At 37.2% G+C, this 144179-nt stretch overlaps 2 protein-coding genes and 1 long non-coding RNA gene across 8 annotated transcripts; all 3 read right to left on the bottom strand.

Annotated features, from left to right (window-relative positions):
• Nucleotides 1–24860: 24860 nt before the first annotated feature.
• On the bottom strand, nt 24861–28243 carry LOC133829242 (uncharacterized). 2 transcript variants are annotated; one of them, XR_009891639.1, is made up of 4 exons: nt 27943–28243; nt 27782–27860; nt 26165–26230; nt 24861–25103 (listed from the first exon to the last, which is right to left on the bottom strand). It is a non-coding gene; the product is annotated as an uncharacterized LOC133829242 (long non-coding RNA). The 2 variants fall into 2 exon arrangements; XR_009891640.1 differs by lacking the exon at nt 26165–26230 and having other exon boundaries at nt 27943–28237.
• Nucleotides 28244–67021: 38778 nt separating this feature from the next.
• On the bottom strand, nt 67022–69525 carry LOC133832631 (uncharacterized). The gene is made up of 2 exons (XM_062262945.1): nt 68556–69525; nt 67022–68487 (listed from the first exon to the last, which is right to left on the bottom strand). Exons 1-2 carry the CDS (start codon nt 69523–69525, stop codon nt 67022–67024), a joined length of 2436 nt encoding a protein of 811 aa, XP_062118929.1.
• Nucleotides 69526–75477: 5952 nt separating this feature from the next.
• LOC133830935 (LEAF RUST 10 DISEASE-RESISTANCE LOCUS RECEPTOR-LIKE PROTEIN KINASE-like 1.2) lies at nt 75478–123719 on the bottom strand. 5 transcript variants are annotated; one of them, XM_062261053.1, is made up of 4 exons: nt 122626–123719; nt 77296–77328; nt 76880–77140; nt 75478–76753 (listed from the first exon to the last, which is right to left on the bottom strand). In XM_062261053.1, exons 1-4 carry the CDS (start codon nt 123464–123466, stop codon nt 75828–75830), a joined length of 2061 nt encoding a protein of 686 aa, XP_062117037.1. In that variant the 5' UTR covers nt 123467–123719; the 3' UTR covers nt 75478–75827. The 5 variants fall into 5 exon arrangements, with proteins under 5 accessions (XP_062117037.1, XP_062117038.1, XP_062117036.1 ...); XM_062261054.1 differs by lacking the exon at nt 122626–123719 and adding an exon at nt 93210–94211; XM_062261052.1 differs by lacking the exon at nt 122626–123719 and adding an exon at nt 82981–83915.
• Between the last annotated feature and the right edge of the window lie 20460 nt (nt 123720–144179).

Raw genomic sequence — 144179 nt, 5'->3', positions numbered from 1 at the left:
TCATGGAGGATGAAGACTTATTGTGAAGACCTTAATTCCAGACTCTCTATGTGCAACTAAAGCTTCGAATCAGACATTTGTGCTTTGGATTGCTTTTCTCAACAATGAAGAAAGTTCGGTGAAGGTGCACGTGGTTAGGATGACAACTCGATGGCGAAGTGCCATTGAAGCCAACAGGAATAGCGTAAAGAAGAAAAGATCTCAGAAATGAAGGGGTATCAAAGTAAGGAAGAGAGAGAAAGAAGGTAAAAAAATGTACATAATTCATAATTTTTAATTATTTTTAATTGATTTTAATTTTTAAAATTGAATTTTAAAATGTTTTTATTTTTATTTTTTAAACATATAAATGAATTCTTTAAAAAAAAAACAAAATTATTGACTTAGACAATAAGAAGTTGCCACATATGGATCTACTCGGCACATAATGGTCAGAAACCTACAATTGATAAGAAATTATGTGGAAGGTATTTTATAAAAAAAAAAACTGGGATAGTCGTCTAATATGATAAACTAAGGTATTTTCAGTTTAAATTATATAATATGCAATAATAACTTCTTTGTCATATTTATGTTATGTTTCATATATGGATAGTTAACTGGTACGCAAGATTAAAAAAATCTCTAATGAGTATCTAAAAAAGCACTCCAATGTTCAAGTAACGCAAGGCTCTCAAATTCTTTAAGAGAAGATGTGTGAATCTAAAATGCAAGGTCCCAAAAATAGACATTGAAGTATTTATAGAGTTTTAAAATCAAAATTAGTTATAATACAACTTATCTCCCTAGTCCATCTCGAATGTGATGGACAACAATTCATTCAATTATAACTCTTTCTAATTGATTCTAGGTGTTTAAAGTTTGATTTGGCTACGCATTGCTTCATCACTTGAAGCAAAGCAGAATCTCATTTTTTAATCAAATATCTTTCGTGTACCTTCTTTGTTGAAAATATTGAGATAGGGTTGTATATTAACCCATATTTGTATCACATTTCTTCATGATAAGTTATTATTTGCACTTTTATCAAAAATAATCATGAAGATTTTAACTTCAAATGTGGACTATCTTTGTATTTCCCGAAAATCTGATTATTTTGTGTTGATGACATATTTCGTCAATGGCAAAACTATTATAAAAATAAGTATGGTTAGTGTTTAGAAAGAATTGAATAAAGGAGAAGACGAAGTTTATAGTGATTTGGTTCTAAATAAGCTAACTTATGTCAACTAAAGCGTTGATATGTGTTGTTAACCGTATCAAAATTAATAATATTTTTATTTTTATTTTTACTAACTACTTCAGTAAAGCACTAAATAAAGATCGAACCTACGAGAATTAATATTCAATATATTATTCAAATGTTTAAAAAATTAATAAAGAAAGGGTTTTTGAAAATAAAAATAGCAATAAAAACAATTAAAAATAAATTTAATGGTCAAAATAGTTAAGAGATCATTCTCCGTCACTAAATATTCATGCAACCATTTTAATAATAACATTGATCTACCCTATCAAATTATTCATCCTGCAGATAACACATAAGCAGTCATTATCTCAAATCTTCCAAAAGTATTTCTTTCAAACGAAGTGCTCTAAATAAAGTTTTTTTACTAAACAACCTAATGGAAAAGTACTGTTGACGGTGAAATCTCGTCAACGAAATAGATCGGAAAACTCAAAGGTAAGTCAGGTGATGTTTATATAAGAACTGAGAATAAACTATAAGGAAAAGTAAACACAGATAAATGATGGAGCAAGTCTTGGTATATTTCTCAATAGCCTCTGCTTACAATGAATTTTCCAACCCCTCATTCTGAGGGGTCAAGCTCCTTTTATAGTTGGGCTCTAATGGCCCCTTATACATGGTGGTCCCTTGGGACAAAATAGTACATAAGTACACTGTCAGGGTAATAGCAAAGGTGGTAGTGGTATGGGAAGAGTGGTGGAGCAGAAGATCATAGTGTCAGCCTGGTACATAGTCAGAGGCATGCATATAGTGTCTCCACTCTCTGTACAAATCCGTACCTCCACTACCTGTGTTATACAGGTGTCAGGGTCATGCTTCTGTCCTCTTCATGGTTGTACGTCATGCACCCGTACACGTACGGGTACTATGTACCCGATGGTTATTCTCGCCTCTCCAAGGCATGTATCTGCTCAAGGCTATTCCACGTCCTACTAAGTGTAGGGAAGCTAGTGTGTTGACATGAACGATATACTCAGTCATCTATTCCACTATTGGCTCTATACCTAATAGTTATTGGATCTCTCCTATTGCTCTTCATCTCGTGTGACTCATAGGGGGAGTGGTGCCCCGTTGGTGGCACTTACCTCAGAAGAGAGGTAAGGCCTCTTCAACGGGGCCTGCTGCGTGTGTGATGAAGCATGACGCCTACAAATGGGATGAGGGTCTCATCTTGTGAAACCATCACTTTGCAGCCCCTACACTACGAGGCCCCTGGTATATGGCCGAAGAGTGTTTAGTGGAGGCTATGTCTCTTGAGGCCTTTGACGTGGTCGGTGCGCAAGGCGAGGCACACGAGGCCACTAGGTATGTGTGGCCCTTGGGGGCGAGGCTCCTTTGACACATCCCCCCATTTGCATGGCCACCTGATGCTGCGGGCATGGCTGCGCGAGGCCGAGGGCCTGCTGGGGAGCGAGGCCACCTGGTGTGCAGGCATGGCTGCGCAAGGCCGCGGTGCGGGGCCTTGGTAGCGCGCGAGGCTGTGGTGCAGGGGCACGCGAGGCCGTGTCGCGCATGGGCGCGAGATGGGTTCCTAAAACAGTTGGTGCGATATGCCCGTAGCATATCGGGCGTACCCACGAGGCGTTTATGGGAGCCTATCACGCACTTTTGGCCTTTTTATAACTATTGAATTTCGAGCATCAACATTTCTCATGAGACAATCTCCTGTATTCAAAAGGGGCCTACAGGCTCGAGTCCAATTGCATGATTAAGTGGCCTTTATCCCTTTGTTCTAATCAGGGACTAGAGATTTCTTATTTAGTGGATTTTTGGCATCCACAAGTACCATAGATTTAATTTAGAAAAAAAATTAATTTTATGGATATGAGTTAATCTAAGCAACAAACGTAACAAGTGTGTTATTCATTTAACCTAGGTTATATTCTTCATCGCAATTAAAAGCACATTTGACATTACCCTTAATTGGAAATTATCACAAAAATCTAGAGTTATAAACTATTAGGTGATTAGAAACCCTAAGATGATAGTAGATGAAAGCAAAATCTTATTTAGGGGCCCTTTAAACAAGTTTAAAACAATAATCTTAAAATTAAGCACAAAAGAATATAAACTATTTGACATACAGGAATAAAAGAACAATGAAAATTATTAAAAACAAAAAACTAATATTTAGGGATTTGAAATCACCCTAAAAAATAAGTACAACAATAAATAAAAAACTAAACTTACTAAGAGAAAAAGAGTAGAAAAAATATCTCTCTAAAAGGGAGTGTAGAGTCTCTTTTTAAATAGATACAGACATTTATTTATAATAGATCTACATTTTTTTAAATTACTAAAAAATATCAAAATCTAAATTATAATTATAATTTAAAATTAACTATTTTAATTTTGTCATTTTAATATTCGTGTGATATTTCCATCTTTGTAGAGTAGAAATCCCAATTTGTTGCAACAATTAGAGCACTTTCAGTGGATGCTCTACTCTATTCTTTAAAATATCTCTCCAAAATACATTTTTTTATTTTACCTCTAATTTTTACATTACATCATACATCAATTTCTCTATTTTTTTTTTGTCTATATCATTTAAATAATATATTTTTAAATATTTTCTATTAATTTTAAACATTTTCTTTAACTATCAATAATATCATAATATCTTTTAATATTTATAAAATCTACTCATATATCATATTACATAATTATATTATAATACTACCCATAAAAAATAACAATAAAAATTTATTAAAAAATGAAATATAATAATATTATAAAATACAAATAAAACTCATTTACTATGTATATATCTATATATATAAAAGAAGTGCATATATATATATATATATATTTGTGTGTGTAATTTTATGTGTTTATGAATAATGTAAGAGAAAATATAAAAAAATTAATATTATATGTATACATAGATAAATATAGTGTGTTACAAATATAAATTTTTTTTAAGAATAAAGTAGAAATTTATTTTAATACATTTTGGTATAGTTTTACTTATTATTTGAGTTCTCTTAAATGTTAAATTTCCATGCACAATATTTGAAGAAAACTCTTCCCCACTCGCGTATGATATCCAATCTCCATCGGATTGGTGTGTGCATTACACTTACTAATTGAGAAAGTCATAAAATAAAGAGCTGCCAAAAAAATCGTGGGGAGCACATGCTGAAAAAAAAACTGTTGCACAAATACTCTCCCACACGAGTGAACGGGACTCTCCTCCTGATTGGGTCGTGTGTTACAACCACTTGGAAGGGAAGAGCAAATGCCGACGTGGCGGGACCCACACTTGCAGGTGCTTCATCAATTGGTGCTCAGCTCGACTAGGCAGCTTGTGCCTCGGCTTCAGCTTCAACTGCTCTAAGAAGGCTTATGAATTAGGCCGACCTTCTTTCTTCGGGCCATTTTTTTCTTCTATATTTTCATCAATTTTTTTCTTCTCTTCTACAAAGATAACACATTTATTTTCCAAACAAAATAAAACAAATTAAAAATAAATATTTCCAAACTAAAAATATACCAATTAAACCTATAGAAATATTAATTTATACCGAATTTACTTTAATAGTAATAAAAGTATATTTTAACTCTTATAAATCTTTTTAGCCCAAAAATCACAAAATACTAAAAACAAAATTAAAATCTTTAAAGTAACTAAAAGATAACAATTTCTAAGCTCAAGGAAATTAATAAAATATAATTAAAATTGCATTTATCGAATTCCCCCACACTTAGACTTTGCTAGTCCCTTAGCAACGACAATAAGCAAAACTAAACTAAAAACATAAACAATAAAACTATAAAGCCATCTTCCCATTACTTCGGTAATGACCCACGACCACTGTTGCGAAGACTGGGGGGATACGCATTTACCGTCAGCGGTCAAAGAGCGGATAAGGGTGAGTTGATGCCTACGAAATTCTGTACACTGATCCCTTTCCGGATCTTTCTTTTTTTTTCGGTTTACCCCCACCGGCGTCACTCGGGGGGGGGGGGGGGCAGGTGAACGGGAACCGACCGAGAAACCGAACCGCTTGACTGACTGACCCCTTCTTACTCGATTCATTAGGGTCGGGGATGGATGGAACCAATCAGAAGTGCAAGCGAAGCCGGGAAACAGACCGCAGCGCAATGACTAGGACTCATGTCGGAGGAGTTTCGAGCGTGAGCTACCACTCATGCAGCAGCAAGGACCCGTAACTCTCGAGGGAGCCACCAACCGCCCGAATCACTCTCCTTTAGCCCTCTCTTCCGTAGTTGTGAGACGATCTCTGCATAAGCCTGTTCTGACTTCGATTGACATTGAGGAAGAGGGATTTCTACTTGGCTTGATGTCCTTGGTCTTATAAAAAACAATACTTGTCTCAAAGATTGCACAAATATATAATTCTAAAAAAAATATAGATTTACATTCCTTAAAATTTCAACTTAAGTATGATCACCTCTTAAACTTAATTCTTGTGTGTGTGTGGACAATTAAATTAACTATATCACTCCATTTAAAAATATGTCTTTAATATAGGTATTATAATTTGATGAACATCCATTCCATAGGTTTATTATCTAATCATTCTCTACTAATGTAAGCACACATAATCAAAGGATCAATAGGACTTCATAAGCTTGTAATGTATGGTTAAGGTTAAAGGTAGATGAGAGAACAATTTTTAAGCTCAAATCACACCATAGCATACAATTTCTTCTACTTTTAACCCTTACAAATATTCCCGAACAATTTCTAAAATAATTTATTTTTTTCTCTTTTTTTTCAAAGATAAATCTAATTATTTCCCCCCACACTTGAATTTTTGCAAGTTTTTTTTCATTGAATTTCTAGCAATTTGTTTTTTAGAGAAATAGGAGATTTATACATTTAAAGCACAACCCCCAATACAAACCCTTAATCTCAATACTTTCCTACTTTACAACTCCCTTCACAACAAACAAACAATCAAAATAATATACCTATAGTGTGATGGGTTTAAGGATAATGATATACATACATATTTATTATTTAATAAGACTCATATATAGGAGTTACAAATAAAAGAAAACAAAGAGATATCAATAAAGCTCAAAATTGGTAACTAGGGAATAAACAAATAAGGTTAGCTTGAAAGGCTCAATCGATCAAAAGAAATTGCCTAAATCATCTCCCTAATCATTTTAACTTATAATTTCACCTCAAGTAATTAATCAATGATTTCTAGAGTGGTCGAGACTATATAAAAATATTATCTTTGTTTGATTTTATGCTCTTATAAAATAATGTCGAACATGTAACGCGATTTTATATTGTCATTAAGAGTAGTAGAAATCATTTAGTTTGACAATTGTATTGCTTACTTGTTTTATTACAAGATTATTGGAATAATACATTCATTTATAAAATCCTGAACATATAAATAGTTACAATTATAGTGACTAGGTCACAGTGGACTATGATTGTAATTATCTGTTCAAACGAATGAGTCCTAAAATTAGATCAGTGCATTGGGTTTTCACTGATTTGGTAATCTATGATATGATCTACTTACACAATCAGGGTGTAATGTCTTATCCAAGGCATTGACAAAGTAGATAAGATCAGATGTATATTAGTACATTGTACTAGGGCTGATATTGATTATTGATAGATGAATAAGTATCATTGTTATTGAATCTAATCAATGTCATAAAGTGGACCATAGGTTAAGTCAATCTTAATTCTAAGTGATAATATTCTGCTAATTATATTATTTAAATATTTTGACTTATTCTTTACGAGCTTACCCTACGATCTAGCCCATACTTACATCTTGGAGAATTAGTAGTGTAATTGAGTGGGAGTATTATTCATAGATATGAAATCTATACCTTCTGTATGAGAAGTGAAAATATGATTTCCTTAATTGCTTTGTTCTAAGGTTAAATGCTTGAGATCTCACTCCTGTGATTAAGTTCTCGGAAATATCATTTATAAGGAATTTAGTGGGAGTTAAGGCTAAAATACTAATTAGCGGTAAAACAGTAATTTGCACCCAGCTTGTTAGTAAGTCATCGATAGAGGATTGATTGACTGTAATGGTTATAACATTGGATAAAGTATTTGTGGTTTGGAAAATACTCTCTATGAATTCAAGAGTTCAATTTCGAGTCTATAGTGGAGTCTCGAGGATTTAATAAGGTAGTGAAATTAATCACAAATAAGTTCACGGTAACTTATTGGAGCATAATTTCATGGATCCATGGTCCCCGCATCACATTTGAGTCAATCATCTAGAATGTCTCAATTAATTGATTTACTTACCAATTAAGATTTTTAAAATTGACTAGGTCAATTTTGGAAAATTTTACAGAGATGTGACATTTAGATAATAAAATAGAATCTTTGGGCAAACTTATTAAAATTGATAAATTTGTGTCAATATAAATAAATAATATTAAATCAAGTTTCAAATTATAATAAGTTAATTTTCCACTTCTAAAGATTTATAATTCAAAGATCTCCAACGTTTGAGAAGGAATCGAGTCGTTGGGAGATGAATTATAGGATGGACGGATGTCAACCGTGAACTGTCGTCATAAGGACTAGCCGATAGGAGAAGGAAATCATAATCATGGATACAATAGACACAGAGGTTTAAACTGTAAAGGATGATGGAGCATACTTGGATGTAGCACGGAAAGTGGATGGAAAGCCGACAAGTACTTGGTAAAAGTATTTTCATGCGAAGTTGTAGACGTATGATTTAGCAAGCTCGAAACTTAGTTGGAAGGTTTCTAATAATAACTTGGATGAGCTAGTAGGAATGCCAGAGTCAGTTGACTCCATATAAGAAGCTAGTCGAGAATCATAAGGGATTTTGGTGACGATAAGAAAAAAAGTTACCAATTAAGTTTGGCTTTGAAAGAGAAGCGAAAAAACTGGGATGTTGAGGAAAGGATGGAGTGGATAGAGATTACACTTTTAAGGAGCTACAACACGAAATGATAAGAACAAAGACGACTCCAAAGGTTCTTTGACTGTCAATCAAGGATCAGGTGTGATGGGAGACGGTACAGAGAATCCCATAACGGTTGTAATTCTTTGCATTAAAGGACTTTGTGTAGTGAGAAGCAAGATGATCAACCAACAAAGAATGACATTAAGTATGAAAGAGGATTGGATACCTCTATTATAAAAGGATATAAGAACAAGGGAGAAGTTGATATCTATAAAGAACGACATATATGAAGTTAGATGGTTAAAGATTGTACTTGGTGAGTACATCGACGAAAGTTTACGTGCTATAAGTTCACCAATAAGGACAAGACAACCTTACTAGGAAATTCAACATACTATATCTTGAAAGAATGATAAGGATGACAAGAAAGTGCGAAGCACCCACTACAAAGGAGACGGCGAACAACCACATGCGAATGGAATGGACTAGATGAGGACAATAGCAGATTGATACTTGAGGAGAGATGTAACGTCCTGCGTTTTCGAGTACCTTTAAACGACTTAGGTCGGAATTTTTTTCCCCGAGTTAAGAATATTATTTTAAATAATATTATATTTGTTTGAAAATTATTCCATGAGTTATTGCTAACCAAAATATGAATTTTGTGATTTAAAAGTCAAGATAAGACTTTCGGTCTTGGACCGACACAAAAACCCTGATCGGGTAAAAATCTCAGAAAATAAAACGAAACACTATGACAAATATATTTTGGGCATAAAATACATTCATAAAAATTAAAGTTTGGTCAAAAATAATAAACCTAAGGGAAAATGGAAATTTTAGGGCATTTTGTGTTAAATGCTTAATTTTACCGAAATGGAGAATTTTATTCCATAAATGGACCTTAGGTTAAATTTTATTGCGTGATTAATTAAATTAAATGTGAGAGACATTCAATTTAACTATTATGTAATATGTTTTGTTTTTAAAACTTAATAAGAGTGAAAAAGGTATAGAAAGTCAAATTGGGTTTTTCTTCTTATGAAATATTTATTAACTATTATAAAAAAAAAATACAAAACATATATAAAATAAAATGGGTGGCCAGCCATGTGAAGTTTTAAAAGGGTGTGAACCAACTTAATTAACTTTTAAATCCCATTTTAAGTTTAGGGTTAATAGTCAAGTGGATAGTAAAAACACTTGAGTGTTTTAGATATTAAAGAGTTTTAGAAACTCTTCTAACCCTCCCCAAAACCGACCCCAATTCTCTCTCATTCACTCTCATATTTTTTTTGAAAGCTCTCTCAAGTTTTCTCTCAATCTTCAACCTCAAGAACACTAAGGAGGCTTGGAAGCTAAGCCTTGGTCTAGGAAGGATTTTTTTTCCCTAAGGTAAAGTTTCAATGAACTAGACTTTTGTAAAGTTTTAACCATAGATTTTCAAATAGCTAATTATCTATGCTGTTGGAGGGAGTTGATTAGGGTTTTTGAAAGGTTTTGAAGGAACTAAAGCTAATAGGAAGATTCAAACCTTAAGCAAGAACAACAAAGAGGTGAAAAGTTTACTTTTTATGATTTTTGTTGTAGGGTTTTTATTTTTAAGCATTATTTTGTATATTTAACGCTTAAAGTTTCTTATTGGTGATGTAATAAGGTTATGTTAGTTTTTTTATAATTTTTATTATGCTTGTGTGTTGATTTTTAAAAATAGGGACCAAAACCCCAATGGTTTTGTTGGAAACCCTAAAACAAAATACATATTTTGAGCTGTGACTTCCAAGGGGTCAAACATCCACTGTATATTGATTTTGTAAAATTTAATTATATTTTGATGTTGTTGAGATTGAGTACATAAAATTGAGCTTTTGAAACACTCAAAAATGATTAAAAATGAGTGAGTTATGCTATTTCAAATTTAGGTAAAAAAAAGTTTTTTTTTTGGTATTCTTATTTTTGGAACCAAGTTTGGACAGCCACTGTATAGTACAAATGAACCCATTTTTTTCTAAAATTTGGTGGAAATATTATTGGCATAACCTAGTATTCCACTGTAAAATTTGGTAAGAAAATAATGAACGGTTTGAAAGTAATTAAGTGTCAAAGTTTGGAAAAATTAAGGACTTGCAAATAAGGTTATTTTTACCTCATTGTTGGAAAATAATTTCACCAATAAAAAATGCTTATTTTGACCTAAGATTTTGCAAAGACCTAAATGGAATTGGGAAATTTTGGTAACAATTGGGTAAGTAAATTTCAAGTTATGAATTAACAAAGTATGTAGTTAAAAATGTGAAAAAATAGGGTTTTCACACTTAGTGCAAAAATGAGATTTTGGAACTTAAGGTAAAAAGTAAAATTTTGCTTATTGCAAGATAAAAACTTGGTAAGTCTTGAAAACATATTTTGACTAAAATTACCACTTTGAGTATAGTGTGAATTATTTTTATTAAAGAATTTTTATTCTTTTTAAAAATAAAAGGTTTAATTTATTAATAGTTAATAAATTAAAAGAGGGTTTAAAACCCTATATTTTGAGAAAATGATTAAGTGAATTATTTTCTAGTAAGTTAACTTGATTAATTGATTTTGGAAAACTAACTAGTCAAGATGGGAAATTTTTAACAGTTTTCCTAATTAAGATATATTAGGCTATTTTTCTTAAAACAGTTTTTAGAGATTAAAACCTTAAGAAAAATAAAAGGAAAATTAAGAGTTTATTTTATTTAAACATAATTAAGGAATTAATTAGTATTTTCTAGATATAATACCGGCTAAAATCTTCCATATATTTAACCGACTTGTTGAAAGTACGGGTCAATAGCGATGCATTTAAAGAACAAGATTTTTAGCTGATTGTGGGAAAATACTATTTTGATACCCGAGCCTAGGTATCGAAACCATAGGATAGGTCTCCCCGAGACTTAGGGTTTAGTCTCAAATATTTTTTTATGAATTTCCTTAATGGGTTTAAAAACCAAATAAGGATCATTAATCCTTACAAATGATTTTTATTAAAATGACCAAACTGCCTAAAATAATAATAATGAATTATGAGTGTCATAATTAATTCGAGTATACTATATGGATAACTACAGTATTGGCTAGCGTAACTAGACTGAATGTTGGAGGATGAAAACCTGCTGAGTGCTAAGGACTCCAAGTAAGTCAACTTATATTGTGTGGCTGCAACATGAAACAATTATTGTATTGTATGTTAGTATAGGGACACATGCACATATACACACTGTCATAGAAAGTTGCTTAGAGACATTAGTGTAGTGAGTGCTGATTTAGAAAAATATGAATGGTAGATATTCGTCATATCCTAGACAGTTGATCCCCGTCACACTGCTTGAATTTATTATGTCCAGATCAGTACCGCGACAAGTGGCCAAGAGGTGAGGATTGCTGGTTAAACCTAGGGGCGCCAAAATGAATGGGACCTAGGGGCCCTCATGCTTACTTAATTAGTGAACGGTTAGAACCCGAGCAAGTGCTTTGATAAGTTATTCCCAGATAGCAGCCGTGAATATTTTCCATTCAGTGAGAGTGCCTAGAGATACTAGGGGTTGCCAAGTTTGAGTGAGGCTGAACACCCTAGGGGAAATTGCTCACCAGAACCACTGATTAACATAGAAGTCTCTGTAAAATCGTGTAAATTCTTACACTCTTGGATAAGTAGCGATGCCCTAGGTAACACGATAGTTACCCTTGATGGTGATATTTATTGGCTAGATCTTAGTGTTGATACTCGGTTCTCTCTTACAGATGTTTATGGTCCATTGAATGTACAAGCCAGGGGTGGTTGTGTATTTCGTCACTTTCATTGACGATTACTCTAGATACTCATGTATTTACCTAATGCATAGGAAATCATAAATATTTTCAAAGTTTCAGGAATTCTTAGCTATGGCTCAGAACCAATTAGGTAAAACGTTAAAGATCTTGCGATCTGATAGGGGTGGAGAATATTTGGATATGCAATTCCAAGTTAATTTAACTGAACTTGGGATTTTATCACAACTTACTGCCCCGAGTACTCCGTAACAAAATGGTGTAGTGGAACGCGGGAACAGAACTTTATTGGAAATGGTTAGATGCATGCTTAGATACTCAACTCTACCAACTTCGTTCTGGGGACATGAAATTGAAACCGCAAATGACATTATCAATGTCGTGCCATCCAAATCTATCCCCAAAACACCTTTAGAACGCTGGAATGGTCGTGAACCTAGTTTACGCCATTATAGAATCTGGGGGTGTCCTGCCCACGTCCTTTGAAAAAAGGAAGGAAAGCTAGAACCGCAAACTAAAGTTTGCATGTTTATTGGCTATCCTAAAGGTACTCGGGGTGGGCTTTTCTATAGTCATTCAGAAAAGAAAGTGTTTACTTCTACGAATGCTACTTTTCTAGAAAATGATTATGTTCAAAACTTCAAATCACGTAGCAAAGTAGTTTTAGAGGAGATGGTTAAAGAATTGACTTCAACCAAAGTTCCGTTGTCATCAACGCGAGTTGATGATGAAATTCCCACTCTTCATCTCCAACCAACCCAAGTCGATTTAAATGAAGAAAGTACCAATGTTCCTAAGCAAACAGTCACGGAGCCTCGTCGTAGTGGGAGGGTTTCTAGGAACCCAGTTCACTATGGTTTGGATGGTGAAACCAATATGGTTGTTGGTGACACTGGTGACGATGATCTATTATCTTTCAAATAGGAATGGCTTGCCCTGAAAAGGAACTATGGCTCGAAGCCATGAAACAGGAAATGGAGTCCATGTACCCAAATTCCATCTGGGATCTTGTCGAAGCACCTAGTGACCTTAGGGCCATTGAGTGCAAGTGGATCTACAAGAAGAAATGAGGTGTTGATGGAAATATCAAGACTTATAAAGCTCGATTTGTGGCAAAGGGTTATACCCAAAGAGAAGGCATGGACTATGAGTAAACTTTTAGTTTGGTATCCATGCTCAAGTCCATTCGCATCCTCTTATCCATAGTAGTCGCTCTCAACTATGAGATCTGGCAAATGGACATGAAGACAGCTTTTCTTAATGGAAAGCTTGACGAAGTCATTTATATGGATCAGCCAGAAGGATTTAAAGTAGTTGGACAAGAAGGAAAATGTTGCAAGTTTAATAAGTCCATTTATGGACTTAAGCAAGCTTCTAGTTCCTGGAATCTTAAGTTTGATGAAATAATCAAAACCTATGGCTTCGAAAAAAACATTGGTGAGCCTTGTGATTACCAACTGAAGGCAAATCAAATAGTCGTATTCCTAGTTCTTTATGTAGATGATATCTTACTCATTGGAAACAATGTTAAGAAATTATCAAATGTGAAGAATTGGTTGAACACTCAATTCCAGATAAAGGATTTGGGTGAAGCAAGTTATGTTCTAGGTATCCATATTATCAGGGAAAGAAAGAACAGACCCTTAGCTCTATCTCAAGAAGTTTACATTGATAAAGTGCTTGAACGTTTCTCAATGAAAAATTCCAAGAAAGGCTGTCTACCGTCCCGCCATGGAATTCATCTTTCAAAGAAGCAGTCTCTCCAAACTCCCAAAGAGGAAGATGCAATGAGAAAAGTTCTTTATGCATCTACAGTTGGAAGTATGACGTGTGCTATGTTGTGTACTAGACTAGATACTACTATGCAGTGGGAGTGGTGAGCAGGTATTAGTCAAACCCAGGAGCAGAACATTGGATAGCAGTTAAGCATATTCTGAAGTATTTAAGGCGAACTAGGGATTATATGCTAGTCTACAAGGGTGGTGTTCTGAAGCATGTAGACTACACCGATTCAGATTTTCTGACTAATGTCGATGATAGGAACTCTACTTCTAGAATGGTGTTTACTCTTGGGGGTGGAGCTGTGATATGGAGAAGCATAACGCATTCTACGATATCAGATTCCACCATGGAGGCTGAATACATAGCAGCGTCAAAAGAAGCTAAGGAAACAGTCTGGCTAAAGAAGTTCTATTCAGATCTTGGTGTTATTCCAGAAATGGATAAACTGCTTGTGTTGTTTTGTGACAACACAGGAGCGATTGCCAACTCAAAAGAACCTCGTAGTCACAAGAGGAGTAAGCATATAGAAAGGAAGTATCGCATAATTCAAGAATATGTGGCCACGAGAGATGTGAAGGTTATGAAGATTGCATCTGAAGACAATCTTGTGGATCTGTTTACAAAGACACTACCAGAAGCTACATTTCATAAGCATATCAAAGAAATGGGATTAGTAGAATTAAGGCATTAGTTTCAATTAGTGCAAGTGGGAGTTTTTTGGGGTTTTATGCCCTAATTAAAACCTAATTTCTTTGTAATCTCATTTATTATCAATAAAAGAATAGAAATCATTTTTTAACTTGGTCAATCACTTTGCTCACATGTTTTATTTTCATGATTATTTGTTTCATATAAACTTCTGTTAAATCCCGAGCATATAGATAATCGTATTTATAGTGACGTAATCACAATGGAATATAAATATGATTATATGTTCAAAATAATTTATTCCTAAGTTTAGTCAGTGCATAGGATTTACACTGACTTATCAATCTACGATATGATCTACTTACACATTGTAGTGTTATGTTCTTTTTAGAACATTAGCAAAGTAGATTAGATCGGATGTATTTTTTACATCGAACTGGACTGATATTGACAGTAGAGAGGATAAGTAAACATACTATAATCTATTCTAGTCATAACATATAGTTGACCATAGGTCAATTCAATCTCAATTCTGAGTGGTTAGAGTTCTAACTGATTGTATTATTTGAGTTCATTGACTTGTTCGTTACCAGCTCACCCTACAGACTAGCCCATACTTACATCTTGGGAACTCGGTAGTATAATTCAGTGGGAGTGTTAATCATAGATATGAACATCTATAGCTTCTGATGAAGAAGTGAAATGATGGTTTCCTTTTAGTTTGGTTCAAGGCGCTAAATGATAGAGATCTCATTTCAGTAATTAATATTAGTTTACTGAAATATCATTCATAAGGAACTAAGTGTTTTAAGGATAAAATACAATGAGGGGTAAAACAGTATTTTATTCACATCTCATTGTAGACCGTCTATAGAGGATTGAGTGACAATTATGGTTGTAACAATGGATAATTAATAACGTATCTATATTTCTTATAGAGCGCTTTATGAATTCAAGAGTGCAATTCCGAGTCCTTAGTGGAGTCACGAGGAATTAATAAGTTAGTAAATTTATTTGTTAGATTTATGATAACTTATTGGAGCTTGATTTCATAGGCCCATGGTCCCCACTGTACCTTAGATAAAATCTTCTTGATAGTCTTAATTAATTGATTTGATTATCAATTAGAATTATCAAAGTTGACCAAGTCAATTTTGGATAGTTTCACAAAGTTGTGTAATTTAGAGAAGAAAAGAGAAATTAAGGCAGATTTATTAATTAAGATAAATTGGTATCTAAATTAATAAATAAGTTTAAATCAAGGTCCAAATTATAAATAATTAATTTGATAAAGGATTTAAATAATTATTTAATTAATTAAATCAATAGAAAATAATGCAGACCTTGATTTTAAGTCCAATAGGCTTATAATTAAATGAGAAATTTTACAAGCCTAAAGCCCATGATAATTTTTACCTAGGGCAGATATTATCTATTATTTCATTGATTTTTTAATTAAATTAAATGGGGTAATTGAGTCTATAAAAGGAGTGCTAAGTGAGAAATGACAGACACAAGTTTCTGAGAAGATCAGAAGATCTAGTACGTTTTAGATTCTCTCTACAAACATAAGTCATTTTCTAAGCCTCATTATTCTTTTCTCTTCTTCTCTCATTATCTATCTCATGTGTTGAGAATTGCCCACCCTAGTCTAGGTGATTCTAAGGATACTTTGGAAGGCTATGAAGAAAATCGAAGAATACTCTGCAACAGAAAGGATACAGGGGCTAGAGAAACTGAAGGAAGGACTCTATCATTCCGCTGTGTATAATGTAAGTGTTCTTATCATTATTTCTATTTGAATTCAATTTTAGAAACATGTTTTAGGCTTTCTTATATTAATTCGTTTAATATAAGATCTACATGAAAATAAACAAGATCATGTATAAGTTTTCCCAACAATTATGACCTATGATTATGATTATGACCTATGATTAGGATCTCTTATGACCTATGGTTAAGATCTAGATTATGTTTATGTTTTATGGTATTATGAACTTTTGTATGATTTATGATATGTATATTATGATTACTTGTTATATGACTTTTGTTTGTATTTTCCTTACTGCGCTTAGAAGCTCACTCCTTATTATGTTGTTGTCCAGACAATTGAGGATAGAAAGGTCGGTGGCGAGTGGGACCTAAGAGCTTAGTGATGTATTCGTGGGGACCATATAGTCAAGGAAATGATCAACGGTCCTATGAACTTATTTACAAAGCATTTTCTTTTAAGTTTTATTTACTTTCATATTTTTAATGTTTCTCATTTTATCTTGTTACAAACCTTATTTTATTTTTGTAAAGACGTGGGATACCTTTGTTTAATCTGATTTTATTAAATAAAAGAGCAATAGTTATGTTTATGATCCAACGCTGTGTACTCAAGGGAATTCGGCTATGACGGAGTACGCCAGAAAGTTTGGCCGACTTGCCAAGTTCGCAATGGACACGGTACCCACTGAGACGCTAAGAATTCAAAGATTCGTAAAAGGACTGGAGCCAATGATAGCCTGAGATGTGAAGCTAGTTTGGGGAGTAACCACGTATGCAGAAACATTGGAAATAGCCTTAGAAGTCAAACAGTCAGAAGATAGAATCTAGAAAGAAGGTGCGACCAGATGGGATGCTAAAAAGAACAACAACGAATAGAACGACCATAAGAGGAAACATTATGGTGGTCAAAACCAGAAGTCTGAAAAGAAATGAAAAAGTACGTCGGAAGGCAACAGAAACAAAAATCCTTACGTAGAATATCCCCAGTGCCAAACCTGCAAAAGAAAACATTCAAGAGAATGTCGATATATGACCAAGGGTTGCTTCAATTGTGGATAAGAGGGTCATCTCAAGAAGGACTGCTCGAAATTGAGAAACCTAAAGAAGGATGAGAAACTAGTACCAGCCAGAGTTTTCGCTCTTACAAGAGGTGAGGTGTAAACTAGCAATACAGTAGTATTAAGTCTGATCACTATCTCTGGCAAACCATGTAATGTTTTATTCGATTCAGGAGCTATGCATTATTTTGTCTCTATGAATATGTTGATAGCTTAGATAAACCATGTGAACTTTTTAGAGATAAGTTTGCCATGGAGTTACCCTCGAGGGAAAGAATGATATCTAGTAGGGGGTGCGTAGCGTTGTAATTAGAATCAAAGGAAGAGAGTTACCAGTAGATTTGATCGAGTAGACCTTAAGGATTATGATGTAATATTAGGCATGGACTTGTTAGCAAAACATGGGGCAACGATAGACTGTAAGGGTAAGACGGACAACTTTCAAATAGAAGGTGGAGAATAGTTCACCTGCAAAGGAAAAGTTTCTCAAACTCGCATACCGATAGTCTTAACTCTCAAAGCTCAATGGTTCATTAGTAGTGGTTTCCAAGCATTTCTAGCTAACATGGTGGACAAGTCATGAGAGATGCAACTCAAACCAAAAGACGTACATATTGTATGCGAATTTCTAGAGGTGTTTCCAAAAGATCTACCAGGATTACCTCCGAGTAGGGAAATCATGTTCAAAATAGAGCTGGCACCAGAGACGGCACCAATCTCAAAAGCTCCCTATAGAATGGCACCTAAAGATTGAACTGCAGGAGCTATTAGACAAAGGTTTCATCCAACCAAGCTATTCTCCTTAGGGTGCACCAGTGCTTTTTGTCAAGAAGAAGGACGGGAGCATGAGGATGTGCATCGACTATTGAGAACTAAATAAAGTGACGATCAAGAAAAAATACCCTTTGCCCCAAATAGACGATATTTTTTATCAACAACAAGGATCTACAGTGTTCTCGAAGATAGATTTGTGGTCAGGGTATCACCAGCTAAGAGTACGAGAAGAAGATATCCCAAAGACGGATTTTCAGACCAGATATGGACACTACGAGATTTTAGTAATGTCTTTTTTCTTAACGAACGCACCATCCGTGTGCATGGATCTTATGAACCAAGTATTTAAGGATTACATGGATAAGTTCATTGTGGTGTTTATAGACGACATATTGATCTACACAAAGATGAAAGTCGAGCATAAAGAGCATTTGCAACTGACGTTGGAACGACTCAAAAATCATCAACTATACGCTAAGTTTAAGAAATGCGAATTCTGGCTAAGAGATAGTATTATGAAAGAAGCGCACACCACTTCGTATTCACTTCACCCGGGGTCGACCAAGATGTACAACGATGTCAATACAATGTATTGGTGGTCAGGAATGAAAAAGGACATAGCAGAATTTGGAGCAAAATGTGTCACATGTCATCAAGTTAAGGTCGAACATCAGAGACTCGCTGGAACATTGCGACCGTTAGAGATTCCTGAATAGAAATGGGAATAAGATATAGCGATGGACTTCGTGATGGGGTTACCAAGAACCACCAAGCAGCATGACTTTGTGTGGGTGATTATAGACAGACATAAAAAATCTACTCACTTCTTTCCAGTAAGAACAGATCATAACACAGAGCAATACACAGAGCTTTATGTGGCAGAGATAGTAAGATTATATGGAGTCCAAAAGATGATAGTCTGTGATAGAGGATTGTTTTTTACCTCAAAGTTCTAGGAAAGTCTACAACATGCAATGGGAACTAAGATAAAGTTAAGTACAACATTTCACCCTCAAACCGATGGTCAGTCAGAATGCACCATACAAATATTAGAAGATATGCTGAGGGTGTGTGCACTAGACTTCTCAGGATCATGGAGCAAGTATCTTCCATTAATAAAATTCTCTTACAACAACAGTTATCAGGCAACGATAGGCATGGCACCTTATGAGAAGCTATATGGATGGAAGTGTCGATCACCACTTCATTGGGACGAGGTTCATGAAAGACAATACTTAGGACCCGAGGTTGTAAGAAAAGCAACAGAGGCAGCAGAAAAGATAAGACAAAGAATGACTATCGCTCAAAGCCACCAGAAGAGCTATGCTAACGCTAAGAGGTGAAACATTGAATTTTCAGTAGGCGATCAAGTCTTTCTCAAAGTATCTCCGATGAAAGGGATTATGCATTTTAGAAAGAAGGGAAAGTTAAGCCCAACGTTTATAGGTCCTTTTGAGATATTGGACAAAGTATGGCAAGTAGCATATCAGCTGGCTTTACCACCATCATCAGTTGAAACTCATAATGTTTTCCATATATCTATGTTGAGAAAGTATGTCTCAGATCTAACCCATGTGCTCAATTACAAGGCTCTAGAGTTAAAATAGGATTTTAGATATGAATAACAGCAGTATGCATTCTAGAGCGGGGTACTAAGGAGTTAAGGTCCAAAGTATCCTCATAGTTAAAGTCTTGTGGAGCAGTAGCACTAAAAGAGAGGCAACGTGGGAATTGGAGGAAGATATGAGGGAACGGTATCCCGAGGTATTTGGTAAGTAAAATTTTGAGGATGAAATTTCTTTAGGGGGGGGGGGGGAGATTGTAATAACCAAGGTTATTATTTTCGTATAAGCTCCATAAATATGACCATGGGTTAGTTTTAGTTATAGTTTATAGTGGTGGGAAATAAAAAGGTTGCTTAAAATTAAATTATTTATTTTAAGGTATGATCTTATGACTTAGAAATAATTATAATATAGATAATTATAATTATTATAGCTAGTAATTTATGGGATATTTAGTATATGATTAAATTAATGTATAGTTTTAAGTTTTCTTAATTAAATTAGAATGTAGTGTTATTAAAGAATAATGCACACATGTTATTTGGTGGTCTAAGAAGTATACACGTGGCATTAATTTAAGTCTGAATTATTTAAAATTAGCTAGTATAGCCGAATTTCCCTATGGTATTATTAGGTGGAATTTTTGTGAATTTATTTATTAAATATTATAGTTATTTTAAAGAACCAAGTAAGACCTAGCATAGCCATAGGTGTGTAGCATAAAAAATAGGCTAGATTTTTTACTCATTTTGAATTTACATGATAGGTGTCACACTAAGCTTGAATCAAGTTACCAAGTTGAAGATTGGTTGAACCATTTGGAAAATATTAGAATAGTTATGGGCATGTAGGCTATAAAGGTGGATAAGTTGGGACTTTGACTCATTTTTTAATCAACTAGAGGCTATGTGGTATGTTGAGAGAGTTTGAAGCACATTGAATGAGCAATTTAGGGCTGGCGAAACTACCTAAGAGAAGAATAAGTTTGAATTTTGAAAACTAGTTGAACTAGTTGGAGGCAATCAAGGAAAAAGGTTAAGGTGTAGAGCCTATAAATAGAGCCATTACCATCTCACTTTTTCACACTCTAAAAGCTCTGAAGCCTCTCTCTTTTTTCGCAATTCTATAGTCCCCAAAACATCTCTTCTTTTTGCCCACAAACACCTTATAGCTGAAATCTTATAGCATTTATGAGTGCTCAGGAAATTTACTTTCTTCTATTTTCTTATTAAACCTTAAACATTTGAGATATTATAAACCCTACATATCCAAAACACTAATCCATTTTAAACCACTTTATAGCCAAAAATATTCCAAGTATTAAAGCTCTTGGTGTTGTGTTGGAAATAGGCATTATAGAAGGCTCGGGATTTCGATCTTTTGATTCTAGGGTAAAGGTACGATTTTATAAGGTTTCGAATTCTTGGAAATATAGTTTTATTGTAAGTTTCTAAATTTAATTTTTTTTTATCTTATATATAAGGTTTTGGGCGATTCTCTATAGCAAAATCAATCTCTCTTTTTCTTCTCATTCCACACTCAAGGTAAGGAAAATTAGGTAGTTTATTTTATGACCTAGCTTGTGATATTGTATGACCCTAACATTTCAAGTACAAAAGAAGATAAGTGTGGCTGGACCTAAGGTGTTCAAAAATGTATGACAGACTTAAGTTGATGTTCATAGGCTAAGTTGCCAAACTTGTATGACGGACTTATGTCCGGGCTTAATTGCCACCCTTGTATAAGCACTTATCTTTTTCTTATACATGTCTTGTTATTATGACCTATGATTATGATTATGACCTATAGCTATGAACTATGATTAGGACCTCTTATGACCTATGGTTAAGATCTAGAATATGTTTATGTTTTAAGGTATTATGAACTTTTTTATGATTTTATGATATGTCTGTTATGATTACTTGTTATATGACTTTTGTTTGTATTTTCCTTACTGCGCTTAGAAGCTCACTCCTTATTATGTTGTTGTCCAGACAATTGAGGATAGAAAGGCCGGTGGCGAGTGGGACCTAAGAGATTAGTGAAGTATTCGTGGGGACCATATAGTCGAGGAATGATCAACGGGCCTATGACCTTATTTACAAAGCATTTTCTTTTAAGTTTTATTTATTTTTATATTTTTAATGATGCTCATTTTATCTTGTTACAAACCTTATTTTATTTTTGTAAAGACGTGGGATCCCTTTGTTTATTCTAATTTTATTAAATAAAAGAGCAATATTTATGTTTATGATCCAACGTTGTGTTCTCAATAATATTATGAGAAATTAAGGCGTTACAGCTGTCGAGTGATCAAATCTTGGATTTGACTGGTACCTACTAACTATACCCACACCGTAGCAAATGTCAGTTCTAGTACATAACATTACACACATTAAGCCTTCTATTACGGGGGCATAGGGTATCCGTGTTAGGGTTTATGCCTTGAAAGCAAGTTAAAAGATAATATATTGTGAAATATATGAAATACAAATATATTAATAAATATCATAAAATTCCTTATTCATATTCTAGTGTATGATCTTATAAGAGTACATGATAATTAAGATCATAAAATAGGAATAAAAAAATTCAGCAACATATTAAAGTATGGAATCTTTAATTAAGGGTTGCTAGTATAGTTTACTAAGCAATACTTAGTAGTGCATGTGATTTTGATTCGGATCACTAATGTGGATAGACATTTTAGTAAAGGTATTGTGTATAATAGTGATTATACATGACTGGACTGATGTAAATTAATATCTTTTATTAACGTGTCATTTATCATAAAAGATTTAATTTATATCACAAAGATGATCATTAGTAGATCAGTCTAAATCCTGAGTATTCGTGAACTCCTATTTGTGTTTATTAGGTTCTTTGATTCACTCGTTCAGGTATCTTATATATAATGATACTGAATAACTTTTGTTTTGGGAGCTTAATAACATGAATGGCTGAGAACATGTTATACAACAGTGGAATCAAAGCTTTCTGTAAAGGATCGAATATTAGTTCCCTTGAGGGTTAATTCTGGGAGTGAATTTAATTATTGAGCTCAAATTTATAATTGGATTATAGATTAACTATTCATTATGAATTAATGGTACTTAAGGAATCAAGAGATAATTAGAAGGGTACAATAGTAATTTTGACCAGCTCTAATTATGAACTAATAAATTGGAGGACAGAACTACTTATATTGATTATATCAATGGACTACTAGTAGAACTTAGTAAATATAATTCTACATTTTCTAAGCGTGCAATTCCATATTTATAGTGGAGTAATAATGGAATTAATAAATAAGGTTATTACATTGATGAGTTCAATCAATAATCTGATTTATTGGAGCTTAGAATTATAGATCCATGGTCCCCAAGTCACCTTTGTACTACACTTTCTAGGGTAAGCTTTACTAAGGAAAGATTAGTGAGAGAAAGAACTATTTTGTGAGAGATTTTATTCTCGAGGGCAAAATGGTAATTATGAGATAATTATTATTATTTAATTAATTTTAACTATTTAGTTTTATTTATTAAAACTATGTATTAGTTAAAAGAGTATTATTTAATTATTTAAATAATATTATAAAAGGAGAGATAAAATAAAAAACTTATTTAGAGATATTATTTTAATCCAATAAAAAATAAAATAAGGTTAATTTTTTATTAACTGATATTTATTTAAATATAAATATATTATTTTATTTGAAGACAAATTGAGAAAAACATTTTTTGAGCATTAAAATAAGAGATTTTTTCTATAATGACCAACAAGTAATAAAAACAACATAATTACTGTAGCACATAATTTTTTACTTCTGTACCAAAAAAATTAAAAATTACAAAAATACTACTTCATCTCTCTCTCGCACGTGGCACTGTATACTCTCTGTCAAGGATTACCCACAACGACCTCCAACTGCAACAACATATCTACCACAAACAATAACAAAACCAACGACGATTTTGAAGACAAAAAACGGTGATGGTCGACCTAAAACAACAACAAAGCTACAAATGATTATGATCTGAAACAACACCCAACTACATACAATTCAGATCTGAAAAACAACACCACAACAACGACAGATCTCATCTGAACAACAAACCCACATCTACAACCCGATCCCGATCTGAGAAACCAGCAACAACAATGGCGTACTGTTTGATTTTGGGTGGAAAGGTTTACAACAAAAAGACAACAACAACTATGTTGAAAATGGCTAGACACATTCAATTTCTGGGAAAAACAAGTCAACCATAAGGTAAGCAGTAAAAAACCCCAACAAAAACTAAAAAATTAATTCATCAAAACTACCTGAATAATCTCATTATCTTTGCTTCAATTTTGTAGAAAAATTCAGATCAAGGAAGAAATTGTTCGAAAATAGTTATTGTAACAATTAATCTCATTAAAACATCACAACCATGTATGTATTTTTCATATAGATTCTCTTCATTATTATGCTAAAAAAATATATTTGATATTTATGCTAACAAATTGATTGAAGAATTTAGAATGTATATATTATTTGTTGCTCTTACGTTGTTTGTAAGTTATTGCCTATAATAACCCTGCTATTTAACATTTCAGCAAATGGAAACAATACCAATATTGATTCAGAGCAACGGAAAATGGGTTGACAACAAGAATTACGTTGATTTTGAACCTAGTGGGGAATTGATACCTAGAAATTGAAAATATGAAGAACTTGTGCATACATTGTTGTTGCAGTTACATTGCAACCCTCCAACAACACAAATGCAACTACAGTATCAAGTGAAGGACGGCTACCCACCCCTCAAAATAGTGGATGATGCAAGTCTCATTTTCTACTTGCAGCTGAAAATGAACGAGTCTGACTTCACAAGATATCCACTATGTGTGAACACAGTAGACAACATGTGTAATGACCCAAAATCACTAATAGGGCTTAAGGGCCTTGATTAGTGTGCCAGGAGGGCATAATTGGGATTAGAATGAATTTTGTTGATTTAAATGCGTAATTACATGATTAATAGTGAGCATATGATAATTGATGATATTATATGATGATGTGAAATATATGTATGTGATATATGTGAGAACCACATTATTATGTGGATAAATCTGCAACCAGCGATTTGGGGCGATCCTAGGGCTAGATAGCAGGAAAAGTCACAACGGGGCATTATGATTGACTTTGGACAAGTCAGGGATATTTTGGGTATCGGGTAGTGATTTAGACTATCGGGTTATGAAAATAAATAATTGGAGATACATTTTGTAACGACCCGGATTTTCAAGACTCGATAATGCGGAAATATAAATGTTTTCATTTAACAAAATGTCTCAAAAACCCATAGAAAAAAAAACTTTTTAAAAAGTCGTATGGCCATACTTAACATTTAGTTACAAACATGTTTTATAAAGATTAGGGTGAGCCTTGCTTAGGAAAATTACACAACATTTCCAAAAATAAAACGGCTTCCCAAAAGGTCGGTCCACATGTACATTTGCAAGGAAGACTCCAGCGCTCACTGCTCTGCCTTGCCCTTGCACTTACCTACAACATGAAACAACTAGGTAAGCGAAAACGCTTAGTAAGATCAACTTTCAAACAAAGCAGATAGAGAAATAGGGATCCGGACCCATCCGGACCCTACACAATCAATTTCAAGAACGCTAAAGCATCCTGGCAAACTTATGGTCATGCCTGATAACCAAGGATAAATTAATTCACATCTAGATAAAAATCCTGCACTCAGAAAAATCCCAGAACAAGCAGTTATATTATATCACAGCTAATTCTTATCAACAATTATATCCCTGCACTCAGAAAATCCCAAAGCAAGCAGATATATTATATCACAACTATATCTTATCAACAATTATATCCCTGCACTCAGAAAATCCCAGAGCAAGCAGATACATTATATCACAATATAATTCGAGACCAACGCTCGATAATTTCCAACAATTCAGGTGTAACGCGCCCTCCAACATAATTGCTAATCTGTAAAAGAGAATCGAGTCTCCACACTAAGATCTAGCCAATAAATATTCTCATCAAGGGTAACTATCGTGTTACCTAGGGCATCGCTACTTATTCAAGAGTGTAATCCAATTTACACGGTTTTACAGAGACTTCTATGTTAATCAGTGGTGCTGGTGAGCAGCTGCCCCTAGGGTGTTCAACCTCACTCAAACTTGGCAACCCCTAGTATCTCTAGGCACTCTCACGGAATGGCCAATATTCACGGCTGCTATCCGGGAATAACTTATCAGAGCACTTGCTCGGATTCTAACCGTCCAATGATTAAGTAAGCATGAGGGCCCCTAGGTCCCATTTATCTTGGCGCCCCTAGGTTTAACCAGCTTATCCTCATCTCATGGCCACTCGTCGCGGTAATGAACTGGACATAAATAAAATCAAGCAGTGTGACGGGGATCAACCGTCTAGGATATGACGGACTTCTACCGTTCATATTTTCTAAATCAGCACTCACTAGACTAACGTCTCTAAGCAACTTTCTATGACAGCCTATATATATGCATGTATCCCTATACTAACATACAAGACAATAATCATTTCATGTTGCAGCCATACAATATAAGTTGACTTACTTGGAGTCCTTAGCGCTCAGCAGGTTTTCACCCTCCAACGTTCAGTCCAGTTACGCTTAGCCAATACTGTAGTTATCCATACAGTATACTCGGATTAATTATGGCACTAATAATTCATTATTATTATTTTGGGCAGTTTGGTCATTTTAATAAAAGTCATTTGTAAGGATTTATAATCCTTAATTGGTTTTAAAACTATTAAGGAAAGTCATACAAAATATTCGAGACTAAACCCTAAGTCTCGGGGAGACCTATCCTAAGGTCTCGATACCTAGGCTCGGGTATCACAATGGTATTTCCCACAATCCGCTAAAAATCTTATTCTTTCAAGGTATCGCTATTAACCCGCACTTTCGACTAGTCGGTTAAAATATGTAAGATTTTAGCCGGTATTATATCCAGAAAATACAAATAATTTCCTTAATTATTTTTAAAGAAAATAAACTCTTTAAATTTTTCCTTTTATTTTTCTTAAGGTTTTAATATCTAAAAACCGTTTTAAGAAAATTGCCTAATTTGTCTTAATTAGGAAAACCGTTATAAATTTCTCATCTTGACTAATTAATTTTCCAAAAGCAATTAATCAATTTTACTTACTAGGAAAATAATTTATTTAATTATTTTCTCAAAATATAGGGTTTTAAACCCTCTTTTAATTTATTAACTATTAATAAATTAAATCTCTTATTTTTAGAAAGAATAAAAACTCTTTAATAAAAATAATTCATTTAAACTCAAAGGGATAATTTTAGTGAAAATATGATTTCAAGACTTACCAATTTATATCTTGAAATAAGCAAAATTTTACTTTTTACCTTGTGTTCCAAAATCTCATTTTTACACTAAGTGTGAAAAACCTAATTTTCACATTTTTAATTACATACTTCGTTAGTTCATAACTTGAAATTTACTTACCCAATTGTTACCAAAATTTCTCAATTCCATTTTTGTTATGCCATTTAGGTCTTTGTAAAATCTTAGGTCAATATGAGCATTTTTGATTGGTGAAATCATTTTCCAACAATGAGGTAAAAATGACCTTATTTTCAAGTCCTTATTTTTTTCCAAACTTTGACAGTTAATAACTTTCAAACCGTTTAATATTTTCTTACCAAATTTTACAGTGGACTAATAGGTTATGCCAGAAATATGTCCACAAAATTTTAGAAAAAACTGGGTTCATTTGCCCTATACAGTGGCTGTCCAAATTTGGTTCCGAAAATAAGAATACGAAAAAAAACAGTTTTTTTACCTAAACTTTGAAATAGCATAACTTACTCATTTCTAAACATTTTTTAGTGTTTCAAAAGCTCAATTTTATGTACTCAATCTCAAAAACATCACAGTACAATTTAATTTTACAAAAACAATATACAGTGGCTGCTTGACCCTTTGGAAGTCACAGCTCAAAACATGTTTTGTTTTAGGGTATCCTACAAAACCCTTGGGGGTTTTGGTTCCCATTTTCAAAAATCAATACACATGCATCATAAAAATTATTAAACAACTACCATAACCTTATTACATCACCAACAAGAAACTTTAAGCATTAGATATACAAAATAATGCTTAAAACTAAAAACCCTACAACAAAATCATCAAAAGTAAACTTTTTACCTCTTTGGTGTTCTTGCTTAAGGTTTGGACCTTCCTATTAGCTTTGGCTCCTCCAAAACCTTTCAAAATCCCTAACCAACTTCCCCCAACAACATAGTTAATTAGCTATTTGAAACTCTAAGCTTAAAACTTTACAAAAGCCTAGATTAGTGAAGGTTTACCTTAGGGAAAATACTTCCTAGACCAAGACTTAGCCTCCAAGCTTTCCTTGGTGTTCTTGAGGTTGAATATTGAGAGAACACTTTGAATGGTCTTAAAAAAATCAGATGAGTGAATGAGAGAGGGTGGTGTGGTCGGTTGGGGAGGGATGGAAGAGTTATATACTATCTAATTTATCTCAAAAACACTCAAGTGTTTTCCTCCCACTTGCCCACTTGACTTGACTTAGTTAAAATGAGATTTTATCTTTATTAAGTTGGGTTCACACCACCTAAAATAGCACATGGCCGGCCAACCCTTGCTATATATAATCATTTCATTTTATTTTTTTTTAATAAAGGTTAAAAAAGGTTTCATAAGAAGAAAAGTCCAAATTGGCTTTTGACACCCTTTTTCACTTTTATTAAGTTTTAATCACCAAACTTAACATTAATTAATTAAATTAAATGTCTCTCACATTTAATTTAATTAATCACATAATAAAATTTAACCTAAGGTCCATTCATGGAATAAAATTCCCCATTTCGGCAAAATTAGGCATTTACCACAAAATGCCTTAAAATTTCCATTTTCTTTTAGGTTTATTATTTTTTACCAAACTTTAACTTTTATGAATGTATTTTATGCCCAAAATATAATTTCCATGATTTTTCATTTTATTTTCCGAGAATTTTACCCGATCAGGGTTTTTGTGTCGGTCCAGGACCGAAAGTCTTATCTTGACTTTTAAAATCACAAAATTCATATTTTGGCTAGCAATAACTCATGGAATACTTCCAAACAAAATATAATATTATTTAAAATAATATTCTTAACCCGGGGGAAAAATCCCGACCCGAGTCGTTTAAAGGTACCCAAAAACGTAGGACATTACACATTTGAGGTTAGGATGTCTAAGTGGGAATGCTGGGGAAGTTTACTATTTTGCCCTCGGGGACGTTTCCGGTACCCCGAGCTTTGGGATTAGTCTGATAACTTAAGGATAGACTTAAGGAATATGTTAGAAAACAGTAGACACAAGTTTAAACCGACCTTTCTCTCCTTCTCTCTCTTCTCTCTCTTAGCAAAGGAAAAACCCTGATTTTCAAGGGGAATTAACTAAAACCTGGTGGAATTGAAGGGCTGAGCTAGAGGATTAGCTCAAGGAACTACTCAAGGGTTGAATTAGAGCCAAGGTAAGCATTGATTTTCGTTCTGTGGTTAGGAACTTTAAGAAAAATGGCTGAGTTTTTAATAGTTGTGATTTTGATATTCAAGGTAGAGTTTGAGGCTTGAAACTTTGAAGATAGGTCAGGGAATTCTTGGAGGAACGATTCTACAGCTGAGGTAAGTTTCAATTCAAAGTTTGATGGTTGAATTTTAATATTTCCATGGCTGGTTTTGAGTTTTTAGGTTTTAAATCTCAGAAATTGGAATTGGGATTTTGGTAAGTGTTAGGCTGGATTTTTGGTGGAATTGTGTTGTTTAAATCATTCTAATGATGTTGTTATTAATTGGCTTTGAGTTGGGAGCTTTGGGATGGCCAAAAGTGAGGTTTAGAGGTTGAAAAGGGTGGGTTTTTCTGGGTTCAAAGGGTCGGGCCGCGGCATAGTTCTTGGTGAGTCGCGATCCTTCGAAGTTGATGCATGCTAAGGAAGGAGGGCAGGCCACGGCATGGTCTATGCAATGTCGTGTCCCTTACCTGTTTTGTGCCTTAGGAGGGCTCTGTTTGGGGCCATGCCGCGGCATGGATGGCCTATGCCGGGGCCCTTAAGGGATTTTGGGATTTTGAGATTTTAGGCTTGGGAATTTAACCTAGGGTGCTCGGGATTGAATCTTTTACCATATTTGGTGAAGTTCAATGTTCCGGGGACTAGAACATGGTTTAGAAACTCATTTAAGATTGTTAATGGTATCCTTCATCATGGTTGTGACTAGGTGCTAAGCTAGGACTCGGGGATCGGATCGCGTTCAAGGAGTATCGCCCGTAACTAGTACATCTAGAAGCCAAAGGTAAGAAAACTACACCCGGTTCAATATTTGAATGGGACTAAGGGCTCCCTGATATATATGATTGAAAGAATGGTATTATGCCATGTAAATTGTAAACCAACGGCCTAAGCGTGCCACGGTTAACTTGTGCAATTGGCACGGCTCGGACACTGGTATCCGAGGACAGCTTATTATGCACTGAGCTCGGTTTAAGCGGGCCGAAGTCAGTGGATTAAACAGAGGGTGTGACCTAAGGTGTCGGCCCTAGTATTTGAGTTACTTGATTATTATATTTGGCTATGAATGTGATTAATGAGATTGTTGGATAATCTAAGTATAGATGAGGTTATTTATACCTTGAAGTATGCTTATATGCTATGGATTAAACATGCTTATTAGAATATTTGTTTGATAATATTGTATATGTTGTGTATGTTGTTTTCTTGCTGGGCCTCGGCTCACGGATGCTGTGTGGTGCAGGTAAAGGCAAGGGCAAGATTGATCAACCCTGACTGGAGAGCTCTTCAGGGTGAATGTACATGTCAGGCCACTCAGCTGCCACGGTTGAGGAGATTACAGGGACGAGAGGACCAGAACCTTGTATTTTTCCTTAGTATGGCTAATGTTTATCTTTAACTGTTGAATTTTGTAAACTAGCTTTTAAACTTTGTACTTCTGGGGATCCCTTTTGTAAATTGTTTATAATTTATAAAATGTATCTTTTGCGGCCAAAATGCCTTTTAGCCCTATAACACTTTAACTAACGACACGTTTTGATTAAATGACTTGATTAGCAAGTCTCACACCTTTATAAACACACAGTGTAGCGGTCTTGGCTATCCAGGGCGTTACAACATGGCAACAACATCAAATCAAATTCCATTCTACGCATATAAAGAGCCAACAATAACAGCGGAATTGACGATGATTGAGAATGGACCACGAACAGCAGAATCAACAATAGAGCAACAAGAATGTGAAATCACAGAAGAAATCAATGAAACATTTGACTTCATTGACTATGCAAAGTTAGTCACTGCATAAATGTTGGAACAACTAGAGAACAACAAGAATAAGGACCTGCCACTTGACAATATAGATTCACTTGTAATCACAAACCCCTGCCATCCCGAAATCAAAATTGGTCAGATCAACAAAGACAAGGCAACACTAAAAAGCGTTCTCAGCTACTTTGCAATAACAAACCACTTCCAATACAAGGTGTTTAAATCATGCTCTAGAGAATACAACATTATTTGTTTGGACATAAATTGCAAGTGGTCCATAAAAGCATCAAGGAATGGAACAACATAAGCATTCATCATCAGAAAATATTACAAAATACACACATGCTCTTTGGAAATCAGATTCGGTGATCAACGACAAGCAACATCAAAATTAATAGGCAACTACATAAAGCCAAAGTTCCTCAACCTGAAAACAACATGCATTCCACTAGACATCATAGGCAACTTGAATGATAGATACGTTATAAAGATGAATTATATGAAAGCATGGAGAAGTAAGGAACATGCACTCAACGAATTACGAGGATATGCAAAGGAATCTTACAACCTCATACCAAGTTACCAAGTTACTTGTACATGCTACAAAAAACCAACCCTGGAACTATAGTTGACATTGAAAAAGGAGAGATGATAGTTTGTTGTTTCTATTCATGTCCTTGAATGCATCTTGGAGAGGCTGGGAAAAATGCAAACCTATAATAGTTGTTGATGGCACTTTCTTGAAGGCTGCATATGGAGGAACGTTGCTCTCTGCTAGTGCAGAGGATGCAGGAGGTAAAATATTCCCACTTGCTTTTTGTATAACAGATTCTGAGAACGACAAGTCATGGGAGTGGTTTTTCACAAAATTAAGAGAAGCATATGGAGTTAGAGAAGACCAATGTATAATATCAGATCAACATGAAAGCATAATCAAAGCAACAAACAAAGTTTTCCCAGAAATAACACATGGCTACTACATGTTCCACCTGTTAAGCAACCTGAAAACAACCTACAAGAAACATGCCAAGGAATACAATGTACCTTTCTTTGTTTCAGCAACCGCGTACATAGAAAAGAAATTTGAATATCATATGAAGAAGCTTGACAATTTGTGTAACGACCCAAAATCACTAATATCGCTTAAGAGCCTTGATTAGTGTACAGGGAGGGCATAATTGGTTTGTGTGTGAATTTATTAGTTTAATGCATGATTTTATGATAAGCATGCTTGTATGATTATATTTTATATTTGTGAGAACCACATTATTATGTGGGTAAATCTGCAGCATGCGATTTGAGGCGATTCTAGGGAGCTAGTTAGCGGGAAAGTCACAACGGGGCCTAAAACTTGACTTGGGGCAAGTCAAGGGGTATTTTGGGTATTATATGATTATTTGGGTTATCGAGTTATGGAAATAAATAATTGGAGATATATTTGAGGTTAGGAAGCTTAGGCAGGAATATTGGGGAATTTTACCATTTTTCCCTCGGGGACGTTTCCGGTACCCCGAGCCTCGGGATTAACTTAATTACCTCAGGATAGACTAAGTAAAAACCCAGAACTCGGTGGAAACAAAAAAAAAAAGAACCGACCTTCCCTCTCTCTCTCCTTCTTTCTTCTTCTCTCTCAAGGAAATCACTGAAAACTAAGGGGATTTGGCTGGGAATTCAACAGTTTGAGCAGAGGAATTGGAGGATTAACTCAGTGGAAGCTAGGGAATCAAAACTAGAAACTAAGGTAAGCATTGAATTACATTTTGATCAGTTGATTATGAGTTTTTGGGGCTGAATTCTAAGAGTTCTTAGGTTCTTAATCTCAAGGTTGAATTAAGGCAAAAAACTTGGGAGTTAGCTCAGAATTTGCTTAGAGAGGTGGCTCAGCAGTGAAGGTAAGCTTGAATTTATGATCTAATGTTTGAATTCTGGTGTTTTCATGGCTGTTTTTTATGTTCTTGAGCTTTTGGGTTTCTGAAATTGAAATGGGATTTTGATGGGTTTCTAAGCTAGGTTTTTGCTGAATTATGTTGCTAGAATCATGTTAGAAGTTTTGTGATCAATGGGTTTTTGAATTAGGATGGTTTTGGGTAGTTTTGAGCAAGGTTGGGATGTTAAAAATGGTGGATTTTCTGGGCACGAGGGGCTAGGCCACGACTCTGTTCTAGAGTGTCGCAGCCCTACAGAGCAAAGAAGAGCCAAGGAGGCTCTGTGGTAGGGAAGCGCCGCGGCGCCACAGGGCAGGGCCGCGGTGCGTGTCTGTGATCAGAGAGGCCTAGCCTCTATTTTAGGGGGCGGGCCGCGATCCTTAAGGGAATTTTTGGTTATTTGAAGGTTTTAAGCACGGGGACCTAACCTAGGGTGCTCGGGATCGATTCCACCACCGTGCTTGGTGGAATTCGATGTCCCGGAAGCTAGAACTTTACCCAGAAACCTTTATTCGAATATTAATGTAATCGCTTATCTTGGTTGTGACTAGGTAAAAGCTAGGGTTCATGAGACGGATCGTGCTCAAGGGGGCATTTCTCGTAATCGGAGCGTTTGGAAATTAAAGGTAAGAAAACTTCACCCGGTTGTGGATTCATAATGGGACTAAGGGTTCCCTGTTTTGTATGCTTTATAGAGGATGGTATTATGCCATGTAAATAGTAGAAAATTGACCTAAGAGTGCCAGAGTTTACATTAGCGCACAGGGCGCGGCTTGGCCACTGGTAGCTAAGGACAACTTATTATGCACTGAGCTCGGTTTAAGCAGGCCGGAGTCAGTGGGGTAAACAGAGGGTGTGACCTAAAGGTGTTGACCCTATCTATTGTGTAATCTAGTTGTTGTGATTGATTGTTGGATATGATATGCTGAATGGCTAAGTGTTAGCTTGTGAATTCATGTTTATGTCAATGAGTTATATGTTTATTAGGGATTGCTAAATGTTTAAACATGCTTAAAGAGTCTATGATCGTTATCAATATTTGTGTTATGATATTGCACTTTCTTGCTGGGCCTTGGCTCACGGGTGCTACGTAGTGCAGGTAAAGACAAGGGCAAGCTTGATCAGCCCTGATTTGGAGAGCTCTGAGAGTAGAATGTACATGATCAGCTGCTCAGCCGCCACGGTTGAGGGGGAGACAGGAACAGGGGAACCATGAACGTCTGTTTTGCCTTAGATTGGCCAGTGGTTGTTTGAACTCTAGAAATTTTGTAAACTGATTTTTAAATGCCGTTCCTTTTGGGATCCCATGTGTAAAAATGTTTAGTTATATGAAATGTATCTTTTGAGACCAAAATCTTTTAACCCTAGCACATTAATGGTTTCAGTGACACGTTTTTAACTAACTGACTTGATTAGCAAGTCCTGCACCTTTATAAGTACACAGTGTAGCGGTCTTGGCTATCCAGGGCGTTACAATTTGGATAAGTGAATAAGGCCTTATTTGCAGAAAATTGGACATAAATGGTCAAGATTCTACTCCAAAAACAAAAGGTACTCGGTAATGACTTCCAATATTGTTGAGTCACTAAATGTAGCCACCGTGGCAGTTAGAGAAGTACCTGTCACAACACTTTTGGAGTGTTTGCGTGGATTACTCCAAGATTGGACATACACTAATAGGAAACTAGCTCAAAAAATAATGACAAGATTGACACCAGTTGCAGAACAAGCACTCACCAACAACTTCGTATACTCTTTGAGATTAACTATAAGATTGATCAATTTTTTAGTTTTTTTTTTTAATTATTTCTACCAATCATTATTGTTGCTATTGTGTTGCTCTAATGTTGCCACTGTACCTATACAACATATAATATAGGTAAAGCCAACGAATGAATATTTGTTTGAAGTTGTACGCCCTGGTTTTCCCACGGGCTGATTAGCAGGCCGAGCTACGGACTAATCACGATTAGCCCATTAACATCCCCCAAGACTGGAGCTACCGTTTCGAGGTCGTACCTTCTTAGCTCGAGCAATCCCTGAGGACTCGCCAAGGTTGCCCAAGACTGGGGGAAGGAATCCGAAGGTCGGGTCAGGAGAGCAGCTCGTGGCACGAGCTATGTATGGAGCTCTGACCCTCTGTAAAGTCAACACACGCAAGATAAACGTGCATATATCTGACATCACGTGTCCGATATCTCCCTGACTTCTCGGACACGCAACAGGAACGTGCGTGTTCAGATATCCACGACTAGGTTGGGTCGTGCGGCCCATTATCTCCTTACCTATCGATTTGACCATACTTATGTGTCAGGTTTAGGATTTAATCATGAATGTCACAGAGTTGATATGACAAATAATAAGGTCACGGGATGACCTCCTTACCAACTTCCAGGTGCCTTCTCCTATAAATATGGAGAACCTGGGAGTTGATAAGGGTTGGGAAAAATAGTCTCTGAATAGATATATGCTTTGTAACCAAATACCCAGAATATATCAATAATATTGACTAGTGGAGTAGAAGGATTTTTACCTTCGAACCACTTAAAAACATGTCTTGAGTCACCTAGTTCATTCTCTAAGATTCTATATCTGCGACAGTTTTATATTCAGCACTAATCCCTTTCTCTTCTTCTCTTAATTACCTGTTGGCAAAGAACCGCGTCAACAGTTTGGTGCTTTCATTGAGAGCAAGTTCAATTAGTGCTGCCGCAAACATCCAACTATGGTGACCACTCGGTCCAGGCATGGCAACGAAACAGAGCAGCATGATGGGCAGGAGGCTCATCATATTGCCATCCCTGATGAACAAATTCCTGAAGTCCAACAGAGGTCAGGAAAGCAGCCGGCGGGCCAGGACGATACAGGTAGTTCGGCGCCCCGGCCACCTAATCCGAACCCATGTTATTATACTGCGGTGGAGATGGAGAATGCTCAACTGAGGAGCCAATTAGCAGCAGCCGGTCAGCAAATCCAGGATATTCTGGCCCGACTACCCCCTCTCACAACCAACGTTAACGTTGGAGAAAGGCAAGGTGAGGCTCCAAAGTCTCGCCGAGGTAATCGATCCAGGCGTAGCCGTTCGGATAGACTTCCGGCAGCCAACTCCACCCCTTCATCACACCATCGAGAGGCCAACTTCAGGGAAATGCCTGGGACCGGACAACAGCAATACAGCCATTCGGTCAGGACGTCAACTCCTAGCTCTCAACCTTCCTCGAAAATGCCCAGGAGAAATCGAGGGAATTCCTGAAGGAGGTCCGGGGAGGGCCCACGACGTCATCCCATCCCCAAAGACCGCACTGCGCCCCGTCCAAATCGCTCGGCGCGGGACCAGCAAGTTGGCAGGGCCGAAAGGCCCCCACCAAATTTGATCCATCCAGACGGAACCAGGAACGCTTCTCCAGTCAGGCATCCTCCATCTCCGATCAGATATCTGTCTCCTCCTCGGCCCGTCCTAGACATCCCAGCTTACGGAAGTAGTAGGAGAAACCCACCATCAGCGGGACCTTCCCGGCGTAGCAGGGTGCCTGAAGGAACTCAAGTCCTCACCACCAAAGGCGGACTCCAAGCCTATTCGGCAGGAGTCATTGGACCGACAGTCACCGGAGTGATCTCTCTGGAGAATACCTGCGTCAGCGACTAAGTTCGGCACAAAGCCACCAGACCACTCAGGGAGGCGACCTTCGAGATCGCCTCAACTTTCACAGAGAGGACCGAGCTAGAGATGGTAGCCAGGCTCGCTCGGGGGGGGGGGGGGGGTCCGATCCGAAGTACATAACGGAGGGAGTGTCCCAAATAACCTATCTCAAGATGGGAGGGGAAATAACCCACCTAATATGTACAATGGGTCCAGAGCTGTTGAGCAGCCCTGGAATGACCCAGGATCTCAGGACCAAACCCTCGAGCGCCTAACTCAGATGGAGGAACTGATGAGGAAGCTCCTATCAGAAAAAGAAAAAGACGAATATGATTCAGGAGACGAGATGGAACTCTTTGCCCCCAACATAGCAGCGACGGCATACCCATCTGGTTTTCGTATGCCTCACTTGTCAAAGTTCAACGGGGACGGAGATCCGTCAGACCATTTAGGGATGTTCAGCACCCTAATGATGGCCCATAACATTGGCTCGGAGCTGCGTTGCTTGATATTCCCTTCCACACTGACTGGACCTGCCAGGCAGTGGTTCAAGCAGAGTAAAAGACAGTCAATCAGCTCCTGGAAGACCTTCTCAGCTGATTTCAAAAGGGCGTTCCGTGCCTCTCAGGCCACCCGTGTTCAGGCCGACTCCCTAGCCAACGTAAGGCAGCAGCCCGGTGAGACGCTGAAAGCCTACTTGAGCAGATTTGCGAATGTCGCTCCTCGGGCCAGGGACGCAGATGGTAGCTCCAAGCTCATGGCCATGAGAACCGGAATCCTGGTCGGGGGAGACCTGTGGAAAGACATTCAGAGGAAGGGCGTCAGCTCGGTTAACGAATTCCTTAACAGAGCCCAAGAGTGGATAAACTTGGAAGAAGCTGAAGCTTCAGCCGCGGGGACCAGCCAGGTTCCCGAGAAGCCCGCTGGAACGGGGACGGAGATCGTGATGGCAACCCCCGACGTCGCGCAGAACAACCAGCCCGGTGGTAGCAAAAGAAAGGGGAATGGTGAAAACAGTCAGCACGGTCAAAAGTAGAATAAGTCCGTGGATAAGTTCAAGCCCATGTTCACAACATATACCGAGCTCACCCAGTCCAGGGAAAGTATCTTCCTGGCCAACTCTACTCGGGTCCCCTTGAAGAGGCCGGAACCATTGAAACACCACAAGGGAAAGAGAGACACTTCCAAATTCTTCCGTTTTCACAACGACGTCGGCCACAATACCGACGATTGCAGGCATCTAAAAGATGAGATCGAGACTCTCATCCGAGCAGGCCCCTTGGCGCAATACTCACGAAACAGGGTCCCAGCGAGTCGATCCGCTCCAGAAGTCCCAGCCAGTCAGCCCGGGCCTCGTGTAGATCAGGGCGTCCCTCCTCCCGTGGTCGAAGGAGAGATATCCACCATCTCTGGAGGACCGCACATGGCTGGAACAAGCAGAGGCGCCCAGAAGAGATACGTGAATGAATTAAAGGCCCACAACGGAGCGGAGTTCGTCCCGGAGCCGCGTCAGTCGAAACAGCAGCGGTTAGAAAAGCAACCGATCACTTTTACGGAGGAAGACGCAGGCCATGTCCAATTCCCTCATAATGATCCCTTGGTCGTAGCAGTCCAGCTCGCCAACCGGAGAGTAAGGAGAGTGTTGGTGGACAACGGAAGCTCGGTAAACCTCCTATTCCGATCCACCTTAGAAAAGATGGGATTGACTGTCGCCGAGCTAAAGGCGACCTCCATGATGCTGTATGGCTTTTCAGGAGAAGGGTCGGCAGCGATAGGGACGATCGAGCTGGTGATCACCCTAGGAGAAGAATCTCGAATAGTTTCCAAGCTACTTGAGTTCGTGGTCATTGACTACTCCGCTGCCTACAACGCCATTTTAGGCCGGCCTACCCTCATAGCTTTTGAGGCTATCACTTCCATTCGACACCTCGCCATGAAGTTCCCTACTTCAACCAGAATCTATACTATCAAGGGCGATCAGCTCGCTTCCAGGGAATGCTACAGCATTTCCATGAAGGGAAAATCTAAACCCGGGCAGCTGGCAATGGCCATTCAGGGCAAAGAGGAATCTCGGGGACCCTTGGTGGATCCCGAGATTGAAAAACCTCAGAGCGCCAAAGAGGAAAAGGTCGCCTTGAGTGAGGACATTGATCCCCGAGTAGGCGAAGACAGATCCGGGCTCCAGGCCATTGAGGAGCTCGAGGAGGTGAACCTCGATCCGCAAATTCCATCATGGATGGTCAAGCTCGGGAAAAACCTCTGTAGCAAGAGGAAGACGGAGCTGATTACGTTTCTCCGGGATAATTTAGATGCATTTTCCTGGTCCCACGAGGACATGGTAGGAATTAGCCCGAGTGTCATCATGCACACGCTCCATCTGGATAAAAGCGTTCCTGCCAAGTCTCAAAAGCAAAGGCATTTAGGGACAACCCGAGCTGAAGCCCTAGAAGAAGAGGTAGCCCGACTCAAAAAATGTGGCTTTATCCGGGAAGCCAAATTTCCAATTTGGGTCGCCAATCCCGTGCTAGTTCCGAAGCCCAACGGGAAATGGCGGACCTGCATTGACTTCTCCGATCTGAATAAGGCCTGCCCCAAGGATTGTTTTCCATTGCCAAGGATCGACCAGCTAGTGGACGCCACGGCGGGGCACGAGCTCATGTCCTTTATGGAGGCGTACTCAGGCTACAATCAGATCGCGATGAATCCGGCGGATCAGGAACACACTAGCTTCATGACCCCGACTAATGTCTATTGCTACAAGGTCATGCCGTTCGGTCTGAAGAACGCCGGAGCTACCTACCAAAGGCTAGTAAACAAAATGTTCGCGGACCAGATCAGAAAGAACATGGAAGTATATGTTGATGACATGCTCATCAAGTCAAAGACTGTCGACAACCATGTTTCCGACCTAGAAGAATGTTTTAAAATACTACGGAAATACGACATGAGGCTCAATCCCCAGAAATGCACTTTTGGTGTCGCATCCAGGAAATTCCTGGGGTTCATAGTTAATACCCGAGGAATCGAGGCAAACCCCGACAAGATCAGGTCACTACTCGAGCTTCCTTCCCCAGGTCGCGGAAAGATGTCCAAGGCCTCACAGGAAGGGTAGCAGCACTCAACCAGTTCATTTCCAAGTCAACCGACAAATGTTTGCCCTTCTACAACCTGCTCCGGGGAAACAAGAAGTTCGAATGGACAGTAGAATGCGAAAGCGCATTCCTCGACCTGAAGGCACATCTGGCCGAACCACCTGTGCTATCCAAGCCCAAGGCAGGAGAGTCTCTCTTCCTCTACCTGGCCGTCACTAAGGACGCGGCCAGCGTCGTACTAGTACGAGAGGAAGACCAAGTGCAGAAGCCAGTTTATTACATCAGCAAGAGACTCCTCGAAGCAGAATCACGGTACCCACTGAAGGAAAAATTGGCGTTCTACCTAATCACGGCCTCGCGAAAGCTCAGACCGTACTTCCAGTCCCACTCGGTACACGTCATGACCGATCAGCCTCTAAGGCAGGTTTTACAAAAACCTGAAGCATCGGGACGTTTGTTAAAGTGGGCGGTTGAACTCAGTCAGTTCGAGATTTTCTATACTCCACGAACTTCCATAAAAAGTCAGGCCTTGGCCGACTTCGTGGCAGAGTGCACGGGATTCCAGGAGGATCCATCAGAAGGCTCATCTCAGCTCACCTCGCCCGAATCGTTGTGGAAGATCTTTGTGGATGGTTCATCCAACGAGAACGGTTCCGGGGTCGGAATCATTCTGATCTCCCCCGAGGGACATAGGTTCCACTCGGCGCTAAGGTTCGGGTTCAAGGCCTCCAACAACGAGGCGGAATACGAAGCTTTGTTAGCCGGGTTGAGGATAGCCAATGAGTTAAAGGCAAGCTCCGTCCAGTGCTTTAGTGACTCCCAGCTCGTGGTAAACCAGGTTCTGGGCGAATATCAGGCGCGGGGACCCAAGATGGTCGCCTATTTGGCAAAGGTAAGAGCCGAGCTGTCCGCATTTGAGCGAGGATCGATCAAACAGATACCTCGAGAACAGAACGCCAATGCGGATGCCCTTGCCAAACTCGCCACCTCGGGAGAGACGGAGACCCTGGGGTTGGTGCCAATAGAATTCTTGGAAAAACCAAGTATAGAAGGAGATCGGGCAGAGGTCGAGATGATTGATGCTCGACTGACCTGGATGACCCCCATTCTTGAATATCTCGTGGAGGGCAAGCTGCCTGAAGCACGTAACGACACGCGGCAAGTCCTATATCAAGTCCCTACATATACAATAGTTGATGGGTTATTGAACCGACGTGGGCACTCCCTACCTCTCCTCCGATGCGTTCTTCCAGGTGAGGCGAAGGCCATCCTGCAGGAAATTCACGAAGGATTCTGCGGAGACCACACTGGGGGGCAAAGCCTGGCCTTAAAGGTTCTCAGGCAAGGTTATTACTGGCCAACTCTATCCAAAGACACGATCTCATACGTGAAGAAGTGCGACAAATGCCAGCGATTCGCTGCAGTTGCCCGAGCCCCTCCAGTCGAGCTGAGGATGATCTCGGCCCCTTGGCCGTTTGCTGTTTGGGGAATAGACCTAGTGGGCGCTCTGCCCACTGGAAAGGGCAGAGTCCGTTACGCCGTGGTATCCATAGACTACTTCACTAAGTGGGCCGAGGCAGAGCCGTTGGCAACAATAACATCGAAGAAGGTACTCGACTTTGTGGTTAAAAGCATCATCTGTCGATTCGGTCTACCGAAGAAAATCATCTCCAACAACGGCACTCAGTTCGATAGCGACCTGTTCACCGAGTTTTGTGAAAGGCACGGGATTGTAAAAAGCTTCTCCTCCGTGGCTTATCCTCAGGCGAATGGCCAGGTCAAGGGTGTCAACAAGACTCTAAAGGCGAGCCTCAAGAAAAGATTAGATGAGGCAAAGGGGGTCTGGCCAGAACAGCTCCCCCAGGTCCTATGGTCATACCGGACCTCGCATCGGACTCCTACGGGTCATACTCCTTTCTCCCTAACCTTTGGGAGTGAAGCAGTCCTCCCCGTGGAAGTTGAGGTTCTGTCACATAGAGTCCAGTCTTACGACAAAGATCGGAACCATGAGCTCATGTGCCATTCCCTCGATCTAATTGATGAAAGGCGAGAGGATTCGCAACTCCAGCTCGCCCATTATCAGCAGAAGATCACTCGCTACTTCAACTCTAAAGTCAAAAAACGCGCCTTTAGCGTTGGCGACTTGATCCTAAGGAGAGTTTTCCTGGCCATAAAAGATCCCAAAGATGGAGTGTTGGGACCAAACTGGGAAGGACCATACCATGTCATCGAAGTCGTCAAGGAGGGAACTTATAAGTTAGCCCGACTTGATGGAGGAGTCGTACCACGGACCTGAAATGCCATCCACTTAAAGAAATATTATCAATTATCCGCTTGTAAGGCCTGGAAGGCCACTTTCTATATATTAATAAAAATCAGCTTTTTACGCACATTTGCAATTGTAATCTTAAAGTAACCACGAAAGACCCTTTCCCGGTTACTTGGGGAGCATATGGTACCTGGATATAACCAGGTCTCCTTAACGACTTAGATGTTGGTTTTTATCTATGGATCGTTGCTCCTCTTAAAGAGCTCGAGACACGGATAAGGGTTAACGCCAACTAAGTCCTATCCTGGTTTTAACTAGGTCATAAAACTTGGAAGTTACCTGGATATAACCAGGTCTCCTTAACGACTTAGATGTTGGTTTTTATCTATGGATCGTTGCTCCTCTTAAAGAGCTCGAGACACGGATAAGGGTTAACGCTAACTAAGTCCTATCCTGGTTTTAACTAGGTCATAAAACTTGGAAGTTAACTTAAATTTATTGATCATGGTTCTTCTGAAAGAACTCGAGATATGGATAGAAGTTAACACGAACTAAGTTTTCAAAATAAGTTCCTGGCTTTAACTAGGTCATAAAAACTTGGAAGTTAACTTAAATTTATTGATCGTGGTTCTTCTTAAAGAACTCGAGATATGGATAAAAGTTAACACGAACTAAGTTTTCAAAATAAGTTCCTGGTTTTAACTAGGTCATAAAACTTGGAAGCTAACTTAGATTTATTGATCGTGGTTCTTCTTAAAGAACTCGAGATATGGATAAAAGTTAACACGAACTAAGTTTTCAAAATAAGTTCCTGGTTTTAACTAGGTCATAAAAACTTGGAAGTTAACTTAAATTTATTGATCGTGGTTCTTCTTAAAGAACTCGAGATATGGATAAAAGTTAACACGAACTAAGTTTTCAAAATAAGTTCCTAGTTTTAACTAGGTCATAAAAGCTTGGAAGTTAACTTAAATTTATTGATTGTGGTTCTTCTTAAAGAACCCGAGATTTGGATAAAAGTTAACACGAACTAAGTTTTCAAAATAAGTTCCTGGTTTTAACTAGGTCACAAAACTTGGAAGTTAATTTAAATCTATTTATCGTTGTTCTTCTTAAAGAGTTCAAGATATGGATAAAAATTAACACGAGCTAAGTTTATCAAAAAAAGATATATATATTGTAGCCAAAAGCATGAAAAAATATGAGTTAAAAGCGCAAGGCAAATTGTCTCGAGGTAAAGACACCTCATGCAAAAGTTACAAAAGAAAAATACTTCAAAATATATAAAGAGAAAAAGAGAAGAGTGCCCTAAGCTCCGTTAGTCGGCCCTTTGGAGGTCGCCGTTTCACCTTGCTCCGCCGCACCAGAGGCTTCCCCAGTCTCCGAAGGTGGCGCCTCTTTGTCGAGGCGAGCTTGGAACTTCACCAACAAGCGCGCCCAGAAATTCGGTGGCATGAAAGAGAAGTCAGCCTCCGGATTATGGAGCCAACAGTGGTAGAACAGATCCTGCATGGACTGCTCCGAGATGGTCCTCTCTTCCTCCAGGGCGGCCTGGACGGCCTGGATTTCTGTCCTCGCTGCCTCAAGGTCCGCCTGCGAGGTGGCAAGGGATGTCTCGAGCTCCTGGGCCTTCGAGCGGATCTTCTCCAGATCGACCTGGGCCCTCTCCAACTCGCCCTTCGAGACCGTCAGGGCATCCTTGGCCGCCTTAACCTCCTGAAGGGTGGCCTGGTGCTCGGTCCTCATGTCATTGAACTGAGTCCTGGCCCTGGTGATGCTTCGGTGAAGGGCGACGACACCCTGCAAGGAATGAAAGATAAACTGGCTCAGAGAAAAAATAAGGCAAAGTGTAGTGGTAAAAGCTTTAAAAGAATAGGGCAGCTTACCGTTAGGGTCATGCTCATGGAAGAGTCCATGACGTCAACCGGGCTCATCGTCTCAATGGTCCGGAGTTCCTTCTTGGTGAACTTGTAGATATGGTTAACGGCGTAGCTCGCCGATTCGTACACTGTTCCCCGAAAGACCTCTGGGATCTTCTCCAGGTCCTGGGGATTGACCGGGATGCGTACATCGGAGACCGCCGCAGACGAAGTACCGATCTCCATTCCTCCGTCCTGGGGGGCAGGCGGAACTCGCTGGGGCGGTGGAGGCATTTGTCCTGCTCCGGCAGCTGGAAGGATCGCCCCCACGACCTGGGTTGGCGGGGTTTTCTCCTTCTCCTTTGCAGGAGATTTAGTGGAGACCCCGGCAGAGCTCTTGGAACCCTGGAGCCTTTTCGCTCTTGGCCCGGCTGGGGGGTTCCCCCCGAAGACTATGCTCCGCAAGCTATCCTCGGGCTGAGACATCTCTTCTATCAAAAAAAAAACATGGTTATTACAAGTTAGCAATCATACAAAGATAAAGACAAAAGGTTAAAGCTAAAAAAGCATATGAATACTGCGGGAGCCCTACCCCCCAAGCTGGAAGAACCTAAGACGATTATTTCACGAACTGGCGCAGGTTCTAGGTCCGGTTCTGACTCAGGGCTAGACTCTTCTACATACTGCCTAAGCCCCGGAGCATAGATACCCCTCTGGAGTGATGGCCATGTTCGTAGGTTGGTCCCATACTCCTCGAATAAGATCGACCTAAAAGCTAGGGTGTTATCTACTACTACGGTACCCCTAGGCCGGCTCTCTTGGTGATCCAGCATGAGCCGGTCAACACAATGGAACAGGAGTGTGTTCAGGTCCGGATCCCTTCGGTGATGATGGACGATCTGCCTAGGATTGAACCTAACCAGCCGGGGGTCTGCAGTGGCCCTATCTAGACTCTTAAACAAGTAAGGGTTACCTTGGCCAGAAGGACCCGCAGCTGCTCCGGATTGGACCCTCTCCTCGCCCATCCTCTGGGCGACCTCCAAGGTCCTCTTCCTATTCCTCACGAGCGGAACTTCAGCCGCCTCGTCCTCCTCGTATTCCTCTGCCGCGACCTCCTCCACGATGATAGGTCTGTTGTCGCGGGCTGGGGGTGGCCCCCGGGGCCTCTTCAGGTTCAGGGTCTGATTTGGGAAGATCAGTTTGCAGAACACCATCGTCTCGTCCGTCACGAGCACGCGATAGTCCTTCTCACTGGGGGGCAAGCCCACCAGTGTTTCATATTGGCCCCCGAGGGTCACAGACTTTTCGGTCCTCGCGTAGATGGCTGCAAGATTGGCTGGAATCAGAATGGAATACGGGAGGAGCTAAAATAAAATAACACTTAAAAGGCGAGCTAAGATCAGGGATTACTTACGAGAACGATTGAAATAGTGGTGGTCGCAGTTCCGGAACCCAGTTGACATGAAGAACTGGTCCTTGAAGTCATTTGGGTGGCTGGGCAGCTCGATCACCGCCGCCGTATTGGGAAAACGGGTTAAATAGTAAAACTCGTCACCTCGCCTCCGCTAATCCGGGCTGGCTTTGAGGAAAAAGAAATATAAAATATCAGCAGGAGTAGGGACCTCCCACTCCTGCTTCTTGAATAAATACCTCAGCCCTGCCAGCAGACGGTAGGAGTTGGGGGGGAGCTGAAAAGGGGCCAACCCCACGTAGTTCAGGAAATCAGCGAAGTACTGATCCAGGGGAAGGAAGGCCTCTGCCTTGAAGTGTTCCCCGCTCCAGGCCGCGAACGATTCATCGAGCGGCGTGCAGCTCCGCTCGCCATCCGCGGCAGGTCGGGCAATAACGGAGGCTTTCCCCAGTGGAATGTTGTGAGTGAGGAAGAGTTTGTTGATCTTCCTCTGGTCGGTTACCTTTGAGACGATTCTCTCCGCCTCAAAGAATGCGTCGGGGGCCGCCTCGACCTCCTTCTCCACGGCCGGCCCGAAGCGGGGGATCGGGGAGCTAGGCATCACCGACTTTCCTTTTTCCTGCTGGGAGGCCGAGCTTCCAACGTTCTTCTGAGGGAGGTTATTTTTTGGAGCCATCTGGTCGCCTAGCGAACAAAAGAAAACACTTTAGAAAAGGCGACCCCAGCAGAAGGAAGAAGTAATTATTATTTGCATGAGCTGAGGTAAGCCCAACTCGTGGAGAGTGGAACCACGCGGTTCAGTGAACACGCGCGTATGCTCCCAACAGATCCCAGATTACTCGGAATTCGCATGTCAGGGGATTCAGAATAGAATTTTCCTTGGGGGGAAAGTTTCAATAGGCAGAAAATTACAAAACCGCTTATGAGGCGTGTTCCCTAAGCTACCCGGTTTTGCACCCAAAAATTCCCAAAACTCCTACCCAGAAATTTGTCCAGAAAAAGCACCTTGAAACCCATACTCTAAAGCGATTTCTTACAACAAATGTGCCCTAACCTAAAAGGGCTGTCACCCTCCATATCCACACAACCCAGAAAACCCTTGCATGCGGCTACAGTAAAAAAAATTTCCTAAGCTACAGTAGCATGTTTTCAAAATGAACAGGGTCGGGAAACTTACAGTGTATGGCTGGGAGGTAGACGAGGGCGTTGCGTTGGTAGGAGCTTCGTCGGTGTAGTAGCTTCCAAAGCTTCGGAGAAATCCGTGCGCCTAAGCTTCGTGAACGATGAAAATGGCAGCAACAGGGTTGAGGGTTTCGTTCTTCTGAAATATGGAGAAGGAAGAGAAAAGGAGATTTGGAAAATTTTGAATGAAAGGGTGGCCCGTGCGTGGGGTGGCCACCCCCTTTTTATATACGTGAAGGATCACGTGTAGAAGGCTCTTGGGTGGCCCTGGTGAGGGATCCGAGGCCTTCCACTCGAAATACGAAACGACGGTTGGGCATAGGCTAGGCCATTAAATGCGGTTCTCGTAAGACGTACCGTCACCACCCACGACGTTCCACGTATCAGACGCCTACGTAAAGAATGGAATGCGAAGAGTTTATGGGGAAGTCTAAAAGCCCCTACTGTGGTCTTATATACGACGTCATGTACCATGAGCAGGAGCTTGGGGGGGAGATGTACGCTCTGGTTTTCCCACGGGCTGATTAGCAGGCCGAGCTACGGACTAATCACGATTAGCCCATTAACATCCCCCAAGACCGGAGCTCCCGTTTCGAGGTCGTACCTTCTTAGCTCGAGCAATCCCTGAGGACTCGCCAAGGTTTCCCAGGACTGGGGGAAGGAATCCGAAGGTCGGGTCAGGAGAGCTGTTCGTCGCACGAGCTATGTATGGAGCTCTGACCCTCTGTAAAGTCAACACATGCAAGATAAACGTGCATATATCTGACATCACGTGTCCAATATCTCCCTGACTTCTCGGACACGCAGCAGGAACGTGCGTGTTCAGATATCCACGGCTGGGTTGGGTCGTGCGGCCCATTATCTCCTTACCTATCGATTTGACCATACTTATGTGTCAGGTTTAGGAATTAATCATGAATGTCACAGAGTTGATATGACAAATAATAAGGTCACGGGATGACCTCCTTACCAACTTCCAGGTGCCTTCTCCTATAAATATGGAGAACCTGGGAGTTGATAAGGGTTGGGAAAAATAGTCTCTGAATAGATATATGCTTTGTAACCAAATACCCAGAATATATCAATAATATTGACTAGTGGAGTAGAAGGATTTTAACCTTCGAACCACTTAAAAACGTGTCTTGAGTCACCTAGTTCATTCTCTAAGATTCTATATCTGCGACGGTTCTATATTCAGCACTAATCACTTTCTCTTCTTCTCTTAATTACCTGTTGGCGAAGAACCGCGTCAACAGAAGTATTAAAAGAAGATAAGTCATGGATTGTAAATCTTAAAGAACGAATTCGCACTTGCAATAGATTTTAGAAGGATGAAATGCCATGTGGTCATGCTCTTTCTGTGATGAAGGAGATGAACATAGACCCCTACGATTATTGTTCACATTACTACACAACAAAAGTATGGTTAGAAACATACGATGCAACTATGTATCCAGTAGGGAAAAAACAACATTGGGAATCACCTGACTTTTTCGAAGACATCATAGTGTTGCCTCCATTTGAAAGAGTGAAGGCTGGAAGACCAAAAAAAAAAGAATAATAGCTGCTTGGGAAACTAAAAAGAAGAACAAGTGCAGCAAGTGTGGACAAAGAGATCATAATAGGAAGACATGTCAAACCCGACCACCAAGAAGTTGAGAATAATAACACAGCAACACAAAAAAAGATGCTAGTTTATCAAATCACCTAAATAAATAACATTGGTTTCAAAAAAAAAATATTTTAAACACTTAAACATTGGAAAGAAATTAATTAATTCCTATTGCTTCCTTGTTTTAAAATGAAATGTTTTTTTTTTTATTGTCTTTATAGATTTTGGGACATATGCATCATACTAATATTAAGTCATAATTATTGATGACCAGTTATTCTTTTTAAAATATAATTGCTTATATTATGAGGATGTTGTTGTCTTGTTGCTATATAGTTGTAATAGTCAAACAAACAAAAATGACAAAGAATAGAAAGATGAAAGTCTGGAAATATATTGTAAAGGAAATAGGACCAACAAGATAATTGTTACCAAAATAAACCAAGAAACTAAACTATTATCTAGAAAACTGAAATTACATAAAAAAAAAAAGAAAACAATAAAACACAATGTTTGAAGTTGTTCTATTGTTGCTAAAGAGTTGTTACAAAGTTGCCGACAAAAAAAAAAACACAATCATCAATCCTTTAAACACAACTTTTTGCATTTTCTTCCAACTTTTTACTAATTTTTTTAGGAGACTTCTTTCGAAGTTCAGGTTGACTAGCAACGTTCTCTATTTGCTTCATTTTTCCATAAGAATAAAGAAGAACAGCCAATCTAGAACGGTGATCTTCAATTGAAAAATTACTTGATGGAATTTCCTTGCAATCAACAGAATACTCAGCAAATGATGTAAAAAAAAAATACCACAATCAGTGCAAAATAGACATCATTTAATGGATTGGTAAAATGTAAATAAGCATTAAAAATATTAAATAGAACAAATAAAATAAACATAGGACATTACTTACTTGTCCTCTTATTGAGGCAATCCATCAACACTAAAAACAGAAAAAGGAGCCTTGGAATCAACAGAAATTGCACTAGGGTCCTTTCTAATATTGTAAAAATCCAGCAACTCAAAAAACATTGGTAGCAAGACAGAATATGGTTCCATAGCTTCCATAGATGCAGCTTCATACCACCCATAATGAAATGGGTTATACATGTAAAGAACCTTTTCCCTTATATTCAAACGCCCTAGAATCCAATGGCTCTCCTTCGTCATATTGATTGGAAACAAAACATGGTCACACTCAATCCATGGTTTACCACACATAAGCTTTTTACCTTTTATAAACTGAGCAATTGAATGCCTAAGGTTAAGAACTGATGCATCCCGATTCTTTTGCAAAAAATTCTCATAAAGAGAAGATATGCTATCACTAAAAAAACATGTTGTAGTGAAGTTCACCTTAGGAGAAGCTGAATACTTCCTCTTCTTCCTTAAGTAATAGAATATGACATCAATATGTTGAAAACAACATGAAAGAATAACAAAATAAATTCTCATAAACCACATCATGACAACATAAGTGCAACACCTTACCAACATTAGAAAAAATAAAAAAAAATATTATATATAAGTCCAAAAAAAAACTCATCAAGTCTGTTAGACATTCTCCACAATGAGAAAGTGTGTGGAACCACAGCTTATCATTCATTGTATCAATTCTAAAGTCAAAGGCAAGCTTAAATGTATTCTTGCCCTTCAAATAAACATTAGTTTTCCTGAAATAAAGGAAAAACATATTAAAAATAAAAAGAACAATATCAAATAAAAAAATACTAATAATACTAATAACATACTTCATTCTTTTATTTCGACAATCAAGAAGCCAAAGATCAAATTCCTTCTCATGCTCCTCATTCGGGACCTTTCCAATGTTGTCATCCAACGAAAACAACCCTTCTACATAAGTCACTATTTGAAATGTTTCACCTTCTTCACCAGAACCAGAAGATACAAAATCTTGCTGGAATGGAGATTTCAAAGCCACTCCATGCTTCATAATTCTCTTCTCTAATATATTATCATCCTTAACCTCAACAACACTACCAGAAATAACATCATTAGACTCTTGTGCCGGTACAACACCAAGTCCCTCCTGACCTAATTGATCACCAATGACCATGCTTTCAACAACTGCAGAGGAACTGGTAGGAATCTGTACAACAACAATGGATTGAAAAATTTATGGAATAATAGCAAACATATATGACAGCATGTCAACAATAAAACAACAACCCAAACCTTCATTTTTGAAACAGCCTCTAGACCAGATATCATAGTTTCTTCAATTTGAAGCTGACTTAACCCATTGAAAAATGCATCAAAATCTTTTTCACTGGCAGCCTTCAAAAATAAAAATAAAAAGTGAGCAATGGAATAAAATAAATATTTTTTAAAAATAAAATAAAAATAAACAAACTACCTTGCCCGAAACAATATCTTTTTCATCAATAACATCCTTAGACACAACAACATCGATTTCAGCTATGTCCTCCTTAGACAAAACAACTGCATCATCTACGAAATCCATAGATTCATTATAAGCATCAAGTTCACACTCATTCTTAGATTTCCCAACATCAGATACAGTTGCTACAATATTAGCCACCTGTAAAAACAACAATAGAACAACACATTTACTGAAATTGTTCATTTTATTAACAAAATTGCAACACTACAACATTAATAAAAAAACAATAATGAAAAAAAAGAAAAAGAAAAATGTACATACTTAAACTATATAATAACAATAACAATGAATATATAACTTTATGGAAAAAAAAATAACAATGACCAAAACAGAAAATATCCATTGAAAATATAAAATAATTACAACCATACAATGATAATTATCCAAAAAAATGGATATGCATCAAGCAATATAAATATATTAAAGCAAGAACATGACAATAACTAAACCTGTTTTTAGTCCCAAAAAAACAAAAAACAATGTTAAAAAAACTACATTTAACAAAATAACAAAAACTAAAGATTCAAACATAATAACAAAAACAATAAATAAATATTCATTTTGATGCCATGAGTGGACTGAATTCGACTATGTAGATACCTTTTGTTCCGTGTCACTCTCAGTTTCTTCACTATCAACCTCATCATCATCTTATCCACTAATCTCATTTTTTTTTCTTTTAATATCCACACTAGAATTTCCTTCTTCCCCCTTGTCCTCGCCTTCATCTTTTCCAGCATCCTCTTCTTCTTCCTCGTTAACCTCTTCTTCATTTTCATTACTCTTCTCACGATCATTGTCAGTCCCTTTATCATCATCATTAGAATCATTCTCTTCACCCTACATTTAAAAACCAAAACATTAAAAAACAAGCATATATGCATAAACCAAGGTTGTAACATAACCAGAACAATAACATAAAAACATCTAAACAACACTACCTAATCTAGTGCATCCACAAAAACAGTATCAAACTTCTCCTGCATAGCAGACAACAGAGCAGTAACACCAATAAATTGAGACTTCACATACTCCTTTAAATCCAATAACTCTGTAGCCATTCCTTCATGCTTAGACACCAGCGAATTCTTCTTAGCATTTAAAGAATCAAATTGAGTGGGCCATCAGGGAGGGTTGTTGGGATTTCGCCACCAACAAGACCCACATTAGACACAGAATCTACTTTTTCTTCCCCAACTTCATCAACATCTGTGTTGAAAGCAAATCCACCCAACTTGTAGACAGCAACCTCATTATCATTTGGCTTCAGATTTCTCAACATCAACTACAAAACAACCACCAAAAAACATAAAAACACTAAATTGTAATAGGCAAACAATATTATAACAACAGTAGACTAACATATAAACAACATAAAACTATACCTTCTTAGCTGGAATATGAAAAACAGTAACCTTCAACGATCTCACATCAGGATTACTAGAACAACTCCACCTAGTAATCATTGGAATAGTTTCAGAAACCAATTTGTTGTACTTCCCAACCATATAGCGACAACACACATAAAATCAAACTTGAAACACATGTGGGCAACCAACCAATGTATAATAAGGGTTTAACTTTCTTCTCCACATTTGAATTTTGTACAGCATTATACCAACTATCTAATTTACCCTTCAAAGACATAATGGTTTCATCAAAAGATTTCTTACCCCATGTGTACTCACTATAACGACCACTATCAACAACATCGTCACCTCACCTCTTAGCCCTAAAACACTCATGAATAGATTGCTTAGAAATCTTATCACAACCTGACCAATATTTATCCAAAAAGCTATTTGAATCTTGTTTGAAATTCAAATTATTGCACTACCCTTCACAATCTAAACCAAAAATCAAAGCAAACTCTTCAATACTAAACTGCAACCTAATACCACTAACCATAACTCATAGCTCATACTCATTTGGCTGCTTAAGTTCCCTCAATAACAGCTCATGCATTAATTGAGGTTGTGGATTAAATGCAGGAAGATTCAAGAAACTACCAAAACAAGTTTCAGAAAACATTTGTTTTTGTTTATCAAACAAATAGTTATTAAGGTCCTTAATAACCTAATAAGTACAACCAGATACAACTTGGGCGGTAAAATATTGCTTCAGGTTGATTAAGTAATGCCAATCCTACAAAAAAAATATAAAAATTAAATTAACAAAAATAGTAATGTAACAATCATAAAACAACAAAACAAAAATAACATAAACAACAACGGACATCAAAACAAAAAATTAAAATAAAAAACACCAAAACAACCACACAACCACACTACAACAAAAACAAACAGTAAACTTAGAAACAACAACAATAAAACAGAATAAAAAATAAAAATAAGCTTCGAAATTTTTTTACTAAGAACTATAAATTAACCTAATAACTTATAATACAATTTCAAACAAACATTAAAGCAAACACATTATCTGCATTCAACTATAAATCATGATCCAACACATAATAAAATTTGAAAAAATATAAACAGAACAACAATAATAACATAACCAAACAACACGATGATATAAGAGACTTTAAAATGGGCAAATTACTAAAACTTACAATACATATTCAAAAAAACATTACAAGAAACAAATTTGGTACATTCAACATTCAAAGTGAAAAAAATGAAAAACCCTAAAAACCAACATCAAAACAATACAATACAAACAACATGCAAACCTTAACAACAAATTTCTTTGGATCATCTCCCACAACTTTGCTTGATTTCACCTTTTTCGCATTCCTCCTTTCAACAGCATCAGAAACCAACTTCCATTTCTGAGATTGGGATTTCGAAGACTCGGCTTTGGGAGAGTTATGAGAGCTTGGTTTCTCTTCAATCCGCTTCACAGAAGCTTTCTTCCCCATCAACAAAGCTTGTTTAGAAATATTTGGAGACTTTGGAATTTTTTTAACAGAAGGAGAAGGAGTAGAAGATCCCGATCGTAATATAGCCATAGATGATAGATAATGCTATATATAACAACAAAGAGTGTGGGCTTAAATGCTTCAATAACCGTTAAGAACACAATTTTTAGGGGAAAATGAAGATATTAGTGTGATCTTGGAGCATAAATAAAGTGGTGTGATCATGGAACAAAAAAAAATGGAGAGAAGAGTGGAAGAGTGTATATCGTGAAAGTGGAAAGAGTGGGAAGTTGTCATAAAAAAATTAAAAAATAAATAAACTTCATCCATACAAATTACATGGAAGAGACAAAAGTAGTATTTTTGTAATAAAAAAAACACATAACATAAACATAAAAAACGTGATTAGTAGAAAAGTAATTATTGTCATGTGGCAGTAAAAAAGTTTATATTGTGATATATTTGGCACTTTATGTAAAATATGCTTAAAATAATGCACACACCTATGACTGTACAGTCATAGGCATGTAACACTATAGGAGTGTCATGTGGATTTGTCTTTAATATTTTATTAGATATAATATTCAAGATATATTTATTTAATAAGATATTTTGTTTTGTTTAAAATATTGGATATTAAATAAAAGGTTAATAAAGATATTTTATTATTTAAATTTAGTTTAAATAAAAAATATTATTTAGTTTTATTGGATTAAATAAAACCCTATAAATACATCATTATAGGTTTGACCTAAGATGATGATCAATCTAGTTTTCTGAAAACCTAGCTGCTCTCAGAAAAGTCTCTCTTTCATTTCTCTTCACCATCACTAAGTCTCATGAGTTGAGAACACTTGGTGATTACTAGAAATCAATCTTATAGTAATATGCGTGCCCACACACGTCCTGGTGTGTTAGAGGCTGATTTGGAAGATCAATGTGTGCGATCTGTCACGTTGGAATTGCGAGGATTGGATGATAGTAAATATACAAAAAGATACGAGGAATCTTGATAGGCATCAAGAGGTAACTTTCTATATATCTTATATGGTTAATTTAATGCAATGTATATATGTTGAGATTCTAAACTTATGGTTTTAATTGAATTTTAATAAATTTCTTCTGTTGTTCTCTGATTTAGACCATAAAAACCAACAGTCTGTCTTATTTCCTCTTCCTCTTGGGGTGTCTTAGGACATTGGTTCTTGGAGAGGTGAACACCATGACGAGATGTGAGATTTCCCTTCTTAGATTTCTACATCGCATACTTTGCAAGTACTTTATCTATATAAGATGTTTGAGATAGTGCCAATAGCTTTTTCTTGCGGTCACGAATCAGTCGTATCCCAAGAACATAGTTTGTCTCTCCCAAATCTTTCCTTTGGAATTGGTTGGCTAGCCATACTTTTAGGTCAGATAATTTATTCACGCCATTCCCAATGAGTAATATATCATCTACGTATAAAGCTAGAAAGACCACTTTGTCCATGTCAATTTGCTTATATACACAAGGCTCATCGCCATTTTGATCAAAACCATAAGAATTAACAGCTTGGTCAAATGTTATGTATCATGATCTGGACGCGTGTTTAAGTCCATAAATGGACCTTTGCAGCTTGCAAACCTTTTGCTTTTTGCCTTGTTCTATGAAACCCTCTGGTTGTACCATAAAGATACTTTCATCTAGGTGGCCATTCATAAAATCCATTTTGACGTCCATTTGCCAAATATCATAGACAAAATGATTACAACACTTGCAAAAATATACACAAAAAATGTAAGAAATTAAATAAGACCTAAAGGGATCTCTATCTTAACTTTGGGCCTTCACAAGTAGTTTTAATCCATTAAGCCACTTATCCATTTAATTTTGAATTAAAATAACTTTTAATTACCTTAAACAAATTTTAAGAATAATTAACTTGGGCTTTAAAACGCGATAAGTTATTAGGCCCAGTTTTAAATTTGGGCTCATAAAATTAATTCAAAATAAAACAATTTTAATTATGGGATAAATTAATTAAGCCCATAATTTAAATGGATAATTTTTGGATGCAAGCCCTAGGGTTTAAAAACCCCAGGGGCGGCTGCATGTGGTGGCTTGGCATGGGGCACAGCAACAGTGTAGAGTCCCAAAATGTTTACTTAGTTAGCTAGCTAGTAGTAGTTGTAGTATTTTAGATTTTGTGGATTTTGGTTCAAACCGGGACTTAGTTGGAAACTCCTAGCAACAGTTATAGATTTTATAAGTTTAACCTATATTTTAATAATATTAATTATAACATAAGGTTTGATTAATATTGTTGGTCCTAGATATATTATTTATTATAACTTAAGGTTTAAATAGAGCCAATAAGAACATGACACTTGTCATAAACATGATTATTAAGGAATTAAGTATTTTAATGATTAAATAAAGAAATAGTAGCCTTAGCACCTACCAGAAACTGTTAGGGTCATATTTTGACTCAGTCAAAGCAGTTATCCAACCTTAATTATGCTGAAAAAGTGCAATTACGTGTTTAAAATATTCACGTATGTCGATATATCGCAGCTAGGAGCCGATATATCGCCTGACGAAAGATACGGAAAACACGTTGACGATGCACGAACGTACGAACTAAGGCTCGGGACTAGGCCAGAGCTGATATATCGCCACATAGGGGTGATATATCGCCTGAAGTGATATGATTTTTGAAACTTAGTTTTTTTTATTTTAAAATAAACCTTAACTACATAGACCTATCCCTGAATAGTTTTGACCGAGTCTTCAGCCTCTAATTGATGAATATTAAAATATTTTCAATTATTATTCATTATTTTATTCAAGCCAAAAAGAAGATATTTTATTCCTAGAACTCTATAAATAGGACCTAGTACCCAGCCCTTTCTCTCATTCTTCAAGCTGTGATCAGAGACTCCAATGTGCTAGTGCTACCATAGAGTGATAAACACTTGGATTGGGAAAAAGCTTTGCCATTCTTAAGCTTTATAAAATACTTGGGAAGTAAGGATTAGTGTATTTCAGTATTGAAGTTAGACCAATCCTTAAGTTCAACTAAGGTTCTTGAAACTTAAAGATCTTCCTTGGTAAGTTTTGTCTTGAAGGTTTAGTTTCCACAATTATTCTTTACCCTTTAGAAATACTCACCATTTTTATTGTTGGTTTTAGGAGTATTCCAAGCCCCGCATTTGTTTTCAAATATCCCAGTTTTGGTAAGGAAAATAGGATAGAATCATATATGTTAATATGATATGTTATGCTATCTTATGTTATCTTATGTTACATTATGTATAGTATATTTATAGACCTTGGCATATGACTTGTCTAGCTAGCAAGTCCCAATAATTTATGGGCATATGACTTGCTTGACTAGCAAGCCCCACAAATCTAATGGGCATATGACTTGCTTAGTTAATAAGCCCCAAGTAGTATAATGGTCATTGTAGTATTGTATGACATATGTTTATAGTATATGTTTACGGTATAATTCATATATATGTTTTATGTTGTTAGTAGTTTTTCCTTGCTGGACATTAGGCTCACTCCTTTACTTTTAGTGTGATGCAGGAAAATAGATACAAAGGCGGAAGGATTCTTGGAAGCTTGGCATGTGTGTTGAGGTGAATGGAGTGGATGGGCTGCATGTTGATTCGAGGACGACGTTATTTTCTTTAGTCTCTTTAAATTACGTTTTTATGTATTTTCCGCAATTATCTTTGTAAACAATTTCATTTAAAGTTATATTTTATTTTAAAACAATGAGCTCATTTATGTATTACAAATATTATTTTAAAGTTTTCAATAAAGTTATGAATTTTTCTCATGTATGTTCTCTTCAAAGTAGTAGTTATGTCTAGTAGGTTTAATGATCTAAGTCTTAGAAATAGTTGGATCATTACAAGCAGCTAGTTGGGGCGCATGGTGCGCATGCGACAGGCGCAGGCGCGGGGTCCGTTGCTGGGTGTGGCACGCAGAGGCGCGTGGTTGGGCGGGGCGCAGGGGCGCGCGGCTGGTGTGGTTCGCAGGGGTGTGCTGGCAGCAACAAGTGCTAGGCACAGCTGGGCACAGGTTCGAGCTTCGAGCTTGGGCCTTACAGAATTTTTAAATAATTTTAATGCAAAAAATTAAAATTACAAAAATTCCTATGCCCCAAAATGGCTTACATTTTTCATCTAGAATTTTAAGAACATTTCCTAAACCCAAAATACCATATAATTAACGACCCTTAAGAATAAACTATAATCATACATACATACATCCATTCACATATATTACAATAACATAAGAATGCATATTATGCCCACACAGTAATTAATGTATGCAGAGATTAATGACCACTCTGATACTAATTGTTAGGAACTAGTTTCCTAATACGCAGCGGAATGGTTGTGGGATTGGCCCAGTGTACAACAAAAATTTTGTAACATATTTAAACTACCTTTAAATATGCGGATCCATTACAATACATAAATTAATCATAAGCAAGTTAAGAATAGAAATCATACCTCTAGAAGCCTATCAAGTGTCCTTGCTATCTTTTCGTAATTAAAACAATCTTCCTATCCAAGCTGCGTAATCACACCAAGATCTTCCAAAGTGTTCTCTACACATCAAGAAGTGTGCGGGCACTTAGAGAATGAATGATAGTTTATTTGTGATTCTGCTTGATATACTCAACACATGAGATCGAGAGAATAGGCTTGAGAATTGGTTCTTTATTTTTCAGGGAGAGAAAAATATCGTTCTATTTTTCACAGAGCGAATAGACTTAGTTGTCTTGGTTATCTGAGTTATCTGTATATTTTCTGATTTGTCATACTTAAAAGAAAATATTCAAATTTAAAAAATAAATCTGTAACCAGCTTACAATTTACTTTTTAATTAATTAATTATTTTATTAATGAAAATATCCAAAAACTAATTTTTTGAATTATCCATTAATAAATTAAGTAGTTAAAAATAAAAATCCTATCCCTGAAAAATAGCAGTACACGCCAGACTGTGTGTGCATGTGTACCACCCTTATTTTTAGGGATATTTGATTTTTTAATTTTTATTTAATTATTTATTCAAACTACTTTGCCAGATAAGATCTAACAACCTCATAACTAATTCAAATTTAAATTAAATATATTTTTAACTAATTATCAAATATAATTAATTATTTGAATAAATATTAATCTTTTAAATTCAAATCTGATTTGAACTTATCAGATTATTATCTCCCACTCAAATAAAGATATTTAATTAATTATACCAATTAATTAAATCCAATATTTCCAAAAATAAATATTTAATTCATTATAATTTTGAAAATTATAAGTAATTAATTATTTAATTAAATTTCAAAATTAATTTAATTATTTAATATAATTTCGAAAATTATACAGTAATTAAATATTAATTAATTTTGTTAACTACAACTAATTTGTAATTAATTAATTAATCACTATTATCATATAATTGCATATTTGGCCCGAAGAACAAATTTCTTCTTAAATATGTCTTTAAACTATTTTTCCCTTTATATCAACTCTTACCTTGAATAGTGTTGATAGTGCCACTATGAGGACCTATGAACCTATAATTCCAAGCTCCAATAAATTTGAGATTATTAATTAAACTCTTTAATTAAATAATCTTAATTTATTAATGATGCGTGTCGTATTGCGTACCAAATTTAACAAATATTTTATTTACTCTAAAACCAATTATTTAGTATAACGGCAAATAGAGGTCGAACCCAAGGGAACTATATTCAGTTTATTATTCACAAAAGCGTAACAAAGTTAAATTGGAAAGGGGGGATTTTGAAAAGTAAAAGTAAAAGCAAGAATTAAGAAAACAATTGATAGCAAGAAGAGATTAACAACGATTTTAAAGACGGTTAAGAATTATTCTCCACCTCAGACAATCATGCATGATCATCAATAATAAATATTATTCTGATTCCAATTAAACTATTAACCCCGCAGATAACGCTTAAGCAGTCAATTATCCCAATCTCCCTATCACAATCAATTACGGCTTAGCGCTCAATAATCAATTATTTTTACCAAACAACAAACCTATTAAGCATACGATTCATTCAATTTAGTAAAAGCATTAACAACAGTGGAGATAGGTTAATCTAGGCAATAAATCAATGAAGCATTTAATTCATTTAACCTAGGTTCTATTCTTCATCACAATCAACAACGCTTTTGACCACATCATCAATTGCAATTTATCACAAACACTTAGAATCCTAAACTATTAGGTGAATAGAAATTCTAAGATGACAGTAAAATAATGCAAGCCCTAATTAGTTGTACACCCTAACAAGGAATCACAATATTTTATACAATAGGCATAGAAGAATAGAAGCAATTTAACATTATGGAAATCAAGAACAATATTCACATCTCAAATCAAACATTCATGTCTGGGTTTTGAATAACCCTTAACCTAAAAGAAACTTAGCCAACAATCATGATGAAAAACATAACCAAAATCAAAGAATAGAAGAGTTTAGAGAAGAAGAAAACTATTGAAAAAGTTGAATGCGATCGTCCTTCTTCTCCTGCGCTCTTTCTGTGTGTTCTCTCTCTAAAATCGTGTATCTAAAACTTAATTCACGAATATGACCTAATCCCCCTTTTATTTCCCGTCCAAAAATTAAGAAAAATCGAATTTAAATTTGAATTCAAACGCGTGCCGCAACTGCCATATTTCCTTGCCGCGGCACGAGGCTTCAGATATGCGATATAGGCTTTGCGTGCCGCGGTATGCAACTTTCCTTGCCGCGGCACGAGACTCTCTGTTTCTCTTGTAGTGGCAGGGACTTTTCCTGTAGCGGCAAGGACCTCTCTGACTTGCCTCGTAGCGGCAGGGACTTTTCCCTGTAGCGGCAAGCTCTCAGATTTCTCGTACTTTTGTTCTTTTCTCGATTTTTCTTCTCTTTAACACTTTACTCCAATGGTTAGAATCCTACAAAATCATCATTCAACCAAAAATCATCAAAAATATACAATTATCCTTAAAAATAATGATTTAGATTAAATGAAACAAATTAACAAAACGATTCTAACTATCCCCAAACACACTACTTATGAACACAAAATCTGATAAGTAGAAAGGTAAACTTTATACAAAAATATACTTATCAAATTCCCCCACACTTGAACTTTGCTAGTCCCTTAGCAAACCCACTAGACTCTAAACAAAACTAAAAACTAACACAAAGGCGGTCTCACTGAATACGATGATTGTCTCAGAGAATTACACTAAAATATTATGCTATAGTGACTTTGAATTTCATAACCATCAGATTTTCAACTCCTAAATTGATGAACCACTTGAAATTTGTCTTAAACCACGAGTTATAACAGTCATACTTACCAGCTCACTTGAATCAAGATGAAATTATACATGTCGTTTTATTCTTTTTTTTTTTTTTAGCAAACTAGCCCCTCATCAGAAAATGAGTATATATATATAAAGGACAACCACTCCATAGACAATAACCAATTACTCTCCACTAATATAAACACACAGAATCAAAAATCAAAAGGTCTTTATCAGCTTGTAATGTATGGCTAGGGTGCAGGGTAGATGAGAATGATACATTTAGGCTCATATTACACCATAGCATACCTAATATAGACTTTATTTACTCTTTTTTTTTTTTTCTCATTTTCTACTTTGGATCTTCTTCCCCAATTCCCTCATAGTTTTCATACATTATTGATCTCTCTATTGTCCCCCACACTTATTTTCATGCAAGAAATTTGTTTTTCTTTGCTTTTAACATATTTCTTGGGGATAAATAGGAGATTTCACACTTATAACCACATCATATAAAGAAACTCTTACTATACTTCTCTTTCTTTTTTTTTCATATAACCTTTCATCCCAAAGTACACATAACCCTTCATCCCATAGTAGAAATTTAACTAGCTAAGCCATGGTGCAATGGGTTATCAACATAGATAAAAAAAATAAAGAGGTTTTGGGTTAAGTAATGAGTTTTCATCGAAAAAAATATGGTCTATAAAGCTCAAAACAGGGAACTAAGGATACATTATTGATAAGGTAGGCTTGAAAGGCTCAAACGATCCAAAGAAATTGCCTTTATCATTTTCCTAATTCTGTGCACTTATGATTTCGCCTCAAGCAATTAACTAGTGTGTTCTAGAGTGGCGGGGGCTAAGTTGTATATATCTATATTTCTTTCTTTCTTTTTTTTCGACATGCATAAACTATTCCTAAAACAAGTAAGTAGCAAATCTAACTGTAATAAATCGCTATTTAAATCACAAATTCAAGTAGTCATCAAAACAGGAGTCAATCACACGAATCATAATCTATCCATCATCTTCTAGCATTCAAGTTTAGTGTCACTCATAAACTCATCATCGACCATTGCATTCAATAAGACCATCCCAAGACACAAGACAAAACAACACACACACAAACACTTATAAACAAAGACAATTAACCAGACAAACAATTTGTTACCCGTCCCCCACACTTAAATTGAACATTGTCCTCAATGGAAATAAGTACAAATTGAGACAAGAACAGTAAATAAAAGAAAAATAAGAAAAGAAAATTAAAGAAAATAAAAGAAAAATAATAAAATAATAAAATAAGAAAAAAGAAAACTCCCTCATCAGTTGCGACTAAAAGTATCATCCTCATCATAGTTGAACTCCTCTGTGCCACCTGCTTCATCATCATCTCCATATTCCTGAGTGTGACTCGGCGGCACTGGAACAGCTGGAGGATACGGCGGCAGCCACATTGGGGCCGGTGGGAATGCAGACATATCCGCCCCTATATGGGTTTGCTGCATCCTGAAGCACAAGTCCTGATAGCTAGCAAACTCCATCATTCTTTGATTGTGGGCCACCATCTCTTCATGATATGCTCGAATGTCAAGACGAGCATGATAGAGTTCAGTCTCCATGGTGGCAACCCGATCAGTAAGTGTCTTGGTATGGCTAGTGTGAGGCTGAACAGGTGCATGTGAAGAAGATGCAGGTTGCTCAGAAGATGTGGCTGTGGGTTTGTCAAACCGCTGAATAGTATTTCTGTCAATGATATGCATTGGGTTTATTACCTCCTCATTATCATTCCATTGTACACCGGCCTTCTTGCATAGGTCTGTGATTAATGAAGGGTGGTAGAACCCATTCTGTGTACTGGACATACTCTTCAGGATTGATGCATGAATGATCTTGCCAACATCGATAGACTTGTTGGTTACAATGGCGTACAACAAGTTCCCACACGCCACGTCCACTGTCCCAAAGTGTTTTGTGGGGAACAATTTTGCCCCAACAAAACGGTGCCACGCCTTGAGTTCATAGTCCATATATTTGGACTCCAGTTTATGAGCAGTGTCATTCTCAGTCGTCCTCCACCGCGCCCCGCTAATGCCAATGGCTTGGATAATGGCATTAGGGTCCAGATTTGATTCAGAAGCATTAAATTCGTCATTGGGAATGTCTGGCAAGCCATAGTAACAGTTAATGGCAGAGGCAGAATAGGTAACAGGAACACCCCTAACTATTACCTGTAAATTCTTGCGGTCGATTGCATTAGCATAGAACTCACGAACAATCGATACAACTGCGGGCTGTGGTTGGGCACACAGTCATTGCCAACCCCTCTGCTCGATGATACTCATCAACCTTGGATAAGGATGATGCATGTCTAGATCAAAGCCCTGTTCTGCCACCCATGCCTTCTTCTTATCAATGGCATCCTTGTAGCCTTCAAACGCTTCTTTTGAAGTGAATTTCCGTGCATCATACTTGACTTTAGCAGTGGTAGACGGGCCTGCATGGTCAGGGCGTGATCTCTTGCTAGCCATTATATCACGGGCAATAATTGATGATTGATGTCTTCAAAGGTGATTATAAGTAATAACGTATGGCACAGCACAAAGTAGAAGATGTAACACTCTCAAATCTGGCTATTCAACTCAATGTGACATTTCATCGAACATGTAGAGTGCACCATGTAAAACTCAGAGATCACAAGATTATGGCTTGATCAATTACCCCCAATATGTAGATACACTCAATATACAAACATTGTCACCACAGAAATCAAAATCAAAGAAGGAGATCCAACAAAACCCGTCCACTCTCAGAGGAATTAGAAGTTGAGAAACATCAATCAAAGCTTGCAAATAGAGAAAAATACCTTGAATTCAACTCAAAGATGATGCAAATGTGCTTGATGATGCTTGATCCCGAGCAAAGCCTACCCAATGAGCATTAGTCGGTAATGAAAGTAATGGGTGGCTAATGATGGTGATTTTTAGGAATGGGTATAGATGATAGTGAGCGAGAAGAGTGGGTATGGAATAGGCAAGATGATTGAGGATGGTGAGGGTATTTAAGATTGAGGAAGGTGGGAGAGAGTGAAAGAATGATGAGGGTATTTAGGATTGATAATGGTGTGTAGGGTTTAAGAGAAGAAGAAGAACAATTGAGAATGGGAGAATGATTGGTGAAAAGGGAAAGAAAAAAAAAAGTTATAAAGTAGTTTTTGGGCTCGTGCCGCGGCAAGGGTTTTTAGTGGCCGTGGCACAGAAGTCTCGGATTTGTGGTGCGTGCCGCGGCAGCCTTTTTCTTTGCCGCGGCCAGTGGGTCTCGGGTCTGGCCTTCTGGTGCGTGCCGCGGCAAGGCTTTTATGTGCCGCGGCAAGAGTGCCTTTTTCTGCATATTGCCCTTTTTTTCACGTTTTTCACAGTTTAAAGAGAGAATCAGAGTACATAAAATTGAAATACTAAATGTTCAACTTAAAAATAAAAAATAAAGAAAATAACTAAAACTGAAAACAATTAAGATGGCTACGTTTAACGTCGCTAGCTCGACTTAGAACTTCAATCTTCATCGACATAAACTGGGTCTTCAAGGTACATCACATGAACTTGCTCATCTTCCGCCATTGACTCATAGTAGGGCTTCAGTCTCTGGCCATTCACCTTGAAAGACTTCCCCGTGCTTGGGCTGACAATCTCCACTGCTCCATGTGAATAAGTTTTCGTAACAGTGAACGGTCCCAGCCATTTAGACTTCAGCTTGCCTGGAAAGAGCTTCAAACGGGAATGATACAATAACACTTTCTGCCCCTCCGTGAAACTCTTCCGAAGAATGTTTTTATCATGAAAAGGTTTAGTCTTGTCTTTGTAAACTCGGGCATTCTCATAAACTTCATTACGAATTTCTTCTAACTCTTGTACCTGAAGCATTCTTTGTTGCCCAGCTGCATCCATGTTCATGTTACATTGCTTGACAGCCCACCAAGCCTTATGCTCTAACTCCACTGGTAGATGACACGGTTTCCCATATACCAACCGATAGGGTGACATACCGATAGGTGTCTTGTATGCAGTTCGATAGGCCCACAAGGCATCATCAAGCCTTAAACTCCAATCCTTCCGACTCGGGGTTACTGTTTTCTCAAGAATCAGTTTGACTTCTCGATTAGATACCTCGGCTTGCCCATTGGCCTGTGGATGATAAGCAACTGTGACTTTATGTGTGACACCATAACGCCGAAATAGAGCTTCAATGCTCCTATTGCAGAAGTGAGTACCGCGATCACTGATAATCGTTCTTGGGGTGCCAAATCTCACAAAGATATGAGTTCGAATAAACTCAACCACAGTTTTTGAATCATCTGCTCGTGTTGCCTTTGCCTCTACCCACTTGGAAACATAATCAACTGCTAACAAGATATACTCATGACCAAAAGATGATGGGAATGGTCCCATGAAATCTATACCCCACACATCAAAGATCTCAATAATCAGAATAGGGCTTTGGGGCATTTGGTCCTTAGCAGCTATATTGCCAACCCGTTGACATCGATCACATGACTTACAAAATAAATAAGAATCTCTGAATATTGTAGGCCAATAGAATCCACTATCAAGTACCTTACGGGCTGTTCTTCTCGGTCCAAAATGACCGCCACAAGCATAGGCATGGGAGAAAGCAAGGATAGAGTTGAATTCAGACTCGGGAACACACCGTCGAATAACTTGATCGGCACAGTGCTTCCAAAGATAGGGTTCATCCCATATATAATACCGAGCATCATGTTTAATCTTGTTCTTCTGCGCTGGAGTAATATCCCTTGGTAATTCTTTAGTAGCAAGGTAGTTAACAATATCTGCATACCAAGGAATAATTTCTTGCACAGCCAATAGATGCTCATCAGGAAACCGCTCATGCAATGGTAAGAACTCCTCCTCCCGAATCAACTGACTCAAGTGATCAGCCACAAGATTTTCCGAGCCTCTTTTATCTTTTATCTCCAAGTCAAACTCTTGTAACAATAAAATCCACCGAATAAGTCTTGGTTTTGCCTCCTTCTTTGCTAGCAAATATTTAAGAGTAGCATGGTCGGTGTATATGATTACTTTCGTCCCAATCAAATAAGAACGAAACTTCTCCAAAGCAAAGATAACCGCCAATAGTTCCTTCTCAGTGGTAGAGTAATTTAACTGTGCATCATTTAGAGTTCTAGAAGCATAGTAAATCACATGAGGAAGCTTACCAACCCGCTGCCCTAGGACTGCACCCACTGCATAATCACTAGCGTCACACATAAGCTCAAAAGGCAACTCCCAATTCGGTGGCTGGATAATAGGAGCTGTAGTCAAAGATTCTTTCAATATGTTAAAGGCCAGTAGACACTTCTCATCAAACTTGAACTTAACATCTTTTTGGAGGAGCTTGCACAGTGGTGTAGAGATTTTAGAGAAGTCCTTTATAAATCTTCGATAGAAACCCGCATGACCAAGAAACGACCGTATTTCCTTGACACTAGATGGAGGTGGTAAAGACCGAATGAGATCAACTTTGGCCTTGTCCACTTCAACTCCTTTTTCCGAGATAACATGTCCCAAAGCAATCCCCTGATGTACCATAAAATGGCATTTCTCCCAATTCAAAACTAGATTGGTCTCAATGCAGCGTTTGAGAACCAAAGTAAGATTATGCAGGCATTTATCAAATGAATCGCCATATACACTGAAATCATCCATGAACACCTCAATAATGCTCTCAATGTAATCTGAAAAGATACTAACCATACATCTCTGAAATGTAGCAGGAGCGTTGCATAAACCGAATGGCATTCTCTGAAAAGCAAATGTGCCAAAGGGACATGTGAAGGTCGTCTTCTGGGGCTATGACAATCTGATTATACCCCGAATAACCATCTAAGAAACAGTAATAGGAGTGGCCAGCCAATCTCTCGAGCATCTGATCAATGAATGGTAGGGGGAAGTGATCCTTCCGAGTTGTCGAATTTAGCTTGCGATAATCAATACACACCCGCCACCCTGTTTGAACTCGAGTTGGAACCAGCTCATTCTCATTATTCTTCACCACAGTAATGCCAGACTTCTTGGGTACCACTTGAACTGGACTCACCCATTTACTGTCAGAGATTGGGTAAATCACACCCACACTAAGGAGCTTCAGAATCTCCTTCTTCACAACTTCCATCATTGGTGGGTTTAATCTTCGTTGGGCTTCTCTGGTTGGCTTTGACCCCTCCTCCAATAAGATACGATGCATACACATAGTGGGACTGATTCCTTTTATGTCAGCAATAGTCCACCCAATAGTAGTTTTATACTCCCTAAGCACCCTGAGTAGTCGTTCTTCTTGGACTTGATCAAGAGATGTTGTGATAATTACAGGCAGCGTCTCATTCTCTCCCAAGTAAACATATTTAAGATGCTCGGGTAGGGGTTTCAATTCCAAAGTTGGTGGTCTGACAATAGATGGTTACATCTTCTCAGTAGACAAAGGTAGTTCCAGGTAGGAAACCTGATTGTGAAATTTCTCAATAAAACTGTCCAAGGCAGCCACCACATCTTCAATCTCCTCAGGAAACCAGTTTGCTTCAAGGTGAATATCCTCCCTTAAAGCCACATCCAACTTGTCATCCCCATGTAGATCAAGAACCCGCTGAGATAGGGAATCACTTACATCAATAGAACAAATAGACTGCACATCACTCGGGTACCTCATAGCTTCAAAGATGTTGAATCGAATCAACTCCCCATCAAACTCCATTGTCAAAGTACCTTCATGAACATCAATCTTTGTACGGGCTGTCTTCAAAAACGGTCTCCCCAACAGAACAGGTGTAGAGCATGGAACAGATTCATCCTCCATATCAAGAATATAAAAGTCGGCAGGAAAAACCAACTCATTTACCTTAACCAGGACATCCTCCACAACACCCCGAGGATAGGCATTGGATCGATCCGCCAACTGAATAATCACCCCCGTTTCTTCAAGTGGACCAAGATTCAAGGAAGCATAAATAGAGAATGGCATGACATTAATTGAGGCACCCAAATCCAGCATACACCGTTCAATCCTCTTATTCCCAATAGTGCACGGTATGGTAAAAGTACCAGGATCCTTACATTTTGGGGGAAGCTTTTTCTGAATCACCACCGACACATTCTCCCCCACACTTACTTTTTCATCACCCTTCAATTTCCGCTTATTTGTACACAACTCCTTTAAAAACTTTGCATACCGCGGTACTTGCTTGATTGCATCAAGCAAAGGAATGTTCACCTCAACCTTTCTGAATGTTTCTAGAATTTCCTTTTCACTTTCCTCTTTCTTGGATTTTCGCAATCTACTAGGGAATGGTGGAGGGGTGATATGTGAGGTCACGGTGGGTTTAGGTAAAGATGCTGTGATAGGTGGGTCATTGTCATTTGTGGGTGGTGGTGGTGTGTTTGGTAGAGGAGGTGGTGATGGTACTTTAGGTGGGTCATAAGAGGTGCCACTTCTCAAGGTTACTGCACTAGCATTCTCTCTAGGGTTCTTTTCAGCCTGAGAAGGGAGTTTGCCAATGTTCTGCGTCTCACCCCTACTCAAGGATGTTGCAATCTGCCCCATGGTGTTCTCTAAATTCTTCAATGAAGCCTGGGTCTGCTGCTGGAACTGTATAGTATTACTTGCAAGAGCCTTGATCAAATCTTCAATAGAGGACCCTTGACTCTGAGTAGGAGCAGGTGGTAGTGGTCGAGGAGCATAATTCTGTGGAGGTCTCGGTTGATAGGTAAACCCTGGTGGCATATTGGGCCCTGGTTGCGCAGCTTGTTGATTACCATAACGAAGGTTAGGATGATCACGCCACCCTTCATTATAAGAGTTTGAATATGGGTTGTACCTCGGTCTAGGTTGACTTGGAAATCCTCCAACGGCATTGGCTTCTTCAGTTGACACTTCAAAAAGGGTAGGACAAGCATCAGTTGAATGCCCTACTAACTGACAAAATGCCCTACTAACTGACAAATTCCACATGGCCGCACCTGTTGGCCTAGAGCTAGTTGTTGTACCACGGCAGTTAATTGAGCCAATTGTTGACCCAGCTGATTAGCATTAGAGGTGCTCACTTCATTAGCTGATTTAGGCGGTGGAACAGGATCTTGACGAATGCCAAACTGTTGTGAGTTAGCAGCCATATTAGAAATCAAGCTCCTGGCTGCAGCAGGAGTCTTATCAACTAGTGCACCCCCACTGGCTGCATCAATCATACTCCTGTCCAACGGCAGTAATCCCTCATAGAAATATTGAATCAATAGTTGCTCACTGATCTGATGGTGAGGACAACTAGCACACAACCGCTTAAAGCGCTCCCAGTAATCATAGAGTGATTCTCCCACAGCCTGCCTGATGCCACAAATTTCTTTCCTTATACTCCCCACTTTAGACGCTGGAAAATACCGCTCCAAAAACAAGGTCTTCATAGTGTTCCAGGTCTCCACAGTACCAGGGGGGAGATAATACAGCCACTCCTTTGCTGAATCCTTTAGAGAGAAAGGAAAAGCTCGGAGTTTTATTTGTTCTTCTGTCACTGAGGCTGGCTTCATACTAGAGCATACAATATGGAATTCCTTGAGATGATTATTCGGATCCTCACCAGGCAGCCCATGGAACGATGGTAATAAATGAATGAGGCCCGACTTGAGTTCAAAGTTCACATCAAGGGGTGCATATTGAATGCATAGCGGTTGTTGATCAATATCTGGCGCAGCCAACTCTTTCAACGTCCTATTTTGTGCCATATCTCTGTAATATGTAATAGAATCGTCTGAATCTGAGTCGTGAGACAATAAGGGCACTTTCATAGGATCCACTTGATGAGCAAGACGTTGAAAGAGTGGATTATCAGTAATAGTCCGCGAAGTCCAAGAAGAAGATGAAGTAGCAAGATACTGTTTGATTGCCTCCAACCTGTTCTGAGTGTCTTCGCCAGACATATAACTCTGAGATGCCAAGAGAAATCAAGTTAGTAAGCGTAAACCAATATGAATAATAAAAAGAATTAAATAGTTCCCCGGCAACGGCGCCAAAAATTTGATGCGTGTCGTATTGCGTACCAAATTTAACAAATATTTTATTTACTCTAAAACCAATTATTTAGTATAACGACAAATAGAGGTCGAACCCAAGGGAACTATATTCAGTTTATTATTCACAAAAGTTTAACAAAGTTAAATTGGAAAGGGGGGTTTTTGAAAAGTAAAAGTAAAAGCAAGAATTAAGAAAACAATTGATAGCAAGAAGAGATTAACAACGATTTTAAAGACGGTTAAGAATTATTCTCCACCTCAGACAATCATGCATGATCATCAATAATAAATATTATTCCGATTCCAATTAAACTATTAACCCCGCAGATAACGCTTAAGCAGTCAATTATCCCAATCTCCCTATCACAATCAATTACGGCTTAGCGCTCAATAATCAATTATTTTTACCAAACAACAAACCTATTAAGCATACGATTCATTCAATTTAGTAAAAGCATTAACAACAGTGGAGATAGGTTAATCTAGGCAATAAATCAATGAAGCATTTAATTCATTTAACCTAGGTTCTATTCTTCATCACAATCAACAACGCTTTTGACCACATCATCAATTGCAATTTATCACAAACACTTAGAATCCTAAACTATTAGGTGAATAGAAATTCTAAGATGACAGTAAAATAATGCAAGCCCTAATTAGTTGTACACCCTAACAAGGAATCACAATATTTTATACAATAGGCATAGAAGAATAGAAGCAATTTAACATTATGGAAATCAAGAACAATATTCACATCTCAAATCAAACATTCATGTCTGGGTTTTGAATAACCCTTAACCTAAAAGAAACTTAGCCAACAATCATGATGAAAAACATAACCAAAATCAAAGAATAGAAGAGTTTAGAGAAGAAGAAAACTATTGAAAAAGTTGAATGCGATCGTCCTTCTTCTCCTGCGCTCTTTCTGTGTGTTCTCTCTCTAAAATCGTGTATCTAAAACTTAATTCACGAATATGACCTAATCCCCCTTTTATTTCCCGTCCAAAAATTAAGAAAAATCGAATTTAAATTTGAATTCAAACGCGTGCCGCAACTGCCATATTTCCTTGCCGCGGCACGAGGCTTCAGATATGCGATATAGGCTTTGCGTGCCGCGGTATGCAACTTTCCTTGCCGCGGCACAAGACTCTCTGTTTCTCTTGTAGTGGCAGGGACTTTTCCTGTAGCGGCAAGGACCTCTCTGACTTGCCTCGTAGCGGCAGGGACTTTTCCCTGTAGCGGCAAGCTCTCAGATTTCTCGTACTTTTGTTCTTTTCTCGATTTTTCTTCTCTTTAACACTTTACTCCAATGGTTAGAATCCTACAAAATCATCATTCAACCAAAAATCATCAAAAATATACAATTATCCTTAAAAATAATGATTTAGATTAAATGAAACAAATTAACAAAACGATTCTAACTATCTCCAAACACACTACTTATGAACACAAAATCTGATAAGTAGAAAGGTAAACTTTATACAAAAATATACTTATCAATTAATCTCATGATTATTCCACTATAAATATGAGAAATATGAGACTGCACTCTTGTAATTATAGACATTTCATTTGCTGAGTACTTTATAATTATAAAGCATCCATTGATATAATCATTGCATACAAATTGACCCTCTAATAATGGTTCATAATTAATCGAGAATAAAATTACCGTTTTACCCTTTTAATTATCTCTTGTTTCCTTAAGTACCATTGGCTTTACTAGTGAAGGTTAATTCATAACTTAATTATGAATTTGAGCTCAATAATCTTTCAGTCCCAATAGTCAACCCTTAAGAGAACCATTATTCAATCTCTTACGAGAAGGCATAAATTCCATATCTGTATACTATGTCCCCAGCCATCTACATTAATGAGTTCCCAAAACAAAAGTTTTTAGCCTGATCATTCTGACAGACCCTAACGAGTGAATCAAAGAACTCATATAACATAAACAGGAGTTCATAGTAACTTCAGGATTAAGATCTATTTGTATATGATCATCAGTTGATATATTTAATTAATATTTCGAAATGGTATTTAACTAAGTATTAATAAACATATCTGGTACAGTTCTATATATTCTCTAATATATAAAGCACCTCCACTAAAGTGTCCTACCACACTAGTGATCCGGATCTAGATCACATGTATTCATAATACTAGTGGACCGTACTTGCAGTAATTAATCTAAAGATTCCATAACTTTATTTTACTGCGAACTATTCAAGTGCATTTATCTCAAACACAAACCTCCCGTACCAATACGTGTTTGAGATCACATATATGAACTTAGGAATTTTTCTGATATTTACATAATATTATCACAAAATAATATAGTTCATAAAATATATGCATAACAAATTCAATTTATTTATTTATTTCATAAAACAATGTTTACTACATATGCTTTCAGGACACAATTCCCAACAGGTTGTGGTGTGATCTTATCAACGAGTAACTCCTCGAGTACAACCTTACTTCGAGGTTTGAAGTTCCTCATAAAGTCTTCTTCCAAAAAGGTAGCATTTATCAATACAAATATTTTTTTTTCTCTCGGACAATAGAAGTAACCTCCTCTAGTGCCTCTAGGGTATCCAACAAATAAACATATTTCAGATCTAAGGTCTGACTTCACAGTCTTTGTTTTTAGAACATGTGTTGTACATCACCATATACCCACATGCCTCATACTAAATTTGTAACCTGTCCACAATTCTGAGGGTGTATTTGTTAGGGTTTTATGCCCTAATTAAAACTCAATTTCTTTATAATCTCATTTATTATCAATAAAATAATAGAAATCATTTTTTGACTTGGTCAATCACTTTGCTCACATGTTTTATTTTCATGATTATTTGTTTAATATAAACTTCTATTAAATTCCAAGCATATAGCTAATCGTATTTATAGTGATGTAATCACAGTGGAATATAAATATGATTATATGTTCAAAATAAGTTAGTCCTAAGATTAGTCAGTGCACATGATTTACACTAACTTACCAATCTACGATATGATAAACTTACATGTTGCAGTGTTATGTTCTTTCTAGAACATTGGCAAAGTAGATAAAATCGGATATATTTGTTACATCGGACAAGACCGATATTTACAGTAGATAGGATAAGTAAACATACCGTTATTATCTATTCAAGTCATATCATATAGTTTACCATAGGTCAATTCAATCTCAATTATGAGTTGTTAGTATTCTAACTAATTGTATTATTTGAGTTCTTTGACTTGTTCGTTACCAGCTTACCCTACGGACTAGCTCATACTTACATTTTGGGAAATCGGTAGTATAATTGAGTGGGAGTGTAAATTATAGATATGAACATCTATAGCTTCTGATGAAGAAGTAAAACAATGGTTTCCTTTTAGTTTAGTTCGAGGTGCTAAATGATAGAGATCTCATTTCAGTAATTAATATTAGTTTATTGAAATATCATTTATAAGGAACTAAGTGTTTTAAGGATAAAATACAATGAGGGGTAAAACAATATTTTAGTTTTATCTCATTGTAGACCATCTATAGAGGATTGAGTGACAATTATGGTTGTAACAATAGATAATTAATAACATATCTATATTACTTATAGAGCATTCTATGAATTCCAGAGTGCAATTCCAAGTCTTTAGTGGAGTCACGAGGAATTAATAAGTTATAAATTTATTTGTTAGATTTATGATAACTTATTGGAGCTTGATTTCATAGGCCCATGGTCCCCACTGTACCTTGGATAAAATCATCTAGATAGTCTCAATTAATTGATTTAATTATCAATTAGAATTGTCAAAGTTGACCAGGTCAATTTTGAATAGTTTCACAAAGTTATACAATTTAAAGAAGAAAAGAGAAATTACGACAGATTTATTAATTAAGATAAATTGGTATCTAAATTAATAAATAAGTTTAAATCAATGTTCAAATTATAAAATAATTAATTTGATAAATGATTTGAATAATTATTTAATTAGTTAAATCAATAGAAAATAATACATGCCTTGATTTTTAGTCCAATGGAATTATAATCAAAGGAGAATTTTCACGGGCCTAAAGCCCATGATAATTTCGACCTAGGCTTTGATTATTGGCTATTATTTTATTGATTTTTTAATTAAATAAATGACCTAAACGAGTCTATAAAAGGAATGTTAAGTGAAAGTTGAAATAAGATGACAAACACTGATTTTCTGATAGGTTTTAGATTCTCTCTAAACATAAGTCATTTTCTAAGTCTTATTGTTCTTTTCTCTTCTTCTCTTTGTATCTATCTCATGTGTTGATAATTGCCCACTCTAGTCTAGGTGACTCCAATGATACTTTGGAAGGCTATGAAGAAAATTGAAGATTGGTTTAGTTTCTTGGTAATACTCTGCGACAAAAAGGAAACAAGGGTTAGAGGAACTGAAGGAATGACTCTATTATTCCGATGCGTATAATGTAAGTATTCTTATCATTATTTCTCTTTTAATTCAATTTTATAAATATGTTCTAGGTTGTCTCATATTAACTTGTTTAATATTAAATCTACATGAAAATAAATAAAGATTCTGTATAAGTTTCCTAACAGTATTGGCTACAGACTTAGATGGAACTAGAATTAAGATGTATGCAGTTGTTTGTAAATCATATCCCCAAAATGATATGGGCAACGATGAGTAACAAATTTGTTCTTGGAGGTTTTAAGAATTGGAAGAAAGTCAATGATGGAGAAACTTTTACGACATGTAGGAAAAAATTCTCAACTCGGCTCATTATAGTGTGGAGCATTATTATCAAGTTGATATCTTTATTACTACACTTGATTATCAATTGCAAGAACTAAATTGTAGATTTAATGAACATTTGGTATAGTTGTTGATTCTTAGCACTGATTTAGATCCTAGACATGGATTTAAATTGTTCAAGATTGATGATATTTGCAAACTCATATAAAAGTTCCATCCTAATGATTTCACAAAGCAAGAGTTATTACGTCTAAGAATAGAACTTCAACATTTTGAGCTTGACATTCCAAATCATCCTGAATTGCATAAATTATCTAGTATACACAAATTGTGTCAAGGCTTGGCGAAAACAAGGAAACCAACTGTACATCCTCTTATTGATAGATTACTAAGACTTGTTCTTACTCTACCAGTATCAACAACAACTACAGAACGAGCATTTTCAATCATAAAAATTATCAAGACAAAGCATCGAAATTCAATGGAAAATAATTTTTTAAATGATTGCTTGACTGTCTGTATTGAGAAAAAAAATTGTTGCAAAATTTAGTGGTGAATCAATTATAGATGACTTTGCATCTATGAAGGATCGTCAAGCATAATTTACTTTTAAGAGATTTTTCTAAATACACATTTTTTTTTACTTTTTTATAGTTCCTATTTTTTTTCAAAAATACGCACTAAAGTTTTCAAAAATACGATTTTCAAAGTTTCATAATTACGAAAATACAGTTTTTAAGAAAAACAACTTGAAAGCAACTTGAAAACAACTCATTGGACCAACTAAACATCAACAAAAAAAAACCTAAAAACAATGTGAAAACAACTTGAAAAAAAAAAGACAAAACCGTAAAAATATAAAAAAATTCCTTAAAACCGTAAAATTGAAAGAAAAAAATGTTTGACCGTAAAAACGTAATTTTTTAGCGAAAATTAATATTTTATATAATTTTTCCTAAATTTAACATAATTATATATTGTTCTTTTAGTGAAAAAATAAATTAATGTTACAAGTGTAAATTATTTTTTTTTTTATAAGTTTTACTTTTGTACAGGTTATATTTTAGATTTGGGGTACTTTAATTTTCCAGATGAATTACTATAGATTATGGAGTATGAAAATATAGACTATACTGTATAATTTTTATTAAAAAATTATTTCATGAGTTCACGCTATACAAAGCTGAAAGTTGTAATTACCAAGACATTGCTCATTAACAACTAATATAAATAAAACAACCACACCTTACAAGTCAGAAAAACATTAGTTAACAAACCTGCTCATCTCATTCAAGAGATAACCATTTAGTAGATGAGCCTTGTCTGTCAATAATGAATGGCACATAATATGTACATCTTATTATAGAGATAAACATTTAGTAGATGAAAACAAAAATGAAAGTCACCCACTTTAAGGCATATATAGCAGCTGCATTATACTCATTGAATACCAAGTGAAATGTACGAGAAACTTAACCACTTGCACTTGGGGTTGTATTCCTGCTACTCCAGCTTATTGTAACAGTATCTGGCGAAAGTGACAAAGGACCGCAGTTTAGCAACACAGCATCATCTTCTGTAGAATCATTCTTTGCATTCTTCGTGTCATAAGCTCTACTCTGTATGGCCTTTAGTTCTTCCAGTACATCAGCCATAGATGGTCTCATATCCTTTTCATTTTGAAGACACTGAAATGCTAATTCAGCTACGGCTATTATTGTTTGCTTCACTCTAGAGTCTGTATCAAACTTGAGACATGGGTCAACAATCTCGTGTAATGTGTGATTTTGAATCCGATTGATGGCCATGGTAGACAGATTAATGTCATGCCGGTGCCTAGCTATGTCAACAGCAGGCATGGATGATACAAGCTCCATTAAAACCACCCCAAAGCTGTAGACATCACTCTTGCTGGTCAGCTGGTAACATTGGTGATACTCTGGATCAACATAACCTGGAGTCCCTTGTGGAGCAGTTGAGACATGAGTGACATGTGTTGGAAAGAGCCGAGACAATCCAAAATCTGCAACTTTAACTGAAAAACTACTGTCCAAGAGTATATTAGTTGTCTTCACATCACGGTGGACAATATCAGAGGCATGGAGATATGTCAATGCACATGCTGTTTCTATGGCAATCTTCAGTCGAATAGGCCATGGAACTGCACCAGGCTTAGCTCTTTGCCCATGAAGATGATCAGCAACAGTTCCATTTGGAATGTACTCATATACTAGAAGAAGTCCATGGCTATGGCGGGAGGTGCAGCCAAATAGTGAAACAAGATTTGGGTGGCGTAGGCTAGCTAAAATATTAACTTCATTCATAAACTGCTCTACTCTCCTGCAATTGCTTTCGTAGAGACGCTTGACCGCAACTTCTCTGCCATCATGTAGTTTTCCTGTGTAGATTCATAAAGCAAGTCGATTGGTTTTTTCTTTTTCAAGTGTTAAACTAGCTTTCATGAAGTCTCCTTAAGTGAAGACTTAAGTATCTTCGTTCAGAGTAAAAAAGTGACTGTCCTTACCAAAATATACAGTGCCGAAGCCTCCATCTCCAAGTTCTTTGGATGAATCAAAATTATTTGTGGCTTCTACAAGCTCTTCATAGGTGAAAACATGTACTCCAAAGTAAGTGCTTCCCTTTTCAATATCCTTCACCGAAGAGATATTTGAAGAAATGCTACGAGACAGAAAATATGAGGGAGCATTTCTTTTTTTGTTGCGATGTTGATAGAGAAAGAACACAAGTCCCATCAGAATTATCCCAGCAACAGCAGCAACAGCAGCTGCACGTAAGAAATAAATATTCAAAACATTTTTAAAAAAATATGATTTTAAATGATGTTTCAATGAAAAAAGAGCATTTTCTACCAAAAAAATAGAAAGATTGAAGAAAGAATAGGCACAATGAACTAAAGCAGAGATAAATATAGTGTATTACCTATGATACTCTTGACGCGAAAATTAATTTTTTCTGCAAAAAAAATTTAAAAAAAAGTAATCAGAAGGTGGCTAATTAATGAGCTAAATATAAAATTTTAGAAGATTTAGTAAAATCAAGAAATTATTGCACTAAGCTAAAGAAGAGAAATAATTAAACATGTAGAAAGCTGTAGACAAAAAACTAAAGAAGCCTGCAATGAAACACAAGTAACTCAGTTTATAACTCTTTCGTCTTATTAAAGCAAAAACCAATGTTACAAAATAACATAAGAAAAATCCAAAGGATGTAACTTGAATTCCCACAAAGTTACCATCATCACAGGCTTTCATGTGAGGTCGATCACCACAAAAACAAGAAAACTGATTATGATTATATCCACAGCGGCCACCACTTATCTCGCACCTGCTGCAACTATGTGCAGTCCAATTCAAAAAGAATCCCATCTTTAAGACTTCAGTATATTTCATTTTGAGCAACCTAGTAAATTCTACGCCATCAGCTATTTCAGCAGGCACATTAACTAAAGATTGGCATGCGTCCAGCGAAAAGTTTGCCTGTTGCAATGCCTCCTTATGGAAAGCAGCAAATGAATGATGACTTTCATTGCTATAACATTCAACTGGAAATGGATAGATGTACTCGGTGGGCTTTGAGGTACAATTGTAGAAGAAAGAAAAGTCAATGTGATCAGAAGCAAAGTTAAATGGAGTTAATTCAAGGCTGAAGTTATGTTGAGGAACTGGGCATTTCTCGTAGTAAACTGCAGCGTTGGCTACAAGAAAAGAGCGGTTGGAGTAAAATATCTCCTTGATGATATAATCATCATTGGAAATTCTAAGAACAGGATTTTTTTTACTGCAGGTGATCCTAAAGTTAGGATATCCACAAAAAGACTCTTGTTGATGAGAAATCCAGAAAGGGTAACTAATGTTTGGTCCATTTCCGCATGTTTGAGGTGCGCAGGCCTCAAATTGTTGGTCTACGGAAAGAGTATGCTTCTCACAAAAGATGAAAATGATGATGAAGATGCATATGTGGAAATGGTTGTTGAGTTTGAGGATGTGCATTTGGAGGACAGGGAAATAAAGGAAAACAGAGTACAAGAAAACACAAAATTGAAAGAAAGCACACAAGAAATTTTTTAGATGTTTCTTGATATAGCTAGCAAATCTGTTAATTTTTCTTGGTTTTTTGGCTTTGTTTTACTTGGCTTTATGATTGAGTTTGAAAAGAAATATAAATACAACACAAAAGGAATGGTTGAAGCAAAAGCAAAGATATTATCACTTTAGCAATCTCCAAATTTCAAAACTCCAAGTGGACCCCAAACTATGATTCCTTCTAATACAAGCATAAATATGCCGTTCAACATTTTAAATGGTGTTGAATAGGTTGGGAACAAGACTTTAACCTAAGGGAAGCTATCTTCAAATAATGGAAGTTTTATATTTTTATATAAAAAATTTGCACCTACAATATGATATATTTATGAACAATGATTTGGGATTATAAGCTTTACCTCGAGACTAAAACTACCTTTTATTCTTCTAGTATTTTTCTTGGATTAGATTGATTTATTCAAGGGTTTATAATGTCAAATGGACCGAATAATTTAAACCTAGGGCCAATTTTGATCTAAAAACGTTAACCAAAGTTAGAAGAAACTAGGCGAGGTTTTTCTAATCTTTCAAAGATCATTAACAAATGTTGTCCACTTCCCAAAACATCAATGATTTTGACAACTTTGAAATTCTTAGTCAGGAAGAAAATTTCTTCCCCAATTAAAGTTAAATAATATATTGTTGAAAAACATCATCGCCTGGTAATGGTGACGCCATAATTTTTATTCTAAGGAAATAAATTTTCTACTATATATTTCTATTATTCAAGTAGTATTATTCAAGCATGAGAATAGTAGATTTTGAGTAATTCATAAAATAAAATAAAAGATCTCTTAAAAAAATACTACTTTGATTGTAATTTGTACCTACCAACTTAATCAACAAGTGTGGTGGTACATGTGGAAAATTGGATCAAGTGGACGACCTTCACCTTTTAAGATAAAACTAATGGTTGGTTGAACCGAAAGCAGAGGAAGGGGGAAATTTCATTGCACTTTTCTTTTATATGCTCCAAAAGTAGAAGGGAGATATTTCTTTTTTATAAAATATTATAATTTAAAAAATCGTAAATAAAATCATTTTTTAATATAATTTTCTGACGCTGAAAATAAAAACATGAAAAAATCTAAATTTCTAAATCTTTAACAGAGGATAAATCTGCAATCCAAGGGTCCAAAGGAAATGTAAACAATTATTTTCAACAACCTAAGCCAAAATTATTCTAGTTGGCATGTATGTAGAGAAGAATTCTATATTTGGTATATTTGAAGATATGAATTTTTCAGTTCTAAAAGATATGAATTCAATGAATGAACACAAAAACAAAATAATAATTTTCAAAAACAAAAAATAACAATAACGCAATTTTTTTTAAAAAAAATTACATATTAAAAAAGCTTTTGTTTTTCAGCAATGAAAAAAAAAAAAAGCTTGGATGTGCATACAGCAGAAATATCGGCTGCCTCAAACGTGGATTTGAATCCCATGTCATGTCATCATTGGTTGATGATGACACGCGCTATTGAATAAACGACCAACAAGTGATTAAAATTAAAATGTGCCGATAAATCTAAATATTCTAAAGACTAAATCATCCTAAAATACATACTTTTAAAATATTATATTTTTATACTTATTTTTGTTTATGGTAAATATACTCGATATCTTCTAAATGTTATATTTTTATATTTATTTTTTTTTTACTGTAAGAATTTCTAATATTTTTAAAATATTGTATTTTTATACTTATTTTTTAAAATTATTTTGAAAAATAATAAGAAAGTAAAGAAAAAATATAGAATTTTAATTATTTTTAAAATTTTAAATTATTTTTCACTTTAAAAAATAATAAAAAATAAAATTAATCAAAATAATTAAACTTATATTTTTTCTTTACTCTTTTTTTTTTAAAATACTTATATTTTAAATTGATGAAAATATATAAGTTTTAGTTTTTTTTTAAAAAAAAATTATTAATTTTTATAAAAAAATTTATTAATGTTCAATTTAAAATAGTTATTTTGAAAAAAAAATAAAAAAGAGAAAATAATTTAAAATTTTAAAAAAGAACTAAAATCTTATATTTTTCCTTCAATCCCTTATTATTTATCAAAGTAATAAAAAAATAAGTATAAAATTGCAACATAATAAAAATATTGAGTATATTTTCCGCAAAAAAAAAAAAGAGTATAAGGTATAACAATTTAAAGACATTGAATATATTTACTACAAAAAAAAATTAGGTATAAAAATACAATTTTTTAAAAATATTAAGTAGTTTAGCTGTAATCTACTCTATTCCAAATATACTAGCACATTTTTAAATTAGCTGTATTCAATCAATATATAGAAAAAAATCTAAAAAAAAAAATCAATATATAGAAAGAAAAACAAATAAAAAAATGCAATCAATTAATAATCAAATTTTCCTTAAAAATCCCCCACAAAAAAAAATTCATTAAAAAAATAATAATCAAATTTAAACCGAATAATGATGCAAAAAAAAAATTAAGCAGAATAAATAAATAAATGTAACTTAATAAGATTTCAATAAGTTTTATTTTTCTTATATCCTATTTAGTGTTAGGTTAAGGGTAACCGAACAGTATATCATAAAAATTTTGGTGATTTTATATCAATTGTTTTTCAACCGAATGGTATATTATACAGCATATTAGCCTCTTAAATTTGAGGTGGCACTGTAGATCAGGGAAAAAAATTATTTAGTATATTTTTTTACTTTTTAAATATAACACTAATAAAACTTGTTAAATGTACATATATTATAATTATATGTTTTAAAAAAATAATATAATAATAAAAAAATATATACTTTGGTGTGTTGTTGTGGGTAGAATGGAAAAAAATATATATGATGATACAATTCTTTAGTATTAATATTAGTGTAATACCATATGTATTATTATGGGTAGGAGATGCCTTACAAATTTTGTTTTCTTAAATTAAATGATTGGTCAAATGCCAACTGCTAAAAGTAAAATATTCAATGGTCGGTCTGTACACAATCCTATGCATGGGTTACCTATTTAATTGGACCGTTAGCATATTCAACGGATGACTACTCTAAGGTCTAAGTTGATCCTATCACGTTTCTATCTAACTATCTAAAATACTTAAAACACGTAAGTACATGGGCCCACCTATTAGCTTTAGGTCTTCGAATGTCTTCACAAAATTACATGACCACGGCTATATGACCAATTGACCATTATCTCTAGTCAACGAAAGCTTACACACTTAAACCGATAGCCTTTTTGATAGAATAAGGGATATGTAGTCCCTAGAGTGATCAAATGGATCAAATGTCATAAATGAACTTGAACTTGAACGAGCATGTTTGTTCAGATGGAATTTCCTCTACAATGAAATAATATTCCTATACAATAGTCATTTTATTATTCGTTTTGTCAATTAAATAACAAAATTAAGATTCCAGTCAAATAAGGATTATATAATTGATATTATTCTCCACTTGTCACTAATTTAATTTAAAATAGAACCCCATAATTCTTAACAAATAGAAACAACTTTATAGTTCCCATGGTTAGAAATCTTTTTCCAGTCTTGAAGCTAAAGTAGATTAAAGTTTAAAATAAATTTACAATCTCATCAGCCGCCTATTTTCTTCTTTTAATAAAACTGCCTTAGTCTATAAAGTATAAATATTGTTCTCGATATAATACCCATTCTATTCTATTCCTATATCTAACCAATGTAATTTTTGTTCAAGAAAGTTTAAGCAAACAATGATATATATTGTCAGAACTTAATATAACAACATATATGTAAGTTCGAAAAAGCTTTGTCAATGCAGAGAACCAATAAAAATGGTAAGAGGTTGTCTCTTATTATAGCAAACATTGCTATGACAATGTGGTGAGATACTAATTAAAAAAAAACATAATTTACATTTCCTAATGGTGATGCAATCATATATGTGGCATTGCATAAGGACAACACAGTCGATTGGTATTAAGTTGATTAGGATTATCACAGATAAAGGTTTTAATGAAACTAAGCACGCAAATGAACTAAATTAGCATATTCTAAAATATACTTTATTCAAAATTAGTGTCACTATCAAGAAGCTTTTGCAACAATAATGTTATTTCCCTTAGACTATGTTTAATTTTCCAACTAGAGGTGCTTAATGGAAGGGAGAAGTGGAAAGAAATAAGAGGGATGAGGAAATGTATAAATTAGAGAAGGGTCCTAGTTTGGAATTTTGGAGGGAAGATATAAGATCATAGATTTCAAATCCACAATTTGAAGGAATTTCAAATCCACTCGAATTATGGTAGTAGTACAACTATAATATATCATTTTCTAAATCTCTTGTTCCAAACATGTTGAAGGGTGTTTTTATTGTCTATTTCATTTCCCGTTTCTTCCTTGAACAATATTATATATTTATTTCTTTCCTAGCTAACTTATCTTCCTCTCATTAAACATAGACTAACAATTAGCAGCTATGACCTCTAACTGTCGAGCACATAACTTAATATATTATCTAAACAAGAAAAGAAAGCGTATGATTTACCAGGACTTTCACAATACGATGCTTGTTGTTTATAGCCCCTTGGACAAAAGCACCTAAAATACTGACTAGCATTTTTGTCGAAGCCACATCTGCCGTGAGAATCCATGCATCCTTTACATAAAGTGTATTCAGGATAAACTACTTCAAAGCCTTTCTTCCAAGCATCACCAAATCTCTGCCCTGCATCTCCGGCAAGGCTTGCTGGGCTTTCATTAAGAGCGTCCTTGTACACGGAAACTCGAAAGATTTTACACGACTCCCACTCCGACTCCCCGAGTTCGGGCTTCACAGTTTCCAGCAAAGAATCGTTCGCATAATAAACAGTTTTACTCCCGTTAATTTGATCAGGACACGAAAACTTGTTCTCCCCGAACCATTCCAAATTATCTGAATTCTGGCAACCATAGAACAAAGTGACATTTTCTATCTCTGGAGGGAAATAAATGGGAACATCGTATTGGTAAGACAAACTGCCGTTCGCAAAGTTAACTTTCCCAGAACAAGGACCCTCCAACAGATCCAATCTCGCCGCTTTTACTGTAATGTTTGGATTGGAATGACTGATATTGTATATGATGTACTCGATATCCTTGATTTTGAAAACAGAGCGGTTTTGGGGGTCACAGGAAACTTTGAAGTCCGGGTAGCCACAGTAGCTGGGTCGGTTGGCTCCCCAGAACGGGAAATAAAGCTCTTTTATGTGGCCGCCGCACTCGTACGGAACACTGCAGGCTGCGAATTTATCATCATCTTCTTCTTGTAATTGTTGGCCCTGATATGAATGGAAAGTTTTGGACCAGACTACCAAGAAGATGATAAGGACAAGGGGTTTCAAGAGAAGGTCCATGGTGTGCTAGAACCTTATTGAACTCTCATGAAGATGGGAATTGAGTTTTGATGATGACTCTGAAAAATAAAGCAAATATGTTCTGCTACTATTGTTATTATTATTATTATTATTATTATGAAAGAGACGTGAATGTTTTCTTCTTCTTTATTTACTTTATATATTTCTCAACGTAAATATGGGAAGTACTATTCATTGGTTTGTTGGAATTTTCTAAGAAACAAGAGACTAATAGATTAGGTTGACTTGTATAATAAAGAGCTCACAGTTTTCTTCAGTTGAATATTAATTAATTCATGGCGGCTCACACGCAACAAACTAGAAATAAAAAAGATTTATATTATATATACATATTCAAATGGATGGATTTAAGAGATTACTAGGGAGTTTCCTCTGATCTATATCACTTTTTTAGGGAAAGTGATATCCAAAACATCAAGAATTATGATAAAACTATTCATTTGTTTGAACTATTCATTTGTTTCTGATTTAGAGATCTAGGGAGTAAGACTTAATTGCTTAGTAATCCACTACCAAATCACAGTTGTTGCTATGGAACAATCAGGTTTGTGTTTTTAATTATTATTCAATTTCTCATTGTGTTATAAATTATATACATTCTTGTTTCCTAGTATTTTATGAATTTATAACATGCATGGTAGCTACAGTACACTGCATATATATATCAACTATATTTTAAAAAAAAATTATTATTATATTATATTTTATAATGTTTAAATATATATATGTATATATTATTATTTATGTTAATAAAGTTTAGAAATTTGTTTATTTTGTGTTGGTTAAATTGTATATAAAAGTGTTATGAATTTTTTCTTAATTACAATTTAATTAAATTATAATTAATTTTTTTGTATAACTTTTTAGTTAATATTTATACTTATAAGAAAATGAAGATTAACACTAAAATTAATTGAAGAAACATCTAATAAAATACAATAAAACATTATTACAATTTTAAAATCAAACTTAAAACATTAGAAACTTAAACATACATTAAAAGTTAAAATCAAACACATCAAACATCAAACTGAAAGCAATAACATAAATTTGAAAGAAGTGAGATAAACTAAGACAATAATTTAATAATTTGGAAAATTATTTCTAGTTCCACCGAAATAATCATAATATTGATTATAATCTTGTAGAACATTTTCAAGTATGTGTTATGTTTTAGATTTAATTTAATGTAATGTAATATATTTTTTTCTAGTAATGTAATATTTATTTTAGCACATGTAATATGATATTTTAATTTATCCAATTTTAATAATCTATAATATTATTGTCATGTAATCAATTAATAGTTTTATTTTTATTAAAATAATTAATTAGATATAATAATTATGATGATTTTAATAAAATAATATACTAATAAAAAGAATATTATATTTTATTAAGCAAATAATATAATAATAAAGAATATTATGTTTTGTGTAACTTTTGGTATGGTGGTGGTTGGAATGGAAAATAAATATAAATGTATATTTGATTTTTGTGCAAAACTAAATTTGGTGATAAGGTTCGAGATAGCCTTAGTAGCTAATACAGGATTTGGACTTTTCGGGCAGTGGACTTGATCAAAGAGAGGAGACAGACGTTTTACTAGAAAATTAAAAAAAAATGAGAATAACGATTTCAGGTTCTTTGGGTTCGATCAGAACCAAAGCAATTGCTTTCTCATTCTATTCAATAACGAAGAGCAATTCAAAAGGTCTTTTATTTTTTCCTTTGAGGTACACATTTTTCAAAAGTTTTAATCTATGTTTAACTAATGATTATTTTGCTTATAGTTCAACAACCAAAAGAAGAATTCAGCTATTGAGTTTTTACTAGATGACGAGCGAATAATTAACACCTACCCTGATTAAATCAAAATACATATATATCATTGGTATAAACTTGTATTGAATCAAAATAAAACTTAAATAAGAATTATAAAAACACTTATTTATTATTATATTAATTTAAACAAAAATATATATACAATATTTTTTTCTACTTTCCATTTTAATATGTTTAAGATTTGGAATTTGACAATAATACTTTTGTCATTTAGTATTTATTTCTAATTAAATTTATAGTGTTAGTTAGATATACTTATAAATAGAATCTAAAGGCATGATCTCATCCTGAACTTTTGAAAGAATAATAAATGACTTTTTCAATTTGGCAAAACTAGAAAATGGATACCGTTATTCTCCCATAAAAAGTAATAAAATAAAAAGCTTTTTAGCACCATTGCCTCTGAGTTGGTTGAGAATTCTCAACTTGGTTCTTGAGATTTTATATTTTGGCAATGAGATCCTCAAATTCATGAAATAGTAGCAATTAGACCCAAATTATTAACTTCATTTTAAACTTTAACAGAAGTGGCCCTGTATTTTTTTTCTGCCCATATAACTTTAAATAAGTGGCTGCAGTTCAAAAATCATTTCTAATATGTGAAATAGCACCATTTCGTCTTTTCTGCCCATAATACTTTAAATAAGTGGCTGCAGTTCAAAAATACCAAAAAACAACAGAGAGAGAGAGAATAATCTCCACCACAATATCAATTTTTCAAAAGGCAACAAACATTATTTGGGTTCTATTATCAAATTTTATGATGATTTTGGACAGTTTTTTCATAAAAAAAAATTATGGAGCTTTCATCTATGGAGGAAGAACCTGAAGTTAATAATTTGGGTCTAATTGCTACTATTTCATGACTTGAGGATTTGATTGCGACCAGATTGAGAATTTTTTACTACCTCAGGAGTAATAGTGCTAATTCCCTAAAATAAAAACTAAACCAAAATGTTGTAATATTAAAATTATATTTTGCTTGAGAAATCCAAAGAGCAATGTATGTATATGTAGTCCAATCAAGGCACATGACCATTATAGGTCCCATATGATAACTGCCATTTGGCAGGGTCCACTCGAGAACTCCTTCCATGTAAACACAACTTTGCTAGTCCTAATCTTAAACATAACAATTCCCAATCAAAGACATGTACTCATTTCTGTCCATCGTTCATCAAAAATAATAAAATAAATAAAGTAAAGTGTCTTGCTTTGCTAATGTCGTTCTTGATTAATGATTTGTTGTGTCTGATAACAAATATGTTAAAGTTGTTGGGGCTTAAAGGGGTGGGGTTTATGTTGAACAGCACGACACGTGAAAATGTAATTACTTTATTAATTACAAAAGTAATTACACAAAGACTTGAATACAATATTTTATCACAACACACTCTAAACACTTACACACTTTGTTTTTGAACACTCACTTATATAAGACTCACTTTGCTACAACCTTGGACACACATTACATTTGTATTTATAGGCTACAAAGGAAACATTCACATCTTTCTAGAATTTTCTAACTTTATAATTTATTTAACTATTTTCTACACTTTTCTAAATGTTTCTAGAACTCTCTATATTGTCTAATTAGTTATAAGTTTATTCAAGAATTTTCTAGAATGTTCTATGTTCTTCCTATTGTATTCTAGAACATTCTAGAATTCTAGAGTATTCTAGATACGGTAATGACTTTTAACACTCCCCTCATTACTGAATCTCTAAGCTTCTTCTCGTTTGACGAGGTTTAGTTGAGTTCTGAATTTCGAAAACTTGATTGTGCTTAGTCCTTTGGTGAATATGTCAGCAACTTGATCGTCTGTGTTGATTTATTGTATCTCTATTTCTTCTTGAAGCACTTTTTCTCTCAGAAAATGATAATGCACTTCCACGTGTTTTGTCCTTGCATGAAATACTGGATTTTCTGCTAAGCGAATAGCAGACTGATTATCACAATAAAGCGGTATTGTATTGTCTGTAGATTGGTGTAGATCCTTCATTAGTTGCATCAACCATGTACTTTCTTGAGCTGCCATTGTTGCTGCTCTATATTCTACTTCAGTGGTTGACAAAGACACCATTGGTTGCCTTTTGCTACACCAAGATATAGCTCCAGATCCAAGCTTGAATACATACCCAGTAGTTGATCGACGGGTATCATGATCTCCAGCATAATCAGCATCACAGTATCCAACTATCTTAACCTCATCACCTTTCTTATAAAAGAGATCGTAGTCAACGGTATCTTTGACATACCTTAGCATTCGTCGCACTGCTTCCAAATAAGGTTTCTTTGGGTGTTGCATATACCGACTTGCTACACCAACTGCATACGAGATATCTGGTCAAGTCAATGTTAGATAAATTAGACTATCAACCAGCTGTCAGTACATTGCTCCATCTTGCAAGTCCTGCCCTTCATGCGCGCATAACTTGGCATTAGTTTCCATAGGTGTTGAGATGGGCTTGCACTCAAGCATTCCAAACCTTTGCAACAAATCTCTTGCGTACTTTTGCTGACAGAGAAATAAACTTTCCTTAGTTCAGTCCACTTCTAATCCGAGGAAGTGTTTCAATTCTCCAAGTCCCTTCATTTGAAAGTCAACTGACAAGTTCTCCTTTGTTTGGCAAATTTCTGCTTCATCATCGCCAGTGATGATGAGGTCATCAACATATACCAAAACAACTGCGATATTTGCTTCCTTTACTTTAACAAATAAGCTTGAATCTGCATGTGCCATGACATATCCACTCTCCACTAAGAACTCAGCAATCTTGCTATACCATGCTCTTGGAGCCTGCTTCAATCCATAAAGCGCCTTTTTCAGTTTACAAACATACTCAAGATGAACTTTATCCTCAAATCCTCTTGGTTGGACCATGTATATTTCTCGATCTAGTTCTCCATGTAGAAAGGCGTTCTTCACATCCATCTGCCATAGTCTCCAGTCTTTACATGCTGCAAGCGCCAGCAAGACTCGTACTGTTGTAATCTTGGCAACTGGGCTGAACGTCTCATCTTAGTCTAGCCCATAATGTTGAGAGAATCCATGAGCTACTAATCGAGCTTTATATCTCTCAATCGATCCATTAGGGCGAGATTTTACCTTGTATACCCATTTGCAGGTAACGGGTTTTACTTCCTTCGGCTTTGGCACTAGCTCCCAAGTTTGATTATTCTTTAGTGCACTTATCTCTTCTTTCATAGCTTTTATCCATTTGATATTCTTGGACGCTTCTTCATATGTATCTGGTTCTCTGAACTTTTCTTCTTCGGCTACAACAGCATTGGCATACTTAGGATTCGTCTTCCGTGCTCTTGTTGATCTCCGAGATTGTGGACTTACTTCTTCGAATTGAATATCACTTGCATCGTCTATTGCTCTTTGATGCACTCCTGTTTGCCAGGGACTTTGTGTTGCCTCTTCGTTGTCTTCCTCACTTTGTTTTTCTTCATCCATTTCTGGAGTCGAATGTAGCTCAACAATTTTCTCCCCCATCTTCTTTTGCAAATTGTCTTCTATTTCTCTAGAATTTGGCAACTCTTCCTTTTGTGGTGACCACCATGATGAGGCTTCATCAAATACCACATTCCTTGACGTATAGCATTTTCTAGTATTAGGATCACAACACTTCCACCCTTTCCTTTGGCTATCGTATCCCACAAAGATAGATCGAATTGCCTTCTTGTCAAATTTGCTACGTAGATGACTTGGCACGAGCACGTAGCATACACAGCCAAACACTCGAAAGCGACTTACTGTAGGTTTACAACCTCACAGTTTCTCAAATGGTGAAACGAACCCTAACTTTGCTTGGGGAAGTCTATTGATCACATGAGCTGCTGTCTTCATACCTTCTACCCAAAATCTTCCTGGAACATTCTTTGCATGTAGCATGCTTCGACATGTCTCTGCAAGGTGTCGATTCTTCCTCTCTGCTACTCCATTCTGTTGTGGTGTATTGGCACATGTGAATTGATGGCGTATGCAACACTCTCGTAGATACTGAGAAAATTCATGTGATGTGTATTCACCGCCATTGTCTGTTCGTAGACATTGAATTTTCTCACCAACTTCTCCTTCGACTATTTCTTTGAATTCTTTAAATTTTGTAAATGTTTCAGACTTTTCTTTTATAAAGAACACTCATACGTATCGAGAGAAGTCGTCAATGAATGTAACCATGTACCGCATGCCGCTGATCGATGGTTGCTTGACTCACTCGAACACATCAGAATGGACTAGCTCCAACGGTGCTTTGGCTTTGAACTTTGAGTCTTCATACGGTAATTAATGTGCCTTACCATATTGGCAGCCAGCACATACAGTCTTTGTTCTAACTTCGAGTTGAGGGGGACCCTTCAGCATAGATTTCTTCATCATCACCTTGAGTTTATGATAGCTGACATGTCCTAGCCTTGCATGCCACAAATCTATTGTTTCGTTCTTTCGAGTCTTGTCTACATAAGCCAACTCTGCTGACATTACATAGACAGACTCTAAACGTCACCCTTTCACAATCGGTGTTCCAGAGATCTTAAGGTCTTGATATATCTTGACATCATGCGGACTGAATACGACGTGGTGTCCTGATGTCGTAAGTTGCGCTACTGGCAATAAGTTTTTCTTCATTCCAGGTACATGGTAGACATCCTGGAGTGATACTTCCTTTGTACTGAATCGTGGCACTATTTTTGTTTTACCGATATGGGCAATCGGTAATCTTGAGTTGTTGGCTATCACTACCACGCGACCACCTTTGTACTCGGTCATGCTTTGCAACTTCTCTTTGTCCCCTTTCATATGATTTGAACAGCCAAAGTCAATTATCCAATCATTATTGTAGTCGATTGGTCCAGGAACAGTAACTGCCAGAGCTAATTCTCCTTCCTCCACAGCGAAAGATGCTTCAGCGTCCCATTCTTCATCGCTTGCTCGTCCTGCGTTTGACGTGACTGCATTGCCCTCTGCTGTTTTCTTCTTGGACCAACAATTTTTAGCAATGTGGCCCGTCTTCCCACAGTTGTAGCATTTACCATCATATCTATTGTTACTCTTAAATTGGACACCCTAGTTGTATTTCTTTTGAGCTCCCCCTGTTTGGGAGCTTCCATGATGACCATCTTTGTCATCATATCTTCTAGAACCTTTGCTAGAACTTGGTCGGGGTCAACTTTTCTTATTACTACTAAAGAGTGCTTCTTCGTCACTCTTTATCGAGACTCCAGATAATTGCTTAGCCAACGCTTCTTGGTCATCGAGCAAGTTTTCTAATTCAGTACTAGAAGGTTGGCTTGGGCAACCTTGTATTGTGGCAATAAAACTTCAATATTCAGTTTTTAATCCATGAATAATAATTCTTCTAATTTTGGAGTCTGACATACCAGCAATAGAGTCTAATGCAGAGATTTCGCGACAAAGATATTTTATCTTGGTAAAGTATTGGTTGATCGTCATGTCGCGTTGTGTGATAGAGAGAAGCTCGTTCTCTAGAAGTTGCAATCTCACATCATTCTTCTTTGTGAATAATGATGCGAAAGTATCCCATGCTTCCTTTGGTGTCTTCGATTCCCTGATGTGCTCCAACATTTCATCTTCGACTGTGGTCCGAATAGCAAACAATGCTTTTCCAGCTTTAATCTTCCATTTCTTTAGAGCACCTGCATCCTCTGGTTGTGTGACCTCGTTGCCTTTAACGATCTCCCACAAGTCTTGGCCTTGGAGATATGCCTCCATATGCAACGACCACGTGTTGTAATTTTGACAGTTAAGTTTCTTAATTCCACCAACCACTTGAAGGTCACCCATCATGGCTTGGCAAAAATTCTATTTTTTCCAAGCAAGCTTGATTTTAAACAACAAAATTTGTAGTACTAAACCACACACGATCTTAAAGAAACTTAACAAGCAACTCTAAGAAAGCTCTCTCAATGACAATCTCAAGAAATCTTTTCTGATGTGGAAGTTCAGTCAAAGCTGCAACCACAAAGCATACTCAGAGTTTCAAAAGATCTCACAACCTAACTTTGATACCAATTGTTAAACACCACAACACGTGAAAACGTAATTACTTTATTAATTACAAAAGTAATTACACCAAGACTTGAATACAATATTTTATCACAACACACTCTAAACACTTACACACTTTGTTTTGGAGCACTCACTTATATAGGACTCACTTTTGGGACACTTACTTTTGCTACAACCTTGGACACTCATTACATTTGTATTTATAGGCTACAAAGGAAATATCCACATCTTTCTAATTTTCTAACTTTATAATTTATTTAACTATTTTCTACATTTTTCTAAATATTTCTAGAACTCTCTATATTGTCTAATTAATTATGAGTTTATTCAAGAACTTTCTAAAATGTTCTATGTTCTTCCTAGTATATTCTAGAGCATTCTAGAATTCTAGAGCTATCTAGACACGGTAATGACTTTTAATCGTTTATGGGTAGGACCTACTATTATAATAATACCTATGAAATTATATATATATATATATATTGAAGGGGATATGTTTATAGCCCTTATGTATATGCAGAAATTTTAGAGAGAATATAAATGTCACCTGAACGGAGTTCGAACCTCCAATGGTGTTTGATGGGATACCATTAAAATAATCTAATTACTATGTACCCTACCATTTAATATGTTTTCATTTCATAAATGAAAGCGCTAACAGCACGTATGTTAAAATTATGAGACATTATGTAGAACATTGTTATAAAGCATTATATGTAGCTCAAGGCAACTTAAATTATAATAGTGAGATCAAATATTAAATTTAATCACTAACCGGTGTTCGAAACGAAATAGTATATTTTTACATTGATGAATTTCACAACAGTAATTCATATATTAACTGCGATGCGTGTTGCACGCCACAAACTGTCCCGTAGTACTTACATTAATAAATTTCTCATTGTGGTGTTTGTGAGACACCACATGTGCGTCCTAGTGTTATACTTCTAGTTTTTTTGTAGGAATGTATATCACTAAACCATTTCATATGTGATTTTATTAGTTGTGGTGCCCATCAGACACCACAACTGCTCATGGGAAATGCAAAATTCCCACACAAAACGTGGAAATCACCTAATTATAATATCTTTAATTAGGTGATAAAGAAGGATTTCCTCCTTTACACTGCAGAAGCAGTAAAGAGTAGTGACTACAGACTACAAAGTTTGAAAAAGGAGAAAGTAACTCTACGAACATTATTTCGTTACCTGATCAAGAAGAGCTTAGGGGAGCAGAGAACAAACAAATATGAAAATGGCAAGGAGTCTAACTAGTAACAATGCATCACTCTAAGAAGTTTTGCAGTGATATACTAATTTTGTTTACGTGGATTTACATACTATCTCTTAATATATGTTATACCCTTTTAATCCTTGGATATAAATAAAGAAAGAAAAAACCATATATATATATATATATTTAACTGTCAAACTGCAGTTAAAGTTAAGTAAGTTTAAAGGAATTAAAAAGAAGCGTACCATGAGCGTGAGGACATGATGGATGTTCTACCCCACGGTCGCAAAAGCAGCGAAAAAACTGAATGGAAGTGTTGGTATAACCACAAATCCCACCCGATTTCTTGCATACTTGACATACTGTAAAATCCGGGAAATTAACTTCAAATCCTTCATTCAAAGCCTTACCAACAACTTTCTCCATTGAACTATCGCCATGGTTCATGAACTCATCATCAAGATCGTCATTCCAAACAATGGGAACCCGAAACACCTTACACAACCCCGGCCAGAGGTGGAGTCTCTGCTCCTTGTGTCCCAACGAAGACTCGTCTTCGTAGAAAACTTTTACAGGCTTGCCATGATGATCATGATGGCACGAAAAGTGATTCGGTACAGGTTTAATTTTTTCAAAATCCGTATCATTGCAATAGAACAAAGTGAGGTTTTTAACAGTTGGAGGGAAACTGATGGGAAAACCAAAATGGTAATTCAAAGAGGTGTTGGCGTGACGAACTTGTGGAGAACAAGGACCCTTCAACAGATCCACCCTCGCCACTCTCAAAGTATTAATAGAATCTTCCGAGTGTGTGAGGCTGAGTATGCGGTACTCAATTTCATTCTTCATGATAAAAGATTGGTTTTCTCTACAGCTAACTTCAAATCCCGGGTGGCCGCAATAGCTGGGTAGGCCTTTTGCCCAGAACGGGTAAAAAAGGTTTCTTATGTCGCCGCACTCGTACGGACGGTTGCACTCTCTGAATTTCTCATCTTCTTCTTCTCCGTGAGTGGTGGAAGAGAAGGTTGTCAGGCAAAATAAAAAGATTATGATGGTGAGGGGCTTTAAAAGAAGCTCCATCATGAACAAAAGGGATAAGTTAAGCTATAGATCTCATGAAAGAGATATATAGAGAATGGGTTTTGAATTGTGATTCTGAATAACGCAACAAACGACGAAAATAAACAGATGTAACAAAAGACAAAAAAAAAATAGTTTGTTGGTCTTTCTGGATTTGGATGGGATTGTATTTATACAGAGAAACTTAAGCAGTGATATTGAGAAAGAGAAAAAAGTATCTCTGTGGGCTTGTTCAAAATTTTCTAATCAAGGAAGAGGGCAATGACTGAGTGACTGAGTTCCGTTGACTTGATTAATTAATGCATGCGGTTAACACAAGTAACATAATGACTTGATTAACTAAGTATTATTATTTGCATAATTTTATTGAAAACTATTTAAATTATTAATGAAATTACTTGTATAGGAGAATTTCCTATATATTTATTTGAATTTTATGATTGTTTGGAATTTACAACAGCATGTGTTCTTTTTAAAACGCATTTTTACTGTGCAATATTTTTTTAAAATGGGAATTTGCGCTTATTTTACTTTTGGCAGTAAAACTCAAGTAAATAAAGTCTGAAATATAGAGTTAAATCACTCAGTAGTTCTTTTTGTTGTAAAAGCTCATATTTTATTGTAAAAGCTCATATTTTATACCAATTTTGTCTCGAGTTTAATTTTTTTTTTTTGCATTATCTCAATTTTAATTAATTATTAACAACCTAAAAGTATATATTTCTAGCATGAAATTTTTTTTAAATATGTTTTAAAATTAAAAAATAATTTAAAAGTTCTAACATAAAAAAATTATTTAATTTTAACTTAACTAAGTTGTAAATTTTCTATAACTTAATTTAACAAAAATTAAATACATTTTTCATGTTGCAAACTTTAAATTATTTTTTATTTTTAAAACAGATTTTAAACAATTTTGTAATGTTAGAAATATATATTAATATTAATTTATTAAAGTTGAGAAAAAATTAGAGTGAAATGTGATTTTTACAATACAAAATATTACTTAGTGACTTAAATGCAATATTTTATACTGTAATTGATTTTTGTCGCATAAAAGATTTATTTAGTGATTTAAGAATAATATTTTATATTACTTAGTAACTTAAGTACAATCTTTTAACTACTTACTAATTTTTTGCTGCAAATTTCTGAACTAAAATATTATAAACACCAGTAGTTTTTAAAACTATGGTTACTACTAACAATCGGTACATATATATTAAATTTATGGTTATTTATTAATATTTTTATTTTTTAATTATTAAAATTCTACAGTTAATTCTTCAAAGTTTCAACTTCTGTTTTGCATGCCTTAACATATCATCGCGAATTTTTTAATTTAGAAAGGAATTCTCCCTTATAAATACTCATCCAACCTATTTATTTGTATAAGATAACACAACTTTGTTTTACAATCTCAAAAGAGAAAAAATTGTGTGAACTGAAGATTAAGAGCTTGGGAGTACTTGGAGTCAGGGAAAGAGAGATCAAGAATGGTTGTTTTAGCTTTCAGAGACTACATGATTAAGATTCTCAATTGCGATGATTGTAATTGTTGACATTCATAGTGAAGTGTAATTGCAGGATCAAATTATTGATCTAAACTTGTATATAATCTGATATTCCACAATAGAAAAATATAATGGAACGAAATTACCGATCAATATTTCTGGCTGAGTCGCGGACAAAGTCGCTCTCTTTAAGACGTTTCGCGGCTCTGCCCTAAGTGTGCACGGCAGTCTATCAACCACGCCGTCCCCAGGATAAAACAGCCTCTGTACGATTCCTCCCTGCACCGAGAGGATCGTTCTTGTACACCCTTTATAAAAATTGCTCTGAGAAATTTCGTAGAACCAAGAAAGAACAAAAAGAACTCTGTATTTCTTTTTCAAAAGAACTCTATCTAACTTATACACAGAAGAAAATCCCAAAACGTCTAAAAACGTTTTTCATTAAATCAGAGGAGGATATAAACGGCAAAAAACGTTTATGTTCATCTAATCAAAATAAAAACCGTTTTGGTATTATTAAAATGAACGTTTTTAAAATTAATATAATTAAAAAATGATAAACGTTTAGATACCATGTTGAAAGAAGAAAAAATTAAAACTTAAAAATAAGACACCACACCACCCGCCAGCTCAGCTCGGTCAAGTGTGTGAGTCCTCACCCATTCGCACAAAACTGGGTACCCCTTGGGGCACACCCCAAGACATAGACTTTGCAACTTATATACACTCTATGAAGAGTGTTTCAATTCCATGTGGGACTTTTCCCATATCACACACAACTCAATTGTTTCAATTTTTTAAATAATTCATAAAAAGTTCCAACATAATCATTTGGTGTTCATTTCTTTTAGCTTTATATTTTAATTGTTCTGGTTAGTTTTTGCTGATATATCGATCTTTGTTGAGTTTTGCTGTTTGCTTGTTGAGACATTATACAACATGGATAAAAATAAGAATAAAGGAATATTAGAGATCTATTTTTATTTCCTTTGTGACAAACACTAAAAAAACAAAAAAAACAAAACAACCGATTGTATTTTACTTTTACTCTTGTAAAACTTTCTTATTTATTTCATTAGTGGGTACCGAAATACTAGTGCTTTGATGAAGAGGTACTGCCCTGCAATACCGTGTGGAAGTTTGAATGACCAAATTTTGGGTCTATTAATTCGATGTGTCAATCTTTTAAATCCTTTTAAAATGCATGGTCTACATATCATCAATGAGTACACGTTAAAACTAATCAAATTTAATATTTGATTTACTTTGTATAAGAAGTGATATATACCGGCGCATATATGAACTAGTATATTTAGCCATTAAAAAAACACACATACACAAACAGATATTTACTGTCATATTTTTTTTTTATGGAGTCGTTGACTTCAAAAGCTGAAAGAGAATTTGATGTGTGTATTATCGGTGTTTAGTAGCTAAACTAAGACCTTCAGACACAATCAAAGATAGAGACCTTCACATTTTTTGTGAGTTTGTGAAAGTGGTCTCATTTGTTTACACATTGTCTAATGCATTATAAGTGGCTACCGATGACTTGTTCAAAGTGCTATTCTTTTTTTTCTTTTCTTTTCTTTTCTTTTTTAAAGGTGAATGCATGACATGTTCAATTGTCTGGTAAGTAATTATATATTGATACAGAAATTTAATAGAACAGTAACACAATTTGCCTCAAAACAGCCTGCCTTTTCATTGAATACCAAAGAATTCGATTGGTTGTCTCCAAATACAGATAAAGTTTTAAGATAAAATGGACAACCCTTACAATACCATTCCCACACTATTTATTCTAAGGCATACAGACTCTATTGTGTACCATTCCCACACTATTTATTCTAAGGCATACAGACTCTATTGTGTACCCTCAATACCCCACAAAACCCTTTCTAACTAACTCTGCCAAATGGCTCTGCTGACTTGTCATTCCTTTTGTTCCTATCCCTTCTGGCATACACGTATGTTAATGGTAGTCTATCATTACCCTCAGCCCAAACACGCACCTTGTCCTCAAAGTGGAAAGTGGGATACTGTTGTTGTATTGTGGTGAAATTCTCCCATGTAGCTTCACACTCAGGTAGATGCATCCACTTAATTAGTGTCTGGGGTTGTTCCTTGTGTGTACCTAGTCTCACATCCAAAACAACTTCAGGTTAACTCTTTAGGAAGAGTTGTTGATGTTTGATGAGCTCCCAAAGCCGACCTGAGTAGAGAGACATGAAACACAAGATGTATTTTTGCATCGTCTGGTAATTGCAACTTGTAAGCCGTAGCCCCCACCCTAGATAAGATCTGAAATGGTCTGAAAAAGAGTGGTCCCAACTTATGATTCTTATATCGCGCCAATGATCTCTGCCGATACGGTTTGAGTTTCACATAAACTCTATCTCTAACCCCATATTCAATGTCTCTTCTTTTCTTATCTACGTGATGCTTCATTTTTTGTTGAGCACGCTGCAAATTCATTTTCAGCAAGTCCAAAATCTCATCACGAGCCTGCAAATTTTGTTCAACAGTAGAAACAATAGTGTGACCCCCTTCAAAACGAATTATTGGTGGTGGATCTTTGTGGTACAAAGCTTTGAAAGGCGTCATGCCAGCTGAAGAGTGATAAGACGTGTTGTACCAATACTCTGCCCACGACAATCATTTCACCCATTGTGATGGCGTAGAGCTAACGAAACAATGAAGATATGTTTCCAAGCACCGATTGACAACCTCAGTTTGACCATCTATTTGGGGATGGTAGGCTGAACTATGCTTAAGTAGTGTTTGTAACTTGAATAGTTCCTTCCAAAATAAACTGAGAAATTTTTTATCCCTAACCGACACAATGGATCTTGGAATACCATGAAGCTTTACCACTTCCTTCACAAAAAGTTGATGCTACGGTGGTCGCGGTACATGGGTGCCGAAGAGGTACAAAATGCCCATATTTTTTCAATCGATTAACAACAACAAAAATAGAATCAAATCCATTAGATTGCGGTAGTCCTTCGATAAAATCCATGGATATATCCTCCCACACTTGCTCAGGTATAGGCAGCAACTGTAGCAAACCAGCCAGGGACTGAGCTAAATATTTGTTTTGCTGACATGTATGACATTCAGCCACAAACTTCTGAATGTCTTTCTTCATTCCTTGCCAATAAAAGTCGGCAGCCACCCTTTGAAAAGTTCGAAAAGCTCCTGCATGACCCCCCAAGGTACTGCCATGATATTCTTGCAACAAAATTGGTATGAAAGGAGAAGAAGATGGGTAAACAAGCCTACCCTTGAATTTCAAGCACCCTTGAGTGAAAGAATAGTCTGAACACACTTTTCCATCTTGGAGCTGTTGGATGATTTTTGACAGAGATGGGTCAGTAGCAACATGGTTCTACAAATCTGGAATAGAAAGCAAGGAAGGAACTGAGAGAGCTTGGCAATCCACCACTTGGTGAACACGTGAGAGTGCATCGACAACTTTGTTCTCAAGGCCTGGCCAGTATTGTATTTGAAAATCATATCCCAAGAGTTTTGTTAGCCACTTCTGATGTTCGGAAGCCACCATTCGCTGCTCAAGTAGATACCGTAGGCTTCTTTGATCAGTACGAACGATAAACTTGCGTTCGAACAAATAAGGGTGTCATTTCTGTACAGCTAGCACCATAGCCATGAGCTATCGCTCATAAATCGATTTACAATGGGCGCGGGGCGATAATGCCTTGTTGAAATATGCGATGGGACGATGCTGCTGCATTAACACAGCCCCAAGGCCCGTACCAGATGCGTCCGTTTCTACGACAAATGGGGCGGAAAAATTGGGCAAAGCCAAAACTGGGACCTCACACATTGACTGCTTAATCTTCACGAATGCTTCATGTGCCTCCTCACTCCTACTAAATGCATCTTTTTTTAATTGATTTGTTAAAGGTCTAGCCAATTGTCCATATCCTCTGACAAATTTTCTGTGATAACCTATTAGGCTGAGAAACCTCCTTAACTCCTTAATAGACTTTGGTATTGGCCATTGAGACATTACTGCCAATTTGACTGGGTTAGCCGAAACCCCATTCGCTGAAACTATGTATCCCAAGTATTCAAGCTTTTTTTGTGCAAACAGGCATTTCTTTTTATTTGCATACAGTTGATGTTGGCTGAGGCGAGTTAGGACCAACTCCAAATGTCGTAAATGTTACTCCATAGATGCACTATAAATGAAGATGTGATTAAAAAAAACCAGTACGAATTTTCGCAAAAAGTCGTGAAATATTTCATTCATCAAAGCTTGAAAAGTGGCTGGAGCATTAGTAAGGCCAAATGGCATCACCAAAAATTCATAGTGTCCTTCGTGTGTTTGGAAAGTCGTCTTTTCTACATCCTTTGCCGCCACTCGGATTTGGTGGTACCCCGACTTAAGGTCCAACTAAGAGAATACTTGTGCCCCGTACAGTTCATCCAGGAGCTCGTCAATAACCGGAATTGGGAATTTATCAGCCACTGTTTCTCTATTTAGAGCTTGATAATCCACATAAAAACGCCAACTGCACCTCTCGATCTCATCCTTTTGTATTTGTACATAATAGTAGGGTCGAACAGAAATAGGGCTTGCCCCGTCCTTCAACAAAATATTATGTTCTTGGGATCGTTTTGGAGGTAATCCCACTGGCATGTGAAAAACAAAGTCATATTTTTGTAATAGTTCCATAACCTCTGTCGACATAGCTAGCTGAACTGGATCGTGATTGACTGCTAAGGCCCCTAGCTGAATCCAATATCCTTGCCCTTCCTTATGCGTGGAGTGAATCAAAGCCTTCAAAGAGATTCGGGATTTACATAAACCAGGATCACCTTGTAATGTAATCCATGACCCTCCTAACTCAAATTTCATCACCATTGTGTGCCAGTTGACTTGAATATTTCCCAAAGTCCCTAACCAATGGATTCCAAGGATAGCATCAGCTCCTCCCAATTCCAATGGAAAGAAGTCTGTTACCACTCGTAAGGATCCCAAATCCAACTCCACCTTAGCACAAATTCCCTCCGTTCTCACCCTACCACCAGTCCCCAACAGCACCCCATAAGTCGAAGTGGTTGTGATTGGAATTTGAGCCGCCTTCACCAATTCCTTCGAGATAAAATTATGGGTTGCCCCGCTATTTATGAGTACAGTCACTGGGTGTTCAACTATTTTCCCTACTATTTTCATTGTATGAGCTGACGATATCCCACTAAAGAATTCATTGACAACATCGCTAGTTGTTCCTCTGGCATTGTCTCTATACTCGAATCAAGGGAGTCTTGATTTTCTAATTCTTCTTCTAAGTCCTCCGAGATGAGCATCACCTGCAATGCTTTCTGCTCACAAATATGCCCTCTATGAAAATTCTTGTCACATTTTAAACAGACCGCATAGGCCTTCTTGTCTTGGTATTCCGCTTTCGTCAACCTCCTCATCATGGATGTTGTATTTGTAAATCCTGGCGTGGTGATCGTGTGTCCTAGAGGCTGCCCAGAACTTCCTAGAATAACTACGTGTGAACTCTTGAAAGAAGTGGTTGTAGATGTGTGTCTTGGTATCGTGAGTGGGCTGGGAGTGACCCTAGTCATGCCCCCTCTCAGATGGAAGCCCAACCCTATCAATTGGTGACCCTCTTCAATTCGTTGGGTCGTGTCCATTATATGGGCCAAGCCTATTGGCTACAAAACATGTAGTGGGCCTTTGATCTCCTCTTTCAGACCCTTGATGAAGCTCCCCTCTAAAATATGTTCAGGGACTCCGACCATCCTAGACGCCAGAGCTTCCCATCGAATCCAATACGCCTTCATCGTCGTCCCCTGCCGCACCGACAGCAACTCTTCCGCTGGCGATCCCACCGGTACCTCTCGGAATCTCAACAACAACAGGTGCTTCAACGTGGCCCAAAAAGTGATAGGTCGCCATTGATGTTCCCATTGGAACCAAGTCAGGGCATCACCCTCTAGTTCGATAATAGTCACTTCAAGCATGTGGGCCTCCGTAAGTCTATTCAATAAAAAATACTGTTCTACGCGAAGGATCCAGCCATCGGGGTTCTCACCTGAAACAATGGAAGTTCCATGTGTGGAAGTCTGAAATCCCTTGCTCCTTGCAAATCCATCGTGTGTAATGGAGAGCCCGTCGATGTCATAGGCAGAGGATGTGTCATTATTGGGTCACCCACCGGAATTCGAGACAAAGAGCTATCTCCTTCAATTGCCTTACGATGCCAATCGTCCCCTTCGCTGGTGCCACCAGCTCCCATCCGTTTCAAAGCTTGCAGAAGTTGAGCCATATGACCAATAAGGTAATCGACCTTCTTCTCCAATCCTAGAATTCTTTGTACATCTGTTTTGGGCGCATCCAGATCTTGTGGAAATTGTTGCAGATCCGCTCGGATCGCTAACTGCTCTCTTCACAACTCATATTGAACCTCCTCTAACCTCTCCTCCAAATGAGCAATTCCCTTCGGTCCCATGTGAGATCTATGCTCTGATACCACTATGGTAAGTAATTATAGATTGATCCAGAAATTTAATAACATAATTTTCCTCAAAACAGCCTGTCTTTTCATTAAATACCCAAGAATTCGAGAGTTTGGTTCTCTCCAAATACAGATAAAGTTTTCAGATAAAATGGACAACCCTTACAATACCATTCCCACACTATTTATTCTAAGGCATACCGGCTCTATCGTGTACCCTCAATACCCCACAAAATCCTTTCTAACTAACTTTGCCAAATGGCTCTAGTGACTTGTCATTCCTTTTGTTCCTATCCCTCCTGGCATACACGTATGTTAATGGTAGCCTATCAGTCAATTTAACTGTGTTAAATAAAGATGAGCTTATATATTGGTCTACAACGCATCGAATATAGTACGTGCTAGCGATAATATTGAGTATTTACTACAATGGGACTATAAAAGAAATGAGAAAAGTTTAATCTTAAAAACTTAAAACTCCAATGTAAAATTTCACTAGTTTCTTTTTTTTTTATTTAAAAATAAAAATAAAAAAGAGGAATGTGTTACGTTACCACTTGATTGAGTTGTAAATCCTACTAATTTAATTCAATTCTAATTTCGATATCCAAACATAATTGATTTTATTATCTCTTCAGTCTCACCCTCGTGGTAAATTTTTAGGCCCAAATAAAGATAGATGAGAAAAACTCATGAAAAAATTGTGATTACCAATTATATATGTCACCTATAATGCATCTTTGTCTTATGATTCAATGACTTTATTTTATGGTCTGTCGTGACCTTTGACTCTAACATTTGCTACATGATAAGAATATTTGGATGTGACTACAATTCTTAAATATAGTTGATTTGTGTGCCATCGAAGAGCACAATTGAAATTTGAAGCTAATATAATGTACGTTACTTGAGTCTAGAATATTGACAATTGATACGCTTCAGCTTTAAAAAAAATCATAATTGAAACTCTTTAATTTTTAGATTGAAAATTGGAACTCTTTCAAAAAAAAACAAAAATAAGATTGAAAATTGAAACTGAAAGCTCATATGATACATTTGAATCTGAAAAACTAAAATTTAGCGCTCATGCCACTTTTAATAAGAAACGAATTTTCAATTAAGGAGTATATGATTTTAATATGGTGATATTATATTAGTTTTATTTAATTAATTTTTATTTTAAAGTTATATTAATTTTTTAAGTTTTTATAGGTTGTTGGTATATTATTTTTCAACTAGTGGATATATTTTTTGTGATATGATATATATTTTTTTTATGATATTTAGTTTCTATCTTATTATACATAATGGTAGTATATAATTTTGTATCATGGTTTATACATTTTAATAGTAATATATAATTTTGTTAACATGACATATACATTTTTTAGTAATAACTTTATAAGTTATATTATTTTTTAACTCAGTATATATATTTTGTGGTATAGTATATCATTCAACAACCCATAAAAAATAAAATAAAAAATCAAAATAACTTTAAAATAAAAGTTAATTAAACCAAAATAATATATATACCATAATATTAAAATATTTAAAATAAAATAATAATTTGCTAAAGATGATATTTAATAATATGTAATATTTAAATTGTAGTAAGGTTATTTTATTATAAAATTAAAAATATAGATATTTACTCATTTTCACATGCTATTTTTACACAAAGTCCCAAATTCAGAATATTAAATCATTGGTATCCAAGAAGATATAACTAATTACCTATTTTCAAAAATTGAAAACAATATTTACTATTTTCTTCATATTCTCCTTATTTAATCCATATTGAAATAACTAACTAATCAAATGTTTAAAAACACATTCCACTCATCATTTACGTATTACTTAAAAATATATTTGTTAAAATATTTAAAATTTAATTTTTTTTATTTTAAAATAATTAATTTTGCAAACGATTTTCAAATAAAATTTTATTTTCTAAAAGTGAAGTAATTTTGTTAAAGACATATGTATGTATTATTTAAATAATTTTCTTAACATTTTTAAAAATACTAGATACAAATAACGTGCAATGCACGTTTTCTCAGTTTTATTTATAAAATTTAATAATTATTTTTATTAAATTTGTATTAATGTCATAAATTTCAAATAAATATCATTTTTAATTAAATAAGTTATTTATTTTTGTTTAAGTTTATGTTTGTTCTAGTTTTTTAATTTGGGAGTGACAACAAGAAATTATATATTATATGTTTGATGTAATATTAAATATTATACGTGATTTTAAATTTAATTTTCTTGCTAGTTTTTTTTTTAAAATAATTTGTTGCTAATTGACAATCAATTATATTATAGGTTTAATATGATATTATTCGAATAACTAAGTTTAAGTTTAATTAAATTTTATTTATATTATAAAACGTATGATTTTATTATTTTTAAATAATTATCATTGTAAAATATCTTAAAAATATCACATTTTAATTTTTTTAATTACTTATTCTTTTTAAATAATTATCATTGTAAAATATCTCAAAAATAACATATTTTAATTTTTTTATTATTTATTTTATTTTATTTAAGTTTAAGTGATGTTTATAAACTACCGTTAAATATAAGAATATTCTGTTAAATATAAGAATATTTTATTAAAGTTAACATTAAAAAATAAAAAATATTTAAAACCAAGAAGTTCTCTTATCTACATACTTTTAATATAGAAGAGATATTAAAAAAAAAGTAGATGATTATATTAAATTATTGTCAAATTAACATGTGAGTGTAATTTTATATTATTGAAATCACAAAATGTAAGTGGATATCTAAGTTAAATGAAGTTATATTTTTGAGAGCTTCTTAGGTAGGGGCATTACTTTTACCCCTACCATAGAGACGTTTTCTATTTTTGGTACTTGGAGAATTATAACCCAATTTTTTTGTATGACTCCATACTTGATAATTATAATAGACATCCCGCCAATTTTCAAAAAATTCTAAATAATGTAGAAATCAGAGTTCAAATAGTCTATTTTCCACACGTATAAAATAAATTAGATATACGTGAATTTTACTGTTTGAACTCTGATTTCGACATCGTAAATTATTCAGAATTTCTCAAAAAATTGGTGAAATGCATGTTATAACTATGATACACATTATCATGCAACAAAAAATGGGCTATAATTACTCGTAGTGCTAAAAAATAGAAAATACACGTAGGGGCAAAAAGTTGCCCCTACTTAAAAAAATTCATATATTTACATCTTAAAATAAAGTAAAGACTTCATTTTCTTAATTTTTTTTTATTATATATTTAAATGAATAATGTACTATTTCGTCAAAAAGAAGAAGAAAAATATACTATTTTAAATTTCTCAAATATAAGACTTAGTAAGTACACTTCGATTCCAACAAAATTATAATGCTATTTTTTTTTCCCTTAAAACCAATATGAAGATGCTTGTAGGTTTATACCTCATAACATACTAATTGCTAATTCTATACCTCCTCTACATATTTTATAAAACTATCCTTCTAACAAGTGAAAATGACTTAATTATCCCTAACTAAACATAACATAACAAAAATACAAATTCTTTCATCTTCAAAATCATCACGAATATTTGTTTATAATATTTCATTATCAAATTTCTCACATTGCAACTTTTTACATCTGTTTTAATAATTTTTTACAAAGTTGAAGGAGTTCAACAAAAAAAATTATAATGGATAAGTAATTATGTTGTTTTAAGTTTATGAATGTGTTATAAAATTTATAACGGATGAGTAATTATGTTGATTCTTTTTTTCTTATTGTTCTTGATACAATTGTAGATTTGAGAGTGATTTTTTAGATTTTTGTAAATTTCATTGGTGACTGTAATTTTTTTTATTTTTCATAATAAATTTCGTCTAAAGTTCTGTCCTATTTTGGATGTAGGTAGCAAAAACACCTTATTTTTGTCTACTGAACTAAGTAATCTTGGTGTTGTGTGTTTATACTTTTGTTCCAACTTATTGTGTTTATCTTTCATCTATTGTATTTAGGTTTAATACTAACACTTCTAACTAAGGAAGGATGTGTATAAAAATGAGAAACTTGATAAAATTATTATATTATAATCTTATAAAAGATTATATTATCAAATACTAAAGTGAAATAAAAAAAAATCAGTAAACTCTAATAATTGACTATGAAAACTATTTGATCCAATTCAACTTACTTTTCAAGCATGACATTAGGACATTAGCAATATTGCTAAGCCTGCTAGTTTGAAAACGAAGTTAAGATTCAATTCGAGTACTAAAATTTTTGTTTAATTAGTTAACGATATTTCATTTTATTTTACTAAATTTATCTCAACAATCAATGCAATAGAACTTGTGAGAGTTAGATATTGCATCTCCATTGAGATAAACAACAAATTTGTAGTAATTGCGAACGCGGAGACTTTTAGACTCTAGGAAGACAAATGCATTTTCTACTAGAAATAATAAATCTTCGATACTATCAAATAATATTTAAAGCCAATAATATAAATCAAAAGTAACTTATAAAATAAATACGTCACGTAACATACAAGAAGATATTTATGAGAAATTATCACATTTTATTTATTTTATTTTATTAAGATAAAATGTGATAATTTCTCAAAAATATTGACTTTGTAGAAAATTAGCTAGTACTGTGAACCAATCTAACTCGCTTGAACATTATGATCAAATTCCAAAAAGTTACCAGTCAAGTTATATGAGCACACTTCTTCCCACCTTTTCGGCCAACTGGCCTTGTAGAAAGTCAACTTAACCACTAAGAGCACTCTCATCCGGTGCTCTACTTCAAGTTTTAAAATACCTCCCAAAAACACACATTTTTCTATTTTACCTATAAGTTTTACATTTTACCATACATTAGATTCTCTATTTTTTTCTCTATATCATTTAAATATTATATTTTCAAACATTTTTTATTCATTTCAAATATTTTTTATAACTATCAATAATATCCTAATATATTTTAATATTATAATATTAGGTTAAATGATGAATAGTGTACATTAAATATAGCTTGGTACTGTAGCTTTATCTAAAAATATTTGTAAAATACATCATCCAATGTATACCCATTTTTGTTAGTTTTAGCTATTTTTTACATATTTTGGTAATATAACTCACCCAATGTAAGTGATCTAACAAATAAATGGTCCTACAGCAGCTCCAATGGGCTACTCATTATGTCCAAATTATCTAAAAATATAATATTTTATTTTATCTCTCATCCACATTATTTTTGGTAACTTTTTCCATAAAATGCTACAATGCTAAATCATCTTAAAAGTTGTCAACTATAGTCCCACACATTATTATTTAATATATTATTGTGTAATTATAAATATTGTCACACTAAATTTTTTAAATCTATATATTAATATAAATAAATATTACATGAAATTTAAATTAAACAAAATTTAAAAGAGCTTATAAAATGACATAATCATAATTGATCAATCTAACATAATTAAAAAAAATGTCAATTAAAATGATTTCTAAATTTTGACCATATGTGCTCTACCAAGTCCGCCTGAAGATTTCGATGAATGTTCTATCACGAATTTCAGCATTTCTTTGAAGCATTGTTGGAAGTCAGAAATAGGTCCATGCAATACTTCAACCATTGGGGTGTCGGCGAGGCCGTCATCATAATTAAAATCAAACAAACTCTCAAATGCATCTCTTTCATCCTCGACAATAATGTTGTGCAATATAATGCATGCATACATAATATATTTGAGAACATCTCTTTGCCAAAAACGTGCTGGTCCTCGTACAATAGCAAAAAGAGATTGAAGTACTCCGAATGCTCGCTCAACATCTTTGCGTACTGCTTCTTGGCACCGGGCAAATAATTTTCTTTTCTCTCCTTGAGGCAGTGGGATAGTTTTAACAAATGTACCCCACTCTAGATAGATATCATCTGCTAGATAGTACCCCTTGTTGTATTGTGTGCCATTTATCATAAACTTGACTCTCGGAGCTTGCCCTTGTAAGATATCAGTGAATAATGGGGATTAATTTAACACGTTGAGATCATTATTGGATTCTGGAACACCAAAAAATGCATGCCATATCCAAAGATCTTGTGACGCAACTGCTTTGATCATGATTGTTGGTCTGCCGTGATCACCTCGCGTGAATTGGCATTTCCATGCAACTAGGCAATTTTTCCATTCCCAGTGCATACAATCAATGCTTCCCAACATGCCTGGAAAACCACACACCTCCCCCATTTGAAGTAAGCGACGAATGTCCCCAACATTAGGCCGTCTTAAATATTCAGTCCCAAAAATATCATTCACTCCTCGAACGAAATTGACTAGACATTCAATAGCGGTGGTTTCACCAATTCGAACATACTCATCAACATAATCGGCAGGCGCTCCATATGCCAACATTCACATAGCAGCGGTGCACTTCTATAATGGCGAAAGCCCCCTTCTACCGAATGCATCAAACCTCGTATGGAAATACTCCAAATGATTTTCTAGAGCTTGCACTATGCGTAGGAATACGTGTCTACGCATTCTAAATCTTCTTCGAAATTGATACTCTGTATGCACCGGTTCATCAGAAAAGTAGTCATCGAACAAACGTTGATGTCCTTCTACATGACCCCTATCAATGTGAGCTCTCTTTCTTCCTTGTCTTGTTGAGCTACCCCCATCCATGAGCGCTTTGAAATATTAATCATCATGATCGTTAGTATACTCTGCAATTATGATATCCTCCAGACTTATATTGTTGTATGGATTCGGAGAATTTGGCGAATCCATTGTCGAACTTAGAGTATATGATATTTGGGAATGAAAGACGAATGAGAGAGTAAAATGAAGGATTGAATGGAGAGTTGAGTAAAAGGAAGATTGAAATTTGGTATTTATAGACATGGTGACATATATATGTAGCCGTTAAAATATAGACGTTCAAACGTAGCTTTTAAAATATAGTCGTTAAAATGTAGCCGTTAAAATAAAGGATAATTTATTTTAATAACATACATAATAATGCGGTTGATAAAAATACATAGCAATTACAACTTCAGGATATTATTCTTAATATAAGTACATAAGTTTTCATGATCTTTCTTTTGTTCAGGAGTCATATGCGATGTGTCCATGATGAGATAATCCAATGTATTTTGTCATCCTATTATCTTCTGCCTCTTTTTCCTTTATCGCCACCAATTTCTCCAATGCAGATGTTTTCCGTTCACTAATCTCTATAAATCTAGTATGTGTGTCTTTTTTTTCCTTCCCTTTTCTTGTTGCTTCCTTTTGGTCAGTAGGGCGCACTTTACGTACTTCATCATCACTGATATTTGCATTGGAAGAAGTAAATGCCCCTGATTCTGACACTGTTGACCCAAGATTTGGCCAACTGACACGGAGTTAGAATATGCTTGATATGAATGAATATGTAGAGAAGAACGTAATGACCAAAAGCAATAACAACACGGTATTTTTATAGTGGTTCAGCCCCAGGATCTGGTAATAACCTACGTCCACTTAGACTGTTATTGATATAGAATCAAAGGAGTGATCAAAGAACAAGGGTTCAATGAGTTTCACTAACCTCTGATGAACAATACAATATTACTAGGAGAATTGCTATAATCTCAAATAATCCCAAAGCCAAAAGTCCCCTCCTTGAGCTATCATTTTCTATTTATAGGCTCAAGGGGGATTATAAAAGATTGTTACAGATATTCTTTCCTGAATCATCGGATACTCAGGAGATTGTGTGAGATAAATTCGGGATTTACAAAGATCTTCTCATAAATGCTGCTTTGTATGCGGAACTATCGACCAGCCTGGTCGCAGGTAAGACTGGACCGCTAACTGCTTCTAATGCGTCTTCTGGTCGATACTCTAGCAGAACGTTTCCAGGTGTCAGCCACGTGTCCAGGGATCACTTGCCACGTCATCAATGCTAATTTTTTGGATAACATTTGCCCCCCAAGTTTATTTATCACGAGCAATAAATAAACTTTTGGACGAACGACTCTTCGATAACCCCGCCTGACGTGTCAGAACCCTTCGTGTGTTCTTGGAAAAAGTAACCTACTTCTGTCTAATCAAGTCTTTTCGGCTCCCCAGAAAAGATTTTGACGGCCATCCCGCTTCCCCATACTTTGAAAAAGGGAAACTGATGATTACATCTTTTTAATGCCACAGACAAACTTATATAAGACCTTCGAAGTCTTTATTTTCTTTTTACGCACGCCATCGTCTTCACAAGAAACCCTAAAAACCAGAATTTCAAACTTCTCCACAGACAGTTCTTCTGCACTCTCAGGACTCAGTCTGAGAGCTCCCTGATCTCCGAAGACCCTTTTTCCATCTCCACGATCATTTTCTTGGTAAGTTTTCGGATTCTCATACTTCCAATTTTCGTGGTGCATGCTTCTGAATGTTGACTGTTTGAGTTTATCTGTTTCTGATTTGAGACGCTTGTAGACAAAATGTTTTGTAGGCAAAAAAGGGTTACGAGTTAGTTTAATAGTCAGGATCATGCTTTTTAGGACGTAAAATCGAAGTAAAAATTCAATCTTTAGGCTAGTTGGAAAATAGGTTTTTCTCGCCCTAAGGGGAGTTGAAAAAGCTTTCTCAGAAAAACTTTTTACCTGCACCCTTTGATCCGTTTTTCAAACTGTTCGTGTAGAAAAATTTAGCTTTTTGTTAGAATGCTGTTGTATAAAAGCTTAACTTTTATACTCGACCAGCGTTATTATAAAAAACTTTTAAAATTTTTCTATCCTCACCTCCCCATTCTTCTGTTTGGAGATTTTAATGCCAGATTTGTGGGGAGGTGAACAGCCCATTGACGACGACCTTCTCGCCCAGCTGCTCGAGGGTGAAGAACAACCGGCTGACCGAGTCCGTGAAATTCCCTTTTCGCGATCCTCTTCTAGATCCCATCCTTCTCCTTCTAAAATGGCCCGCTCTAAGTCCTCAGGCAAGAAAAGACCTGAGTCTGAAAACAGTCCAAACCTTCCTGCCCAGCCTGATTCGCAGGCTAGGGCTCCTTCGACCAGCGGTCGAGAAAATCCTGCTCCTGACCCTAATATCCAAACCAGGGCCAGCCCTCGCCATCAGAATCTGCCTGATGTCGAGTGGTACACTTCCCCGGCCAGCTCAGTGACCATGCAGATGGTTGCTAACTACTTCAGGAAATACCCTCTCACAGGGGTTTCCATTATACGTCCTACCGCAGACCAGAGGGCTAACCTCCCCGGAGGTGTAAACAACGCCTGGTCTCGATATCACATTGAGGCGGGGGCTTACCTCCCTCTTCATCCTTTTTATGAGGGGGTGGCCAACTATTTCGGTGTCGCCCCCTTCCAAATCACTCCAGACGGATATAGAATGCTGGCCGCACTCTATATCCTGTATAAACTTAAGAAATGGCCAGAACCTTCGCCTCATGAGGTCAACTATCTTTTCGACCTCAAATCCAACCCGCAACAGCATGGAACGGGTTTCTTCCACTTCTGTCACTAGGAGACCAACCGGACGTTCCTGAGTGACACCACGCACATCTCGAATGTGGGGCAGTATAGTAAGGAGTACTTCCTTACCCGAGACATAACCAGCAACAACCTGGCCTTCGCTCGAGGAGGTAAGTGCTTGTCTTCGACTGATCGATACTTTTCATCGAGGTGTTCCCTTTCATTTTTCTCAAACTGTAATCTGTTTTTCAGGCCCATGGTTACGTCCGACCCCAACACCAGACATGGTGTTGAGGTCCAATACTCTGGCCAGGATGACTGATGCAGCAAAAAGCGTCAAGACCCTGGTCACTGAAGAAAACCTGAGGCTGTCTGGCCTCCTGGCTCCTCGCCATGAAACAAGAGGGTCCGTGGTGGACGAAGCCACTGCCGAGGGGGTTCCCGAGCAGTAACCTCCTGTGTCTCCTCGGAGGAGGAGGCCAACGGGGGTTACAATCAGGGAGCCCACGGGCAATCCTTCCGCAGAAAGACTTTCTGCTCCCCAAGGCAAAGGGAAACAAAAGGCCAAAGAGCCAGTTGTGGACTTGGGGGAATCTTCTGATGATAACGGTAAAACTATTTTACTTTTGAATAGTTTGCCAATTCCCTGTCACTTGTTTGACGGGGAAGGCAACTTTACATATACTCCTAAATTAGGGCCAGACTTCTTCATGCTAGATAGTGAGTGTATGACTAATAGAGTCAATAGTATAGCGACCAGTAGTTGTAGCTCGGGTATTCACTTTGTTACCTCTTTTCTATTATATAAGGAATTTTCATTTGCCTCTTGTCTTATCACTTGCTTGTGTTTACTTGTATGCAGACATGGTCACCCCCAACATCTTTGACATGTACCAGGCCGAGGAGGAAGAGGAAGTTCCCCAACTCCGGCGAAAGTCATCAAGGAGGCACACCGGCGAGACCAGCCAGGGGCCCACCAAAAAGAGTCGAACCGAAGATCTTCCAAGGGACGCCCCCACTAGGCAAACTTCCGCTCATCCTCCGACTCCTACGGAGAAACAGACTCCTTCTGCCACGCCAAAACCTCCGGCTGCGCCCACCGGAGAGCAAATTACTCGGGAAGAAGCTCTCGGGGCCAAAATCTTGAGCCACACTCTACGATCAGCCAAGGATCGCCTTGTACACATCGGTAAGAACGACCGTGTCAAGGATGCAATGGTTGAAGCAGAAAATATGTCGGTCGACATGATCCTGAACAGGACCCTGAATGAAATTTCCAGTGTAAGTACTTCTTTGTCTCTCAAGCCTTAGTCTTTTAGTCTTCACGACAGGTTCTAACTCCTTTTTGTTTTATTTACAGGCCTTGCTGTCTTCTACTACTGCTCGTACCTGTGCCCAGGCTTCCATCGAGCAGGCTAAGGCAAAGGCCATTGAGAGGTATCAGGTGAAGGCAGCCGAAGAGCTTTCGACTGCAGAGGCTAGGCAAGCCAAGGAGTTGGAGGCGATGGCTCGAGAGAGGGATGCTGCGGTGACAAAGCTGTCAGAGGCTGAAGCTGCAAAGGAAGCTGCGATAAAGTCGAGGCAACAGTATCGAGATTCCAGCGTAACCCATCTTCGCGAAATCAAAAGGTTGGAAGAGATGCACAAGTCCAAGGACGAGGCCATTGCTACTCTCGAAGGCAAAGTAAAGCAGCTGGAACTTGACAACTCCAAAAATCTGGAGAGGTACAAGAGGACGACGCTCCGATGTTTCTACAACTTCTGGAAACACAATCAGGGTGCCGACTTCAGCTACCTTTCAGAGGAGATCAGGGCTGCCGAGCTGGCTCGCTGTGCTGCCCAACTGGCTGAAGAGGAGGCAAGAGCGAGGATCCCCGATTCCCCAAGCCTGGCTATCGCAGAAGAAGAAGTTGTCGAGGACGCGGCCAACCAGAATGCTGCTGAGGACTCCCCAGCCCCAAATGCCTCGAGTTTTTCCATTTATTTTTTTTTCTTTTGATTACACGACCCACGGGTCGTGATGTAAAGACAATATTTTCGTTTCAAACTTTGCTGCGCGGGCAGTAAATCTTTTCTTTTACTTGAACAGTTACATCCAAGCAGTGATGCTTGTGTAAAAGATTATATCTTGATGCTATAATATTTTTATTTATTATAACATTTGTCCGTATGACCGAACTTAGCATAGTACTTTGGCGTGATTTAACAAAATATAAATTTTGAAAAATACTCTAAGTACCCTAGCATGCTTTCACTCCTTTTGTTCATGTGTTTACATACCTTGCGGGTATGCTTTGCTATCGATGTGCCTTATATGCCCCCCAAGTGATCGAGGAGCTTTAGGTCCTTGGTCACTTGCCTTGACCATGACCTGTTCGAACATTCCTGTTCGTGTGAAAAAATGATACTTGTAATACAGCAAAACAACACACATAATGAACAAATACTTGTAAATGTAAATTCACAAAGGTTGGCAAGAATGACTGGCTGCGCACAGTCCCTTATAATCTCGTATTAAAAATGGACTAAACATGTCTTTACGAGTGATTCTGAAATAGAATCTTACGAGCGATTAGCCACATAGCGCGGCTAACCCTCTTTGCTAAACTTGTAAAAAGAGAAAATTATTACAAGCCAGTCCTTTAGAAAGGGACTGTTCATTGATAATACTTGCGCAGGTGTTCTCCATTCCAATAACGTGGAACGAGATCTCCGTTTAAGCGTGCAAGTTTGTAAGTGCCTGGATGAAGGACTTCTTCGATCTGGTAAGGTCCTTCCCAATTAGGTCCGAGCACTCCAGCAGTAGGGTCGCAGGTATTTAAGAAAACTCATCGTAGCGCCAAGTCTTCGACGTTGAATTTTCTTTCTTTAACTTTGGAGTTAAAGTACCGGGCGACTTTTTGTTGGTATGCAGCAACTCGGAGTTGAGATTTCTCTCGTATCTCATCGATTGAGTCTAGGGACTCCATCATTAGCTGGCTGTTCTGGTCCTGGTCGTAAGTCAAATGCCGATGTAAGGGGAGATCTAACTCGACAGGTAACATAGCCTCATATCCATAGGCTAAGGAAAATGGGGTATGTCCTGTCGCTGTTCGGTGGGACGTTCTATATGACCAGAGGACTTCAGGCAGCTGCTCTGGCTACGTTCCTTTAGCTTCCTCAAGCCTTTTCTTTAGGGTGTCTTTAAGAGTTTTATTCACGGCTTCGACCTGCCCATTCGCCTGGGGGTGTGCGACTGAAGAAAAGCTTTTAATGACTCCATGTCTTTCGCAGAAATCGGTGAATAAATCGCTGTCAAACTGGGTCCCATTGTCTGAAACTATCTTCCGGGGCAAACCATATCGACAGACGATGTTCTTGATAACAAAGTCGAGAACTTTCTTGGTCGTGATGGTAGCGAGCGGTTCAGCTTCGGCCCATTTGGTGAAGTAATCAACTGCCACAACTGCGTACTTTACACCGCCTTTCCCTGTAGGTAGAGATCCAATCAAATCTATCCCCCATACTGCGAAAGGCCACGGACTTTGCATCTGTTTCAATTCGTTTGGAGCTGCTCGTGGAATCTTGGAGAACCTTTAACATTTATCGCATCTTCATACAAACTCCATCGAATCTTCGTTCATCATAGGCCAGAAGTAGCCTTGCCTTAGAATCTTTTTTGCCAAACTCTGCCCCCCAGCGTGATCCCCGCAGAAGCCCTCATGCACCTCTTTCATGAGTTCCTTAGCTTTTTCTGGTGTAACGCACCTGAGTAGTGGCATTGAATATCCTCTTCGGTACATAACGCCATCGACCAGTATGTACCTAGCAGCTCGTCTTTGTAGAGCTCTGGCTTTGTTTCTATCTGTTGGCAGCGTACCGTTTGTCAGATACTCCAAGTAAGGCGCCATCCATGTATCCTCCATTCGAATCTCCATACTGGACTCAGCTGCTTGTATGCTCGGCTTACTCAGTCTTTCTACTGGCACAATGTTCAAAGTGTCAGCATCCTTCGCGCTTGCGAGTTTGGCTAAGGCATCTGCGTTTGAATTCTGATCCCACGGGATTTGCTGGAGGGTGTACTTCGTGAACTGGGCTAGCAGATCCTTTATTTTATTTAAGTAGGCCACCATTTTCAAACCTCGCGCTTGATATTCTCCTAGGACCTGATTCACCACCAGCTGTGAATCACTGTAGATGTCAAGCGTCTTTATGCTCATATCCTTTGCCATTCTCAATCCAGCGAGGAGTGCCTCATATTCCGCTTCATTATTTGACGCGGTGAAGTCGAACCTGATGGCGTAGTGAAATCGATGCCCTTCCGGCGTTATCAATATCACTCCTGCTCCAGCGTGGGATTCGTTGGATGAACCATCCGTGAATAGCTTCCACGAAGGAGTTTTGTCTTGAGGCTCGGGCGCTTCAGGCTGTTCGCACTGCTTGTTGTCTGGGAGTTCGGTGAACTCTGCAATAAGGTCGGCCAAGACTTGCCCCTTGACTGTGGCACGCGGTGAATAAGTTATATCGAACTGCCCCAGTTCAACTGCCCATTTTAATAATCGCCCAGCCGCTTCTGGTTTTTGGAGGACTTGCCGAAGGGGCTGGTCAGTTAGAACTGTAATAGGATGGGCTTGAAAGTAGGGGCGTAGCTTTCTAGAGGCCAGGATCAAGCAATATGCTAACCTCTCAATTGGTGGATATCTTAATTCTGCCCCGACCAGACTCTTGCTCACATAGTAGACTGCTTTTTGAGCGCCTTCGTCTTCTCGCACTAGAACCGCGCTGGCAGCAACTTCAGTAATCGCCAGATAAATAAATAAAGTTTCTCCTTCGATCGATTTTGACAAGATGGGAGGCTGTGCCATATGAGCTTTCAAGGCCTGGAATGCTTGCTCGCAGTCTCCTGTCCATTCAAACTTCTTATTTCCCCTAAGTAGATTGAAAAATGGAACACACTTGTCTGTTGATTTTGAAATAAATCTACTTAGGGCTGCGATCCTCCCGGTCAAACTTTGTACATCTTTGATCCTTTCTGGCGACTTCATGTCGATCGGGGCTTTTATCTTGTCGGGGTTGGCCTCGATTCCTCTTGAGTTTACAATAAACCCCAAAAACTTCCCTGATCTGACTCCAAAGGAACATTTGAGGGGATTTAACTTCATCTGATACTTGTTTAACACATCAAAGCACTCTTGTAAATCCCTCACATGTCCTTCTGCCTTCTTAGACTTTACCAGCATGTCGTCCACATATACCTCCATGTTTACACCGATTTTCTCCTTAAACATGTGGTTGACTAGCCGTTGGTAAGTCGCACCTGCGTTTTTCAGCCCGAAGGGCATTACTTTGTAACAGTATAAGCCTATATCGGTCCGAAAGCTGGTGTGATCCTCATCAGGAGGATGCATGCTAATCTGGTTGTAGCCTGAATATGCATCCATGAATGAGAGGATCTCATGTCCTGCAGTTGCATCGACCCGCTGGTCGATCCTCGGGAATGGGAAGCAGTCTTTTGGGCAAGCTTTATTGCGGTCTGTAAAATCCACACAGGTCCGCCACTTGCTGTTAGGCTTGGGAACCAGCACTGGATTGGAGACCCACGATGGATAAAATGCCACCCTGATGAACCCATTCTCCTTTAGTCTTTCGACTTCTTCTTTTAAGGCTCTTGATCTATCCTTATCGAGCAACCTTCTCTTTTGTTGCACGGGTGGAAAGGTCTTGTCTATATTCAGGACATGGCTGATTACTGCAGGATCTATCCCAACCATGTCTTTATGCGACCAGGCGAAAACCTCCTGGTTTTTTCGCAAGAATTCCACCAGTACGTGCTTCGTAGTAGGTTCTAAGTTTTTCCCAACCTTTACAACTTTGGTCGGGTCTTCTTTGTCGAGTTGGACCTCCTCCAGGTCCTCGACGGGTCCAACATTTTCTTCAAAATCCCCAAAGCGAGGATCTAAATCTCTATCCTCACTTTGGGCAACACCCTATTTGGTGACTTCATCACTGGATTGGGCTTGTGTATCAACTGCCATCTGCAACCTATCTGGGGTAGTGCTCTTCGACGTTCCACACTTTGCCTTGGTGATTGAGGCGTTGTAGCACTCCCTGGCTTCCCTCCGGTTCCCCAACACGCGTCCTACCCCCGCGTCTGTTGGGAACTTCATGGCTAGGTGCCACATAGAGATGACGGCTCGTAGATCAACCAGTATGGGCCTTCCAATAACGGCGTTATACGCCGAAGGACAATCGACCACTACAAAAGTGGCGAGTAATGTCCTTGTTGCAGGCGCTGTACCCGTCGTTACTGGGAGTTTGATCAATCCGGCGGGAGCGAGTCCTTCTCCAGAGAAGCCGTATATCGTTTGGTTGCAGGGCTCCAAGTCCTTGACGGACAATTTCATGCGTTCCAGTGTATATTTATACAAGATATTCACTGAACTTCCTGTATTGACCAGTACCCTCTTCACCATCATATTGGCCATCTGGATGTCCACGACCAGCGGATCGGAATGTAGGAACCTGACGTGTTGGGCATCGACATCAGAGAAGGTTATTTCACCCTCTTCTGACCGAGCCTTCTTTGGTGCACGGTCCTCCACAGTCATCATCTCGATGTCCTGGTCGTGGCGCAGAGTCCGAGCATATCGTTCTCTGGCCTTTCCGCTATTTCCCGCGAGGTGCAGGCCTCCACAGATGGTTAAGAGTGTTCCAGCCACGGGGGCAGGCTGTAAGGGTGGCGAGCGTTGGTGTGTGGACGCTTGCTTGTTGCCACCTGGAGCTTCTCGTTGGGAATTTCCTGAGGCCCGTACGTATCTTCTCAAGTGTCCTTGTCTAATAAGGAACTCGATTTCGTCTTTCAACTGGTTGCACTCATTGGTGTCATGTCCGTAGTCGTTATGATAACGACAGAACTTGGTAGTGTCTCTCTTCGAAATATCCTTCCGAATGGGGCCAGGTTTTTTGTAAGGCACACTAGAGCTTGTGGCCTGATAAACCTCCCCCCGAGACTCAACGAGGGCAGTGTAGTTAGTGAACCGGGGTTTATAACGATTACCCTTGGCTCATTTGTTGTCGGAGGTGGAAGGCTCGTTATATGGCCGTTTTCCACCATTCTTGCCATTGCCGTTACCGTTCCCGTTGCCCTTGCCGTTGCCGTTGCCATTAGGCTTGGACCCATTGGCGGCCTTGGCAGGTTCAGAAGCCTTCTTATCCTTGCCTGAGGGCTTTCCATCGTCGGCAATGGCTTCTTCGAGCTTGATGTAGCGATCAGCCCGATCCAAAAATTCTTGGGTAGTTCTCACCCCTTCCTTTCGGAGACTTTTCCAGAGGGGAGAACGGCGTTTAACTCCTGCAGTTATCGCCATCATTTTGCCTTCGTCTCCGACCGTTTTCGCTCCAGCTGCTGCTCGCATAAAACGCTGGATGTAGTCCTTCACTAACTCCCCATCCTGTTGGCGAATTTCAACCAACTGGTTTGCTTCGGTCGGATGCACACGACTTGCATAGAACTGTCCGTAGAACTCCCTTACAAACATTTCCCAGGAAACTATGCTCGCGGGTGGAAACTTAAAAAACCATTCCTGCGCAGCTTCAGAAAGTGTTGCAGGGAAGATCCTGCACCGAGCGTCTTCGGACACTTTCTGAATGTCCATCTGGATCTCAAACTTGTTGACATGAGACATTGGGTCCCCATATCTGTCAAAGTTTGGGAGTGTAGGCATTTTGAACTTGCTCGGAGTTTTGGCGTTAGCTATCCTTTGTACGAAAGGAGTGCCTTTCCTCCTATCATGGTCGATGTAAGAAGTCCTTCCCCCGACCAGCTACTGCATTGCTTGGTTGAGGGCATCTATCTGGGCCTGTACAGCGGCAGGAATCGCTGTGGCCTCTGTCGCTGGGGGGATGTTCTCGCCATGCCGCTCACGGCGGTCGTTGAGTACATCTCTCAGGTCCTCTTCTCTTCTCCGCTGCTCGCTACCCCCGAGCCGGTTGAAGACATTATTTTGTCTGAGCTGCCCCCCAGCATCTCGTTTGTTGGGTTGTTCATCTTGAGGTACCTGGCTCCTGCCTTTACCTCTTTCTTCGTTCCTCCCACCGGCATTTCCCTTCCCTGAGTCAGCCTCATTATATCCGTGGCCATCTCTGAACTTCGACTGGCTATGGTGGGATCGACTGTTCCCTCTATTTCCGTCTCTGGCTGACACGTCCCAAGTGTTAGAGGGCGGCCTGCGCTGGTCGTGGTGTCCCCGTGCATTATCATGCCGTGGGGGACCCCGGACCGCAGAGCCTAACTCTGAGTCCCTCATGTTATCAGGAGGGTACTGACCTCTGTTCGGTAGGTTTGGCTCATCATCCCTACGGCGTCTAGGACTGCGAGGCTGATGCTCGGCCCTATTCTGCCTCTGTTGTGGGGGATTACCCCGAGCAGCTTGGGATGGTGGCTGCGCCTCAGGATCTAGTGGGACATCGTCACGGGGCACCTGAGGCTGCTCGGGCCTTTGCGGACTTGAAGGCTGGATCGGTGGGCTAGGATTAGGACCCCTCTGAGGTGGCCCATTCGCAGGTTGGTCAGGCTGCGAAGCAGGTGCAGCCTGATTTCTAGCCAGTTGCAAGGCTGCCTCGAGGGCTGCCATGGCTTCGCTCTGGCGGCAGTCCACCTCTGCCTGTCTTTCGCTCAACTCCGCGCGCTGCCGTTCAATCTTTTGTTGCTGCCGCGCCATAACTTCAGCGGCAGTCTCCTGACTGGCTCTCAAACTAGCCAGCTCTTCCTGCAACGCGCCCAAGGTACTCTTCAACGTTGCATCATCCATTTCCTCCTCCTCAAAGTCCAATTGTGGCTCATCCTCTGCCACGCTTGCAGGAGGAGGAGGAGGTGGCGGGTTTGACGGTGCAGAGGCGACCGCCTGTCCAGTTTTCACCATTAGTTTTCTCGGCAATGACAGATCAAGCTCTCAATGAAAGCACCAGAATGTTGACCCAAGATTTGGCCAACTGACACGGAGTCAGAATATGCTTGATATGAATGAATATGTAGAGAAGAATGTAATGACCAAAAGCAATAACAACACGGTATTTTTATAGTGGTTCGGCCCCAGGATCTGGTAATAACCTACGTCCACTTAGACTGTTATTGATATAGAATCAAAGGAGTGATCAAAGAACAAGGGTTCAATGAGTTTCACTAACCTCTGATGAACAATACAATATTACTAGGAGAATTGCTATAATCTCAAATAATCCCAAAGCCAAAAGTCTCCTCCTTGAGCTATCTTTTTCTATTTATAGGCTCAAGGGGGATTATAAAAGATTGTTACAGATATTCTTTCCTGAATCATCGGATACTCAGGAGATTGTGTGAGATAAATTCGGGATTTACAAAGATCTTCTCATAAATGCTGCTTTGTATGCGGAACTATCGACCAGCCTGGTCGCAGGTAAGACTGGGCCGCTAACTGCTTCTAATGCGTCTTCTGGTCGATACTCTAGCAGAACGTTTCCAGGTGTCAGCCACGTGTCCAGGGATCACTTGCCACGTCATCAATGCTAATTTTTTGGATAACAGACACCTTTGTTCTCTTTCTACCTTTTGGTTGGTATATTGTATTCCATTTCGGCTCATCCTTTAGCAATCTCCAACAATCAACAAGCAGAAAATTTGAGTTGCTATTTTCAGATTTGTACAATTGATGTGCATTCTCAAGAATTTGCTCATCAGACCAACCATTGTGATGTGCTTGTTGTACTCGTTTATAACACCCATTGAAACACGCCACCTTTTGATTCATCTTGTTCTAATGATCTTTGCATTGCCTCCAGTTCTTGGTTGCTCACCTTTTTGGTTGGTTTTGTAGTATTTTGCGATCCGAGCCCAAAAATGTGTAGAAGTTTGGTCATTCCCCACAATGACATCCTTAGATGTATTAAGTTATCCACTTATCAGAAGTATAGTGACTTTCTTGCTCCATTTTACTTTACCTTTATGCCTTGATTCATTTTCATTGTGTAGAACTATATTTTCCAATCCTTCAACACTATGTTCAGATTGGGTTTCAGAGACAGATATCGATGATGTTTCACGATTCAAATCAATACTAGATTTTTTCATACTTGGCCTGTAATTTCTTGAAACCATTTCGGGTTGGTGTAGGGAAGGCATATGAAATGTATATGGTACTGAATTTGTTGGTGTGAAGAATGAAGCTTGTTGGGGTGTCTCAAAAGAGCCAAAATTTTGGTAAGGGTAAGAGGACATGGGATAATTTTGAGAATTTGGAAAACTTTGGTTAAATTGATAATATTGAAAATTTGGATTTTGAGGATTAGTAGAATGAGTATTTTGAAAATTTTGATTGAAATTAGAATATTGAAAATTTGGATTTTGAGGATTAGTAGGAGTATTTTGAAAATTTTGATTGAAATGAGAAGATTGAAAATTTGGATTTTGGGAGTTGGTATTTAGAGAATTTTGGGAATCCATTGGTAAGAAAAGAAATTTTGTGATATTGATAATTTGAAAGAAGAGTGAATAAAATGGTGTGAAAATTAAATGAAATAAATGAGTATTTATAAAAAAAAAAAATCATGTGACAAACAATTATAAAAAAAACAGTCTTCACAACACAATACAGTAATAAATTAAATGTTACATTTATATATATATAATAAAAAAAAAAAGGAAACTACCGCTACCGCTGCCTCGCAAAGGCAATGATACTTAAATATTAAAGCTTTCCAATACTTTAAAAAAAGCAAGCTACGTTGTTTGTTAGAAATTAGTCGATGAGCTACACAACTAGCTATTATAACCACATACTTGGGTCTCACCATAATAGTGAGACCCATATTTCCTTAATGCAGTGATACTGTAAACAATCATTGATGAGATTATTTAACATAATTGTGATTTATGTCTTAAATTTTTGCTATAGGATTTAGTGTTTCTACCTTCTACCATTTATTTTGCCCCCTACACTATCTAAAAACATATGAAATCATAGAATTTACAACTACACACCGAAAAACAGAACAACAAATATATGAAAGAATTAACCAGATTAGACAATTTTTCAATATGATCAAGAAGAGAGATAAAATAAAATTATGTACGTACTTGATGATTTTCCAGCAGTATCGGATGGTGCAGGCTCAATATTATCAAATGTGGGGACGTCCGGTGGTGGCTGTTGTGGGATATAAAGAGTACTGCGTGGGCAACTTGATGCATAAGCATTATTATCAGGACAGAAACATCTGAACTCATTCACAGCTAAATCAAATCCACATTTTCCACTCGAAATAATACATTCCTCACATTTCTCTTCCCCCATGGAGCTCCACTCAACTTCGAACCCGTCTTCCACAACGTCATCGACTTTGAGTTTTTGACTCATAAGACCTTTTAACGACTTCTCCATAACCGGAAGAGTAACGCTAACATTGCAAGATGGAGATTTTATAATACCAGATTCTAAATCTGCTTCCATCGCAAAGTAAGACGACGTAGACATGTTATTTACAGTGCAAGGAAAGCTTATGAAGAAAGGAAAATCAGCTTGATCACACTCGTATAACAAAGTGGCCATTTTATCTTTTTCCGTGTAACTGAAGATATTGAAATTCAAACTGGTGTTGGAGAATTGCTCAGGGCATATTGAATCAGACAAATCCATTCTGGCCAGCTTAAGAGTCCGGTCTTTCAAGTCCATATCTAGTACACGGAACCTTTGGGACATTCCGTCGAACAGTATATGGACGTCATCTGATTGGCAGTCGAGAGAGAATCCCGGGTGTCCACAGAATTCGGGCTGGCCAATTTCCCGGAAAGGGTAGGAAAGCCTTTTGAATTTCCCGCAATCGAAAGGGGCACAGTCGTTGGTATTGAAGCATTTGACATAGCTTGGGGCGAAAGTTAGGAAGAGAAAGAAATATACGAGAGAAACAAAGGAATTCATTCAAAAAGATGATAGCTCAAAATGGTTAAGAGGAGGAGGGGGAAATTTTGATGATCAAATAGAGAAGAAAATAGGTGCAAGGCTAGGCGGCTACTAGTGAATGCTATAAATATTTCATTTAAGAGAGAAATTAAGTAAATTAAAACACAGAATAGAAAATCCCAGAAGCTAGTCGACTAATTTGTCGGAACTATTTTAGTGAAACGGAAAACAGAGAATAAAGATACGTTCTTGTTTTTTTTTTTTTTTTGGTGTCTGCCTAACTAAGCACCAACCACCACTCATCAGGTTTGTTAGATTGAACAAGTGGTTTCCTTCATTAAAATTTGATATGGGTTTTTTTTCGTCACACAATTTAATGACCTAAATTATTGTTGTAAACTTTCTTAGAAAATATGCATGGGTTTTGCCAAGTCTTGATGAATATTTAGTAATGACAAGCAATAAGGTATAAAAGAATAATGTGACACTTCATTAGTTAGGTACACGTATTAGAGTTATGGGATCAAGATTGACTAATATGATTGGCACATATTATATTGTAATAAATATATGCAAAATCTTATATGAAAAGTCATCTCTCTAGCTGGGCTGTCGTTTTCTTGATTTGATTGTTAATGGTGAGATTTTTTAGGGTGTTGTTTTTAATTTGTAATTCGCAATACCTTGAATTGTATGCAAAAAATATTCTCTTTCCTATTAAGCAAACCACCCGGTTATAAAATGTTCAAAATATACAGTCTACATAAAAACAAATTATTAAAATATACAGTATAATGAAGAACCGGATAAGCAAAGCCAAGTCATACTAAATATATTAAGGATATGAAAAGTCATTCAAACAAAGCTTAAAACTTTCCCAAAAAAAAAAAAAAAGCTTAAAAGATAAAGAAAGAGAAATATTACTCCTATTAGTTAATTTTGTTTTTAGTTGCTCTTAGTTACAGCTTTGTTTGTATAGTTTTAGACCAATATATAAACAAAGGCATATGTATAGTTAAGAAACAAAGTTTTATATTTCAATAAAAACAAATCATTTTCTCCTTCTGTTATGATATCAGAGAACACACCTCAACCTCAAAGCTCGCACTAGACACAACTCTTCTGCAAGCCTTAGAGATTCTCCTCAAGCAATGATTGAAGATGCATAACACCAATCCCAGATACCTGAAGCTCCAAACTCCAACACCAATGGCGGCCACAACTCAGCTTCAAATCGATTCACTCCCCTGGACAATCTTGATCGTCCTCCCCTTGAAGATGCCGACAATCCGTATTTCTTGGGTAATGGAGATCATTCGGGGATCATTCTTGCCTCACCTCCATTAACGGACAAGAACTTTCAACAGTGGCGTCGAAACTTCATGATATCGATTGGAGCAAAGAATAAATCCAATTTCCTCAATGGTTCTCTTCCCCAGCCTTCCCCCAATGATCCCCACTTCAATTCCTGGCAACGCTGCACTCAAATGATCATGTCTTGGATCATCAATTTTGTCTCCCCAGATATCAAGAGTAGTATAATGTTCTTGAACTCTGCAGCTGCTATGTGGGTAGAACCAAACAACCGATTTAATTAAGGGAATGGGCCACAACTTTTTGAACTTCGACAAACCCTCATTCGTCTCCATCAAGGTGATGATTCAGTTAGCTCCTACTTCACCAAATTGAAGGCTATATGGGATGAAATAAACAAAATCTGTCCAAGAACTCCTTGCACCTGTGCTGCTGCTGCCGATAATCTTGATTCTCACAATCAAGAACAGGTTTTGCAATTTCTTACTGGTCATAATGAATCATATCATGCAGTTAGGGCTCAAGTTTTGTTGATTGACCCATTACCTTCCTTGTCAAAAGTTTTTTCTATGATTATACTAGAGGAAAGACAAAGGAATCTTGGTCCTTCTACAAATACAAATATAATTGCTGCCTCTACCACTAATTAGATACCTGTTCAATATCCCCCAACAAACCAGGTTCCTAATCCCTCCTCCCCCAAACCACCTTCCACCCCGTGCTAAGAAGCTACGCCCCACCTGCACCCATTGCCAAAAACCAGGTCATCTCAGAGAGAAATACTATTTTCTTCATGGCTTTCCACCTGGTTATGGTACTCAAAGGAAACCCGACACTCCTCAAAGACTTCATCATTCTCAAAATGCTCAACAATCCCACAGACCTTCTGTTCACCAAGCTAATGCATCTCACACAAATGCCCCTGTCCTCCCCTCTAATGCATCCATTCAGGGATTAATATCTCTTTTGAGTCAGCAATTACAACACAACAATTCTTCTTTGGCAACAACTCAACCTTTGGTGTAAAATTTTACTGGTACCTCTACCACTTTCTCCAATTTACTATGGATTGTTGACAGTGGAGCCACTCATCACATTTGTTATGATATCAATTTTTTTTTTCATTCCACTACTATTGCTAACTCAATCATCCTACCAAATGGTTTCAAAACTAGTGTACAAAAATCTGGTATTGTCCAAATAAATGAGCATCTAAAATTACATAATGTTTTATATGTACCAACTTTCAAGTACAACTTGCAATCAGTTTCTGCTTTATTAACATCTCATGATTACTCAATTTATTTTTCTCCATCTAATTGCTCTACACAGGCACTACATCAGAACAAGACGATTGGGATTGCTGAAAGAATTGGTCATTTATACTTCATGCACCAACATCATCAATTTTTGTTTTCTTGTTCATCTGTACACTCTCAAACCTCATTTAAAGATGTTCATAAATGGCATACTCGCCTTGGATATCTTTCCTTGTTTGTTACAAATTCACTCAATAAAGATTTGAATTTTTTGCCTTTTGTTTTACCTTTTCCTTGCAATATTTGTCACTTAGCTAAACAAAGAAAATTACCCTTTATATCTCCACAAAACATGGCACCTGCTGCTTTTGACCTTTTTCATATGGATATATGGGGTCCTTTTCACATTGTTAGCATAGAAGGTTTTAGATTTTTTTCTAACTATTGTTAATGATAACACTAGATTCACATGGGTATACATGCTAAAGTGTAAGTCTAATGTTTAGCTAATCATACCTCAGTTTTTTTCATTCATTTCCACTCAGTTTTCAGCTACTATAAAGGCCATTAGATGAGATAATGCAAAGGAATTAAACTTGACTTCTTTTTATGCCACTAAAGGCATCCAATTGTTTCATTCTTGTGTAGAACGATCTGAAAAAAATTCAGCTGTCGAAAGAAAACACTAGCACATATTAAATGTTGCTAAAGCTCTTGCTTTTCAATCTCATATTTCTTTACTTTATTGGAGTTACATGATACATACAGCTGTTTACCTTATTAATAGAACTCCTTCAGCTTTATTTAAGTTTAAAACTTCCTTTGAAATGTTGTATCATAAAGCTCCTTCTTATGAACACTTAAGAAATTATGGTTGTCTTGCTTATGCCTCCACTTTAACTAGTAAAAGGCACAAATTGTCTCCTCGGGCTAGTGCTTGTGTTTTCATTGGCTACCCTAATGGGATGAAAGCTTATACCTTATTAGATATTGAAACTCATCAAATTTTTCACTCTAGAGATGTTATTTTCCATGAAACTATTTTTCCTCTCAAAACTATCACTTCTACTGAATCTTTCACTCAGTTTTTCTCTTATGACAATATCTCTTCACCATCACTTTCTAACATTTCTAATACAGGTACTGAAGCTACTCCTATTACTCCAACAAATACACAATCGGTTCCAAATCTGAACCATGATTCACAGCAATAGTAAGCTCCTACAGGTTGTTCCCAACATGCATTGCCGCAACCTCCTGTTTATTCAAATCATTCCACTAAATTTGGTCATTTAATTCATCAACCAACTTATTTAAAGGATTATGTTTGTGAGTCTTCTACTGCACTTCCTTTATCTAATTTCCTATCTTATGATAAATTTAAGCCACATTTCTGCAATGCTATTTTAGATGCTCATTCTATCATTGAGCCTACCTCTTTTACTCAAGCATCAAAAGATCCTAAATGGAAATCAACCATGACTAATGAGATCAATGCTCTCATAGCTAACAGCAAATGGACCATAGTCCTTCTTCCCCAAGGCCAACATGCTATTGGCAATAAATTGGTGTATAAAATAAAATACAAATCCAATGGTGATATAGACAGGTACAAAGCACGTCTAGTAGCAAAGGGTTATACCCAACAACAAGGCATAGATTGCCTTGAAACTTTTGCTCCAGTAGCAAAGTTTAACACCTTACAACTCTTACTTGCTCTAGCTGCCATTAAAAACTGGAAATTACACCAAATGGATATCAATTATGCTTTTATGCATGGTGATTTAAACGAAGATGTTTACATGAAACTTCCTCAAGGTTTCACACCTAAGGGGGAGTTTCTCTCCAATGTTGTTTGCAAGTTAAATAAAAGCTTGTATGGTTTGAAGCAAGCTTCATGCCAAAGGTATGCTAAACCAAGTACTACTCTTATCAATGATGGCTTCAAACAATCTCCATTTGACCACTCTCTATTCACAAGAACAACTTCTACTAATTTTTTAGCTGTTTTAATATATGTTGACGACATTGTCATTGCTAGTAACAATGATCTAGATGCAGCTACTTTTAAAGCTAAGTTAAACTCTAGCTTTCAACTTAAGGATCTTGGTCCTTTACGTTTTTTTCTTGGTCTAGAGATTGGTTGCTTTACAAATGGTATTTTTGTTTCACAATGTCCTTTTACTCTACAACTTTTAAGTGATACAAGATATCTAGGTGCTAAACCTTCCTCAACACCAGTGGAACCAAATATAAAGCTTAGTGCCAACTACGGGGATGTTCTTACTGATCCTACATCTTATAGAAGTCTCATTGGTAAGTTAATTTTTTTTAACAATAACATGACCTGATATTTCTTATGCTATCACTAGGTTAAGTCAATATCTTAGTGAGCCACAACAGCCTCATATGCAAGCCGCCCAAAGAGTTCTACAATATCTCGAAGGCACTCCAAGCCAAGGCTTGTTTTTCCTTTCAAAATCACAACCTCAACTCACAGCTTATGCTGAAACTAACTTGTCTCATTCAGATTTACAGCTCAAAGTTTTCTCTGACACTGATTAGGGCACTTGCCCGGATACAAGACGAACCATTACTGGCTTTTGCGTTTTTTTGGGTCGATCCCTTGTATCATGGAAGTCTAAGAAACAAAGTACTGTCCCTCGTTCATCTGCTGAAGCAGAATATAGAACAATGGCTAACACCACTTGTGAAATACTATGGCTACTTGCTCTCCTCCAAGATTTTGGTGTACCTCATCCACAACCAGCTATCTTATATTGTGATAACAACGCTACCATACGCATTTAAGAGAATCCTGTATTCCATGAGCGCCCCAAACATGTAGACATAGATTGCCATATTGTCCAAGAAAAAGTCCAAAATGGTCAGCTCAAATTAGTTCATGTCTCTTCCAACAACAATGTAGCTTATATTTTTACAAAGCCTTTATTTCCTTCTAATTTTAATAGATTACTGCCAAGATGAGTGTCACCAATCTGTACCACTCACCTTGAGGGGGAGTATTACATTAGGAAAATTTTGCTAGTTAGTTTTGTTTTTAGTTGCTGTTAGTTACAACTCTGTTTGTATAGTTTTAGACCCATATGTAAACAAAGGCATATGTATAGTTAAGAAACAGAGTTTTATATTTCAATAAAAACAAATCCTTTTCTCCTTCTGTTAAGAAAGAAAATCCAAGTACAAATTGATTTATAAGAAAAGTGACTACATCAATTGAATCTTCTTTGATTAACTATACTTTCTCTCTTTTTTTTTTATTATCATTTTTGGTGAAAGATACGATGACATGGAAGCCACAAAAGGGTCCACCTTTGGTTAGATATGCATGCAAAGTTATTCATTAAAAGTAGGGATTATACTATTTTAGACCATGTATTTTTTATAAATTATTTTTTTGGACCTTATATTTTGTAAAATCGTTCAAATAGACCCCTGAACCTGATTTTGAATAAAGTTTTTTGATCTAAAATCACAAATAATTCACCAAACTAACAACTCTGAATAAAAAACCCAACTATTATGTCTAACAACTATATTATTATATTCAATTTTTTGTTCATCAAAATCAGGTTTAGGGGTTTATTTGAACCATTTTACAAAACACAAGGTCCAAACAAGTAATGAGAGAAAATACAAGGTCCAAAAAAGTATAAACCCTTAAAAGTAGGGTATATACTTATTTTCCGTGTTTTCATCATTTGACACGTGGCATGAATTAAGATGTTGTTTACTGCTCCATTGAAGCTTAAACCTAGTTTCTTGTCATCACTACTACCATCGAAGGAGTGTACCTTCTAAGATCATTTCTTCCTAATAACCTAGTCAGGAAGTAATTCTCCAAAGAACTCTCAAGACGTGTCCAAATCAATCAAGTGTTCGAGAACCTCCTCTGGAGGAGAAGAATGGCTACCAGGTGTCAACCAGAGAGGTGTTTTGTGTTGGATTTTGATCATGTGATTGATAGTGCAGCGGAAGCATGGTATAATATTTCAATGTGATAATAACAATTATTGAAGCATAAGAACGAATCACTCTAGTAACCATAACTAGAATGAGATCTTTCTCACGGGACATGAATCTGAATAAAAGGAAAAAAATACAAATACCTTTTGGATGTAGAACATGTGTAGATCAAATAGCGTTTTAGCCTCCCAACCCACCATCTTCCATACTATGGCTCGCACAAAGAGAAGGAAATAGGTGGATGTCTATGCTATTTGGTAGGATATACAAGAACACGCTTTTGAATCTCAACACATGAGAGAGTGCTCTTCTCACAATTCAGAGAGAAAAAAGTTCTCTATTTTTCTCTATTGCCAAATGTATCATGAAATTGCATCTGATGTCTCCTGCTTTTTTCTTGATGTTATATTCTATTAATATAACAATAGAAATAAGACCTACTCCTAAGCTCATTGGGCCTATGTGTGGGCCACAGTCCATTTGGACTGTGGTTGGTGCCAACTACAAGGCAATGGGCCCTTTGGTATTTTATTGCTATAAAATACTATTTGTTGGGTCTTTATCATATTATTTTATGCACTATACTATTATACCAAAAAATTAAATATGGTTAAATTAATTTTCAATAAAAAATTAATTTCACAAAAAAATCATTATAATTTTTGTTTAACCAAAAAATATTTGCTTGCTGACGTAGCACGATCAGGGTGCACGTGGATAGCATGTGACTATTTAGTGATGACAGTCTGGTCGACCAACGACCAGAATAGAACCTGCTCGATGGATTCAAGAAAGATGCTGAATAGTACGACAGAGGATATGCTGACATATGCAACCGGGTTTGGTTGTAGTAAGGAAGTCAGAGTTCAAATACAGTTATAAGTAGGATATTTCTAAGATATTTGACACTCTTTATATGTAACTATTATGATTTCTGTTATTATTCAAATATGCTTGTAACAAAGTTTAAAGACGGCCCACCCACCCATATGTACATCCTTGAGCCTATAAATAGGACTCATTGGATTCAATAAAGGGAAGGAGGCAATAATTTGTATTGAGAAAGAACTAGTGCTTTTATACACTACTTTTGTATTCCCCTTTGGAGCTTGCGAAACTCAGTGAACCCTAGTTGGCTGATTGCAGGTTTTAGAGTTTACATCAATAGAAATACTAAGTGGACATAGATTATTACCAATCTCTGGGGCCGAACCACTATAAAATCATTGTGCCATTTAATTCTTGCATTCAGCTTATACATTCGTATCGTTTTTAGTGAATCCGTGTCGTTGGCTAAATGTTAGTCAACATTTTGGTGCTTTCATTGAGAGCTAAACTCAAGACATTCATGATAAACAATGGCGAAAACCTCCAGGAAAGTGGGTTAGACAGAACAGACATCTAGAAGTATGCCAAATCAACCTCCTCTACAAGATTAGCAGAGGACGAGCCACAGGTGGAACTGGAAGAGGAAGAGATGGATGCTAAAACTTTGCGAACAATTGTGATTGTATTGCAAGAGGAATTAGCTAATATGAAAGCTAATCAAGAAAATGTGGATGAAACGATGGTGCTGCGGCAAAGGGAGATTGACTGGCAGCACCGAGAACTGAATAAGCGGCGAGCCGACATGGATCATCACAATTATTCAGTTGGCTCGAGGATAACCTGCACCAACATCTCACCCTCAACAAAATTCACAGTCAGAGCGTCCCCAGTATCATCACAATCCACCACACCCAAGGAGTCCTCAAGGACCAGAGCAACCTCCGCTGCTCAGCAGGAAAGGCCAGCCCAAGATCTTGAAAGAAACAACTAACAGCAACCACCCCTCTCAATCTGGTCAAGATAACGTTTAGCAGCATAGACAGAATAGGGCTGAGCAGCGTCCTAGAAGCTCTAGATGCCAGACAGCTAGAGAACAAAACCCTCCTAGCAAGGGACAACATCCCTCAGGAAGCAGAAGGCAGGTGGACTCATGCTATGCGGTCCGGGACCCCCCATAGCATAGTAATGTCAGAGGACCTAACGACCAACGTAGGCCTCCCCCTATTTATCGAGACATACCAGGAGGAAGAAAGGGGAACAATGCGTATATCAGGTCGCAATTCAAAGATGGTCATGATTATAATGAGGCATACTCTGGTAGGAGGAACAATGGTCGACAGCAGAAGGAGAAAGGCGGACATCAAAACCCTCCACCAAAGGAAAACTGACCAACGAGCCAAAATGTTAGGGGACAACCTAAACAACCCAATGTCTTTGACTGACTAGGCGCAAGCGAGCAGAGATGCAGGGATGAAGATTTAAGAGATGTGCTCAATAATCGAAGAGAAAGACGTGACGAGTACTTCCCCCCAGCACCAGCCGCTCCATCAATACCAGATGTTGTATAGGCTTAGATAGATGCCTTGAATCAGGTTGTGCGACAGCTAGTTGGGAATAAAATGCCCCACATAGAGTTTGATCTAAGGAAGGGCACCCCATTCGTTAATAGAATTGATGTGGTGGAAGTTTCGAGCCAATTCAAAATGCCAGTTCTACCCAACTTTACAGGAGGAGAAGATCCAGTGTCTCATGTGAACAAATTCAAGATACAAATGGACATCCAGAAGGTGTCAGAGGATGCTCGGTGCATGATTTTTCCTGCCACTTTGTCTGAATCTGCTCAGAAATGGTATTTCAAGTTCCCTCCAGCCAGTACAGTTTCCTGGGAGATGTTCGTGAAGGAGTTTTACGGCCAGTTTTATGCTGGTCGAATACATCCAATAGAAGCTAATCAACTTGTCGACATTCAACAGAAGGAAGGAGAAACTCTCAAGGAGTATATCCAGGGTTTTATGCGAGTAGTGACTTGAACCAAAATTGTTGGAGACGAGGGAAAGATGATGGCACTCACAGCTGGAGTGCGATGCCATTCTCCCCTCTGGAATAATTTGCGGAAGAATGGAGTCAAGGGCACTCAAGAATTTTTGAATCGAGTAGACAAATATATCAAACTCGAGGAGGCCATTGCCAATGAAGGAAAGTCCCCAAGGACGACCAGGGTAAGAAAGAAGACCCGAACAAAGCCGCCAATGGGTCTGGTAAGCCCAACGACAACGAAAAAGGTAACAGTAAGAATGGGGGGAAAAGGGCGAACATCGAATCAGCAACATCTGATAGCAAGCACCCCAAACAAAACAAATATAGACCATGTTTTGCCAATTACACTGCCTTGGTCGATAGCCAAGCTGAAGCATATCAGGCCAGTCATACAACCATTCCCTTTAAGCGACCAGCCCCGATCAAGAAAGACATATCCAAAAAAGATACGACCAAGTTTTGTCGTTTTCACAACGACTATGGCCATGACACCAACGAGTGTAACTAGCTCAAGGACGAGATCAAGTTCCTTATTCGACAAGGACATCTAAGGAGATATGTACGAGCGGTGGAAGTTCTCAGCAGTAGGCTTATGGAGGCAACGAGTAGGTGCTTGTATGTAACGCCCTACTTCCTTAAAGCCGTTACTAAGTGAGTTTTTAAGACAAAACAGTGTGTAATGAACTCGCTAACCGAGGTTTTGAAACAAAAGTGTGACTAATTAAAAGTTAAGGCTGAAATCTTTAAAAATGCGTCGTTTCATTAAAACTTCTATTATTAAACATTTGGGATCCCAAAATAAGGTTTGAAAACTAATTACATCTTGAAATAAGGTTACAGTTGAGAAATCATAAAATCATAGATTATTACATCCATTTTCGAATAAACCCCCAACCAAAGCAGTCGTGCAGGCCAAACATGTACGCGTCGCCTCACGCTCTTCGTACTCATGGTTGGTTGACTCAGTCATTGCCCTTACCTGCAACACAGAGCACCCGTGAGCCGAAGCCCAGCAAGAAAACTCATGCAGAACATAACATATGCAATGTATACAGTTTATCATAACAGATAATCCACAAATAAACAAGTCAACCATTAGACTAAGCAAACACGGCCATGCCGCCCCATAAACCTTACCAAAGCCCTGGGGTATCGGTTCTCACCGTAAGGATAACTCATGTATCCACCGGGCCTCGCCCTGACTATAGCATCCCATGTGCTAGGTGTTACTTCCGGCTCCGCTGCCGTACTCGGCCTACGCCGTTCTCGGCCCTTGCCGTTCAATTTACTATAATCACACATATAGCATAACACAACAACATTCCAATAAATATTAATTCATTTAAGTCTACACCCTAACATGTAATGCAATATAGGGCCATGCCCGGCAATCATCTCATCATGCAATATAGGGTCGTGCCCCGCAATCACACTATGGGCCCACGTCCCATCCTACGGGTGTTATAGTTTTCTTACCTGTATTCCGAGCCTCCTGATGCACTAAAGCCGCGAGCACGGTCCTCTAGCATGAGCCTCACCAACAACCTAGTCACAACACACAAGAAGCATCCCTCAATACTAATCAAATCAAAAACTGCTTCCCGGGACCAATCCCACACTCTCGGGACTCCCAAATCCCTAAAACAATTCATCGGAAACATCCCCCGAACCCCAGGAGCAAAAGCTCAAAAATGCAACTTTTGGTGCCCTGAAAATGGCCTAGCGCCGCGGCACCCCCCTCAAGGGCCGCGGCGCCCAGCGAGATGCCCCTCTCCTGATGCAACCTTGCGCCGCGGCGCCCAAGAACAGGGCCGCGGCGCTCCTTCGCGAACCCAGAAAATCTGGGTTTTCTCTTGCGTTTTCTCCGAGCTAAAACCTTCCAAAATCATACCAAACCAATATCCAAACCCCAAAATCAATTTCAAACATCAAATAGACCATCTAACAACCCATAAACATCATCAAAGACATCCAAACACACAATCAAATCCCCAAAATCCACATCCTTGATTTCAATTTCAGAAAAAATAAAAACTCAAAGTTCAAACTTAAACCATGCTCAAATTTCTTAAACCATAACATAATCAAGCCATAAATGTGTACAAAATTCCTTACCTCATATGGAGAATCCATCCCTAAGCTTCCTTCATCTCCTAGGTCTCCAATTCAGCTCCTCCACTCATCTTCTTCTTCTTCTTCATGCCCTAGCTTTTCCCTCTCTTTTCTCTTCTCTTCAAACTGTATCAAGACCAAAATGACTAAGCCCCAAACCGTGTACCCCATATAACCCAGCTGCCATTTATCTAATTCCCAACCAAATGACCATTTTGCCCCTCCTTGCCTAACCTTTCCTACCTAAACCTCAAGGACACTTAAGTCCTTTCATTTCTATTTCATATCTACCATTTTCTTTCTAAAACTTGTTACTCTCAGCAGTAACTAATAGTTACCCAGGTTACTAAATCTCCAATAACCATCACCCGCTAACTCTCAACTTAGCCATAAAATTCCCGAGGTACCCCTAGGCTCCTCCCGAGCCGGGTATAGAATTCCCGTTGCGACTCTCGAGTTAACTAGCTCTCTAGGACCGTCTCGGCACGTGCATCACAATAATAACACCACACTCACGTGGTACAAATCACAGAATACAATTATCACATATATGCCCTCAGCGGGATAAAATTACCAATTTACCCCTATCATGCAAACGGGGTCCACATGTGTAATTATTTCACCTAACATGCATACTAACCACGTAGTCATGCATCTCAATGTTCAATTAGTCATATAACATGCTTTAAATCATAACCATGCATTTAACTCATAAAATCACACATAAATCCCAACCTGCCCACCTGGCACACTAATCAAGGCCCTTAAGCCTTATTAGCGATTTTGGGTCGTTACATTGTACGCCAGCGCTAGCCTCCTCTACAGCCAGCTCCTGTCGCTGGTACATTGTTGACCATTTGCGGAGTACCACATATAGCAGGTGACAGTGGTAAGGCGAGGGAGAGATATGCCAAAACCCTATGTCATAATCAGGACATTGAAATGCTGAATGTCAAGGAGCAAACTCCCAAAAAAGTTGGAACAGAGGAAGAATTACTAACTTTCTCTAAGCTGGACGCATAGCATGTCCGATTTCTCCACTCAGATCCTCTAGTCATGGATGTTCAAATCACCAACATGATGGTAAAATGAGTGTTGGTAGATACAGAAATCTCGGTCAACATTTTGTATAAGTCTTCACTGGAAAGAATGAAATTGTCAGTGCAAGATTTAGAACCATGCAACCAAACCATTTATGGGTTTTTTGGTGAAGGGCTAGCACCAACAGGGTCAATCAGACTCCCAGTCACAGCAGGAACTGCACCTGTGAAGAGGACATTACTCACTACTTTTATAGTAGTTGATTGTCCATCTGCATATAATGCTATGATCAGAAGACCCATACTCGTCGATCTGCGAGCCATAACTTTGGTCTGGCATCTGGCCATGAAGTTTCCAACCGATGCAGGAGTTGGGTGCGTGTTGGGAAACCAGTGAGAAGCCAGTGAATGCTACAATTCCTCAATCACAAAGGCAAGAAGAGGAGGATCGGGAAGCGGAGTCGAAAAAAGGTTGCTAGTAGTAAATGAAATACAAGTCAAATCAGGTGAACAAGTCACCAAATAGGGCGTTGGCCAAAGCGAGGATAGGGACTTAGATCCTCGCTTTGGAGATTTTGAAGAAAATATTAGGCCTGTGGAGGACCTCGAGGAGGTCCAACTAGAAGAGAAAGATTCAACTAGGGTTGTGAAAGTTGGTAAAAACTTAGAGACAACAACAAAAAACAAACTGGTGGAGTTTTTGAAGAGGCACCAGGAGGTCTTTGCCTGGTCGCATAACGATATGGTTGGGGTAGACCCAACGGTGATCAGCCATGTCTTAAATATAGACAAAAATCATCCACCTGTACAACACAAAAGAAGGCTGCTCGACAAAGATAGATCTAGAGCCTTAAAAGAAGAAGTCGAGAAGCTGAAGGAAATGGATTCATCGGGGTAGCGTTTTATCCATCTTGGGTCTCTAATCCTGTACTAGTTTCCAAGCCAAATGGAAAATGGAGGACGTGCATGGATTTTACAGACCTTAATATAGCCTGTCTAAAGGATTGTTTTCCACTTCCAAGAATCGACCAGCTAGTCGATGCCACATCAGGACATGAAGTTTTATCATTCATGGACGTGTACTCCAGTTATAATCAAATTAGTATGCATCCACCTGATGAAGATCACATTAGATTTCGAACAGATATGAGACTTTACTACTACAAAGTAATGCCATTTGGTTTGAAAAATGCTGGTGCGACTTACCAAGGATTAGTAAACCATATGTTCAAAGAACTGATCGGAAATAACATGGAAGTCTACGTTGACAATATGCTGGTCAAGTCGAGAAAGGTCAGTGAACACATCAAGGACCTACAGGAATGCTTCAACATCTTGAACAAATATCAGATGAAGCTGATCCTCTAAAGTCTTCCTTTGGTATTGGATCAGGAAATTTTTTGGGATTCATAGTAAACTCACAAGGAATCGAACCTAATCCCGAAAAAATTCAAGCACTGATCGAGATGCAGTTACCTGCCAAAGTTAAAGATGTACAAAGCCTGACAGGAAGAATTCCTGGCCTAAGTAGATTCATATCTATGTCTATAGACAAGTGTGTCCCATATTTTAATCTACTCAAAGGAAACAAAAAGTTTGAATGGACAGAGGAATGCGAACAAGCTTTTTAGGTGCTCAAAGCCCACATGTCGCAACCGCCTATTTTGTCTAAGCCAGTCGAAGGAGATACTTTGTACATCTACTTAGTAATAACAGAGTATGTTGGTAGTGTTGTTTTAATCAGAGAGGAAGACAAAATTCAAAAAGCAGTGTACTACATAAGCAAAATGCTAGTGGGAGCTGAACTACGATATCTGCCTATAGAGAAATTGGCTTATTGCTTGATACTGGCGTCAAGAAAACTGCAGCCCTACTTTCAGGCTCACCCCATAATAGTGCTTACTGACCAACCACTACGGAAAGTCTTACAAAAAACAAAAGTCGCTAGTCGACTACTAAGAGGGCAGTTGAGTTGGGTTAGTTCGAAATATCCTATGCACCACGAGCAGCTATTAAGGGACAAGCCCTAGCGAATTTCATTGCAGAATTTACTGGACTCCCTGCCAACGAATTGATGATAGAGACCGATAATCAAAATCAAACCCCTGCCTGGAAGTTGTTCGTAGACGGATCCTCCAATGAGCACAATGCAGGGGCAGGGCTAATCTTAATCACACCTGAGGGACATCGATTTCACTGTGCGATTAGATTCAACTTTACGACCACTAACAATGAAGCCGAGTACGAGGCTCTGCTCGCAGGATTAAGACTAGCCAAGGATATGAACATAAAGTCACTAGAAAAATATAGTGACTCCTAGCTAGTAGTTAATCAGATTATTGGAGAATATCAGGCTAGGGGTCTCAAGATGGTTGCTTATTTGAACAAGGTGAAGGATTTACTAGCACAGTTTGAGAAGTATACTCTCCAGAAAGTACCTCGCGATTAGAATTCAAACGCCGATGCCTTAGCCAAGTTAGCAAGCGCCAAAGATGCTGACGCTTTGAGCATAGTACCGGTCGAACGTTTATTGACACCAAGCATTCAATCGAAAGAATCCTCGCTAATAATACAAGTGTCCGACACATGGATGACTCCCATCATACAATATCTCGAACAAGGATTATTACCAGCAGATATGAATAAGGCAATGATGCTTCAAAGACAATCGACTCGATTTATTTTGATAGAAGGAGTCTTGTATAGACGAGGATACTCAATGCCTTTATTACGATGTGTCTCTAAGGAAAAGGTTAAGGAATTGATGTAAGAAGTACATGAAGGTTTCTGTGGAGATCACGTTGGGGGGGGGGGGGGGGGGGGCAAAGTTTGTCAAAGAAGTTCTCTGGCAAGGATATTTCTGGCCAACCATGGTTGAAGATTCTATGGAATTTGTTAAGAAGAAGTGTGATAAGTGCCAACGATTTTCCAAGATACCACGAGCAGCCCCAAATGAGCTTAAATAGATGCAAAGCCCAAGGCCATTTGCAGTTTGAGGAATTGACCTAATTAGATCTTTGCCTACACGAAAAGGGAATGTCAAGTATGCAGTAGTTGTTATCGGCTACTTTACTAAGTGGGCCGAAGCTGAGCCACTCACAACAATCACGACCAAGAAAGTGTTGGATTTTGTCATCAAAAACATTGTATGCCGATATGGGTTGCCGAAAAAATTGTCTCAGATAATGGCACACAATTTGATGTGTGACCTTTTCACTAATTTCTGCAAACGACATGGTATCACGAAGAGTTTTTCATCAGTTGCTCATCCACAAGCCAACGGATAGGTTGAAGCCGCTAACAAAACTCTGAAGGACACACTAAAGAAAATGCTTGAAGAAGCAAAGGGAGCGTGACCAGAACAATTGCAAGAAGTACTCTGGTCATATAGAGCATCTCACCGAACAACAACACTCCATACACCATTTTCCTTGGCCTATGGGCATGAAGCCATGTTACCCGTTGAGTTAGATCCACCATCGCATAAAAGGCTAATATACGACCAGAGCACGAATAACTAGTTATTAATGGAGTCTTTGGACTTGGTCGACGAAAGGCGTGAGCAGGCTCAACTTCGAAATCCAAGTTACCAACAAAAGGTTGCTCGATATTTTAAATCTAAAGTACGCGAAAGAAAGTTTGACGTGGGAGATTTGGTACTTAGAAGGGTTTTTCTCAACACTCGCGACCAGGCTGCTGGAGTACTCGGACCAAACTGGAAAGGTCCATATCAAACTAAAGAAATTCTTCAACCAGGCACTTACAAACTTGCTCGCTTAAATGGAGATCCTGTTCCTTGCTATTGGAATGGAGAACACCTGTGCAAGTATTATCAATAAACAATTCTTTTTTAAATGGTTGGCTTGTATTAATTTTATTTTTTACTAGTTTGTGAACAAGGGATGGCCAGTTAGATGGCTGGTCACTTATAAGTGTAAGATCAATTTTTGATCACTCGTACAGACATGAATCTTGTCCATTTTATTACGAGAAATAAAAGGAATTGTGCATAGCTAGTTATTGTAGCGACCCAAATTTGCTAATAAGACTTTGGGTCTTGATTAGCGTGCCTGGAGGGCAATAAATGGTTTATTATGATAATATATGTGCAATATATGATTATGTGATTAGAAATGCATGGTTAGGTGAAATAAATATACATGTGGGCCCTATTTGGTAGTTAGGGGCAAATTTGTAATGTTAGCCCGTTGAGGGCATAAATGTAATATATGTGATATTTTCGATATAATTGTGATATATTTGTGATGCACGTTCCGAGACGGTCCTAGAGAGCTATTCCGCTTAAAGTCACAACGGGATTTAATACCCGGCTCGGGAGGAGCCTAGGGGTATTTTGGGAATATTATAAATTTAGTTGGGGACTTTTAATTAATGGTTAATGGTATTTTAGTAGCTTGGGTAACCATAGGTAACCATTGAGGATAGTTACTCTAAGTGAGAAAATGGTATGTTTGTAAGAGGTTAGGAAAGGTCTTAGTTGCCCTTGAGGATTAGTTAGAATATGGGTTAGATGGAAGGGTAAATGGGTCTTTTGGCTGGGATTTAGATAACTATGGCTGAGTGGGAAAGCTATTCACGTTTTCTATACTTGGACAATTCAGCTCTTGCTGAAAGTGAAGGAAAAGCTAAGAAGCAAGAAGGAAAGGAAGGAAGGGCAAATCTCTTGGAATCAAGAAAGGGGTTTAGGGCTGAGATTAGAGCAATTTATATATGCTTTATTTTGTTTAAAACATATTAAAAATTAATTAGAAAATGGTTTTGGTTTGAAATTTTGTACAAAATTTTTTTCCAGAAATTTTTTGTCCTGGCTGCCCATGCGCGCAGGCACCTGCGCGCACTTCCCACTTGCGCGCGCGATGAACAGTACCAATGTAACGACCCAAATTGCTAATAGGGCTTAAGGGCCTTGATTAGTGTGCCTGAAGGGCATAATGGGAATTATGTGTGACTTTAATGATTAAGATGCATGATTATGATTTAAAGCATGTTATATAATTATTTGAATATTTTAGATGCATGAATATGTGTATTAGTATGCATGTAGGCCCTGATTATGTTAGAGGGGCATAATCGTAATTTTGGCTATTATGGGCATAACTGTATTGATATACGTGATAATTGTCGAGACCACATTATTATGTCGATATATCTGTGATCTGTGACTCGAGGCGATCCTAGTGAGCAAAGTAGCGAAAAAGTCATGGCGGGGATTTATACTCGGCTCGGGGCGAGCTTAGGGGTATAAATGGGAATTTAGTGAATATACTGGAGTCTATCTTGACATTGAGGGAATATTATTGGCGATTAATTAGGTGTCGGGAGTTAAGCGAGAAATATTAGAGACACTCGAGGAGTTAGCGGGAATTGGGTAAAATGACTAGAATGCCCTTAAGTGGATTAAAGGGTTTAGATTTAATAGGGAGGGCATAATAGTCATTTGGCTTACAGGAGTTAAGTATTACCAAGGCTTTATGTTAGTGGGAATTGTAGAAAGTTATAGAAGTCTGAAAGAGAGAAAAGAAGGAAAAAGAAAGAAAGGAGAGAAGGAAGGGAAAAACAGAGTTGCACTTTCTTGAGTCGGTTTGTGGTTCTCTCACCACCTTTCTTGAGGATTTCTGGAGAAAAGCTCAGAGGAGAGCTGGGATAAACTAAGCATCAAGGATTCTAAGCTAAGTGTGGGGAATTGGCAGAGGTTTAGCAAGGGTTCATCAACACTTGAGGTAAGACTTTAGAGTTCTTCAGTTTCTGTTTCTGGTTTTTGAGTTATGGTGCTTAAGTTGAATTGGATGGAACTTTAGGGAATTTAGGCCTAAGGCTGAGGAGGAGCAAGACAAGGAAGTCTTGAGGCAACTTGTGGTCGAAATTCCACCAAAGGTATAAACCCTTAACTCCAACTTTGTTGTTCAGTTGGTTTCTGCTGAGTTTTAGTGTTTAGGAGTGACTATGGTGAATTTTGAGTTTGGGGATGCATGTGCTTGAGTTCTAGGTTTTTGGGGTGCTTGGGATGAGTGGAGTATGGTCATAAGGTTGTTTTTGAGGTTGGGAAAGATTTGGAAGAGTTTTGGTTGAGGTTGGTTCGAGGAAATCGCAAGAAGGGAAAACTGAAGCTGGTCTGTTTGTGACTAGTGCTACAACGCTAGCCTTTGGGCACTGTAGCGCTAGGCCATGATGCTGAGGGGATTTTGGCTTCTATTTGTAGCGCTGTAGCGCCCTCCCATGAGCGCTGTAGCGCTACCCTATTTTCAGAAAGGGATTTTAGGGTTATTTGCAAGGGTTTTTGACCAAGGGTTTGGGGTTTGATTCCACCACCTTGTTTGGCGGAACTAGGACTTCCCGGGGGCTCGGGATTGGCCCCGGGGCTGGGTTTTGGACTTGAGGGTTGATGATAACTTTGGCCCATGATTGTGTTTAGGTGAGCGCTAGGGCTCGAGGGGGTCTTGCTCAAGGAGTCGGGGGATCAAAGCTAGTGAATTGAAAGGTAAGAAAACTGCACCCGATTATATGTTTGTGATGGGACTAAGTGCTCCCGAGAATTGTATCGTGCCAATGATGGTATTATGCCATGGGACATGTAAAAGCGGCCTAAGAGTGCCATACATTATATTTGCGCATAGGGCGTAGCTTGGCCACTGGTAGCCAATGACAACTTAACATTCACTGAGCTCGGTTTAAGCGGGCCGGAGTCAGTGGGATAACGGAGGGAGCAGCCTGAGAGCACTAGCCCTAGTTATCATTTGTGCAGTGATGTATGCTATGAATTGATATGTTTGGCATGTTGTATACTAGGCTATACTAAATGGTTATGTGGTTGAGATTATGTGATGCAATACGAGATATTGATTTGTCTGTTGATTGTTTATGCTCTGTTGTTGTGTTTTCTTGCTGGGCCTTGGCTCACGGGTGCTACGTGGTGCAGGTAAAGGCAAGCTGGACCAATCCTGAGTTGGAGGGCTGCGGGGCTGAATGTACATAGCCAGCTGTTCGATCGCCATGGTCGAGGAGTGGATCAGGACAGGGATTATCTAACTGTTTGTTTTGCCTTAGTATGGCTGGTTATTGTATCTGAACCTTATAACTTTTGTAAACGATCTTTGAACTTGTATTTTTGGGATCCCCTGTAAATAGATGATGCTTCTTAATGAAAATGTGGCTTTTGAGACCAAACCATTTTAAACCCTAGTTCCTTTATAGTTTCAGTAACACGATTTTAATTAAATGACTTGATTAGCAAGTCTGGCACTTTATAAACACACAGTGTAGCGGTCTTGGCTATCTAGGGCGTTACAACCGGGTTCTGTTCATCTGATTGTTAATTTTTTTTAAATTAAAGAAAAATAAAAATTGTGAAAATTAATTATTTATAATCAAAGCCAAAAATATCAGATTTATTTTTGTATTTAAAAATATATTTTTTAAATAAGATATTTTTGTTAGTTGAGATTTAAATAATTAGATATTTTCTACAAATATTCAAATTCAAATTTCAAATAGACTAACAACTTAATTTTAAATCTTTTAATATATTAAAATATTAGAATTAAGATATCAGATATTTAAGATATTCTCTTTTAAATTCTTGATATTTTTATTAAATATTTATTTGAAAATATAAATATATTTTTATTCTATATTTTTTAATATTATTTATTTGAAATTTGAATATTGTTAGTTAAATATTTTTATGGATATTTGAATTTGATTAACTGTTTTGAGATATTTTAGGGTTGATATAACTATTAATATATATATATTTTAAATGGTTAAAATATTAGCTAATAGTTGTAACAACACAAGATATTTTTTGAATAATAGTTAAGATAATGATTTTAAAATTTAAAATTGGTTAAATGTTGAAAAATATAATTTTTTTTCAACCAATTAATAAAATATTTTTTTAATAAATGGGATTTAAATTTACTTTGGTTAATTGTTGATAAATCATATTTAAATTAAATTAATATTTTTCAATTTAACCTAAAACAAGTTGATTGTTGATAAATGAAATTTAAATTAACTATTGTTAATTGATGATATATTTCATTTAAATTGACTATTTTTTGTAAAAATTTAATTAATTCGAATTTTTTGATAAATTCTAGAAAATTAACTGTGGTATTTTTGCAAATGAAATAA

The sequence above is a fragment of the Humulus lupulus genome, chromosome 4 (assembly GCF_963169125.1).
Source record: "Humulus lupulus chromosome 4, drHumLupu1.1, whole genome shotgun sequence".
Classification (NCBI taxonomy): Eukaryota; Viridiplantae; Streptophyta; class Magnoliopsida; order Rosales; family Cannabaceae; genus Humulus; species Humulus lupulus.
The sequence above is the reverse complement of the archived record's forward strand: the minus strand, read 5'-3'. Positions and strand labels throughout refer to the sequence as shown.

Bases quoted from the DNA above. Each gene is read 5' to 3' on its own strand.
- LOC133832631 (XM_062262945.1), bottom strand. From the start codon at position 69,525: ATGTCTGGCGAAGACACTCAGAACAGGTTGGAGGCAATCAAACAGTAT. The intron at 68,488-68,555 runs GTCAGTTAGTAG...CCCTTTTTGAAG, and splicing joins GGTGCGGCCATGTGGAATTT to TGTCAACTGAAGAAGCCAAT.
- LOC133830935 (XM_062261052.1), bottom strand. From the start codon at position 83,827: ATGGACCTTCTCTTGAAACCCCTTGTCCTTATCATCTTCTTGGTAGTC. The intron at 77,141-77,295 runs GTAATACACTAT...TCTTACGTGCAG, and splicing joins TCGCGTCAAGAGTATCATAG to CTGCTGTTGCTGCTGTTGCT. The intron at 76,754-76,879 runs GTAAGGACAGTC...GAATCTACACAG, and splicing joins CTTCGGCACTGTATATTTTG to GAAAACTACATGATGGCAGA.